General features: G+C 44.9%; 5 protein-coding genes across 5 annotated transcripts in view; 1 reads left to right on the plus strand and 4 right to left on the minus strand.

Moving 5' to 3' along the window:
• Nucleotides 1-21,488: 21,488 nt before the first annotated feature.
• On the plus strand, nt 21,489-41,763 carry LOC119455587 (ubiquitin-conjugating enzyme E2 Z). Its single transcript, XM_037716992.2, has 7 exons — nt 21,489-21,744; nt 26,443-26,515; nt 31,325-31,512; nt 31,863-31,974; nt 34,789-34,913; nt 37,080-37,170; nt 39,852-41,763. The coding sequence occupies exons 1-7, from the start codon at nt 21,599-21,601 to the stop codon at nt 39,993-39,995; spliced, it is 879 nt and encodes a 292-aa protein (XP_037572920.1). The 5' UTR covers nt 21,489-21,598; the 3' UTR covers nt 39,996-41,763.
• Nucleotides 41,764-55,679: 13,916 nt separating this feature from the next.
• LOC119455586 (glycerol-3-phosphate dehydrogenase [NAD(+)], cytoplasmic-like) lies at nt 55,680-93,756 on the minus strand. The gene is made up of 9 exons (XM_037716991.2): nt 93,528-93,756; nt 92,108-92,285; nt 89,458-89,598; nt 85,051-85,192; nt 83,007-83,119; nt 75,599-75,829; nt 72,192-72,298; nt 65,647-65,739; nt 55,680-58,280 (listed from the first exon to the last, which is right to left on the minus strand). Exons 1-9 carry the CDS (start codon nt 93,566-93,568, stop codon nt 58,247-58,249), a joined length of 1,080 nt encoding a protein of 359 aa, XP_037572919.1. The 5' UTR covers nt 93,569-93,756; the 3' UTR covers nt 55,680-58,246.
• A 14,705-nt stretch (nt 93,757-108,461) lies between these two features.
• On the minus strand, nt 108,462-120,259 carry LOC119456713 (uncharacterized). Its single transcript, XM_037718535.2, has 5 exons — nt 120,183-120,259; nt 117,201-117,471; nt 112,638-113,051; nt 110,085-110,261; nt 108,462-108,719 (listed from the first exon to the last, which is right to left on the minus strand). Exons 1-5 carry the CDS (start codon nt 120,257-120,259, stop codon nt 108,540-108,542), a joined length of 1,119 nt encoding a protein of 372 aa, XP_037574463.1. The 3' UTR covers nt 108,462-108,539.
• Nucleotides 120,260-122,939: 2,680 nt separating this feature from the next.
• LOC119455062 (uncharacterized) lies at nt 122,940-128,021 on the minus strand. The gene is made up of 5 exons (XM_037716563.2): nt 127,701-128,021; nt 127,174-127,245; nt 126,485-126,592; nt 124,112-124,218; nt 122,940-123,088 (listed from the first exon to the last, which is right to left on the minus strand). The coding sequence occupies exons 1-5, from the start codon at nt 127,771-127,773 to the stop codon at nt 123,059-123,061; spliced, it is 390 nt and encodes a 129-aa protein (XP_037572491.1). The 5' UTR covers nt 127,774-128,021; the 3' UTR covers nt 122,940-123,058.
• A 2,250-nt stretch (nt 128,022-130,271) lies between these two features.
• LOC119455588 (CRISP/Allergen/PR-1-like) overlaps nt 130,272-130,451 on the minus strand; it is a 25,127-nt gene continuing 24,947 nt past the window's right edge. Inside the window, exon 9 of the mRNA XM_049669040.1 lies at nt 130,272-130,333. Coding sequence (XP_049524997.1) covers nt 130,272-130,333 — 62 coding nt within the window. The remainder of the gene's footprint in view (nt 130,334-130,451) is intronic.

A 130,451-nucleotide genomic window follows, 5' to 3' on the forward strand; every position in this document is an offset into this window, starting at 1 on the left:
TGGAGTTCCTCAAACGAGGAGAACTTTTGTCCCGCTTTCATGGCATAAACCGCACAGCACAACACGTGTGACTTTCGACGTTAAGGTGCCGACTAGACTAGACAGCGCAGATTTCAATCGATCAATGCGCAACAGGCCGACAGGGGGAACTACCGCACTCCCCCCACAAAATAAATAAAGACGTGTATTTTGTGGTCTGGTCCACAAGATAACACTGAAGTGCATTTTGTGGTCTGGCCCGCAGAACAAAGTGAGAGTTTATCCTGTGGTCTGGTCCACAGAATAGGCCCTGCGTAATTGTTTCTTCGCCGGCTTCCCGCATGCGTGGATCAGCACTCGAAAGTGTCAGGCTGCTGTGTTTGAGGAACCCGTGTGACGCGGCTCCCAATCCACCCAGCTTTAGAGAAAGTTAAAATAACTTCTTTGTTTTTCATTGTATGGCATGACAGAGGTCAAGTACGCACATCATATATACAGACATACATGCGTACGTACGTACATACCGCAAAGTGGGTGGAGTTCACAGGGCAAGGTAATTCTAATCACACTAAAACTAATTATCTTCAGACGCCTTAATCGTAGTAAGGCATGTTGTTGGGCTAGTCGGTAAATAGATTCTGCGGTTTGTGTGTGCGTCTACGCTCCCTTCCCTTCGTCTTCGCGCACTTTAAACATTTCGCAGAGCCTTAATCGTGTTTGTGTTCATATATCTATGAATAAATCAAGAACAGTTTAGTTCACACACACTGGTGAGCTTCTAAGCATATCTTTTTATGTTCTTCCTATCCTTGTATATGATGTTCCTCCCCTAATGGGGAGCAACATAACGTTATTGTAGTTGTGCTTACTGACGTATTTACTCTTTTAGAAGGTTGCCTTTGTCTATATTATGCGAACTACTACGCTTACTAGTACTATGCATTGCGCATGCCTTTTCTTCATTATTTGCATTTAGCCAACTGTTCTCTTGCTCCTGCCAATTATTATTGTTTATTAGTATGCTATTTTCAAAACACCACTTCCTGTAATAATCCTACCAAAGCGTTGACAGTATGAATAAATAAATAAATAAATAAATAAATAAATAAATAAATAAGCAAATAAAAATATTGTTTGCATACTTTCTCTTCTTTGTTCCTCGTCTTATCTACCCTTTCCATTTTTTGCTGGGCACAGTAGTTAGCCGGACAGCTATTCTGGTCAGGACTGTTTTCCATCCATTATTTTATCTCTCCTGGAGAAATAAACCACGCTCAGTCGTATCCCCTTTGGTAAACGTGCCAGAAACTTAGTCTACAATATTTAGGAATACGTTGTAACTTTGCCCATCCGTTGCCCTTTTTTTAATTTTTTTTTGCGACAAGCGAGAACTGAATCAACACTCTAAAAAAAAAGTTTATAGGGCGTATCTTATGATGATGATGATGATGATGATGATGATGATGATGATAAGTGGTTCTTGAGGGAAAAGGAAAGGTTGGCGCTATCTTCTGCAGCCCTTGAGGGAGCACGGCTCAGCGCCAACGTATCTTATCTCCGAACTGTAATCGTCAGCTCTCTCTCTCTCTCTTGCGTTTCCTCTCTTGAAAACTCAGCGCTCGCTACTCTCCGTGTGAAGAATGCTACGTCACGCTGATCATGCGCGTGCCATTCGTGACCTAGAAGTACCGGGCACGCAGCGTTAAAGAAAGGAAAGGTACGCAAAATAACGGTTATTGTTGGGGGACAAGATAAACTACACATGATATAAAATGTTCTTAGAGTGAACTCCATGCGTGACCGCCGTGACAGGAGTGACATCGCTTCCATGAGCCCACCATAAAGCTCACGAAGGCCAGCAGTGGTGCAGAGCGCGGTGTAATGATCATCAGGACCCAATAAAAGGACATTTGCCATTCAGTTCCCGCGATGCCCGAGTAGGTAGCCAACAATCGCACCGCTCTTAAAGTAGTGGTGAAGTTACTCGACTGCTGTGTACACATGTTTTCTTTTCTCTCTTTTCCTTTTTTATTGTCTTTCTTGTCTTCTTTTTTGTGAGCCAGAAACGATCGTAGACAAGGTGTTACAGGCGATGGGCGGAAAAACAAGTAATAGATAAATTCATGTTACGAACAATTGCAAAGCATGTTAAACTCCGTCGCCGCTGAGCGTCTTTAAATCAACTCCTTGAAGCCTAACGTGTCATATCTAAAATTCAAGCTAAATAATGCGACTCTTCCAACGCGCTCAATGTATAAACCCACCTAGACGGTTAAAAAAATCAAACTCCCTGAAATGAATGCAATGGGCAGGTTCTGAAAAATATACTTTCAGACCATCATCAGTGAAAATGCCAGAGGGAAAGAGGTGATAGGGTGATAATAATTTACTAATGTTTTCGCAGCAGGTGACTCTGGAGTCTCCACAAGCTACATTTTTTTTTTTATTTGCATCGTCCAGAATAGTCAAGATACGCCCCAGAGGAGGCATAACTGTCGTTTACGTTGTCTCCATGAAGGTCCTGCGGGAAGTCCAACGCAAAAACACAAATTTGCCATAAAATCAAACGTAGGAACAGTACAAAGCAAAACCAAGGCTTAAAAAAAAAGGTCGAAAGTCACACATCAGGCACGCCGGAACGGGCCACTTCCGCAAACCATGAGTCCATCTTGATAGTAGATTCGTGCAACCCTCTGGCTGGCTGGAAAAGCATGTTTTTTATCGCGCGATTGTCTTCACGGTCTGCTGCGCGAATCGCCACAAAACGGACACGATTTCTTTGTTAGTCAACAATTGCCGCCGCTTCCAGTTCGCCAAACGCCGCGGGCGGCGACAAAACCAAAACCGCTCCCACCAGCGAGCCAGCCAGCCAAGCCCGTGCAGTCAGTAAGCCGTCACACGTGCCAAGCATCCCGCAACGACTCGAGATCTAACGAGATCGCGTAGCCCGCGCCACCTTCACGACGCAGCCGAGCATGCATCCACGGCGGCACCCTGACCGCGTGACCGCGAGCCGATCGCGTTGCCACGGCAACGCCTGCTCGTCAACACTGAATGCCTGCCTAGCCGTCCCCGGCAGCAGACCCCGGCGGTTTCAGCAGGGTGGCCGATGTCCGAGTTTGCATGAGGTCCTCTTACAGCAGTCGTAGCCGAGATGTAGCGGCAATGAACCGCTACATGACTCTGGGTCCGCTCGGGGACGGCACCTACGGATCCGTGGTGCTCGGACAGCGGTTGGACACCGGGGAGAAAGTGGCCATCAAGCGGTGAGTGAATCATCGTGACAATGCAATAGCGCGTGAGATCGTCACTGTGAACATTGACGACGTACGAGCCTGTGCTGTCTTATCTTTCCTTTAGCCGTGTTATACCGAGCGTATCGCCCATGCCACGGAGGTCTACCCAGTTCAAAACTATCTGAAATACTATAACTAAAGCTTGTTTCATTAGTTGTGCAATGAGACACGTACCGAGGTGATCCACGGTGACGAACGAAGCGCTCAGCGCTAAGACTCAACGAAACGCAAAACGAAACAGTCGGAAGGCTTCGTCAAAAGAATATACTGAAAATCGGGCTGGCTTAAATGACTGCGTTATGCTTTTGTGAATGTTTTTGGTGGAAGCCCAGCTTGTTACAAATGTCGAGAAAAAAGATAACCAAGGCCCCATCGTCATTACGTGTTACATCGCTACGCTACACCTACAGCTAAACAATAATAGTGACCCCGTTAAGGTGTTCTTACCTTTTATGCAGTCTCAATTCACCGGTTTGATCAGTGTGCACTTTGGTGTCCTGTGGGCCTGTTCTGTCCTTACATTTCCTTTAACCGTATTCTAACGCATGTCCATTACATGCCACACACGACTGCCAAGTTGAAAATAATCTGCAATACTAAATGAAGCTCGTTGCACTCGTCGGGCAGTTAGGCAAATGCCGGTGGGATCACTGTGCATTTCGGCGTTCTATGGGGCTGTCCCTAAATGTTTCTTTAAACGCGTACTCGTCCTCTGGTGTCGAACATATTTGTTGCTGTGGAAAATACCAAGTTGAAGACCATCTGAAAGACTGTAGCAGACTCTCTTTAAACGGAACCACAAGGGACCAGCAAACTTGGGTCCGTTTATCGGGAGTTTCATTTACTGAGAGACAAAGCTTGAGCATTGCATGAATACAAAACCAACCAACCGTGGGGTTGGTGTTCCATTTAAGCGGTAGTTCAAAAACTGTAAGCAGACTCTAAAGACTGTATACTGCCAGCCAACATTCGTTGCGATACTCGCCAGCAAACTTCAAAGATGAGTTTCTTGAGGCAGAGCGCCACAACTGGCCAGTGAAGTCTAACGATGCGTTTCTAAAGTTTCCAAAGGCGGAGCGACAGAAACCGTTGCGCCAGCGATCGATGCGGGCCCGTTTTAAACCGGGACAACGGGGACGCCAGTCTTTCGACCCGTCAACGTTGACTGACCCCACGGGCTCATTCGGTGGGCTGCATTGGTCTGTACGGTTGTCGATTACTTGAACATATGGCTGAAGTCGGTATGATGTTTCAAACTATAGTTCTCTAAGCCGCATGCCTCTGTGCTTTTCACGGCGAAGCAAGAGAGATAGAATGTAATAACGTGTATATTTTACACCTTGACTTACCTTTGTAGACTGGTGGAAGTCATGAGTCCTCCAGGTCCTTGCGCATGGATGATATTGATTGGCCAGTAGATACAGGACATTTTCGGTGGCCTCTCGGAGCCAAGATGTGTATGATGCCATGAAGTCATTCTCTGTTCATGTGACGTAATTGCCACTGTACTTTTTTTTTGCACGTTGCTTGTTGTGATTATCAAGGCTCCAGCGCAGATCCGTTATGTTCCACTTAATCTGTTGTAGGCGATGTTTATTTTTTTAGAGTTTTCCGTATATGAATATCTGACAATGAGTCATTTTTCATTCGCGGGTGATTTTCTCAGTGCCTTCCTCAGTCAGTCTTTTCACTCACACAATGAATTTATTACCTACGGCGCAAATGTACTAATCATATCGTTCGTACTAGTTTAAATTACAAGTTGCTCCTCACATCTTGTAATCAATGTGTTATGTCTACTATTGTGTAAGGTCTAATGCTACTAAAAGTGTTTAATTGCGTATCTTTGTGAGATAAGTTGTGTCAATTCCTCTGCCCCGCTCCTCACCTGAGGGCATCTGAGGTGGAAGAAGGGGGGGGGGGTGATTTATTGAATAATAAATAAAATAAATAAATGAAAGTATATGCGTACGCTGCCTAGGAACCAGGGTGACCACATGCTTTCCTGGCAACAAGCGAAGGACTGTCACGCAACAAGCCCGCATATACGGTAGGGCTTGTCCTACCTATATCCAACTGGATGCTACAGGAATGTTCCATCAAAAGAACATATCTGAACACCCATGCAGTTTGCTTAAATGAGTGCGTTATACTTACATGCATGTTTCATACACCTTCTTAAGAACGCCAAGGAAAAAAAATTAGGACACTATTGTCATGAGTGATTACTTCACTGCCTTGCGCTAATCAATGATACTAGTGAGTCTGATGACATCAGAATAGCGTTCAGTGCTTCCGATGAGCATTGGGCCTCTAAATCAACGATGCACTGTGACTACTTGGGAACTTGACAACGTGAAAGTACTGGTGAAGGATATGACATATATAACTCATGTCTTTTAAATGCGAAGTATTTATTGGCAAACATTTGCCACTTTGACAGTATCTATCTATCTATCTATCTATCTATCTATCTATCTATCTATCTATCTATCTATCTATCTAAGCGCCTACGTCTTGGTGCTCTCATGGTCATTTCGTTATCTTCGTCTGTACCAAAATTGGCATGGTATGACAAGCTCCCAGTCAGGATTTGGCAGTCCCTGCCGTATGCACACCAACTCAATTTTATTCTTCTGTAAATTTCCTTTTCATGATCAGGGTCATGAAATGAATATCCTGTCATGTGTCATGTAGGTCATGAAACAGCCGCCTACGTCTTGGTGCTCTCATGGTCGTTTCGTTAACTTGGTAGGTGCCAAAATGGGCTTAATATGACAAGAGTGCATGACGAACATTCTTGTGAACGCACTCTTGTCATACTACGCCAATTTTCATCGTCATCATCAGCAGCTTATATTTTATGTGCACTGCAGGACGAAGGCCTCTCCCTGCGATCTTCAATTACCCCTGTCTTGCGCTAGCTGATTCCAATTTGCGCCTGCAAATTTCCTAACTTGATCACCCCACCTAGTTTTCTGCCTGCGCTTCCCTTCTCTTGGTATCCATTCTGTAACTCTAATGGCCCACCGGTTATCCATCCTACGCATTACATGGCCTAACCATCTCCATTTTCTTGTATTAATGTCAGTTAGAATATCGGATATACCCGTTTGCTCTCTGATCCACACCGCTATCTTCCCGTCTCTAAACGTTAGGCCTAACTTTTTTCGTTCCATCGCTATTTGTGCGGTCCTTAACTATTCACCTTTTAATCCTGAAGCTTTAAACTTCAATCTTTAATCTTTAATATTCAATTCTTTAATCTTCAACCCCACTCTTCCACTTTCGCGGTTAAGGTCCTTAATCATTTGTTGTAATTCGTCCCCATTGTTGGTGAATAACAGTATGTCATCTGCAAACGGAAGGTTACTGAAATATTCGCCGTTGACCCTCACTCCTAAGCGTTCCCAGTCTAAGAGCTTGAATATTTCTTCTAGGAATGCAGTGAATAGCATAAGAGAGATTGTGTCCTTTTGCCTGACCCCTTTCTTGATAGGTAACTTTCTACTTTTCTTGTGGAGAACCAAGGTAGCTGTGGAATCCTTGTAGATATTTGCCAAGATATTCACGTATGCCTCCTGTACTCCTTGATTACGCAATGCATCTATGACTGCTGGTATCTCTACTGAATCAAATGCCTTTTCATAATCTATAAAAGCCATATAGAGAGGTTGATTGTACTCAGCAGAATTCTCGATTACCTGATTGATGACATGAATATGACCCATCGCAGAATATTCCTTCCTGAAGCCAGCCTGTTCTCTTGGTTGACTGATGTCAAGTGTTGCCCTGATTCTGCTGGAAATTATATTGGTTAATGTTTTATACAATACTAAAAGCAAGCTGGGTCTATAATTCAATACTTTAACGGCTCCCTTCTTATGTATTAGTATAATGTTGGCGTTCTCGCCAACGTTGTCAACATGCCATTTTTGGTACATACCAAGTTTACGAATCGACCATGAGAGCACCTAGACGTAGGCGGCTAGATAGATAGATAGATAGATAGATAGATAGATAGATAGATAGATAGATAGATAGATAGATAGATAGATAGATAGATAGATAGATAGATAGATAGATAGATAGATAGATAGATAGATAGATAGATAGATAGATAGATAGATAGATAGATAGATAGATAGATAGATAGATAGATAGATAGATAGATAGATAGATAGATAGATAGATAGATAGATAGATAGATAGATAGATAGATAGATAGATAGATAGATAGATAGATAGATAGATAGATAGATAGATAGATAGATAGATAGATAGATAGATATTTAACGGCAACCCAAACGTAAGTATACACGATTGTTTTTTGCGTGTTTCGTCCCGCATCGAAACGCGGCCGCCGCTGCCGGTATTGAATCCGCGACTTCGACCTCCGCAGGGCGCGATGCCATGGCCGCTGGACTGCCGCGGCGCGTGCGGTGACGTCATTGCTTACTCCATGCAATCACGGTGCCTCTCTCCCCTCTGGGGATCTTTCAATACTTCACCGGCTTCATTAACTTGTCAGCGGTTAAACGGTTTTCAACAGAAAACTGTCAAAGAAAACAAAAATAAACAAAATATGTCCACATGCATTGCGCAGAAGTTATTTCAGTCCTTTCCTCTTTCGAATAGACAGAGGAAAAGACTGATTTGCTACCCTTACGCCCAGTGTGGGGTAGCAAATCGGAGGCCGGTCTGGCTGACCTACCTTTGCCCTCCTTGCTTTCTCTCTCATTTCAGTGAAAGGGCATAGGTTGCGCAATATTGTGGCAATATATAGAAGTGCACATATTCCGTTATTAACAGCGGAGCTGTTCTTAATCGAGCGTGCGCCGTCGATGACGGCCGCCCTCACCCAGGAGCAGAGCCGGAGAGGTCACGTGACCAGTAGTAGTAGTGATTTTATTGAAGAAAGAAGGACACGCAGCTTCTAGGACGGCACTAATTTCTCCTTCCCTCTCCCCTTCCTATTCCACATAATAGGCCTTCGAGCCATCCTCCAATAAATACATTTTCATCATCATCATCATTGAAGAAAGACGACGTTTATTTCTGCTGCCCAATAGGGAGCGTGGCGCAACATCAGGGGAAGGGGTAAAAGGAGATAAAGATGTTGAAAGGAAGGGAAGAGAAGGAGTCTCATCCGATCATGCAAGAGTCTCATCCGATCATGAAGGCTGGTGATGGTGGCGGTGGCCTGCTGGGGGCGAGCGCTTTGCGATGGGCGATGATCCCGTTCAATTCCACAAACGCGACCAGGACAGAATGAGAGCCGCGCCGGGGAGGGCAGGTCACATGACCATCAGAGGAGAGGTGCGCTGGGCGAGGAGACGACCAATGAGAGGGCGCGGGCTGGGGGGAGGAGGTGGCTACAGCGAAGTTGTGCATTCGCGGCTGCTTGGCTGGCCAGAACGGCGCTAGTTGCAGGGGGTGGGACGCTTCGGCTTCCACGGTCGACAGCGTTCCTAACGCGTTGCGGGGCAAGGGACGCGTCGGCTTCCACGGGCGACGGCGTTCCTAGCGCGTTGCGGGGGATGGGACGCGATCTATGGAAACAGCGGAGATGTGGTCGTTCCTTCGGTCTAAAACGAAGACTACCGCAGCGAAAAAAAAAGAAACATCCGCGACAATCGCAGAAATAGAACGACCACAGCTCCGCTGTTTCGACAGATTTCATTTTGTGGAACTGGCTGCATTTTTTGTTATTGTTTTCCTTATAACTTCTTCAAAATAAGCGTTCAGCTGATAGCCAGCACTCGCGTCATGTGCTTGTCCCTTTAGAGTCCTTGTGTAATTTTCCACTGACAAGCGAGCAGCTTGTGTTTGGACCTTCACGATGTTGGGATTAGCTTGTCTGCACTGGCGAGCAAGTTCAGTTTCTCGGGCGCGCACCGCTTGATCAGCCCTGCGTCGGTGCTGTCTTTCACGGGCGAGCGCCCGTTGTCGCTCCAAGCGTGTTTGGTGCTCGGCGTCCATAGCGGGAAAGCGCGCCCCGGTTACAGTGGCACTGTACCCCGGTGCGCGGGAATTACACTTGTGAGGCTGTTGCGCCCTCTGTTGACTAGTTTCGGTATCAGCTTGGAGTTTTCGGTCGAGTTTTCATTAATTTGGGTTAATGAATGCGTCAATTCATGATGTTTTCGCTATTTAATTTATATTACTTTATACTTTTTTGGCTTAATTTTATCCATTTTTAGGGGAATTTTATGCCTTACGTAGACCTTGTGTTGTGCGTGACACCCACCGACGAGGGACGACATCCCAGGTCCCGGGCCCCTAATGTGTGCCGCACTTAAAACAGGTGTTGTAAACGCGCAATACCGCTTGGCGTCAGGGAAACAAGCCAGGCTATAATTGTAAGTGGACTACTGCTTGCTCGGCTAGCTCTCTTTCAGAGCTGAAGGGTAGTTGCACTCCGTTTTTGTGGGTGGAGCTTGTTTGTAATTTTTAGGTTGTCACCGACTATAGTGACTACATACCACGTATCACCCGCGACCTGTTACGACTGACTGGCATTTAGCACATTTGTACCCGGCGGCTGTTTTCGACAAAGAATGCTGCACCGACAAACCTGCAGGGATGAAATGTCACTCATGCCCTGCGGTGCCCTGCAAGGCCGGGAAGCTGGCGACTAGACCAGCGTCACCTGAGACTAATTGAGATGTCATTATGTTTCGTATATCTTCGGCTGTCCGACAGCTCGGAGCTGATGGGCGAGACTAATTCCGACTCATCGGTCTCGTGCGTCGCTAAACGACATCGTCGCTCTTTTCCGTCACGGTATGCACTGTGACATGCAGTCAAACAAAAGAGCTCACTTGAGACAACGACACCGCCGCCCTTCGTGGAAACTCTATTTAGCGTGAAGGCCCATCTCTCTGTCAAGCTGATCTTCATGAAAATCCGCATCATTCTTGCAAGGGGCCGACGGCAAGAATTTTCGTGGGAACGGATCAAAGTAACCCGCCGTGGTTTCTCAGTGGCTATGGTGTTGGGCTGCTGAGCACGAGGTCGCGGGATCGAATCCCGGCCACGGCGGCCGCATTTCGATGGGGGCGAAATGCGAAAACACCCGTGTACTTAGATTTAGGTGCACGTTAAAGAACCCCAGGTGGTCAAAATTTCCGGAGTCCCCCACTACGGCGTGCCTCATAATCAGAACTGGTTTTGGCACGTAAAACCCCATAATTTAATTTAATTTTAACGGATCAAAGTTGAGGTTCCAAAGTCGCCAAGCGGTTGCCCGTATGTGGGGGCGGTTGCGAAACCTTGGAAGCGTAATATCCGGCGGAGCGGTGCAACGTCAGGGGCGGGATTTTACGAACGTTTTGGTGATTGTGATTGGACGAGAACAACAGTGAATTCCCCCGATGAGAGAAAGGGGGAAAGCGAAGGGCTTAAAAAGTGCGATGAGCCGTGCTCCCTCAAGGGCTGCAGAAGATAGCGCCAACCTTTCCCTTTCAAACAAACCACTTAGTAGGACCTTCAGTGCTGTGAGTGTGCTCGTTCGTGCTCGTACTCTCAAAATGTAAATGCTGTAAATAAACCCTTTTTTTTTGCTTCTTTTGGACGTCGCCGCGGACCTCTTGATCACCCGGCACCATCGTACCTCACCAACTACGTAAACTCGTAATGACCACTCGGACCCGAGTCGCAACCACTGGTGGTTGACTGCAATGAAATGGAACCGTAAGCCAACGCCAAACCCAACAGACCCCATGGTCGCCACGGCAGATGGCATCTATTCCAAGTAACTGGCCATTTATTCCAAAACGTTACTTAAGAGTCTTCGCTGAAAACACCCGGTAGTAAGAACAACGCGCCTTGTTTAGTTCACCGAGGAGACTGGGAAAATCAACTACGCGGGCGCGTGCGCGAATTCACCGCGTCTTTCCTTCCCTCCTCCCTCTATCTCATCTTTCTATTCCCTCTTTCCTCTCCCCCGGTGTAGGGTAGCCAACCAGACGCATTTCTGGTTAACATTCCTACCTTCTCCCTTTTTTTTCCTCCTCCTCCTCGTAATTTGGCTATACGGTGCTCCTAGCATTCCCTCAAAGAGAAACTCGGTGAATGATCGTGTTATCCCAGGACACCGGGAAATGCGCATATATGACGTTTACGAGCGCTTCTCATAGCACTGACAGCTTCGCCGTAAAGCTACACAACGGGTGACCTAAAGTTTCCTGCACTACCACCGTGTGACGTTGTGGATTCGGCATCGTCTGCTTGGTAGTATTAGTTAGGAGCTTGTTCATAAAATCAGGATCACATCGCACTGTATATACGGAGTACAAAAAGACTCTACGTAACAATTTTCTGCTATTTTTTTTCTTCTTTTTAATGCAAGAAGGGACAGCTAAATTGTGTCGTGGCGCGACTATGACGTCATACGCAGCGCAGAACGAGCGCGTAATTTAAAGAGGAAAGTTTAGCCTTCGAATTTCTCCCCTATAACCAACTTTGCTTTCCTTTCTTTTTCTTTTTTTTTTTTTCTGCAGCCGAACCAACGTGTTTTGAATGTCTGCGTTTCAGATCACAAGTGATTCACTGTTTCTTTTAGACCCGAACTCATTCAGCGTTTCTCATTGCCGTCGCCTTATGACCAAAGGTCAACACAAAGCACACATACACACAGGGCGTCAGCGACACAGCCAGCCCTCTCATTCCATTAACCACCGCCGCCGGCGGCCCGGCTGATTCCTGCTGGAACCGGAATCCCGTGGCAGTCGGCCCGCAACGGGGTGTTTGCCGTCTGCCGAAGCACGTGTATGTGTGTGTGTGTGTGCGCGCGCGCGGCAGCGCAAAGCTGCGCAGAGATCCTGGCATGGCCGGGAGCTGTCCTTGGCACCGACGAATGTCGTCAACGTCTCACGTGCCGTGTGGCTTACTCTCTCGTGCTACGTCGCGCGTTCCGTTTCTTCTCGCTTCCTTCTTCTTCATCATTCCTTTTTTTTTTTTTTCTCTCTCTTTTTCTCAAAAAGCCGTGCCATGCTTTCTTCGGCTCCACTCATCGCCGCAGAACGGTGACGTCACTCGCGCGCGCGCGTATTCTGCGCGTCGGGATGTTGCCGACGCTTGCGTGAGGCGCGCGTGGTCACCGCTTAAGGGTTTGTCGAATGTGGGCCAAAACGCGGGCACGTCCTTTACCGGATCTTACGGCCTTGTTGATTTCGTGTCAAGTGAAAGGAAAGAACGATTCCGATCTCGTTTGTTGTTCCGGAAGCGAAGTAACAAAAATATAAATACTCGGAGGGGACAATTTTGCTCCTGCCGGCAGATTTCAAGAAAGCCGTTTGTATACGCCAAACCGCAAAAGTGAAACAGCGGTGTCCTGGTATGCCATGCAGCGAACGGCCGTTTCACGTGTTCTGACATCGCGTTTATAAATATGTATCGAGGCGCGCGTCTACAGGTGTCGGAATAACGTTGAGCAATTGGATGTTATATCTCGTACCTGTCGGTGCCATTTATGCCATTAGGTGTGGGTATCGAAGCGAAGATAGCCTAGATCGCAAAGTCAACGCAGATTTCGTAGCGCGTGTTTTTTCCAAGCATGAATGTCAGTCTTCGTCGTGGCTCGAATGCGGTGGGAGGGTATAGGCGCACTGCAAGTTGTGTGATCAAATAATCGATTAACCCTGTGACTCAAATTAGGTGAACGTTAAATTCGCTCTCTTGTAAAGCATATGTTTGTTCTCGCACGATACGGAGGCGAAACGGTAAAACAATAGGCTTTCGTCTTTCAATACATAAATACATTAGGAATACATCGTAGAAGATGCGGGAGATTAAGCATGCGACACGCTTGGTTATCTCCCACTCTCTCTCTCTCTCTTACTCGGTAGTCTTACTCGGTAGTCCTACTCGACGTTGCTGAAGTTAAATAGGCATGGGAGATATCTTAAAAATCCAATCTATCCAGAAGACGTAGCTACCAATTAGGATTGCATCGATATACCAAAATGACCTAATTTGTAAAGTGAACGTGTAGGACTATTGAATTGTATAATTTCTAGTGTTCGAGTTTCTAGCGTTTCAGTTTCATGTACTTGTGGATGAATCATGTTCTCCCTAGTGTCTGCATTGTGGACTTGCTTTAGCAAATTTTCCTGTTGCACTTATGGAATTGCTTCTCTTTGTTTTCAAATCTGTTTTTGTGTTATGACCCACTCCTGCCTAAGGCCCCATATGAGAGGTCGGCAGTACGCCTGAAATAAAGAAATAAATATATTCGGCAAACTTCAGCTATGCGGCAATGAAACGCTATATGTTGCTGCACAGTTTGTTAATTTGAATGGAGGACCTGTTGAGGTAATTGAACTGGCCCAGGAACTTGGGGTGTTTTATTACCTCATTCACCTCTCTGTATACCCATTATCACTTCAGTTCACTTGCTTAATCATTATTCCACCCTTAATCGCGGTTTTGGGCGCATTATATCGCCTCTTATCCTAAGAGGACCATTTCGTGTCGACGACGCGGTTTTGAAACGACCTTGAAACGGAGACCTGACCATGAGACATAAAAGTATTTCGCCTTAAAAAACAAACATTTATCACACTCATATTTCTCTCCTTCCAAAGGCAGCCAGCACTTTGAAATACTTGGCGCGCGCGCGCCACATGCCACTTTCATCATCTTCTTTCGCTGTGACAGCTCCCGCTTTGAGGCGCCGTGTTAGACTGCACTAATGTGGCCTAATGTAATTTAAGAGAACTTGTTGTTGGGTTAGTTGGTAAATATCAGCAAACATTGTTTAACTGCGCGAACAAACGGCCACAGAGAGAGCATGAAACAAGGATAGCGCAGTACTTGTGGCTTCTGTGACCCTTTGTTCGCGCAGTTAAACAATGTGGCCTAATGGTTCGGTCATTAGGCTTCTGTGCTGGTGTAATCGGACTGGACGCCAACCATCGGACATGTAATTTCTTTTTTTTTTTTTTTTTTTGAGCGAGCGCTTCCACTCGGCGTCAGTGCGCACATGTGGAGCGCGCTCGCCGCAAGTCGACAGTGGTTACAAACGGACACTAAATTGGGTGGAAGAGGCTAAGAAATCCTCACGATAAAAAAAGGCGCAAGCCTGCGCGGCACACGCAGCACAGTCACAGTGTAAGCTGGTTGAGCGGCGCAAGAGTAGCTCCAATTTCGGCACCACGCACAACAGGGTCTTCGCGGCAAAGTCTGTTCGCCTCGATTTTGACGAGAACGATCTGAACTGTCCGCCCGGCGTCGACGGCGAGCTGCGGCTTGTAAAGCTCTCTGCACAGCAGTCTGCTGAGCTCGATGATGCCTGGTTGTAGCCGTGCACGTAGCTCTATGATTGGCTTCTTCAGCAGCGGTTCATACCTTGCGAGGAGATGCCATAACGTGTACCGAAGAGGTACCCAGATTACGCGGACATCTAACATCGGGATCGTGTTGATTGCGCTCCTCGTCTGAATCGCATCTCGTCGTCTGCGCCTGCGCACGCGGCGTTTGCGGGCACCTTAACTAGATGGCGCCACCATACTGGCGGAGGCTGGAATCGCGTTGATTGCGCGCATGGAGGTAAAAAATACTAGGAGGGAGCGTCACGTGATTCCGCTAGCCTCGGCAAGCCAACCTCCTCTGAAGCCACCCCTCCCTCTCTCAAGGGCCCCGTGCGCGGTGCCTTATGGGGCGGAAAAGGCCCACAAGGTTGCCGGAACATTCGTGATTGTTTGGTACGTGGTAACTTTTAGTGGCGCCTGCCGTCACTGGCTTGGAGGCCCGTATGCGGGTGGTGGTGTTCTGCTACTGCGCGCGTCGTTCTTCGCTTCAAATGCGATGCCTTGAAACGTGGAGCAAGACTGGGGCGTCTGACTCATGAAGACAGACAATTTTCAAGGCGTCACTTGCGCTTACCACCGCGGTTAGTGGAGTTGCCATGCGCTCGCGGCTCGAAACCCGTCCAGACGCCCGAGTGTGGTCTATTTTTCCTACGTACTCAAGTTTCGTCAAATCAGCCGTTGTGCACCTTAAACTGTGGTGCGTATTATCTTGCTAATTTTTCGTCCCGCTGTCTTGCACCTAGAAAGAAACGAGGTGTTTTGAGGGTCACTTTTCTTTTTGTCGCATTTTCGCTTAATAAAAGGCTGCAGGTGTGCGTGTTTTATTTTGAGAGAAATAATTTTTGTCACGCTGTCTTGCACCTAGGAAGAAACGAGATGTTGTGAAGGACACTTTTTTGTCGCATTTTCGCTTAATAAAAGGCTGCAGGTGTGCGTGTTTTATTTTGAGAGAAATAATTTTGTCACGCTGTCTTGCACCTAGGAAGAAACGAGATGTTTTGAAGGACACTTTTTTGTCGCATTTTCGCTTAATAAAAGGCTCTCGTGGGCGTGTTTCATTTTGAGAGAAATAAATAGCATTAGCCTGCATTCTAAACGCCGAAGTGATCGCCGTTTATTCAGATTTACGTGTACTATTTTGCAAGATTGTGTGGTGCGACGACGCTGTTGAGACGCGCCTCGGGGATCCATTTTCGTTATATAATAAAACAAATGGACGGAATTTGTGCATTATCTAGAGTTATTCAGCTGTTTCCGAATGCGAGTATAGCCAATTATGTCCTAGAATTAAACACTGCCAGGGGGACCCTTCTTCCTCTGCTAGTGTGAAACGGCATGAAAAGTGAATACATAGCGGCAAGGGACAAAATGGCAGCATTCATTTGCACTTGTGGATTCATTGTGTTGCTGGTGTACTTGTACTATGGAAAGCACATTTTTATGACAACAGTAATTGTTTCATTCTTTATTCAGTGTTTATTGCACCTATAGAAGCCAGAAGATTTCACACAAATACAGAAGGAAGCCACATTTACAATTTAAATGAAGTACATTGCAAAGATAATACACAAAAGAAAATTATAAACAGCAAGTAGGAAAACTTATTGTGCCCCTGCTCTTCGGTATCAGTATTAGCATATTTGTATGCCACAGGGCATTTGTATAATAATGTTATAAAAAGTAAACTATATCACACGTAGTATTGATACCTTTAATAAAACTGGTCAATGGGATCAGCTGTCCTTGAATGTAGCTGCAGTTTTGCTTACAATGCCTTGTATGCAACGCCTTCAATACAGGGCTATAATTGTATAATATTTACATCTGCGCTGTCCTCACAAATATTGAAAGGCTTCGGTGATTGTGCTTGTCAGAAAAGTAAGCAATACATATGCAGAAATTAAAAAAAGAGTGGTAGTTCACAAAGTCAAAGTTGAAACAATTGATGTGAGGTCAGACCCACAAAGTAAGTATGTCAACATTAAAATACAATGCATTTTGCTGCAAGTAGAATTTACAACAAAGCTTATGTTGTATCACATACCTACAAAAAAGTTAGCACCGTCGAAGCTGAGCCAACACACCACAATTAGGACGCGACGGCTCTATTACGTTGTGAACCTCAAATGAATGAATATTTCACGGTATTTAAAACACTCATTGAGTGGTATACACCAAATGTTTGTGGTTACAGTGAATCTGGCATCATAAAAGGCTATTGTAAAGCAAGTGAACAGAGTGAGCACATTAAATTATTTAAATAGTAACACCAACGGTATTCCAGGTGGCAGTGGCAAATTTCCACAAAGGTCAGGTAAAAGACATACAGGATAAACATTAAAAAAACATTGTCATCCTCAAGCGTATACCTAGCTCACACATAATCCATTGAGAGCATTCACAGCATGTCCATGTCATCACACAGTTTGCTCTAGTGAAAGGTAGGCCAGCTAACCTACCGTCATTGTCCACACTGTTTAGCTTGGGCTGAACAGAACAATTGTTTAAGCATAATTTGCATGCAGGCGATTCAAGCTACAGCATTCAGCAAGACAACAAACATGCACTTGCAGAATTTACAATAAGGTATCACATTTTCTCTCTATAAAAGTTTGATATCTGCATACAACGCTCTTGAACAATATATGCACTTTACAAAGTCACTCAAAAAACAAATAAATGCCTTAACATAAAACCTGGTGGGACAGCTCAAGTTGATGGATGAAGGAATTAATTGTGTGGGCCATCATGAACATAATTCACCCATGAGAAAACTTGTGTAGCAAGTCTTCCAGTACTGCGAGCCGCAGGCACCCAAGCTCAGACACATTGCCTGGGTCAGCAGAGTAACCATGATCCTGTAAAATTGCTTCTGTGAGTGGTTCACTGACTGTAGGGAGGTTAATTACATCGATGGAGTATGGTTTTTTCAAAGGAGCGTACAAAGAGAATTTCGATGTGTTCCAATAGAAAGCAATTTCCGCCATCAATGTCCTTGACCTCATTACGAACTATCAGACGCTTCAATGCTGCTGCAAACTGCTTTGCTGTTGGGTTGTCATTGCAGCCCCCAAATGATTTTATTGCAGCAAAAAAGTAACTCAAGGTGGTCCTGACTGAGCTTGGAAGTCGAAAGATATGCCAATAGGTCATTTTCTGTAACCAAGTGGTTGTATAGACGGTTGTCTAAGCACACCACAAAGCGAATTAAGCCTGTCTTTTGGGTGGTCCCTGTCATTAGTTTACCAGCTGCAGCCTCCCTAAGCGAGCAAAAGTAGGCCATAAGTTCTTTGACATACGCAGTGACAGGAGTCACATTTTCAGGACACAGCGGTCCTTTCTATTCTTCTTGCCTTGGATGTCTTGAATTTAAAATGTCAAATGCGTTGTTGACATGCCTGATAAACTCTTCTGTTGGCAAGGAATTTGAAAACTTTGAATTTTTTTAGCTCTGCAGTCACTAAGAGCATCTGCTACCGATTGACTAAACGTTTGAGCCAACAATGAGACTTTCATGGGCTGGTTTTTCCAGGTAATATGTGCTTGTCTAAGTTTGTTTGCCAAATGTAGGCCCTCTGTGTACTGGATTTCATGCAGCTCATCAATGTGTTTCAACAATATGAACTGTTTGTTCGTATCACAATAGCCTTTTTATCAAACAGGGTGTGCCGCAGTAGCTTCAACATGTGACAGGGATCCAACATGGCAAAGAAAAGTTTTTTTTGTCACTGGATGTGGAAAAGAAGCATCCAGCTCAGTCAGGTCCATCTTGCAGCCAAGGCTGTGCAGAAATGACAAATTCGCTGCAGCGCCATCGCAGGTCAAACTCAAAATGTGTGCACCTTTTTCGTGAGTGAAGCTAGCAGCTTGCAGCACCAAATTGCGCCTCTGCTCACCACCAAGGCCATGCACTAGAAAGTAGCCAATCGGCAGCTTCCATCTGCCATTGATTGCAACAAGCATTAAAACAAATGCATCTTAGGCAACTGGAAAGCTGTCATCATTGACATCAATGCCCATGTCAACATATCCATAGAAGCTTATCCCATCCCACACTACTTCTTTGAATGGCCATCTCATCCACAACCAGATTGCATAATGTGGAGAGCCGTGCTTTACCTTGATAGCCAATGCAGTCATTGCCTCTTTTGAAAAGTCAGCAGCCCTATCAATGGATTGATATCATTTACACAGTGTCTTTGGATGCAGGAGGCATGTGTTGAAAACAGCTCGTACATATCTGTATGCTCTAGGGGAATAAAAATGCAAAGTCAGTGCAAATGGCCTGAGCTCTGGCGAGTAAGCAGGTGACATTGCTGGCACCAGACCTATGTGGCAGTTGACGCATGAGCAAGTCTTTTTTTGCCCCACCAAGACTCTGCAATATGGCGACATCCTCATTTCCTAGAATGCGATTGTCAGATAAATCTTCTATGACATTTTCGAGATGAGCAACCTTTTGAAAAAGGTGTTGATGGGATTGCCGTAGAGTCTTCATCTTCTTCTTGGTCGCAGTTTGTAATTGTGTAACGCCATACTTCATGCCTCAGAAAGGCCTTTTCAGGTGCGTCTTCTGCTGGCTGTGGCTGCAAAATATCACGCGCTGTAACAGGTGCATGAGCGACCAACATGACACAAAGCACGTACGCAGAACAAAGTACTTAATTATTGTGGCATACACTCTTGTGCAAGTTATGACGAATATAATGCTAAATTTTAGGTCATTACATTGCTCACGACGGTTTCCGTTTACACTTTTGTGAAGTTAAAAACTGTGGGGGCCTAAAACTGCCATCCACACGAGCTTGCTAGTGCCACTTAATTTTGTTTGTTTATTTATTTGCTAAATACTGCAGGCCCATCTGGGCCCAGGCAGGAAAGGTAGAAGTACAAAACAACTAACACAGAAGAGGCCAATGTAGCATAGTTCAATGAGAGATGTTTTAAAGAAGCCTTTTAGTTGGAGTGGGCAAAATATACTGAGCTCATATATCACGGCTCATTGTGACCGATCGAACATATAAAGAGCATAGAACATTGTGACAAACCTGTTGGTCTTCTAGTTATTGTGTCATTTGAATGGAAAAGAAAAATTGAAAAAGGATTATTGGCCGATAATTGGTGTTTAATGCAAACCCTGAGGAAACTCATACCGCTGCGAACATATATGAATGTTTCAGTATTTAATTAGATGGTGGCCATGATCATAAATGTTAGTGTCCAAGTGCAGTTCACTGAGTGACATTTATTATGCTTGAGCTATTAAACAGTTGCCATGAAAATATATGCCACTTCACTTGCAGCTACCTAAGGAAACAAGTATGTAAAAATTGTAGTGGTCGAGTATTATCCTCACCATAGTATGCCTTGCTGTTCGAGGTGTCGCTGGGTTGTGTGCAGGCAGTGCTGCAGAAGCTTCACGCTTGAGCGTCCTGGAGGGCCTTGGACTGGGAGACTGGACAAAATAAACCAAGTGCAATGACGAGGGACCGCTTACTGCAACATAACTTCAAATTGCTGACCGTGCAAATGAAACACCAGATGCACAGTTGAAGCTAAAACCCTGGACTAATAGCGACACCATTGGCTTCATTTAAAATTTAGTTTAAATTAGTTTAAATTTAAAGTTTAAATTAGTAAAATTTAGTTAAATTAGTTTAAAACGAGCAGAATATTCTCTACAAAATTATTGTTCTTGGCAACTATTGCAAAACTTGGTATGTTATGTGAAGACTAATCGTTCATGGTTTCTTCAATTAATTAGTTTTATTGCAATTTTGATTGTTTTCAGCCACAAGAAATACACACAAAATTCGGTCAATAATAATTTTTATAGCAGGAAATGTAATTAATTCTTCGACAATAAATAGTTTCACATCGTACCTTTTTAGGAGTGTAGGCTAGCTGATATAAGTACTTTAAAGAGAAATAAATGTTTAACACTTAGTGGGAATTATGACAAAGTTGAAAAAAAATGGCTTGAATAGTATTGCACCACTATTTCGTCAGTTATAATTCACACGAGCACGTAGTCACTAACGATCGCGAATATTGCAGTTCCATTTTCATAAATAAAAGAAACGTTCATTGTGCTTACCTATGGAAGGACAGGCCATCGCGCCGATTTTCTGTTCGATTAGGGCATCCTGGCACAAAACACTTCATCACGCAGGTGCGCCTACTGCTGACGGGAGTTCTCGCCGGTCTGCTAAGAGGCCGAAGACTTTGAGCAGATCTCGAACAACAGTGTCGACTGCGCTACGGGCCGGCACGGCCCTAAATATGTTCGGAGTCTCCGGCTCGCCAGTCCATCCTTGGGCACAAGACGGGACGCATTTTTTTCCCGTAGGGACAGTCGCTTCGGATCCTGTACGCTCGCTTAATCGCGTGCACATTTTGCGGGGGCGAAAGGCATCATTGTTTCCCAGAAGACGTCGTCAAACGCAACGAATCGTCGTGGGAAGGGCGGCTTGGTTGCCTTCACACGTTTGCAGGGCGAAAGGTTCCCTCGTTTCCCTGAAACCACACCGAAACGCAACCAGTCGTCCTTGAGGTAGTCCTCCCGGCTTGTTCGGCGCAATGCCGGTTAACCGACGCCTTCGTTCGCAACAGCCTTGGCGCCTGTCTGCTAATTAGGCGGCGAGACTCAACTGCTTCACACACTCGAATTCCTTCCTAACCTCGGCGCGCGTTTGCCACGCTGAGTATGTGCGCATATTCCGAAACCCCCGCAGCAGACGAAACCGAAGCCACCGAAGCGAGCCGAGTAAAATCTACCGCTTGCCTATCACGTGAGGGCCTATTTCCCATCATTCCATTCCTCTAAATTTTTTATGACTAGGCTTCAAGATTGTCACGTGACGCTCCCTCCTAGTTTTTTTCCTTCCTCCATGAAAGGAAGGAAGAAAGAGGGGAAAGAATCGGAGTGGAGAGAAGGGGTACTATGTAAGGTGGCATGCGTTTGACGAGGACTGTGTCCGAGACGTTTTGAACATCTCTCATCGCACGATGTCGACCGTGGTGGAACAGGCGCTGGAACATGCGCTGGAACAAGATTCGCAGGCGAAGGCAGCGCGCAACCCGCCGAACTTCTGGGACCCCATCTCGTATGAATTCGAGGAGCCGACCCCGCAATGTCTTCTCAGGGCTAAACGGTATTGACCTGCTGCTGATGTTTCCGCGTCGTTTGTTTTTGTTTTTGTATGTCTCGATCGCGCGCGCCTCGCTTTCCAGCTGGCTCGCTAGCGCGGCACGGTTGCTGGCGTCTTCTTCGCAGTGACCTCCATGACGGGAAAGCGACGATAGTCGGTCGCAGGCGTTAGTTTTGTTAGGTCAGGCCGGTTACATCGCCGGCGATGGTGTTAGTCCGCGGTCGCGGCTGTTGCCACCCGGGAATCGCCATGGTTCCGGAATCACTGGCGCGCTGTGTGTTCAGTGGAAATTGATTGCCCGTGAATTGAAAGCGAAGTTGGCCGAAATTCCGCGAACTCCGCTGATGTGGGGAATGGCCACGATGGTCGGCTAGCCGACAAAGTATTTTGCGTCGACGAAATGCGCTTTGTGAAGACATACATAACGTGAGACGTGGGCAGACGCGCAAGTACTCTTGCGTTGATGCCCGCAGGTTGGGAATGTATCAGAACGAACACAAAACGTATCAGATTGAAATTAATGCAACAGCAAAGCTGCAGTTACCAGCGCAGAACTACCGTATCGTAACCATCATGTGTTGTTTTAGAAGCTCTAGAAATATCTGTTTCAAAAGAAGCGTTCATTGAGATGACACTCCGTGATGAAGCGCGTGTTTTTCTTATTTTGACGTGGTCGGGTAGGCCCATCTGTCTCTAGATACAGGGAAGAAATGATACGCCACAGATTGTACCGCAGTTCTGATTGGCGATAACCACACTTATTGCTTCAGTTGCCGTACTGTGCGCAAATTGTTGGTTCTGAGTCATACAGTACACATCGCAGCAGTAGCAAAGCTGCGAGTACGTTTCTTACTTATTTCTTACTTAATGGGAGCATTGAATTTGAATGCAGTTGATTTATTACTGCATTCAGTAAAGCTGGCTGGGCAGGCTCCCCCCCCCTTTTTTTTTTTCAATCTAGCGTTCCTTCACTCAAAACCTCACGTGCCGTGTGCTTGTGTACGATTTGGAATTAGTAGCGAAAATAAAGTCAAATATTATGCAATACTTCAAAAAATACATATATTAGCAAGCGTCCCATCTGGTAAGCGGGAGGTAGAGCATGCATTGGGGATCAATAAAATACAAGAAACATTGCTGCATACACCATAAAACAAAACAAATATACAATAAAAAGAAAGAACATTGACTTGTGTCGAAGTAAGCCAAGAAAACTTCTTGGAAGAGGACAGAAAAAAAAAGTATGTGCAATCTCAATAAATGCCGCTTCCAGGTTTGTTCCATTTGCTGTGGTCGCTGATTGATGGGAGATTTCCTCTTTCATCCTTCTTACTGCTCTCTTCTTATTCTTTACTCTTTCAATCTCTAAATACCACAATACAACCAACCCAATCATACACTTTAAATTCAATCTCAATCCAATTGCCCCACTTTGATCCATCACCTCCCACTTACCTCTCTGTCCAATGCGAACCATTACATGTGATACTTTAGCGATGCAGGTGGGTCACCATCTTGCACTTCTTGCACAATGTTCACCTAAGGTGCATTTCATTGTGTACTGACCAGTTTCATGCATCTTTACCATATTTATTTATTTATTCAGTGTACCCCTAAAGGCCGTCAACATATAATGGTATTACATGGGGTGGGAGGATGCATAATTATATAAATTAATGTAATTTATATTACAGTGTAATATAAATTGCACTGTAAACCTGAATGGTGATGGTTGGCTATGTAAAGCTGTTGCACATGTTGGATGAGTTTTGTGGCTAAGCATTGCGAAATTAATCGAAAGGTGCGTCTTTCACTAGGAGTAAAAAGTGCCAGCAAAATGTTTTAAAGACCAGTCTTCATAGCAAAATCTCGCACCTTTTGAAATGGGGTAGATGTAAAAGAATAATTTAAAGAGACTGAAGAGAAAAGGAATTTCAGCTGTATTAATAAATTATGCTTCGACAATGCCAAAGAAACCACTCTTACCATGAGAGAAGGCTTAGCAAGCCGGAAAAAGCTCAAGAATGATAATCAAGTGGCGATGTTGCCTTTGAGTTCCACCACCACAAGCCCGTTGCGACTTCATAGATTTTGGAAGCGTCTGCTTAGGCCTGGTCAATTGGTGTATCAGTAAAGATGGACTACATTGTATTCTAAACAAGCCAAAGACTAAAAAAATACCCAATAACTAAAAAGCCCGAAAAAAAAAAAGATACTTCCGAGATCCATGAGTTCAAGCTGACGTTCCAGCATTCTGATTTCGGCACAAAATTTAAAAGAAAGAAATTTGGCCTTTATTCTTCCACAAAATTAACAAAAATATTGTTGTGGAAGAATACTTCATCAATCTAAACTGATTCATTGCTTCTCTTTAGCCTCTCTTGAAGGCTGCAACATTTCCTTATTGCTTTTAAACATGCATTCACTGGAAGTGTTAACCTAAGTTCATAATTTGATTGAAACAAGTGGTGTGTGCAAAATTTCAATGGCTGTGAAACTGTCTTGCCAAGCAATACTGAAAATTGTTTTCCCTGGTTGTAATAACTTGGAGGACTAGAAAATGTTGCTAGAGGTCACTCGAACTGTTTAGCCACATGGTTGCATTTGCTCGACTCTTCCAAAACTGTATACACTTCGACATGTGGCTTGTGATGGTTGACATGCCATCACCATAACAGCCATGACAAGATTCACTATGTAATTTTTTTTTGAAAATGGTAGGCATCTTCCATGACTAGCTAATGTATTATTGTTTTAGAAGTGTCCATACAAATTTAAGTGGACCTGTGAGTGTGTACGACTATGCATATTGGCAAGGAAAAAATGGCTTCAAACACCGGTAAAGAGATGTCTGTGAGATCCATTTTTGTTAATAATAAAGCTAATTGGATGGAATTTGTGCACAGTAGCAAGTTTATTATCCTATTTATGTATAAAATTTTAGTTTCTCGATATCTTTTATTTTTCTGTGTCCCGTGGAGGTTTAGGCGTCATACAAGGTGTAGGAGATGGTTCTAAAATCAGTCTATATGGCTCCTTGTAAACAAATAATTGCAATTAAGCTCAAAATTATTTTATTTTAGATTTAATAAAATTTTAATCTCGGTTATAGTTATCAAGAAGATTAATGATTGATTTCCGAAAACTGAGCATTACCAGAATTGCTGCAAATAACAACAAAGCCCAGATACCTGCATTTTATGCATCCTTGTACATGTGCATGCAAAAATTGCCAAATATTGAACTGGCATCAGCTACACGAGTTTCTGTGCACAATCAGTAAAAACAGTGTAAGATTGAAAAAGTAAATCAAAAGAATTTGAAAATTTCTAAACCTGCTCATTACAATTGCAGAGGATAAATTTGCTTGAAATTTGCCAAGAATGCAGACCATTCTTTTTTTGGAGAAAAAATTCTCCTGCTGTGTAGGTGGTACCTTCAGAACTCTTGGGAGATTCCTCCTCCAGCTGGGCTTTATTTGCTACACGATTCAGCTTCAGCTGTCTTGTGTTCTAGAGATTCTTTAGATTCATCTCTGGTCTCCCTGGTTGCCTGGAGCAATCAACTCCCTAGTTGGAAGGACGCCCAACTCCTGTATAACCTCCTCAAAGCCTTTGTGGCTTTTGTTGAACCACAATATGGCCATAGAAGTGGCCACCTCCACAACAGTGCATGAAGCAAATCTTGTTTTGGGGCACAGCAACCAAGTCTTGCGGTAGAGAGACTGGGCTGTATTTTGAGGGTTTGCCCAAATACAGTGAAATAAAAAGCATGCAAATATAATGTTAAAGCATAATTTTACAATAAAAATCTAAAAATATTATCTTTTCACAAGAAAAATGCAATTTTTCAACCCGCATCTCCCTTCAGTGTGCACCAGAGTGCGATGGCTAAAATAAAAGCAAAATATAGTTTTTATGTTAAAGCTTCATGGTTACTGTGAACAAGTTTATGTAAACACATGATCCTGCTTTGGTGGAAAGCTGCACGCTGATTCACTACTACATGGCACCTTTACTATCAATAATCTACTGTTTTGTTAAAATGTTTGAGTACTCATTCACAAGCAGATAAAAATCTGGTCTTTAAGTACAGTAATGAGAGGGTAAGTAAAGTAATAGCACGATGGACATAAGTGAGAGATGTTTGAAGATTGATGATGCATAAATAGAGAAGAACCAGATTGGTACGTGGCTGGATAGTGTAACCATGCCTTGTTCTAGCTCTGAAGGAGTGCATAAAATACATGCCACATTGTAGTGATCGCTACATAGGTGCCTTCCCTGTGGGCCACAGGGAAGGCACGTACATAGCATCAGTCACATAGCATCAGCAGGGTGGTACGGAGATGTTGCTTCAGTGAGTTCTGTAGGAAAATGCAATAAAGCTGGCCCTAAATGTTATCAGTAGTAGACGTATACATAACGGTGGAAACACTTTTGTCACACTGTGGCAGAATTGTACACCAATAGAAAAGCAAAAAAGCAACAACAAAGCTTGGCCGTCTGAGTCAAATGCCATTTGATTTATCATCACTATAACTGATATAAAATCGCAACGCCAACAGTCTGCCATTACATTTATGTTCCGCTTGAATGAACTCTCACGTGTGCAGGCACGTTTGTGATGTCCCTTGAAATTTGTTCGAATTTTGCTGTATGATCTTATGTGTAATACCGTGTTTTTCTTTGTGTTCTGTAGTGACATTATGGACATCTACACCCAGCCTCCCCCTGGAGTTTTCATTGCACCAGAGGAAAACAACATAACCAAGGTATAAGAGCCTGTAGCAATTGTGCATGTATAATTGCGCATGTATATTGTGCATGTATAATTAAAATCATACGGATCCCACACACTGTGGCAGTTGACGTAAGCGAAGCTTCCTGTGCTGTTGGCATTGATTGACAATAATCTGTGGTGCTATTGATAGCGAATGTGAAGTTGTTCAGTGCTTAGTGCAACACTAGTACAAGGAACACACAGTACACTAGTACATAGTACAAGGAACACACAGCAAGACGTGCTTGCTTGAGGCATTGTTGTGCGCCATTGTTCGTAGCCTCCGAGAAAGTTAGCATTTGTTATTGGCCTACACGGCGCATTGCATCGTGGAAGAAGTGTTTATTTTCTGGATGGCCACTTGTGTCATGTTGATGCTGTTGATGCTGAAGGCTTTGCATCTGCATGCCCTGCATGCCCAGGTAAGCACTGTGGCTCCTGCAATGCTTATGCGGGAGGCTCACATTTAATTATAGCAGTTCAGAGGGCACTGTGGCGACACCCAGGGAGCTCTTGCTGGAAAGTTCAATAGATGTACCCCAAACGAGGCGTGCTTTCTAACATCGCATTTCCCCTCTCCTGTGCACCTGCCTCAACCCCCCCCCCGACGCTGTGTGCAAGACACCAGCAGTAGTGGGAAAGTTGAAGGAAGAGGCAAGAAAAGCTCTGCTTTAAAAAGTATTTGAGTGCAGTCTGACAGTAGTAGCACAGGGGGCCAAGCATTGTAGCATAACAAAGAACCCTGAGAACAAGCTAAAAACTTAGCAAAGAGCTATAGCAATGGGGATAGAATGTTTGATACAGTGTTTAAAGGCCAACAGCAACATTTTGAATCGCATAAACCGACTAGTTGTAGAGTGTAGGTATAAAGCAGCTTATGTTTAAAATTTAACATTTGAAATATTAGTGCATGTGTCGGGAAAAGCTAGTAAAAATGCACACTTTTCATACGAGAACTAAAAAAGCATGGAGTTTTCTGCTTGCCAGAAAGGATGCAGAGCCTAAAACATAAGAACCAGTGCAGCTTCCTCGCCATGGCATTCAAGATAAAGACAACGCCCACGGCACGCTAAGATATCTAAGATTCGTATTGTATCCACTAACCACCAGCTACGTGCACCATGTGCTTAATATTAAGGCTAGTTAAAAGCTATTAACAAGCATATTAGACAATTACCAGCCCTGCAGCATTGCGGAGATTATTTTATTGGTATGTACTACTCATTTTCAACAATTTTAGTCAAAGTGAAAGTTGGTAGCAATTACCTATTAAGAGGCAGGTGGAAGTGGAGCTGGGTGCACATAATGTAATGCATGGAGTATAAAACTGATGCCAGAGAAAAATAAATGCAGTTGAGGGCAGTAGAGGATTATGAAGTGCAATGACAATAGGAAATTTGTAGGCATAGCATGGAGTTTTGCTGACTCATTAGGAGATTGCTGGGAAAGGCCTTTGTCTCGCAAGGGATATAATAAGTGGGGCTGATGATGGATAAAGAATCTCGTTTACTCCCCTTCCATTGAGCCGTTTAGTGGTGTAGAAAAAGAAAATATTTGGTTTGTTGCCACTTTATATAGGAAGTCTGCATTGAGCTAAGAACTTGTAGCTTTATTGTAGAAACTGGACTTTGTTAAACACCATATACTGAACATTGCCACATGGCAGAATTATTGTCTTCCCCTAAAGCAGCTATGTTGGAGACCTGCATTTTTCGTACTGAAACTAAAAAGACACCACTGTTGCCGCTTGCTGGAAATGGCACAATACCTGTAAAGTGGAGAACTAGCATGGCACCTGGTCATGACCTCCAAGATTAGGTGGTATCCATATTATGCTGAATACTTATTAACAGCGGAGCTGTTTAAGCCGAGCGTTAGTTTGTAACGTGCGAACAGAAAATGTGGGCCGATCCTGGCGGTAGTGCAGAAAGGGTCCAAGCGCAATGGCACATACCTTTGTGAACTAGCGAAGCTGAGCCTGGCTAAGTCTAGCTAAGCATGGTTGGGACTACTTAAGCTTAGTCATCAATAGCTAATCGATAATTGTTCGATAATAAATTCCGGAAAATGCTGGCGATGGCTTCGTATTGCTTAGCCTAGCCCAAATACGTGGCCAATACCTTGCGATAGACAATCGATAGCTAATTGATAATCAATCAATAATTTCCGGGAAATGCTGAGGATGACTTGGTAGTGCTTAGCGTAGCCCAAATACGTGGCCAATACCTTGCGATATCCAATCAATAGTTAATCGATCAATAATCAATAAGTTCCGGAAAATGCTGGGGATGTCTATGTAGTGCTTATCCTAGCCTAACTATGTGGCCAATAAATCGCGGAAAATGCTGGGGATGACTTTGTAGTGCTTAGCCTAGCCCAAAAGTCAGGACTAGCTAGGTGCCCATCAGCTCTGCTGTCTCTTTAGTTAGCATTGCGCCTCCAGTGCAAGCTACACTAATTTTTTAATTTATGTACAATACTGCTACTCTCATTTGAGAGCATGGCAGTGGGGGAATGCAGTATGTATCCATATAAATCAGTACATACATAGCATTTAAGTGTGAAACATGATTAAAGAAAATTTGGGCAGAACAGTCAATTGAAGAAAGGGCAAGTAAGAAGAAACTACAATCATCGAAGAATAGGAATAGAAAAAGTTGAATGCTGCATTTTAGAATAGAAATTACGGTATGTTTCCACATGATGACAATTAATCAGCGTGGTACATGTGAGAGAAAAACAAACGTGGAATCACATACTTACTCATTTATACACTAATAGGAAGAAAAGGCGTGATAAGATTTAACATATAAAATTATATAATATGAAGAGGCTGATTGATAACATGTGACATGTGAAGAAAGGCAAAATCAAGATATGAGAAGAAAATCTGGGCAAGCGAGCAATATTTCTGTGGCCACATTCTTGGATTTGCTTCATATTCGCTAACCACTGGGTTAGCGAAACTGCAAAGATTATTTTGCACTCGCACATGCTACGTCACGTTGGCGAGAACAACGGCGTTTATAATTCGACGAACTGGCGCAGCCAACGTCACTAGACGCGGCCAACGCGCTCCGACGTGCCCGACGTCGAGATGGCTCTCATCCCATCCGCGCGTTAGTCACGCTGACTGCGCTGACCCACAATGCATTGCGCGCGAGGAAAGAAAGGCGCCCACGCCGTTTCACCGATGGTCGCAGACAGCCATTCAAATTGGCACGCGGGTTGGGGATCGTTCTGCGCATGCTCCGAAGATAGCTGCGGCTGGCAGGCGCGTTGAAGTATAGAGGGGATGGCGTTTTGGGCTGGCGCAGCACAACCGGCATAGCGTGACTGGCCGCGAACGACGCTCGCCCGCGCTCCGGTAACGTCGGACTTAGGGTAACGGGCCTTAAGAGACAGGAAGAGAGGGGTGTGGATTGGGGAGCAAACAGGGATAGCCAATATTATAGTTGACAATAAGAGAAAAAAATGGAGCTGGGCAGGCCATGTAATACATAGGGCAGATAACCGGTGAATCTTTAGAGTCAAGGATGGCAGAAAATTAGGTGGGGTGATGAAATTAGAAAATTTGCAGGCTCCGGTTGGAATCAGCTAGCACAAGACTGGAGATCACTTGGAGAGGCCTTTGTCCTGCAGTAGACATAAATATAGGTGGATGATGATGATGATTCATTCATAACTGATTCAGCCAAAGTGAAGTTTCATTGCAGTTTGCCTTTAAATTCCAGCTGCGGCTATTTGTCACAGGTTTCTGTGTTTTGTAAAGGAGCACTTACACACATTTTTGAAGTTGCAGAAATTCTACCAAACACTTCCCACACATAAAAGGATGACAATTGACAAGTAGGATGGTTCAGAAACACTTATAAGATATTTTAATTTTACACTAAAGTTAGTCTTAAAAGGCCAGACCTGGCGTCATCGATATTATCGTGACATTACGGCTTGGAGCAAAATTTGCTAGTTTTGTGTACCAATCATGCTCACAAAAAAAGAAAACGATAGAAAGAAAGAAAAAAAAAGACAAGCTTGAGTGCTGCAAGGCATTTCTTTTAGCTGCGCCCGTGTGTGGCAGCCGCGGCATCACAGGTGCGGAGTGAGCCAATGTATTATGATGTCAAGAGGCATCCACTTCCTTGGTATTGAAACCGATTCATCGAAACGATCGTAGTAAATTGTTTAATGCGCACTGGCGCATCCAAGGTATCTTTTATTGCCGTAAGCATCCTTAGCCTACTTCAACCACTTTGTGTCTATCTGTATCTAGCCTCTTTATGTCGCTCTACAATTTTGAAAAATGCTTCAAGATTTCTGAAGTGCTGGGTGGAATTGGACCTGCATCACACGGGTTCCTCAAGCACAGCAGCCCGACACTTGAGCGTTGTGCCGCGAATGCCCGCAGGAAGCGAGAGATTATTCCTCAGCGTTAGCGCGCACTAGTGTGCCACTGGTGCAGTCTCGGAGGCCATGCAGGGCTTCACAGGTGCGCCGCTAGGTGGCACAGCATGTCATGAGGGAAGCTTAGCTGCAGTACACGGCTCATACATGACGCCTCTCGGTGGTGGCAATACGGTGTGCTGCTCGGCATTGCTTGAATTCTAATCACATTAACGTTAACAGTCATTGTCAGATAAGTTCTACAAGCATTTTTTAGAAGGTTTAATGCGTTTGTACCTTCATATGTCGAAAAAGAAATTACAATCTGAAAATGTCAGTACGCCTTTAAATTGCAACTGCAGCGGTTCGTCGCAGGTTTCTGTGTTGTTCAAGAGAAGCATCTTATGTTGATCTGCAGATCCATGCATTGGTGCTGGGGCCCTTTGACACTCCGTACGAGGGTGGCTTCTTCCACTTCATCATGAAGTGCCCACCAGACTACCCAATTCAGCCCCCGCGGGTCCGACTGATGACCACAGACGGAGGCAGGGTGCGCTTCAATCCGAACCTCTACAACAATGGCAAAGTCTGTCTCAGCATCCTGGGGTAAGGGAGCACTTCATCGGCATAACACCTTCTGTTGGCCGTTTTTGTAGGAACATCATTATGGCACCTTCGGTGTGGAGGATGTTCTAAATTTTACCGAGTGGACCTTACCACGAAGCGATTAAAGATACGGAACTAAATAGGGTGAAATGCCTACATTTTAAATTTTGCTCCTTCAGGTTCGTTCCTGAAACCTCTCATGCTCAGCTCACCCTCACTTCCAACAGTTTAGTTGCCTGTCGTCACCTTGATTAAACAGGTTTTGTTTGTGAATGCAGAAAGGCTGCGCATGATTTCCTGCACATCACATGTGAGCTCTTTGAATTCTTTTTTTCTTTTCCTGATGGCAGGACATGGGTTGGACCAGCTTGGAGTCCTGCACAGTGCATAGCAAGTGTGTTGGTCTCCATTCAGTCACTGATGACGGAGAATCCCTACTACAATGAGCCTGGATATGAATCGGTGCGTTCTTTGCATTACTATTTTCTCATTGTTTCAGTGCCTACTGTGAAAATGCACATGTAATGTGAACTTGTACATATGACAGGGGCTGTTAAAGGGAAAGGTTTCATCTAGTTTGTGTAATGCGAGTCCTACAATATGACCTAAGACAGACTGATGTGGCAAGATTTTGTGTGCATGTCGGCATGACCCGGCAAGGTTTCTAGTGTTAGCTTGTGAGCTTTCCTGTTGGCTTCCATCTGAGCCAGAAAAAAGTGCAACAAGCATCCATCAGAACTTCCTTGCCGCTAGCTGCCTACATGCACGATGAGGGGTGCGTTGAAATTGTGAATCCAATGCGAGGCCAGCCACGGCTCGACTGCCTGTATTTTAGGCTTACCAGTGTGGCATGTGATTAGCGATAGCTTCAGGTGCATTACGAATGATAAGCATTCCTGGCGTTCTTGCGCAAAATTTTCTTTAATGCCCTCTTTGGCCTAGAGTATTTTTGTCGCATCATGTCATTTTATGCAGAGTACCACATGGACTCATGTAAGGGCCACACTTCTTTTTTTCACAATTTTGAAGAGGTGCGGCCCTAACACAAGACCGAACATTTTGGTCAAAATGGTGCCTGCGCAGCCGGCGACTTGTGCACACTCCGAATGCCCAGTTGTATCATTGCATCAGAGGTCAACGCGCAACTCTCACCATGTAGTAGCGGCACGAGAAAGTACGCAGCATGTGAAAATTGGTTGATGCGCGCACAGCATCGGGGCACCAAACGCGTTTGCTTCTCTGTTGGAAATATTTTTTTCTCCAAATTTTGGGCTGCCAAGTTGGGGGTTGTGGCCCTTACACGAGTCTATATGGTAGCACTTATTAATAAGCACCTTATGCACACAAGAAGGAATGGCTGCTTTGTAAAGAGTTTTTCTTCTGCATCTTTTTAATGTTTGCCAGTTGTAATGTGTTACTACAACTGGTAATGTATTACTTGTGTAATACATTACCAGTTGTTTCTTTACCACTACCTTTGCTTTTCTCTCCAATGCTGTTGGCAGTGTAAGTGATTGTGCCTTATATTCTGTTTCATAAATAGCAGGCAACGCTATGGTGTCTAGAGAGACTGGTCAACCTGCTTGCATTCATGATGTAGAAATAATGAGTCAAATATGAAAGATTTAGGTATGCATCATGTAATTTGATATGAAATTAAGTCTTATACCTTACCACAAATCTTGAGGTGGTTATTACATGAAAGGAATCGTAGATCTGAAACTATTTACCACCACACGAGTGGGGTGTTTCTGTGACCAGCCGCCACAGCGCACTGTTTGCACTCGTGCCCAAAAAATATTATGTTGCATACTGGAAGCAGAAATGTGCACAAATAATACAGAATTTGAGTTAACCATATGGCTACAAGTTCTAGTTGTATTATATGAAGGAGCTATATTGTAGAAGGCTTAGCAGATCAAAAACAACTGCTCTGTGAACTGCATATTACATGACCAATTTTTTTCCGGTTTTAAGAAATATGCCAAGAATATAACGTACCAAACGAGGAGCTCAATGTTGCCCAAACACCGAACAGGTTGACTCCACGGTGCAATTTTACACGTTTCTGTGACTTTGCCCTGACGCATCACAAAAGAAAGAAACACCGTGTGAGCACATTATGCAGGATTTCCTAGCACTACAAGAAAAATATAATGACCATATTGAATTCTATATGGATGGCTCGAAAACACAAGAACATACTGGAAGTGCCATTGCATCCAAACACGCAGAATCTTGCATTAAACTGCCACAATTTGTCTCTGTTTTTACAGCTGAAGTATATGCCTTGGTTATAGCCATAAAACAAATACTATCAGGGAATTACAAAAAGCAGTTATATACACAGATTCCTTAAGTGCACTAAAGGCCCTACATCTAAAATCTGAATGTGAACCTTTTCTAGGAGACATTTTGTGGATGCTGTGAAGAGCAGAGTAACATAGCAAAATAGTCCGCCTGGCCTGGCTGCCGAGCCGTACTATAGTATCCCAGGAAATGGAAGGGCAAATAAATTAGCAGCAACGGTGGTACACAAAACATAGATAATTATGAAGGTACCTTTCAAAGATTCTATCCACAGATATCGCACAGCGTTCAACTCAAAGTGGCAGGAGGAATAGGACTCCAGGGTACGTAACAAACTCTAAACCGTTAAGCCTATTCTACAAGAATGGAAATTGTGTTACCACGAAGAACGTTTTATTGAATTGATTTTATGTCGTCTTCGTATAGGACACTCACACTTGACTCACAATTTTTTTACCAAAGGAGAACAAAAAGCGGAGTGTGAACAAAGCAAAGAACCCCTCACTGTGAATCGCATTTTAATTGCATGTCCGGCGTTCGAGAAAGACAGAATTATTTTCACGAACTGTACAAAACACTTAACACCATCGACATTGATTACTATCAGAACATGCACTAGTACCCCTTTATGACGTTTTTAGGTTTTTCGACGGCCACGAGTCTTGTAAATAAACTGTAAAAGAAAGTATTATTCCTTTTATACGTATCACAAAACTCGTGATTGAGCACTACCTTGTGGCTGGCACATCATAGCCGTAGTCGCTTTTGTGCCATTAAACCCTACAAAACTAAATAAATGACTAACTAGCTCTGTGAAACACATGGAGTGAAACTTCTATGACCGCACTGCCTTGCATAGCATCCGCAACGTCGCCTGCTATGTATGGAATGGAGTACAGTGCTGCAGAAGTAGTTTTGTACGAGAGGGTTCTGCTGTGTCATCGCTGATGCTGTTGCCACCTTTAGGAAAGATGGCCAGGCGAGGCAGCTCGGTACAACACCATCATACAGCACGAGACGATCCGGGTGGCCGTTTGCAACACTGTTGAAGCCTGTCTCCAGGGTAATTCTCCATGCCCAGCACCTCTCAGGTTGGTACCTTTCTGAAAGGATTAATGACTGTTCCATACCTGTGCTGAGAACTAAAGAGACACTAAAAGAAAATAGTAAGTCGAGCTAGATTGATAGTATACTTGTCTAGAAGTTTATATTTGTTTTCTGTGTGCCAATATGTCGCTTTGTTGCGTAGAAAACTGCCGGCGAAGGTCCTGCTGCTGCTCCTCAATTTGCGCCACGCACGCCAGAACGGACGTGTTGACGCAAAATCTCCCTGTGGCCTCCCTCTATGGCGCTCTCTGTGATGATATCAGCCAGTGCTGACAACACGGGAGAGATACCTTAGATTACAACGGGTGGCGCCACTCAGAGTTTCCATTTGCATCATTTTCTCGCTTGCAAAAGCTCCATTCTTGTTACGAATGAACAATTCCTTGTTACAGGAGCCTTATCCTTCAGTCTAGGTCAACTTAATTATTTCCTTTAGTGTGCCTTTAAAGGGACAGTAACACAAAACATTAACAGGTGGCATGTTTCTAAGAAAATTATTCATGAGAAACAATTTGCCTCTTAAAAATTATTATGGATTTATGTGCATCAGTCAAAAAGAGTGAGGCCCATGCCATGACGGAAACATTGCAGCAAGCAGCTGCAATGCTGCCAAGGCACTTATAGAAGAACATGCACGACCCACAAATGTGACGATGGCATAACTAAATTATAGCTGACCTCCGTAAATTTGACCCTGACGGTATCAATGAAATTGGTCGAATTATCTGGCTGGTTGAACTAAACAAGTGGCAGAAAAAACACCCCAAAACACAGTGCCGATTCATTTGGCAGCACAGTAGAACTTTGCTCATGTTTTGGGGAAAAATAAAAGGCAGAATGAACATACTAACCGGGAAAACGTATGATCCGAGGTTACTAAAAAATTTGGCAGACTCAACTGTAGTTGACATCTACGTAATGCAAAGCTTTGCGCGAATCATTGCAGGACACGCACGAAGTTAGTGGGGCGTGAGTGGCCCAAGGGTGTCGTTTTTGCGGGTTTCGCAAACTTACGTTTGCGCTTAAGTGCGACCTCTTCGTTGTGTCCACGAGATACCGTATTTACACGATTGTAAGTCGACTCGAATGTAGGTCGACCCCCCCAAAATTGCATGTCTTAAAAAAAAGGGGGGGGGGGGGAGAAAAACCACGCGAGTGCATTCACACAAGGGAAATTTATTGACGGGGTTGCTAAGACTACTCATCGCCACTAGAGTCGACCTTACTGGCACTGCTGCCGTCATAGCTGCTGCGGTCCCACAGCACGTCGTCATCAAGTGCAAGTCCACACTTCGCGAACGACCGCACCACGACATCGTGAGGTACAGCCGCCCACGCAGAGAGGACCCACCCGCACACAGTAGCCAGGGAGGCCAAATTTCCTCGCGCTGAAGCAGCCACTGCTATGATTCTCGCTCGCTTTGGAACAACTTGTCATCTGTTCTTGTTTTCTTCGCTTGATGCTGCATTGTATGTGAGTAAACTTTATTGAGAGATGTAATATGGGTGAATGAAAGCCTTTTATGTAGATTTTATTTTAAGAACGCGTTATTTGTGTAGCCATATCCACATTTTAGACGAAGCCTCCTACAACACCAGCCAACACAAGCCTCGCAGACACATATCCCGTCATTCCCATGAGGGCACGGCAGCCCTTTAAGAAACTCGTATAGACGGTGGCACCCGTTTACCCTCTAGGTGTTATAGTGAGAAACTCTATGACCATACCCCCTTAACGACGGCTCTTCCGCCAACTACCTATACCCCCCAAACGGCGGCTCTTCCGCCAACTACCAATACCCCCCCAAACGGTGGCTCTTCCATGATCGATACTCCCACAAGAGCCGTGCGCTCGTGTTGCGCGCAATCAAAATGTATGCAATACGGTAAATTAATACGCTACGCATCTACCGTAACCATGTAAACGTAGGTGCAAAGTTGTAACCACGCCGTAGCGCCCGATTTCTCGTTTCTCTTGCCGCTACTAGCGGTACACGGTTCGGTTTCGATTCTAAGTCGACCCCCCAACATTGGATTGTCAAATTTGAGAAAATGGGTCGACCTACAATCGTGTAAATACGGTATTTACAAATACTAAAGTTTGCCGGTTGGGTTGACAGGTAGGGATGTTTGCTTTGTGTTATGTGCAGGGAAGTGATCCTGAAGTCTTTCCCCGACTTCTACAACACGTACGAGAATGTGGTAAAGAGCCATCTGCACTTGTCCGGTTCCCCAATGAACGTGAGTAGCACCGCCTTCCTCTTACCCTGTTGGCACACTTAAAGGCAAACACTGAATCAATTAGGTTAGATTAGACTTGGGTGCAGAGGAAATCGCAACTACATACCGACACCAAAAGTAAATACCTTCCAACTAGTTTTACTAAAATGCTTTAAACCCATTATTTAAACATGAAGCACAAGTCCAATTAGAAATGTTTCAAGATGTAAGCAACATGCTTCAAATATCATAATTTTTATCAGTGGGTTTGCTTTACATGCATTATCTTGGTGTGCACAAACTTTTTGTGCACACTGCGCCTGAAGGGGATATATCTTGGGGTTCATGCTCTGTCGGTCTTCAATCTTGTAAAATGCACCAATAGAGCAGCATTAAAATGTAGAACCAGTGAGTTTGTCTACAGAAATGTGTGTGTGTGTAATGTGGTGGAAACTCTTTTCAAACTTTTTGTACTTGCGACATTTTCCCCATTTGGTCATTTGCTCAGCGACTGTGGTTCGCAATGTCAAGGATGGGCGATGATGAGCAGTGTCACAAACTGTGACGTGACAACTTGTGGAAGTGCTTAAACGACGTTGCCATCAGGTGTGAAGGGCATTGGGTGCACCTGTTGTTTACTGCACTAAGCAGTTGTCAGCTAGATATCAGGATATCCCTGTAACATCACAGTTCCTTGCAACATCATGGTTCATTGTGACATCATGGCGCTCAAAGCCTCGGAAGTGAAAATAAAGCTTTAGATCAACTTGCGTGCTTGCCGGGGCTACGGTGGCTAGAAGGGGGAGGTGGGAGCAACGCAGCTGTCTGAGAGCGCGGCGCGTGTTGCAGTGATTCATGATGCCGAGTGGTGGCGCGCGCGTCGACACTAAGATGCCTCCGCTGTAGTTTGGCTGCTGCCGGAGCTAGCGAGTGCGCTCGGTTTGCATGGTTATGTTCGGTTCTTTTAGCTCCACGGCTCATTTCTGTTTGCATTCACGCTGTGCAGTTGTACCTCCTTGTGACAATAGTTTTACACGTTGCCATGCCGTTGCCACGCACTGTTTTGCGCCGGGCTGCACAACAGGCTATGTTTCTGCTAGAAAAGCAGAAGAAAAAGAACCAAAAAAACATCCCTTTTCTCGGTGCCTGATGACGATGAGGCACTTAAAGCGTGGCAGCAGCCCGGGCCCCGTGCATACAAGGCCTTAGACAGGACTTGGAAGATCTGCGAGCTGCACTTCGAACCCCAGTTGAATCATCTACAGGGTGTCCCAACTATCATGCAACAAGATTTTAAAATATCCTAATGCCCCGTAGCTGGACAGAACCAAGGCAATGTTGTTTGCCAGTCGCTTGTAGAATTATTTTTTGCATTCCACTTAATTACATAATTAGTCTTAATTAATCAACTTCTCGAATATTACAATTAGATGAAAAGTGCCAATGTGAAAGTTGTAGAACAACTTAATAAACTACCGATACAACTTTCTTTTGCTTAATACATGCTACATAAAAGTGTTTTTCCGAGCGTGAAAGAAGCCAGCGAATACACGCAAAGTGCCTCGAGCGGCCAGTCGTGCGGCAATTTTGCGTGTATTCGCGGGCTTCTTTCACGCTTGGAAAAACTTTTATGTAGCACGTATTGAGCTACAGAAAGCTGTATCGGTATTTTTTCAAGTTGCTCTACAATTTTCACATTGACACTTTTCATTTAATTATATTTGAGAAGTTGATTAATTAATGAAGACTAATTATGTAATTAGGTGGAATGCAAAAATAATCTAAGTATCTACAAGCGACGGCAAACAACATTGCCTTGGTTCTGTACAGCTACAGGGCATTTGCATATTTTAAAATCTTGTTGCATAATGGATCATATAATCAAGTGCTGTATGTCGTCCTTTTGAGTATTCTTCATGTCCCCGCCGTTCTAGTTCATCAGCGACTAAAATAAGTTTGTTTACTTAACTCCTATGTAGAATGATTTCTAAAGCATCATATATTGGTATTAACCAATTTGACGAGCAGGATGCAGTGCGTCGCAGTAAATGGAGCTCTTCACTAGAAATCGGTGCAGCTTTTTTTACCCACACCACTAGCATAATCTTCTTCGCATTAGCTGAAATCATTCTTTTTTTCACTCCCGACGATTCGGGAAAGTATGTAGAACACGTGCGACTGAGACGAGCGAAAAATATTTGTGCCGGCCGTGACGTGCCCGAATATAATGCATTTTAACACTTGACCGCTCATCAGTGGATAGCAGCTATTCATTTATTGTCTCCTCTACTAACACGACACGATATATATTAGCTTAACGCTAGTTATGTCAAATATGCGACCGCTAATTGCGAACAGAAACGCCCACTTCGAAACCTGCGGCACCAAACACCGTGCTTCTGCGCCCGGGGAGCGATCTTGCTGTCGACTGCAGCGCCGCCGCTGCTGTCATGATTGCTTGCAACACTCTGCCGCCGCCGTTGCTCTCACCTCCCCTGCTTCTAGACACCGTACCAGGGCACAAAGTCACAAGAGTGTACAGTGGCGTTAAGGTGAAGACCAATCTTGAGTATTGCTTATGTAAACATTTTTCCTGCTGTACAACTGGTGTTAATGTGTAATGTGAAGGGGTACGTTGCAGCGGAACTGCCTAGTGCAGTCGTTGACTTGGGGGTGCCGAGTCATTGTCTTCTGTTTTTCAGGATCCATTTGGTGACAAGAGGGGGACGTACCAGTTCTCTACGCTGCTCACGCGACTGCAGAGCTTAAACGAGCAGGTCAAGAAGAAAAATGAGGCTGCCAACAAGAAAGAGAAGAAGGAAAAGAAGGAGAAAAAGGAGAAGTGATTGCTTTGTGTTTGGCCCTTGCTGCACTGCGTTGGCTACAGACAAACTTGGTACATTCTTTTTGTCCTCCACGACTGCTTGGTGGAGGGCTTTCTGTCTCTCTTTTTTTTTTTTTGTTCCACGATTGAGCAAAAGTCTACGGTAACGGCTGTGCAACATGGCCATCAGAAATGATGTACACTGTCATTCATTTTAGTTTCTGGTGATATTTCTGTACACAGTGTGGCCACTTCTGTAGTAGTGTGAAACATTGTGCTAGTCTGTTGGAGTTTTCGTTAGGGGAGATAACAGGTGGGAGTGAGGACATCGAGCGGTATGGTAATAGCTGTTGCAAAATTGTTGTGCAGGGAATGTGAACATTCTGCAGAGCATTGAGCGCATCTGGCAAGATACACAACAGTGCTCACCGTGAGCCAACTGGCCCCAGCCATTTTACGTTTTTAGTAGGACATTGCATTTAGTGTCTGCTGCTCAGTTAGGTATGGTTTGCGTCATTGTCATAAACGTTGCTGAGGCAGAAGCAATAATTTCTTTTTTAAGGCACTTCTGTCTCTTTTCCAAATGATGGACCACTCTCTGCATGCAACTGCCTTTACTTTCTCCAAGTACGTTTGCTAAACATTTGATGTGGGCATCAAAAACAGAAAATAAGGCAACACTACTTGAATGGGGAATACTGTACGAGCAGCATGACAAACAGTCGCAAGGGTTTTAACTTGCATTTCCATGGGGTTGTTTGTGTTACTAGATGGCAACAGCCCGTGAAGATTCCTTGAGCCCCAACTACGTGGAGTGGCTTTCCGGGCATCAAGTCAGCATTGCACTGCCCACTGTCAGTTCAAGGTTGTTCACTTGCACCTGGAGTGGTGCAGGTCTGTGAATGGTGGTGAATCAAGTTCACAACCTTCCTCGCTCTGGTTACCGCCCTATAAACTAAAACTAACATCGATTCAGAACATGCATCTAGTTCTGTGTTTGGGACTTTAATACACGTCATTGACTGCCAAGCCTCCTTGGCGTACATCGCATTCATTGTGTTTATTCATTGTGTCTAGTCCCCAGCTAGTGTCGCTCTTTGTCCTCATGTTATTTGTTAATACATTAACTGCACATGTTAAACGATCACTCAGATTAATTTTTTTCTGGTTTCTGATGTGTTCCTAGGGAGGAAGTCTCATATAATCGCTGCATTGCAGCCAGGAACCCAGACGTTAGCGAGGCATGCAAGTTGCATGTGAAAGGTATCCATTTGTTCCAAAGGTATTTAGCCCATCACAACTTTGGCTGACATGGATGTTCGAGACCTTTTATCATCACTGAAGTTACATGTACTGGCTTAATTCGAGCATATTTAGTACAGCTGCATACCTTGTAGAGTTTCTACAAGCAGGCCAGCACTACAAAACAGGAATATATTGACGAGGCCTTCGAACCTCCATTATGGCTGCGGTGGTGCTGGGATGCTTTTTCTTGGAACTGGTGGTGCATAGATACTGTACAGTTAACTTCAGTGTAAGAGAAGTTTTGTTGTCGTTGCAGGTTGTGAGGAGTTGCTTTTGAAACAGCAATGTGCCAGGGCACACCGTGTTTAAATGTTGCACAAGAACGTCTGTGTTTACATATTGCATAAGAATTTGCACATGTACGTGTGATTTGGTCTTGTGTGGTGTAGTTGCTTTTGCCTTGCTTGTATATTGCCACTATATGTCAAAAGATCTGAATTGTTGAAATTGACTTCATGCATAATAAAGATATCAATTAAAAATGAGCTCCTTTTTGTTCCTTTTGGCTGCCATGAGTTATAGCCTCCATTCTGACGTGGCCAAAAGAAGTGCAGCGAATTGGAATAGGTGTTTTTTTTTTTTTTCTGTTAAGAAGCCAATGCATTCGTGGTGCTAAGACTTCAGCACACACAGAACTGTTTGACCTATCTACAGGTGCAAAGGTGTCGGCAGCAAGTCATTAATGTATAGTGGTCTTGGTTTTCTTTTACAGCGAAGCTGTTTATCTCTAGCCCCCGCATGCGTTCCTAAGGGGGGGGGGGTTCCCTGGGCGGCTTACGTCCGTATCGGGGACATGGCACGTGGACAAGAATGGAGACAGATGGGGGAGAGTGGCGACGGCATGGCGCTTGTGCACGTGGCCTGCGTTTGTGTGGTTATGACATCACGTACGTCGGAGGTGCCGGCGCGGCTGTGGCAGATGCATGGGAGGTGCGGTGACCGCGGCGGCGCTTGTGTCGGCATAGTGTGGTGTAGAGCACTGAACGGGCCCGGGCCGGCCCGAAAGCCCGGGCCGGGCTTGGGCTTGAGGCCGCAGGCCCGGGCCGGACTCGGGCTTGAAGCCACGGGCCCGGGCCAGATTCGGGCCCGCTCATTGAAGGGCCTAAGTAGGCCTTCGAACACACGCAACCGTTATGCATTGCATGGTTCAATGCATTCTGTGCCAAGCTGAAGTGACACATGCAAATGACTGTCATCATCATCATCAGCCTATATTTATGTCCACTGCAGGACGAAGGCCTCTGCCTGCGATCTCCAATTAACCCTGTCTTGCGCTAGCCGATTCTAATTTGTGCCTGCGAATTTCCTAACTTCGTCGCCCCACCTAGTTTTCTGCCGTCCTGGACTGCGCTTCCCTTCTCTTGATATCCATTCTGTAGCTCTAATGGTCCATCGGTTATCCATCCTACGCATTACATGGCTTGCCCAGATCCATTTTTTCCGCTTAATGTCAACTAGAATATCGGTTATCCCAGTTTGTTCTCAGACCCACACCGCTCTCTTGACTGCATATCTTATCAGATGACTATATCTCATCAAAGAAAGTAGTAAAACAGATGAAGTTCTCATTTTTAACAGCGGAGCTGTTTCAGCCGGGCCTAATGTGTCCGCTGAATCCAAAAATGTGGGCCGATCCTGGCAGCAGTGCAGAAAGGGTCCAAGAGCAATGGCACATACACCTGTGAACTAGCAAAGCTGAGCCTGGATATGTCTAGCTAAGAATGGTGGGGACTAATTGCCTATCAATAGGCAATTGATAGCCAATCAATAGCTAGTCGATAATCAATCAATAATTTCCCGAAAATGCTGGGGTTTACTTGGTAATGCTTAGCCTAGCCCAAATACGTGGCCAATACCTTACGATAACCAATCAACAGCCAATCAAGAGCTAATCGATAATGAATCAATAATAAATAAATTCCGGGAAATGCTGGGGATGACTTGGTAGTGCTAAGTCTAGCCCAAAAGCCAGGACTAGCTAGGTGCCCATCATCTCCGCTGTCTCTATAGCATTGCGCTGCCAGTGCAAGCTACGCATTTTTTTTTTCTTTTCCGGAAAAACGAACATTGTTTCCACGTAAGGAAAAATAAATTATACAAAGAACCACTCCTCAAACCATTTCCATGTTACCGCTTTCGCGATCGCACTATTATCAGTATCGATACTATGGCATTATTTTAGCGCTAAGGCCAGTTACTTTTGTGCTTCAATGCATAAAACAGCGTTTTCCTCAAAAAGTTAACTGGAACGCCCATGCATTTCGTCGGACACTTTGAAAATTAATATCTCGAAACTAGTTCAGTCCTGAGAATTCGTTCCAAGTGGATGCGCCTTGCGAACTCAGCGGCTATAATTCGTAGATTGAAAGATGTTCCGTTAAATAATTAATTAAAAAGTTAATTCGCGTAATTATGTTAAATATTCAATTAGGCGTTTTGACCATCCATTAGGCCATCCATGTCAGAATTAGCTTGGAACTACATAAAACAATTAGCCTCCTTAGAGTGTCGTCGCATTAATGAGAACACAAGAAATCCTGAGATATGGTCAATTCCATACTTCAGAACACTCTATAAGCATCAGTCGTTAATACATTACCTACCATTCACTTTGAACAGATACAAAAATGGCGGTAATTTCAGTAAGAAAGAACTCAGCTGACACTTTGGTCGCTTGTAATGTATCTGATGTGATTATTCTGTCTTTGTGTATGGTTCTGAGTATATAATGTAAATCCTAGCTGTTTCGTTTTCTTAGCAAATGTTGATCTTGTAAAATTCAGTCTCATGCTATGTTGTATAGCTGGTGTTGCGTTGTTTTGTATAGCTAGTATTGTTATTGATGTGTTGTTTAAAATGCATTCTGTTAAAACTTTTCCCAATTCTGTTAACTCGCCGTGACGCAAATATTCTTTGTCTTTCCGTTCATAGCTATTTCGTCTATGAGGAATTCCAGCGATAGCTGGAAATATATGTGAATTATTGTGTTTGTACACGCTGTTTGCTATACTATTGCCCCGCCTGGTCTTTTGGGTCACGTCAAGCTACATATGTAGCTTTTAGTCCAAAATGACCGTCCAGCATGTAAACTGGACAATAAATTGATTTGATTTGATTGATTTCGTCGGACACCTTGAAAATTATTATCTCGAAACTGGTTTAGTCCTGAGAATTCGTTCCAAGTGGATACCCCTTGCGAACTCGGCGGCTATAATTCATAGATTGAAAGATGTGCCATAAAATAATTATTTAAAATGTTAATTAGCGTCATTATGTTAATTCTTCAATTAGGCGTTTTGATTTCTTGTGGAAGTAATGGCCACCTCGATCGAGTAGTTTAGATCAAGGATTATAACTGTGCTATCTGCCACAGGCAATCTTTAAAAACTTGGTTCAGCTAAAATGAAACGCCCTGTATATTTGCATGCTAAATGACATCATAGAACCATATCGTACAAATCAAGGTAAGTGCATGCGCACCCCTAGAAAAATAGTAGCACAGGCAATGGGCCGGATTACTGATGTTCCCGTGGGAGAAACAAAGATTTCGGTCTTTTATTGATTATACACTGCAGCTGATTAAACCTCGAGAAGGTGAGGCTGACAGATACGGTACAATCTGTAAGTAAAAAAAAAAGAATTTTTTTCTTACAGGCCGGGCCTGGTCATGTACACGCGGGCCCTAGCTAAGCTTAGTAATGAACGCCCGGGCCCGGGCCGGGCCCGGGCTTAGAAACACGGGCCCGGGCCGGGCTCGGGCTTAGAAACACGGGCCCGGGCAGGGCCCGGGCTGGTCTTGGTCATGTACGCCCGGGCCCGGGCCGGGCTCGGGCTCTGTATTACGGGCCCGGGCTGGGCTCGGGCCTCGTAAAGCGGGCCCGTGCAGTGCTCTAGTGTGGTGGCGCACGACAGAGGAACGGGCAGAGAGGCGTCTACAGCAGAAACGCGAATACAACCAGCGACAGCGAGACCGTGCAAAAGCGAAGAATTTGTATGCAGCCTGAACAGCTTCACTGGTAATCCGCCCCCTATGTGAATGTTGCGGCCCCACAAAATTTATTTTTTCTATTCATTTGCAAGGACAGCGTCGCTACACAAATGTCTCCAATGCATTGTGGTCGAGAAAATCGACATCTCCGGTGTTTCTGTATTCTATAAATTGCAATACATTTAAGGATAGGATAAAACTCTATGTACTTCTTTGAGGTGGTATAGAGTATCTTTATTGTGCTGTGCTGGGGGTCTGCTTTGAAGACGAGGAACAACACAGATAAACATACAGGAAATGACATACGTTTATTAACTTCCCATGTTAATTTATATTACATCATACAGCAATGATGCTGTACAATGTATATACAAGACATGCTTTTTTAAGTTGTGCAACCAGGACGAAATCATTACTTTTCAGGAAATTATAATTGTCCAGCTGCAACGATGCACACCATTACGTAGCTCTGTGCAGCAATTATGCTGCTGTGAAATTTCTGCATGTTTGCTTCAGCTCTTGGTTTTGAGTTCTTGCCTGTGATTTGCACAGCACAGAAATGGCCAACACTTGTACTGCATTTTATGCTCGCCCCTGGATCCTTCTACAGAAGTTATTCTGTAGAAAGCATTGTAGATCAAGAACTGTACTATAAAATGCGCAGAGCGAGACTTCTAAAACCACACTACTATTACAGTGGAATCTCACTGATGCGATTCTGCATAAGTTTTTTCTTATATACGATTATCTTCTGATAATACGGTTTTTGGATGATGCATTTTTTTTTCCGGTTCCCGTGATGATCGTATTGACGAGATTCCACTGTATTTTCGTTGCTTCCGCATCATTGCCAGCTAAGTGAAGCCGAGTACTATAACTGCTTCTGCTTTTGAGGCAGTTCCTTCTACCTTTCCTCTCCTTGTTTTCTTTTTGTCGATCCACCCATTCGCCTGCAGTTGTCATTACACTGCACTCAACTGAGGCCTACAAAGGCTGCAAGTGCAATGAGAGAGCAGAGCTTCCCACCTTGCAGCATCTTGGTTACACCCTCTATCGCACTACATCAAATGAAACTTTATCGTCGCCATGCTGCGCATCCAGGTTGAGGAGATGCATGGTTTCTATGCAACTTCTATAGGCCTTACTGGCACAAGGTGATGGTTTGACCAACAACACATTGTCACTTGCTCATTCTCTCGTGCTTCATAATACCACCACAAGTGCATGGTTTATGTCATGCAACCTGCTGCGTCTGACGCTCAGTTTAATTTCCCTTGCGCTCTGGTCTATGCAGCTTCTACTGCTTGAAATGTTGAGGGTGCAGCTGCTGCAAGAATTATCATGCATGATGCACTGGTAAAAAACAAAATGGCAGGGATTGGAGTCTATTCAGACAGAATAAAGCAAAGCTGTGGGTGCAGTTTCTGGCTGAACAATATGGAAACCCAATATTACCTGCAGACAAGTTCCTAAAAATTATAGAAACAAATTCAAAATTAGCACAATTCCAGTGTACAAAAGAACTAGAGCGAAGTCTGGGTTCCATGCATGTGTAAGCACTATAGGGCCATACAAATGTTAAAATATGAATCAAATATAGTTGTTTTGAATCTCGGCATTTCATTCAAGAATTTTATATGTTGAATACAAGTTGCAACGATGAAAAAAAAATGCTGACCGAGAATGTCGGCATTCTTTTTTTATCGTGCTTCTTCCCGACCTGATAGGATTTTGTCAAACCCTGGATTTCATGTAGCTACGACTTTGGAGTGTTGCTTGCAATGGAAAAAAGCCAATGCATGTGGTGCACCACCTGCCTGTAGTACCCATTCCAAGCCAACCTGGAACTGTGGAGAGTTTCTAGCTTACAAGCTTTAATTAAATCAACTTGCAAGTAGCAACATGAGCATTAAAAAAAATGCAATTTCTTACAACTTCCTCTTCATTTTTTTTCTTTTATTTTGGAATGCAAGACGTTTGGTATTCGATTTAATAAAGTTTGTTTCAATACTTGTATTCAATACGATTAGAAAATTTCACTATGCTACTATGAAATTTCACTATGTGAGCACTTCTGGCAAGCTCAATTGACCATGTCTATTGCAGTGAATGAAGCTGCCTGCATTTCCTACTTCCAATGCTTCAGATACGCCTGAATTGTGTGACCGACAAAAGGATTTGGTAAGTTAATTTGCCATGAGGAACAGAGCAAATCTTATAGAAAATCTACTCTCTGTAAGCACATGCTAAAGGACAACACAATCATTGCAGAAAGTTTATTAAAAAGGGGCCAGACAATGTGCTGCCACACATGACTACAATGAGCTTTCAAAGAAAACTGGTCTGCACACAAGGTTCTCTTGCATGACTACAAAATTTAAATATGATCAACTGTGTCATTAAGGTGTGTATCGTCAACATAGCTGCACCAATTAAGTTGTATTTTTCAATGACCTATTTAAATGTCTGAAGTGGCAATGACGAAGTTGCAAAGAGCATTGAGAAATGCCTAAATGAAGTGTAGCCAGCATGGAGTATATTCTGCTTGGTGCATCTTGTTGAAAATAAAAATGAGTCACGTGAAGCTCAGATACAATTAAAGAGTGCTTCATTCTTACAATAGAGAACGACCAAGAAAATATTGCTGGTCACTTCCCACAGAATGTGCCGTTTGTACTAAGAAAAACTTGAGCAACCTTTAAAACTCGTAAATGTTGTTCAGTCTACACTCAGAGGAGAGGTATTACATGATAGAACCGCTGAACCTTCAAGCTCAAATAAAGGATTTAAAGAATGCAGTGCAGTTGTGAGTGATGTGAACCACCTTCAGAGTGCTAAACAATTTTTTGTTGCAAAAGGAGGCATACGCAAAGATGCGCACACACACAATGGTGCTTCACGTGTATACTCTTGCATATGTCTCCGTTTGCACAAAAAAAAAAAAAAAAAAAAAAAAATGTTTGAAAGATCTCGCCAACTTGCTGAAAAAGTACTTTTCAAGTAAATACACCTTTTGGACTCTTGCATGCTTACTCGAATTGCCTTTGCTCTAAATTACTTTGCATTTGCAACTGAAAATTCCCTTTATTGAAGAAAAATTTATTTTTGTTGTGGTACAGTTGTTGGCATGCTCGGCTGGCATGTAGGATACACAGGGCTTTCACACTGCGCAGAACTGATGCCGTTACAAGAAATTGATGCAAGTGGAGAATTCTTGAGACAGGGATCCATCGTTCCTTTCTATCTGCTGCCGATATCTTTAATGTCACTCAGAGTTAAGGATGGCCCATAACTATTGCAGTAAAAATTGCCACAAGTCAGCTTTCAGGTTTCAATTCAAAGCAATGTTTCTCAATGTGTAAAACTTTTTAAATGATGGATATCTCTACAATTCAATCAATCACTCAGAAAATCAGTAGTATTCTTGGTAAATTAACAAAGTTAATAAAACAGGTCAACAACAGGACACACAGATGCTAATGGTTTGTAAAGGCACAGAAACAAATAGTAGAGCAATTTTTATTGCAAGTACCTTTAGTCAAGACGAGTCATCACACCAGTGATCAGTTAGCTACCAACATGCAAATAGCTGTATTAGGCTGTCAGCTTGCATACTTAGAATTTTTCTCAAGATTGAGCTGTACCTCGGGCAGTGCTATACACAGTAGTGAACAAAAAGCTGTATTATTGTTTTCTGTGAAACATTCATTACCCGCGTTTGTAAGCTATCAATGCTTAATAGCAGTGCAAATTGGTCGAGTTGGTACCGATCTAGTATTTTTTTACAGCACCACTTCTAGACACGGACACGCAAAGGAACATAGGACAGGAGTTGATAGTCTGCACAGTTGGCACTTGTCCTATTATAGTTGCAGTTTTTTTTTTTTTTATAATGTCAAACAGGGTGTGTACTGCTATAGCCAAAGGGACAGAAGTGGCTAACATTTTATTTATTGGTGACCATAAAGTTCCACTTTGTTTCATCTCATGGTGCTCACTGTTGCCTACATTTCTGAGTTTGTGTACGAGTGGATGTGTGCAATTTTTTTTTTCTCCTTTGCTCTCGTGATATATTAAACCAGCAGTAGCATGCCAAGCCTTTCACAACCTTGCCAGTTATAACTGAAACTTCTCTCACCGGTGCACATATTTGTGCATCCCGGTTGATGTACACAGTACCCTTGCTGTACATTCTTGGAATACGCAAGTTGTGTGGGCTATGCAGTGCAAATAAGCTAGCGAGGGTTAAGGAGCTCACCGGTGCCCATATTTGTACATCCCAGTTGATGTACACAGTACCCTTGCTGTACATTCTTGGAATATGCAAGTTGTGTGGGCTATGCAGTGCAAATAAGCCAGCGAGGGTACAAGAGGCTATTACCCTAGGCTAGTGGTCTGGCATAACGCAGCACCAAATTTCTGAGCAGTTTGGCTCAGAGGACTCAAAGTTCAAAATAGATTTTTTTTGTACTGAATACAGTACCGACACCTTTTTGCAACACTACGATGCAAACACTGCTTAATAGTCATTAAAGCTGACCAAATGAAGACAGCAACTCTACATTAATCTTCATAAAAGTTGAACTATTTCTGGCAGTTCTTGCAAAACTGCAGTCCACATAAAAAAATGTCGCAGTTTTACCTGAACGGCGAAGCATCGATTGCGATAGCAAATTAGTAGAGAGCTATTCAGAGTAGGGATAGTGGTTTTATCGGCTGCATAAACTTGGACACATTCGCTTACTAACCGAATTAACAATCATGGTGTCAGCGCGCACAAGCAAACATAAATAGATCACACTGAATGACCGCAGACGACTGTCAAAACGCTGCAGCGGGCGAAGGCTCGCGCTGTCTATGGCTTCAACGGAAACTGAGCGGCGAATGCACAGCGCATACAAAGGTCAGAGCCGTGTGGAGAGGTGCGGGTGACCGCCAACGCAGGGCAAAGTGCAGAGGAGTTGTGCAGAGGAGAAGTTGTTGGCAGAGGAGAAGCTGCCCCGCCTCCTTCCCGCGCTGCCTTCCCACTTTTTCTTGCTTTTGCGTGGGAGATTGAGTGGCAAGATACGCCTTTGGTGCCGGAGCACCAGCGCCACCCCGCCTCCCTCCCATACCCCCACGGCCTTTCGCGCGACGGTCGCGTTTGCTTTCCACCGTGCGTTCGCTCTCCGTGATAGCGCGCGTCCCCTGCGCGCTTTCGCTCGCGCATACGTCGCGCGGCGACGATTTTATCGCCCTTGGAATCTATACGGAACCTCACGGCGACGGCAGAAATCCGGTTGAAGTGTTCATATAATTGCTATCGCAATAAAAGTATGTCACAGATACTAGAAAATACCTTCCCTCTTGATGCTGTGGCAGCTGATTAATGGGAGCATTTCTGGTTTCCGTGTGTATTTAGACTGAAGAATCAGTAGATTGAAGCTTCCTTTTAATAAGATCACTGCGCCGTGGGTCATCCAACATTTGCATCAGACATCCCAGTCATACAATGTCAAATGTGCAGGGCTTTCAAGTTGTGCAGAACTGATATCATTACAAGAAATTGATGCAAGTGAAGAATTTTTTTTTATACATCCAGTTGCAAGCATAACAAATACCTAGGTGGGCACCAACATTATGGCTGACCAACTACCCACAATGTACAGCACAAGAACAGAACACATACAGCTTCATGTGGCCTATGCGCCACGCATGCCAAATACAACTGGCTCACGGAAGCTTCTAGACAGTGCTGCACTCATAACCAATAAAAAACAACCAACATATGCTTGCTCACATAGTCAAAGAAGACAGCACTTTGTTTGAACTTGAGCAGGCCCCAAAGGAAACATCAGTCTTCATTTAAAATTGTTTATGGCACACGGCAATGAGAGTCACCAATGCAGTCTGGCGTGATTTAAAGTTGTCACGCACAAGCATCGATCTATCTAGTAGCCGAGTTACTGGAGGTCAGTTTCAGTGCGACTGTGGCCAGTATTACGGCGTTCCTATTTTGCAGTTTTGTTCAGCTACTATGAATCCTGCTGCGAAAGAACGAAATAAGGGGGAGAGGAACAAATAAAGTATTAGTCCCTACCACGCTTACTTGAGCAGTTGACAATGCTTGTACGTCAATCTTCATATCACAACAGACTGTACGTGACAGTCACATTCTAAAATAGATCAGTATGTTTCAAATGTCCCTGCCGAGTGACAACTGCAAGGGTAGTGGTAACGTATCTTCACAATCCCCCCAAAAAAGAAGCTAGCATACGTCACTTGCTGGTGAGGAATGGCACAATTGAAGTGGGACTTCTGGAAAGAGCTCCCGAGTGCACACATTGTGGCACGGGGCAGTAGCACGTCCAGTCTGATTAATTTGCTGTCCTCGTTGTTTGCAATGCCCTCAATCGTGAATAAATTATATCTCTACCTTTCACCAGTGCGCATATACTTGCTCTCTCACCCTTGCATCGTCACTGTACTTGTAAGTTACACTGTTCGTAACTCATAACAGTTTTTCTGCAGCAGAGATGATGAAACAGACAGCACTGCATTCCTTTCTCATCCACACATCTGCATTGCAGTAAAGCTAAGCTACATGAGTATACTGCAACCAGCAGGTTTCAGTTACAGCATGAGATAAAAAATACATAAGTACTGGCCATAATGCAAGAAAAAGTAAAAGGATTACGCAAAGAGAAGTAGCAAGCATCTCCCAATACCAACACACATTTCTGAAGTGCCAGCAACACAGAATCTGCATGCAATGGGGCCATTTCTAATGCCCATGCCACACAAGCCAAGTTTATACTACGTACTGAAAGTTTTATCATTGATCGAACTTGCAGTAAACTAGCGAAAAAATTTATTGTGGACTTAGTTATTACCATGGATGTTTAATGACATTAATTATATGTAGCAATGATTCCCTAATTAGTAGCATTAAGAAAATGTGGCCATAGACACAAATGACATTAACAGTGCCCATGTGGCATGGACACAAGGCAATGCAAAGCTGCGATGTTTTTATAAGCCCATCATTACTTGGGTTAAACAGTGAAGTGGTGCACTTAGCAGTTAGGTAAAATTAACATTCACATTTTATCTGTTTTATGTTAAATTGTCCAGTACTTGTGTATTAAATAGTTGCTACTCCACAAACACATTTACAATATAGCACATTAGAATAAAACTAGCTTTAAAATAACTGATAACAGTGTAGCTTCTTACTGAAGAACTGAGATTTGGAGCAATATTTGGGGCAGCAAAACGTTAAATTTGGAGCACGTTGGAGCAAATAAATGAACTGCTGGACGCCAAATGTCCTAGGTACTTTCGAACACTTAAATTTGACAAGCATCATTCTAGAAAGTATTTGCTTGCTGTGAAACAATGTTGCTCTGCCTCTAGATAAAAAAGAGGGAAACCCAAGTTTGAGTATCCCTTTAATTCAAATGAAGACAACAAACCTGTTCACACAGCCTGCTGTAATTCATTCATTTCTATTTGAGTGAAGCTGCTCGGACGTTGCCTTTTATGTCTTGTGAATTTCTTATTGACAGCTGCCAGCTTAGCCATGTTTTTAGCAAGGCTAGAGTTAGCATCAGCCAGAAACATTTGGCCAGCTAGTCTCAATGTTATCCGAGCCAGGCCAGCCTTGATGGGCCCCTGGTAATGCTCAAGCATTGCTTTAGATGACAACAGGCGCTTTTCAATAGTCAGTTTTTCCTCATAAAGTTGGAGCCTCTGCTCAGCAACTGGCTCGTTCACAAATGATGCCGACCGATTATTCGGACACCGAAAATTCAGACATGCTTGATCATTCAGGCTGCTTTGTGGCACCATCACTGGCCCATAAACTTAATGTATAATAACGACCGAAATTTTGGATACTTTTAAGGCATGCCGTTCAATAATTCGGACTCCGCCTGCATGACTGCATGCCAATTTGACTGCCGAGTTGAGCTGAAATAGTGATGCGTTGGCTTTAATACATCGCTGGCATCGTTGCGGCATGGTTGTCAGCCATGTTGCTGGTTACCTGCTCGAAACTGAAACTAGTGAAGCCTACTCCGTTCCACCGTAACATTACAAACAGGGAAGGCTGCAGGTCAATAGTATCATGGTAGAATGCCAGGCGACTTTTCTCGGGGTATTATTCCGCCCGCCGCCACGGCAGGCCGAAGTGAAAGCTGTTGTTCCGCTCAAAAAACAACGCAGATATTATAGACACACGTGTCCAAACAGCGTATGCACCATGTGTGCCTGCGTATCTGGCACCCCCGCCTGGTCCGTCAACCCTACTTTTTTGTTTCAAAATTGAAAAGCCAAGTGGTGCATCATGTGCATGTCAGAAAAACAAACAAAAAAACACCTGATGAGTAACGAGAATGACAAAAATTGTTTCAAACAAAGAGACTCGCATCAAAAGACACACATGTGAATTATGTTCCATGAACTATGTTAAGAAGCAGATGGCTCTCTTCAGCGTGGAGTGCAGAAATCCTGCAGCCTTCGCCGTTTGCCAAGTTATGGTGAAACAGAGTATAGTCACTCAAAAATCTCAGTGGTAATCTGAGATATGGCACACTTTTCAGCCACTTGTGGAAAAAGTAACTAGTTTTGCAAATTCGAATATTTTGGACTCCCAATTATTCAGACATTTAGGCGATCCCCGTCGAGCCTGAATTATAGGTTGGCGACGTATAGATAACAGAGAGTTTGATTTATTCAGCCGCTTTAGTCATGGGTGCTACGCATGTCTGCAGACCACTGCAGTCACACACGTTTTGCGCAGTCGTGTATTTTTGGTGCACTAAAGTCAGACGCAATATCGTCCCATAGGGAGTTTCCATCTTCCAGAAGTTTTGGGATTCAAAGATGGAAGGATTAACTGGTCAGACATCAAGATAAGTAAGAGATGATTCGAGTATTGTTTAAAGAAAGGCTGGGAAGTGACTGATAGAGCCGTAGTCATTGCAAGTGTAGGTAATAGTATAATATAGTGATAGAGAAATGTGAAAGTTAAGATCGAGGTCAGACAGGCAAAAGGCTAGATAGTGACAGATGTAAAAGCTGATTAAATCAAGCAGGCTAGGGGACTATTTGTCTGTGCCCCGTATCAAATGGGATGAATAAGCATCACCATCATCGTCTTTTTAATCAGGATGGCGGAGGAAATCTCGTTCGGTGCAATTTGGCGCGAGAGTGGGAGCATTGATAAAATGAAAACGTTACACATGTAATGTGAAATAATCCTTGTGTAAACCTTCAATCATGCATCACGTCTCTAATTACCAAATTGCTTTTAACATACATTGCATTAAGATTTCTCACAGTCACAACACAATAATCTTTCTTAAAAAAATCACACTCTTATCAGGTCACTTTTTCAGGTCACAAACATTTTCTTTGATGGGCATTATTGAAGGCAAGAGATTACAGACTGTTGGGGCTATGAATAAAATTCTGTGGCACATATGACAAGTATGATAAAGAGCGCTATAACAATTTATTCATTTGTCTATTTGCAATATCTGCAGTAATATCTGCAGTGCCAATAAGAGCATTATAGAAAAAGGGGAAAAAATAAATTTTTGCGAATGCGAGCCTGACATGATTTCTTGCATTTTCTGTTCGTGACGAGTATCTCGTCATATGTGCAGGCACAGACGCACAGCTCTTAATAGTACTATCTTGCACCCAAAAGATACAAAATATTCATTGGTTCACGATTGATTGATTAAATCAATTCAGTTTAACATCCCAAAGCAACATAAGGGCTATGAGAAACACTACAGTTAAGGCTTAATTAAATTAAATTCTGGGGTTGTAGGTGCCAGAACCACAATCTGATTATGAGGCGTACCGCTCTGGGTTTCCCCCAGAGCGGTACGCCTGGGGGAAACCCAGAGCCCTCTGGAGTAATTTGACCCACTCTGGAGTAATTTTGACCCCCTGCTGTTCGTTACGGTGCACCCAATGCATGGTACACGACCTTTCTTGTATTGCGCCCCATCAGAATGCAGCTGCCACGGCCGTAATTGAACCCGCGACCTCGAGCTCAGCAGCGCAATGCCACAGCCACTGGGCTACCGCTGCAGGTGCAGTGAAATGCTCCAAGTTCATTTTTAGAGCATAGGTTTCTTTAACGTGTGCACCTAAATTTAAGTACACAGCCTCTTTTTTACATTCCAAGCCCTTGTACACAGTTGCTATGACCAGGAATGAAATGCGTGACATTGTTATCAGAAGCAGCACAGCTTAGCCTTCTGAGCCATCAAGAAACCAACCTTTTCATCACGGATTGTGCAGTCTGTAAGCTTTTGCCTTCAAGCATAGTGAAACGCACACACCTAAGAAACTTACTCGCACACTATAGCACATCTTGATACACTGCGTGCTTTGCTTATCCTCATTGTACAAACATGAAAACACAATTTATTGCACAGAAGTCTAACTACGTAGTAATCATGAAGCGTGAAAACACATCCAACAGGTAGAGCTGGGTGTCGATAGAAATTTTAAACAAAATTATTGGTCAGCTTTTAAACAGCTGGAAAACAAGCAGCGGTAAAAAAAAAAGAAAAAAAAAGAACTAAACAAGAATACACAAGACTGTGCGCTGTTTAGATTGTTTAATCCCATTTTTTAGTGCTGTTTGTTTTCCAAGTCATGTACCAACGAGCTCACCAATGAACATTATTGCAACTAATTTAAGTGGTTGTTTACACATGGCCACATTGATTTGCAAACATATCTAAATTTAAAAAAGGAAAAGAATGATTTGGTGACCCTTTGATTCCTGTATCTCAATTACTGCACAGAACAATACGAATCTTGAACTCTTCAATGCACTTAGAGACTCTCGCGTGATCACAAGAGCCCTCCAAGAACTCGTGAAAACTTCCAGACAATGCTAAGCGGCTTTTCACTCTGAAAAAGCATATATTTGCAAGCAGGCCGTACAAGACACGCTGGTTAGCGAGTTCTCTACGTCGCCTCTAATTGGTTTGTCTGTGATCCTGGCAATTTTTTTTTGTTGTTGTTTACATTTCTTTCGAGAATCGGTAAATCTCGCAGACAGCACAAGCAGCTATGTTAACATCGTTAATGCAAAGGAAGAGCGTCGCAGTGCATGCAACTCTGCCGCCACTATGGCTTGATCAATGCTGCAGTATGATGCTCAAGAAGAGCACTATGAAAACTAGACAGCATTAAGTCAGGGCCTAATGCTATTTGCTTGTCCAAAGCAGCTGTGGAATAATGCTTAGAAAGCTGGGCTTGAAAACACGATTGTTGGTTCGATCCAAGGTGAACTTTCTCAGATATCGCTTTATTAGCGTTACATTGTGCCTTATGTGAGCCAAATTGTGACAAATGAATGACTGAATTAATGAACACGATCAGTACAATTATTTGGTCATAACTGCAGCAAAAATTTTCATTTTTTTTTTTGTTGTACCTGTAGCTGTTTTTAAGATCAGATCAGGTATTTGAAGCCCTTGTTGTTTTAAACTTTCAATCGATACATTTTCCTTAACATGCTATTAGCAAAGGACAATAACTGCACTTGAAATACTGCTGCAATAGAAAGCTGTTTACCTCCAAACAGAAAGTGTCACAAAAAAGCACATGCAGAATTTTAAGAGAAAGCACTTACCTCATTTTGAAACAGTGACTTCCAACGAATTATAAACAGCTAAAATATGAACTACAATAAGAACATTGATTAATCAGAAGGTTAAATGACCACCACCCAGCTCTACCTCAGGGATGAACAGTGATGAGTACATTAATGACAGGCACAGAGAATTGGCAGCATGTTTTCACAGGCACGGTCAAGTGCAATTTTCATTTGTATCAGATATCAAATAGCATGGTTTTTACAACATAGCAGTCAACAAACAACTTAACCATTTAGGAATACCTATGTTTACAACAGTAAATGTGTGATTAAGTCTATTTTTAACCTTTAAGAGGTAATAAGTACACTGATGGCACAAAAAAAAGCACCTAATATATAAAGAATTAAAGAAATCTAAAGAGAAATATGAAAAGCACCAGTCAAGAACTCAGTAACATGTGAATGTGCACAGCTCAAGCTTTCAAGATGCCATTTTAGCACATTACAGCTTAATGCAAGGCACCCTACCATGGTAGCCACATAACCACAGAAAAACAAAATGGTGTTTCACAATAGTTATCCCATTCAAAAGAATTAAAAACAATCACATTCTTTTAAAGAGTATATAAATGATCAGATAAGGACTATCTCTAACAAAACTCAATTGAAATAGCAAGATATCGAAGGTAAGTACTTTGAAAGACCAATATCAATTTTCATCAGGATTTCATCACAACTGCAACCTGCAAAAATACATACAGTCTGGATTGGTTAGGGAAAAATTGGTGCAGTGCACAGGTATCTTACTAGGTGAATGACAGAACTAACCTATAGAGGAATAAAGTAAGAAATTCAGAGCAAATGGGAATACACTGTTCAGTCAATGCCAAATGTTTACAGACTGTTGGATCTTACAAAAGGATCAACGTTTCCAAGGCCCAGTATCTGGATGTCCAACTTGTATGTACTAGTAAATTCGAACATCATGGTGCTGTGTGGCTGTACTGTCTGCAGTCACAAACTGCGCAGTAATTTGACATTTCCTCAGATCCCACAGCCCGTTAACTTTTGTCAGTGCTGTCTGTACATATCTGATAACGAAAGAAAAGAATTAAAATATATTAATTTGCAACAAGTTTCACTACTTTACCGTCAGTGTGTAATAGGCAAGAGGGTAAGCTGTAACACTGACCTTCTTAGTTGACATTGTTTCTTATGGCTTAAAAAGATAGCACAAACACATACACCAATCTTTCACTGTCCATGACTGGAAGTTGCAGATGCAATGAGCAAAGACAAGCAACATCAACAAAAAGTAACGCCCCCATTTTTTTTCTGTCCTGTTGAATGCAACCTCGACTTAGGCAGCCTACAAGTGGCTGGGTAACTCGAACTCAGGGTTCCTGAAAAGGCAAAAGTTTGTCATGGTTGTAGTCACTTTACAATATGCAGTGGGTATGACACATACACTTCACAAAGAAGCAGTAATAGAAGTGAAATGCACAGACTTTCATAGACATGTTCAGAGAGAAGTCTAGAACTTCAGCCAACTAATATGGATGTCTTAGTTGACTTTACTCGGGATGTACTAGGTAGCAGCGTTCTCCCATTCTTTCTTTCCCAGAATGAGTTCCACTGTTCACACAAAGCTCTTGTTTCCAGTATACAGATGCACAGTCAAGAAAATTATTTATCACACCATTTCCAAAGCAGCATAAATCATTGAAAATTCATTAATGTGCATCTGCAATGTGCATCTTCATGCCAAGGACGAATTTCACTCGTCCAGGGATTTCTTTGTCTACCGAGCGCCACAGATTAGTGGCAGTCGTTTCATCATTTTGGTGAAAGTGCTGCGCTACTAAATGCCATGAGCTTCCCAGAAAACTTTTTTGAGGGCTCAGTTGGCAGAAACAAAACAGATATCTGGCTCCCCTGTTTTTTTAAACATGGTGGCATGGAGTGAGGCATCTGCAGTGCCGACATCTGCCTTTTTAATGCTATAATTGTTCTTGAACTTCGTTTAGAGCGCAGCTCTTAGGCGCGCCCCCCTTCCTGCAGCGAGCAGTGGCAGCGTAACCGAGCAAACGAGCACAGCGAAAGATGAGAGACACGAGGAGGAAAGCGGAGGGAATGGTGCAGCGGAACCATGAGGCGGAAAGCAGAGTATGTCTATGATGGCTACGAGATGGCGCCAGAGCAGCATTCATGTCGGCGGCAGCTGCTGTGAATCGCGACCATGTGTCACCTACGTGCTGGCTCTCGCGATCTCCAGATTAGAGAGGCAGTTGTGCAACACTTCACTCCGTTTGCAAAGTGCTACACGAGACAGATTGTCTACGCCAGCTAATATATAGCGAAATGAAAACACATGCAGAGCTGCACTCAAATTTCGCATTAGGGAGTATCGTAATCGTCGGTGAATTTCTTTCACCTGGAGTAAATAATTAGGCCAGGAAAGTTCTAGCGAGTAGTGTTCGAAGCTTTAACGATGCTATCCACAACTCAAAACATGAAAAAATAATTGATAGTAAAAAAACTACATAAAATTTAAAATGAACTGCTCATAATGCAATAATGAAATCTGTTCATAATGAATCAGTCAAAAAAGTTAGAGCAATTTTGGTGATTTTCTGAAAAAAGAAAAAGAAGTTGGTACGGAAAAGGTTACATCTGAGTAAGCACCAACAGCAATTTCTTATTCCATGTGATATGTATCTGACGACAGCTACAAAAACAATCAAATGTTAGAACAATTTATCACAGATTTCAGATTATCACCAATGAGGTTACTATAGAAATAGTTATCTGAAGCCAACTCTATTTTAAGAGCAGTGTATACAGTTAAAGCTCAATATAATGAACTTCAATATAACAAAATTTCCAATATAAACAAGTATTTAACTTTTTATAACTTCTCGTCCATAGAACACCATGTATTTAGAACCTAAATATAACGAAGGGTGTTTATACACGATTTCAATATAATCAAATTTCACTGCCACCGTGAAGGAATACTAAAACAATAAATGGAAACTCCCGCGGAGGCAGATTGTCAAATTGTTGAACGAACAGCTGTGTGTGGATGCACCTCTCAAATCACAAGCTGCGTGACCAAGACGACTACAACGGAGCAGCGAAGTGTTCCATATAAAGTCAAAATGCAATAATATCGTATCGCACCTCGCACGCTTTGGGTGCGAGCGAAAGCGTGCGAGGGTGAGTCGAGAAGGATGGTGGCTTGATGCACACAGTCTCCTATACGAGCAAGGGGAATGGGGGAGGGGAGTGAGCTTGCGGTAATGCAGGGAAGCGCGCGCAAGAGGAGAGATGGGGGAGGCAGTGGGGGGCAGGTTGGCGAGTCTCCTTTTTTAGCGTGGCCTAGGCTGTGCATGGCTGTCAGCACGGCTGAGCATGTACACATATGCAGCCCACGTGCTTTTTAGAGCTAATCTGCCGCACGTGCAAACAGTGGGTGTGATGGCATCATGTGTGGTCTTCCCACACATTTAGTACAGGAGGTCGAGTTGGAGCCTCGTTGAAGTGGGAGGCAAACGAAGCATTCGCTCCCACTGCAGGCGCTTTTCTTGACAGTGTCGTCTCACTGCGGGCGACACTATCAGCTTTGGAGGCGGAGTTGACGCGCAAGCGTGGCTGGCTTCACCTCGTACTGCGGATGTGAGGATATCGTCGGGATGGCATGAAACCGTATCTTTTATCACCAACTCTCAAATTCAACAAAATGAATTTCTTTTTCAATCAAATTTGCTTTTTCGTATTGTCTGATAATTTTGAAAATTTTGCGGCCCCTTCTGCGTGAGAAAAATCCTTCGGCGACTGTACTTATTTGCTTAAAAGGTCCAATTTCAATAGAACAAAGCAAATTTCTGATTTTACTGACTTTGTTATGTCAAGGTTTAACTGTACTAACGTGCCAAGTGAGACACGAGCAGGATAATTTTGCGATGAAGTTCACATAACATTTCAGCCCCATATTCACATTTTTAATGTATTTTCATAGTTTTGCCATCCACAATCGGTGTTCATATTACGTTGCATCATAATGACACTTATGGCCAAAGTGAGCATAGTGGAGCAACCACTTCCATTCCAGCTTAGACAAATGTCGCTTTGGTTGTGAAGTGCAAGTGATATGCAGGTCTTAAAATTAACTCGGCCATGAGCCTTCTGGGGTACAATCCTCGTCAGTAACATGCAATTGCTCGAGCTTTTGGTGATTGCCAAGATGGTTCTTGATACACGAGTTTAGGATAATCCTCTCCTAATCCTATTTTGAAAGTTACACTTAATACTCATGAGTGCGCTTTCAGCGTTGGGCTGTCTTCTTCACCCCCACAATTGCCAGTCTTGGATGTTCATGTATGTGGTGCATGACCGCGGCATGTTCGTTGCAGCTGAACAATGGAGGCTCTCGTCTTCAAGCCTGTTCAATTCTTGTTCTTGAGGCAACAATGTGAAGGACAAAGAGACCAGACGCAGCATGCTTTCACGAAAGGAGCTATCCTGTATTCTTGTCTTGTCAATGACTGCGTAGCAACAAATTAGCCTCTGAATCATTCCATAGTAATCCTGCAGAATTCACATCAACACAGCATCAAGGTCACATGATTATGCAATACTGAGGCCAAAAGGAATACAAGAGGAGGCCGGAAGACAGGATGCTGCCCTAGTGGCAGACTCGGAGAATGCAGAAGCGATCTAAGAAAGGACTTGATTGTTCAACCTTGAAGTACAACACTATGCGAGCCAATTTCAATTAACAATATAAATTCTGGGGATTTACGTGCCAAAACCACAACCTGATTATGAGGCACGAGGTTGTGGGAGACTTCAGAATGATCTTGACCACCTGGGGTTGCAGCCATAACTGCTAACAATGGGAGCAAAGTACACATCTGATGGCCAAACGAGTTGCGTGACTGCACTACACCTCAAATAGCATTAAGCTTTAAGGCCATTAAGTACAGTAGAACCTCGCTGATACGTTCCCGCTCAATACGATTTCCCGGCTCCTACGTTCGCAATCGCGAAAAAAAAAAACCGTAACCCCATAGAGGATTGTGTTAATACGTTCCAGTTATTACGTTCCCGGAAAATACGATTATTCGGCAGAAACGTTCAGCAATGCGGCAAACAGTGGTCGTATGATACGTTCTGCAGCGAAAAATTATCATTCAGGTGTGCAAAAAGTCATGTGTTTGCGAAGCGCTAAGTGGCAGACAGCCGCCGCGCGGCTTCTCTGCAGCGCTCAATGCTTTCCATCGCAAATGCTTTCGCGTTCGAATTACCGAGCGTTCTCGCCCATTGCAATACACATAACTTTGACGGGGCCACAGCGTCAGTTCGAATTAACGAGATTCGACTGTAACTACGTTTTGCAAGAAATAAATGTTTTCTGCCTTTGCACCTCAATGTGGGCTTGTCAGCTTCAATTTTAACTGGATTCGGATCGAACGTTCTCCCGGATCGTACGTTTATTTTTTCGCGTATTTTTTGAAAACGTATGAACGAGGTTCTACTGTATATCCATGTGGCACTGCTTGAACAGCATTAAACTTTAAGGTATTAAGCTGTTATTGTCATTTTTTGTGATTGTGTAGAGAGAAAATTAGGCTGCTTGCTTACACATTGAAGGTTCTTTATATGTTAGAACAACAAATGCTTTTTGGTGTTCTAACCTTGGAATACAAATGCCATAGCTGGGAACGGAACGAAAACTTCGTGTCAGCAGTATAACATCACAACCATTGTTGTAGGTATGATACCACAGCTTTGCACATGTAGAAGGTTACAGTGGAATCTCGATGATACGATCATGGCTAATACGAATTTCCGGATGATACGAATTTCTCTGAGGTCCCGGCCGAGCCCCATTACTTTGCAACGTGCTAGAGAACAGTTGTTATGAATTGATTTTCGACCCACGTTGATTGATACGAATAAACGTTATCCCATCAACGGCCGCAAAAGAGAACAGCGCGCAGTCACGCGCATTTTTACTTTCTCTTTTGGTGCGGAGGCGCGGACGCGGCGCCGGACAGCGCGGAAGCCGCGACTGGGCACGAAGAGTTTGAAGTGGTGGCGCTTTTGTTGCTTTCGTGCTTTTCTTTTTGTCTCTTTGCTCGCTGCGGCAGCCGAGCTTCCCCACGTGCGGCCGCCGCAGCAAGCGAAGGTTCGTGCGGTCTATCGCTTCAACGGAAACTGAGCGGCGTAAGTACAGCGCATACAAAGGTCAGAGCCGTGTGGAGATCGCATTCAAGATACCGTGCGCGCGACAACACCGACAGCCGGCACAGGCGCAAAGTACAAGAATGCATTTGTTGGCAGAGTAGGAGCCGCCCCCACCCGCCCCTCCCCCCACTCCCTCCCTCCCGCGCTACGTTTCCACTTTGCTCCTTTCGCGTGGGGAGATTGTGTTGCCAGTTACCCTTGCGCTCGGTTTAAAGATACGCATTTGGCGCCGCAGCACAGCGTCGCCCCCCCTCCCTCCCATACCATACCATACCCCCACGACCTTTCGCGCAACGGAAGTCGCGTTTGCTCTCTGCTGTGCGTTCGCTGTCCTTGAAGGCGCACGTCCCCCGCGCGCTTTCACTCGCACATATGGCGCGTGGTGACGACTATCGCCCTTGGACTCGTGCTCCACGTCTCATGCTCCTCCTTCACATCGCCCTCGTTGATCTCCTTCCCATCGGTGGGCGCACCTCGTGCTCGCTACCGCCCTTGTCGGTGAGATTTTCCCGCGGAAGCCGCAATTTCGTCTCGCGCGGCTGCACTGTAAGCAGTATGCGTATACATGGAGTTCTATGGGAGGGTAAACGGGAGTCGGAAAAGGCCGCGTTCTAGCCAGTTCTGCACTATAAACGGTTACGTTATAAGTCGTTTATACTGTAAATGCTTTTTACGTACGTGTGCCTGAGTGAGTTCACCTCTCGACTCTTTAATTTAGGTAGTTTTAATTGTGTTTCGATGATACGAATTTCGGCTAATACGAATTTTTTTCGTGACGCCGAGATTCGCATCATTGAGATTCCACTGTGTGGGAACCCTCGGGTCCCATAACCGCCGCACGGGCAGCGAACGTCGCGTCACGCGCATGCGTGCCAGGGAGAGTTGGGAGAGGGGAAACTTTCCTTCCGCGGGCGGCGCACGGGAATCGCAAGTGCTATCAGCGCCACCGGGTGGGTCACGCGAGATCCCGCTGATATCGCCCGGGTCTCTTTGGTCTCCAGCAAGCGGCGACGGCGGAAGTCTCCGCCTCCGCTCCCGTATTTCCGCACGTGGTTAGTCAACCGCGTTCTTGCCGCGGCGTTTGCCGCGGCCCCCCCGTATTCCCCAGTTGGTAAGTCGGAAGCCCCTCTTTACCTAGTGTATTATTCTCTTCGAGGGAACCCTCAACGATGTCAACTATAGCTAGCTGGCCTGCTCGAAGTGTTAGTTGCAGTCGTAATAAATGCTTTCCGAGTGTACACGTGGTTGTCGTCTATTGTTTCCTCGAGCTTGTACCGGACCGCGGTTGATGCGCAGGCATGCGCCAACCGTGGGGCTCGGTGTGTCGAGGCAGAGGGCCGTTGGCATCCCCCCATATCCCGACAATTGTAATCATTTCAGTCTCCAGGAAATCAAGAAAAAGCTTCTTCCCAGGAAACATGCAGAATTATGCCACACATGCTTGCAAGTTGCGTGTGTGGGACACCATAGCAAAAAAGTTTTGTTAAGATAATGTTAGCAGCACAGCATACTTGAGGGCCATTGATGTAGAAGTTCGCATATTCCAGGTGTTAAATGAGAGAGAACAATTGTGGAAAAAGTGGGCAGTGCAGAAGAGTGGTGTAAATACAGAAAGAAAGAACAGTAAGCATTGTGTGCATTCAGAGATATTTTAATGAGCGCCAAAATTAAAACGACAGATTCAAGACAAACAAGCCAAGAGGCAAAAAGACACTATACGGCACTTTGTGGCAGTTAACAATGTCACAATACAAACATTATATAAATTTCTTTTATCACGTATACCTCTTCAATCTGTGTGTCCTGTCTTGTGAGCAGCACAACATATACTGTCCGAGCTGTGCATTGAAAACACATTAAATAAAACTAAATTACATTTAGCTGCATCACTATCTGTAACGAGGACGAATATAGCATCTGACATAGTCATGTCTACGGCTAAAAACTAAACCTATAAAAATAACAATAACTTGAATGTAATATTCTTGCTGCATTGATAAAATGAGTATTGCTGCTTGCCTAGCATGAACAAACAGTTTGAAAGCTAGTCTTGAGCTACCTAATAGAGCAACTATCACTTATTCAGCACAACTATACGTCTATAGAGACAAAGCTCGCGTATGAATCGCAAGAAGTGCCGATGAGTAGCTCCTATCAGTGCCAGTCACCCCAGATGGGCAACGAAGAACAACACGCGCAGGGTTGTCGCCATTATTCGAAGCACGAGTTCTACATGCTATTGTAATGCTAAGCACCGCGAGACACTAGATGGGCGAACCGTAATCGCCTTCTCCCGTGAAATTCTAGTCCACCCATTTTGCTCACAAGAGCTAATCCAGCGATCATTGTAGACATTGTTGCAGAGCTCACACACGTGTCCTGCACACTCCAGTCACTGGTCAGGTGTGGCACCAGATGCTTTCAGGAAACGGAATGGCACAGAGGGAAGCAAGAGAAGGAAGGAGCCCCAGGAGAGTAGGAAAAAGAAGGAGAGGATGTGGGTAGCAGGGTATTTACATGTGTTCGGGGTGGTTCTTGATGCACTGGATCATTTCGCTGGGCGGTATTTCGTGCTTGCATATTCGGTGGATGGCCACGAAGAGTGGAAACCTGCGACAGACGAAAGATGGAGGCTACTGGGCAAATTCTGTAGGCTTTAATGAACCAAGATCGCAGATGAGCTCAAATTTAGATATTACGAGCAAGCTGGTATACCACCAACACATTGCAGGCTGTGCTAGAAGCTTTCACACTATAAAGAAGAACTGACATATTTTTGAAGTTGTAGAACTTCTACTGGCTCACTTCTCGCATACTTAGCAGGCATGAAGGTTGGAAAACACAAGATACTATCTTAATTTCATACTAAGTTGTAACTTGAAACTCTAGAGCTGGTGCTATCGACATTATCATGACATCATGACAGAGGAAAACTAGCTGATGTTACGCAACAATGAAGCCAGGTATGAGGCCGTTGCTAAAAAATCTAAACATGAGTGCACAGCATATTTCTTCTGACTGTGCTCGCATGCGGCAGGTGTGGCAATCACAGGGAATGGAGCAAGCTGATGTATTATTTTTAAATGTTAATTTAATTATGGGGTTTTACATGCCAAAACTACGACCTGATTATGAGGCACGCCGTAGTGAGGGACTCCGGAATAATTTGGACCACCTGGGATTCTTTAATGTACACGTAAATCTAAAAACACGGGTGTTCTCGCAAAACGTTATAGCCACTAAGCAACAACGGCGGGTCCGATGTATCAATTTCATGAGGCATCCACCTGCTGGGTCCAGAAACTGAAACTGAGTCATAGAAACAAGTATTACAGTTAATTAATGAGGGCACTTTGATACTTGCCAGTATTTTTTCTAAGGTTTGGAGGGCTTGGACCATCATTTCATACGAAAAATGACAAGTCGGAAATGTCATGTCAGTATGCAAGGAGACCTTATATTGGAGATCTTGAAACAAGTATTGGCCACATTTTTTTTAATGTCCTGGAACACCACCTCATTGCTGTTACATGAGTGCTGCTTTCTTTTATCTTCATGCACACATGCAAGTCTGTCAACATTATTATAGTAGACCCTCGTTCATACGTTTTGGAAAAAAAACTCAACCTTGCACTTGGCCACGCAACGCTTGAAACAGCAAAGCTGGGCGATCGTAGCCCGGCATTTTCCGGAAGTTCATGCAAACTTTTCATCTTATTACTCATGATGATAATAATTTCTTTTCGCGTGTCTTGGACTTACGGCCGTCACTGAGCGTTGCATAGCGCAGCTTGCAACACCTACACCGCGTTGCAATGCTGACAACGCGTTCCAGCAGACCCGCGCCGTGAATGCGTCTCACTCTCTCTCGCTCTCATAGTGCGCAAAACCTCTTTCACCTCGCAGAGCAGAAAATAGCGCCTCTTCCTCTTCACAACCACAATCTCTCTCTCAGAGCACGAGCGTGCGAACGCACCAGCTGTGGACGAAGATGGCGACGCTCGAATGCAATCGTACTGGTTCGCATAAATGCATGTTCGCCAAGCGTGGCTGAATAGCCTAGTGGTTACGACGCTCGCCTTGGGACCAGGGGTACGCTGGTTCGAATCCCGCCACGGCAAGAAAGTTTATATTCTTTTATTTCTTGATAGTTTCTTGATACGAACCACAAATTACGGCTGGCTTAAACAGCTTCGCTGTTAAAAAACTGCGAGATCAAACTTACTAACCGCGAAAACATATCGATCTGAATTAAAAAAAAATTGCACTACTATTGTTGACATCTACATAATGCGAAGTGTCGCGCGGATCGTTGCGGCCCGAGACACCGACTCGTGTCGAGCTGGTGGTGCTCCGGCGGCCCGAGATGCATTTTGTTGTTTTCCTATTGCATGGTGTTTATTGCATGGGAAACGGAAACGAAATCAAGCCGAAGGGAAATGTGATGCCCACATCGTGCCACCTGCAGCAGGGGCGTGTTTTGATTATCGCCTACTAAAAGTGTGCAGTACGCTACCAATGGCACTACGCACCACGCACTGTAAAACAGATAGGTGAAGATGCTTATCGCAATAGGCTTGGCGGCGATAGCTGTGAATGCGGCGTGCGACGTCCCGGGCGGAGATTACTGGCACCGGAATAAGCAACTGTGCGCAACGGCGTTTTCACGCACACTGTCCTCGATCGCGCGCGCCTCGCGCCTTTTCTTGTTCAAATGGGATCTAGGCAACCAGAAAATGTATACGATCGCAGTCTGCAGCAAGGAACGGCGGTACGTTTCGGTTGTCACCTATTAAAAGCGTGCACTACTCTTCCGATGGCATCATGCGCTGTGAAACAGATAGGCAAAGATGCTTCTCGCAATAGGATTGGTGGTGACAGCTGTGAATGTGGCGTGCGACGGCCTGGAGACTTGCTGGTACCAAAATGAGTAACTGAGTGCACGCCGGCGTTTTCACGTGAGATAGGTGGGCGGGTACAGTAGAACCTCGCTGATACGTTCCCGCTTAATACGATTACCCGGCTCCTACGTTCGCAATCGTGAAAAAAAACCATAACCTCATAGCGGAATGTGTTAATACGTTCCGGTTAATACGTTCCTGGAAAATACGATTATTTGGCAGCAACGTTCAGCATTGCGGCAAGCTGCGGTCGTATGATACGTTCTGCAGTGAAAAATTATTCAGGTGTGCAAAAAGGCCGCTCTCATGTGCTTGTGAAGCGCCAAGTGGCAGACAGCCACCGCGCGGCTTCTCTGCAGTTCTTTGCAGGTGGTGGGGGACGACGCAGCGAAGGTGGTGGCGGACGAGGCGCCTGAAGACGGCGGCGAGAACGAAGGCTTGCACTCACCGGCTACCTTCGCCAAAGCCCTTGCTGGCTTGGAAGCCTTACAAAGCTTCTTTCGCACGAAAGACAACAAAAATGCCGACAAGGGTCTGCAATGTGTGCAAAAGGAGTTGTTCCTGTCCTAAGGTGTGATGCACCAGCAGAAAATACAGCCGAATCTCGATAATTCGAACTCGAAGGGGCCCAAAAATTTGTTCGAAGGGGCCCGAAAATTTGTTCGAATTAAAAGGACTTATTTTTGACGTATTTGTGCACCATAGCGCTACGTACGAACGGTGCGAGTCGTGAAATATCGCGGCGCGCAAGCACATAGCGAGCAAGGGCCACGAAACTGTCCACGCCGGCCGACGCTCGCATCCCGATAGCGCCTCTTCCTCTTCACAACCACCATTTCCCTTTCTCGCACATCCCCCCCCCCCCCCCCCAGTAACGGAAGTGAACGAAACTTCAGGGAGCGGGCGACGCGCGCACGCGCGGAGACTGTCGAAGGTGAGGGAGGAGGGCGGCAGGGAAGCGCATTTGGCTTCGGCAACCCCGTTGCTTCGGTGGCTCCCCTTGCCCTCCCTCTCAACTCTCTCGTAGCTCCCTCACCTTTGACTGTCTCCGTGCGCATCTGCCGGCCCGGTGCCAGCTTATCCCGCTCCCCGAAGTTTCGTTTTCTGCCGTTGAAGCGAGCGCTGGCCGGCGTGGGTAGTTTTCTGGTTTCGTTGGCTGGACTGGGCCTTCACGTTGCTTCCCTCTGCGCCGCAGCCGCAGCGTTGGCTGAGACGTCGGCACGTATATGAGTGTTCCGGCGCGACGCAAAAACGGCTACCTTACCATTTGCGAGAGAGAAAATTTTCGCCGCAGTATTTTTTTCTTTTTTTATTTCTCCGCGCGGCGTTGAGGGGTCTCTCTTAAGCCTTTGCTTTATGGCGGTGTCGGAGCAATGACAGTCGGAGGCGCCGCCATGTGATTTGGCGTGCTGCTGAGAGCATTGTCGGTGCGCGGTTATGTTCAAATTAACCGTCGCAAATGCTTTCGCGTACGAATTACCGAGCGTTCTCGCCCATTGGAATACACACAACTTTGACGGGATCACAGCGTCAGTTCGAATTAACGAGATTCGACTTAACTATGTTTTGCAAGAAATAAATGCTTTCTGCCCTTGCACCTCAATATGGTTTTGTCAGCTTCAATTTTTACAGGATTCGGATTGTACATTTTCCCGGATCGTATGTTCATTTTTCGCATATTTTTTGAAAACGTATGAACGAGGTTCTACTGTATTGCGGTGAAGCCTACATGGCGGGCCGCTATATACAGTAAAACCTCGATAATTCGAAGGTCGCTGGACCGCGAAAATTCTTCGAATTAAGCGGATTTTCCGCTTAATTCAAGCAAGAACTTGCCGCAAAAAGAAATCACCTTTATTTTCCATGTCCGAGAAAAATTACTCAATGTAATCCCCGATGCGGGATTACTTGACGCGCTGGTTCGCCGCCCCTAGTGCCATGCTCTCTAGCTGGCTCAAAAAACATAGCATACAAATATCACCCGCATTGTACTCAACAAAGTTGCGGACGATGTTCACGGAATCGATAACTGCCGCGAAAGCGGGCGTGGTGGTGCTTGACTCCAAAAATTTGGACTTGCTGGATATTCCGGACTTCAAAAATGCACCATCAGGGTTCCCATTGAGTTCATGCATTTTCGCACCCAATTTTTCGGACGAATTGAGACCCCAAAGTTCGATTTTGCGGACTAAATCGCTCATTCCTAGCCGCGCTACCCAATCTTAGAGGCGGCCATGTTGGATTTTGCACTGGCTTGAATTCCAGTGGCTCGCTGTATAGCCTCCAAGATTAGAACATGCGCTATCAATAGAGAGCTCGCGCAATCCTCTAGTCTTGGAGGCCATGCCATCGTTGTAACCATTTATTGTGGGATTTTTTTTTTTTATTGCGACAGCAATTATAGGACACTGCAAGCGGATTTTCGCCGTCGGCGTCGCCGCCCTGAGGATCCATACAAAGTCCAAGGGCGATAAAATCATCGCCGCGCACCCGCCGTATGTGCGAGTGACAGCGCGTGGGGGACGCGCGCTTTCATGGAGAGCGAACGCACGGCGGAGGCGACTTCCTCCCTCGTGCGAAAGGCCGGAGGGGGGGCGACTTCTACTCTTCTAACAACTGCGTACTTAGCGCCGGAGCGGTTTCTCGCGCGCAGCGTATCTTGAAAGCGATCTCCAGACGGCTCTGACTAGAGTGTACTAGAATATGGTCATTGTCTAGTACACTCTAGCTCTGACCTTTCGTATGGGCTGTGCTCTCGCCGCTCAGTTTCCGTTGAAGCGATAGACCGCACGAACCTTCGCTCGCTGCGGGCTGCGGCGGCCGCGCTCGCTCGTGCGCGCTGACACCACGCGTGTTATTTCAGTGAGTTTTTTTTTTTCTCTCAAGTTTCGGTTGCTATTTTGAACGTGGCGTGTACACCGAGCAGGTGTCTCGAAGACCCATGTCTCAGTGATCGGCGCTACCTCCTGTACCGTCGCGAGAGCTAAGCGGTGCGAAGCTCCTTTCTTGGATCTCCATGGCGAACTCCGTTGGCGGAGATTGCCAACGCGGTGGCGTTCGTGTCGACTGTACACGGAGACGACGTCATTGCTGCGCAAATCCAAGCAAGTCGATATTCTCCAAGCGTAGTATGAGGCAGGGCATCATTAAAGATTTTTTTAAAGCCGCACTAATGACTTTTTTTTTTCGGCCGAATGAGTTTTCCGGACTATTTTTCAGTCCCCACGAGCTCGGAAAATCGGTTGGCGACTGTACGGAGCGCCCTAACCTAACCGCCGCACGTTGCTACTAGCCGGAAACTTCGAATTATCCGAATAGAGCCGCGCGGGCCATTCAAATTATCCGGTGGAATTTGCATTGAGAATGACGGGACCGCTCAAATTCTTCGAATTAACCGAAATTTCGAATTAACCGAGTTCGAATTATCGAGGTTTTACTGTACTGTTCTCGATCGCGCGCACCTAGCGCATTTCCTTATTTACATGGGATCTAGCAGACGGAAAACGTATCATACAATTGCAGTTTGACGACGTACTGAACGTTGATGCCGAAAAATAGTGTTTTCCAGGAACGTATGAACCGGTAAACAATGAGCGTAACTCTATTGGGTCATCTTTTGTGCTCTCGTTTGCGAACGTTGCCGCCGGGAAAACGTATGTAACGGGAACGTATCAACGAGGTTCTTCTGTATTCATAAACATACAGTGGACATGACGATGAATAGCAGCACGCATTTTTTTTTAGTTTGGCACGCACCTTTTGTGAAATAAATATGCAATTTATAAACGATAATTTACGTTTAGACACAGCACACTAGAAGTAAGAAACTTGGCATAGCAGAGACTGAAAAGCAACACATTATTTTTAGACCACAGTGACTTTTTCAGAACTCTTTCTATTGCTGATTTCACCTGCTGCAGGCATCCTAATCTTTAAAAAAAATTCGGCAGAGTTGGCAGGTATGTCTCATGCATAATGTGCTTTTGTTTTAAGCCTGCAAGTGACGTCACCACCTTGTTTCTGCTCTCCTTCACTACAACCGCATAGTTAAACTACTAAGATGCTCTTGAATAAGACAACTGTTGAACCTTAACTGCACACATGGTAGCTAAAAGGAAAAATGGGATGCAAAACTGCCACTTTTCTCTATGTAATCCTTACCTATCCAGCATGTCTTTACTTTTAAGCAGGACATAAACTTCCTCTGCTGTTTCTGGCCCCTGAAGCTTCTGACCGTTAAGAAGCTCAGCTTCCAGCTCCTCGATGGTCTGGAAAACAAGAATGTAACAGGCATGTTTACCGTAGTATTCAAATAAGTCTAACAATAGAGCAGACTCTTTAAGACCAAGGAACTAAATGTAATACTGCATTGTAGTGATGTTAAAACACTTCTTGTTGCCCAGGATCGGTGACAGAAGAATGCAGCTTAACATCTGCCATGCCCGTACTGTGCACACAGCACAGAACACTGCATCTGTTGATACTTTAGCAAAAACTTGAGTACAAAGTAAAGCAAAGATGACAATGAAAACAAGGAAGATCCCCGAAGCTTCTGCAGTCCCTGTCACCTGCCTCAAGTGATACCGCTCCCCCTTCACAAGCACCAGGACAATGCCATTGCTGCCAGGGGTCATATCACAGTGCTCTACCGAAGACGAAGCCAAAGACAGCACTGAAGACAAGAATGCAGATTGTTTCATGAGGATTGCCTACCATGTCGTTTACTTTTTGGTTTATTGGCCAGTTGCCTGCTCCTAAGATCACATACTACGCGACTCCTGCGGTTAAAAGGGCGTTCCAGGTCTGCCACCTTGGCCGTGAGCGGCGCTGGCTCGCACTGTCAGGGCTAATCTTGAACACAAATGCCCAAGAAAGTGACCGGACAGATGGCACTGTGGTAACTTAACTGGTAAGGCACCGCACATGTAATGCAGGAGATGTGGGTTCAGTCCCCACTTGTGGCACAGTGTTTGCCGTCTCTTGCTTATCTACGTCTTTTTCCCGCTAGTTTTCTCTTAAGATTGAACCACACCAACTTGCCCAGCTCTCAGTTATGTTTATACGAACCATCTATGCGCCAAAACCAAAACCATGTTGCTTGGCTTGCCAACCAAGCCAAGCACCATGAAAAGGCAACGCGGCCGCTCGGGCTGGCGCGGGGTGGCAGTTCGCAATGCATGATGCAGGAATGGTCCCACAGTTGCGACGCAACAGTGGGGTTAAAAATGCATTGGGTCCCTTGGGGCTATGCCGGGAATGGCCGAAAACGACGTAACAGCCGGGAAAACGCAGCACCCGGGAACGTAACAACGGGGTTCTACTGTATACCGCATCAAATGCCCATAAACTCGGAGGCATTTGGCCCTCAGCCAGTCATCACTTATCGCAATTCCTGTCAAGTTTACAGTTTACACGTTTAGTGGCTAAGCGTGCTTTACAGGTGAAATTTCGCCAGCACCACAAAATTATCACAAAATTCAGCAAAATATCGCCCCAATATGCTTAGATAAGATAGAAACACATGCTAAGAACTGTGTTTGCTCTCGCACAACCAGCAATATATTCGATTTGATTCGAAAATTTATATCCAACCTAATATTCGAACATTTTCAAATTTCTAGAATCGAATTCAAATATTAAAAATATAATATTCGATAATATTCACACTTCTCGAATATTCGCACACCCCATTTTGCGGGCGTTGGTTTCGCGGAGCTCCAAAAATGGCTTCGCGGACCCTCATTGAAGAACCACTGCTCTACAGGTAAAAAAAAAAATAATAATAAACACCTCAGTGTGGCAGTGAAGAGGAGACTAATTCAACTTATGATGATATCTAGTGGATACAGGTCTAGCGGGTATGATGTAGTTGCCGAGTAGAGGATATCGTGGAAAGTTAATCAGAGCATGAAAAAACTTTACAAATTTGACATGGCAATTGGAAGAGAATGGCAAGCTGAAGATTGCGAAAATGGGAACCAGGTGAAAAATACCTGTTGTGAGCGACGATAAATGAAGTGTACAGATCAAATTTTTTGAGCGGGTTCCATATGACCGAGTCGTACTTGAATACTGAACGAACTAGGCTTTATAAGTGAGGAGCCTTGTGTTAAGAGGGGCCGAACATAGGAGACGCTTGCACATTTGTTCAATGTGACGAGACCAATAGAAATTGTTTGAGAATAGAAGACCAAGATATTTATTTTGTAACACATTTTCTAGTGGAGAACCATTAAATGAGTAAGTGAAAGAAGATGGAAATGAGTGCTTAGTTAGTAAATGGCTTGCAAACTGTTTTATGGAAGTTAATTGTTAAGAACATCATGATCATTAGGAAGTTTGATAGTATGGTATGGAACACAATCACTGAAAAACAAGCTGACTTTAGTAGGAATGTTACATGGTAAATCATTTACATATATTAAAAAGAGAAGTGGACCTGATTGAGCCTTTAGGTACGTCTGATGTTACATAGAAGTGGAGGACAGGTAAGAGTTGAATATGTATTGAGATCGGTCGGAAAGAAAAGAAGCAATCCGGTTAACTAATGCATGGTTGTCGAGGATGAAGCTTTTTGAACAGTTTAGGGTGTAAGTGTTGAATGCTTATGATAAGCATAAATATTGCGCCGATTATCACCTGTGTCTAAAGCCTGGATGATATGAGTCAATTCACTAAGTTGGGTAATGATGCTGAAGCCATGTCGAAAGCCGTGTTGGGCATCACATAAAACACTGTCTCCAGAAACTGTATATCATGTGTTTTAGTCATATGCATGAGTGGGATGTAGAAGAGATGGGTCTATAATTCAATAAAGATTGTTTGTTCCCGGATGCGTACAGAGGAAGAGCTTTAGCAGACTTCCAAGATGAACGGACCACAGACATTGAAAGAGATTTCTGGAAAATAATAGTTGACTAGTCTATAATGAGTTTCTAGTGAGGAATGTGTTGTCTATATTGTCAGGACAACCTTTCTTTTCAGAATCTAGATTTAAAATCAAATTTAACACACCCTGGTTAGATAAACCAATACAGTGGAGTCTTGTTGATATGATCTTCACGGGAGCCGGTGTATCATCCGAAAATCGTATCATACAACGTATTATCCAGCCAAATCATATCATCCAGAAAAACGTATTACGCAGAATCGTATCAACGAGGTTCCACTGTCACTAATAGAACATTGTGACTGTTTGGTAAAAGGAGGCTTGTAACTGTCATTTATTACAAATGACTCAGTAGTAGATTCTTAAGGCATAACAGCACTCTAGAATTTGAGGATTATTTTTTAGCATACTTGTAAATAAAAATCATGCACTGCATTACTTTTACTTCGAAGTTCCTCGTTAAGAGCAAGAAACTAAGCAGTACGAACAGCATCACATCACATGTTGCACATGCTACAAGCGGCCAAGTCGATGTAGAGGAAGGTACTCTTTTCCATAGGTTTCACCACATGACACAAAACCATGCAAAAATGCTCCTTCACACATTCTTGACACTAACAAAATACAACATCCAAGTGAGGTTAGGTAAACAGTAATTGAGCGCGAACTGTCCACCCACCTTGTTGGAAGTGACGAACGCCTCGGCAACCCTACGGTTGCGGCCACCATAGCAGGTCGTGACAAGGTCAGCAATGCCACAGCTCTCAAAGAATGTGCTCAGCTTGGCACCCGGGTAAAAGTAGTCAGCGAAGGCAATCATCTCCTTCAGCCCTAGCCGAATCACTGCTGCCTTGGTGTTGTCACCATAGCCGAGGCCATCCACAAAGCCGGCCCCACAGGCAACAATGTTCTGTACAACAAGAACAATATGCAGATGGTGTTAATGAAAAACAAATAAGTTTAGACTGAGAGTCTTCTTTCAAAACTACTGTAATATCCCGGGAGATGCCCCACCCCTGAAAGAAAACACACCTATTTTTCTCAAAACACCGCGAGTGTCACAGCTGTCCCCGATTCGTCGTCGGCGCGAAGTCGATCGACGGGGTAGACAAGCTGGTTGGTCGTTCCGTACGCAAGCGAGCACAGTGAAAAGAGTCAGAGTCGGGAGTAAACAAAACAAGATATTTATCGGCTGATAAATACACACAAGTTATTAAAATACAATAATAAAAAGAAAAGACACAAGACAGACTAGCACACCTGAGCTTAATATATCACAATGATGAAGACAATAAATACGAACAATTAACAGTAGATATCAAAATGAAACAGTGCGAGGATCAAATAAACAAGAATACACTTAACAGTATTTCACTAAAGCAATGTTCAAAAGAATTGAAAGTTCAAAAGAAAACAAATGGTGTCATACGCATGGCCGGGCAGCAGCAGCAAGTCCATAAACCGTGGAAGTCGGTGCACAAAGCTTTCCCGAAGAATGCTGGCGGTCCGATCTTGTCGAGGTGGATGCGAATTGCTGAGCTGGGTTTCCCGGGAGTCTAGATTGGACGTCTTCCCTCAAGCAGGTTGAGCTAACTTGAGGCGAACTACCGTGAACTTCGTTGCAGACGCTGGTTTGACGTCTCGTACGTCAACAAGTTCCTCGGAGTTCCGACGTGGCCAGGCGGCCCAGGCGATACTGGACGGCACTAGCCCCCCCCCAACGGCTTCTCAGCAGCGCATAGGTTCAGCTTCTAGACTAATCAGCAGGGCCCAAAACATGCGCTTAAATAGCCTCTCCTTTCCCTAGTTCCCTAGGTAGGGAAACTGCCGCTATGTAGCGTTCTCCGAATTCAGCGCTCTTAGCTCTCAACAATCTTGGCCGCACTCCCACTATGGACGAAGCACCGCAGATCAGCCTCTCTCCCACTGTCAAGGGCCAAGGTTGATCCCGGCACTACCACGTGGCCGTACGCGCACACTTCGGGGTCCGTAATCGGCGTGACGCGTCTGGAATCGAGATGGCAGCCCGAGCGGCCACGACGCTTTTGACGCCCGTAATTCGGCGTGTCGATGTCGAATGCATTGTACGCTGCACAGTCAGGAGCCCATGTGTTTGCCGCTCGTAATTCGGCGTGTCGATGTCGAATGCATTGTACGCTGCACAGTCAGGAGCCCACGTGTTTGACGCTCGTAATTCGGCGTGTCGATGTCGAATGCATTATACGCTGCACAGTCAGGAGCCCACGTGTTTGACGCTCGTACTTCGGCGTGTCGTTAATCAGCGTCCAAACCATTCGAAAATATGCCGCTCCGTGACACAGCCCCCCACTTTCAGAATATTATCACATAATATTCACTTACACGAGTGGCATTTTCGAAAACAAAAACAAGAAAAAGAAGACCATTCTATGTATACATAACATTATACATCTAATAACATCGTGTACTAAACGAAAAAAACAAATAACCAGAGCACTACACGTCCAGGCACACAACACAAAAATTCTCCAACTCGACTGCAGAATGACCATAAATAAATGGTACTGAAAATATCCTATGCAGCACAACCGCCATGAATAGTCTGCTCACACTCCACATCAGTTTCAATACACGCACTAGTGCAATGGCAACCAAAAAAAACGTGCGCCAAACACGCGCTCAGAACTACCAGAACAGTTGCGCATCTAGCAAAGTACTTCCATGCACCAATTGAACCGCAAAACCATGTCGTCTTCCAAACACACATGCGAGACACACGCCAACGCTTTGTTTCCCTTTGTGTTCGCGGAAGACACGCTTTAAGAAACGGCGCAAACACTCTTCCAAACGACAAGGCCGCCCCACGGCTCCTTCAAAATAAAGCGACCCACTCTCAAAGGAAAAAAGAAATCCTGAACCCTTCGGTAAAGTGAACCGATACAGCGTATTTCACCCACAAGCAAGCCTAACTGCTACAGAAAGAATGACATATTAAAAAAAAAAGCAAAGTTTCAAAAATTTTTCTACGCGCGTAAGCCAGCTCTCTCAGAATATCGGAGGGCTTCCAAAATAATTACACAAAGCTCCGAACTTGCTCACCCAACGATCTCTAAAAGATTAACTTAACAGGGAAAACATAAAGAAACAGACAAACTGTTTCTACAAAGCCTGCGTGAAATCCTTAAGCCGTACACGAGGCGGGCGCGGTTTGACGGCTGGTCTGGTCAGCGAGGGAACACAAAAGGTACAGCGGCCATTCTCCTCGCTACCCACCCTCGACACTTGACAAACAGGCAGCATGCCTTTCACGCATCGCACTGCAACTTTACTGACGCGTATGCCTAATTCGCGGCGCCGTATCGGCTCTCTTTTTGTGCCATGCCGTGCACACTTTTCAAGGAACCGAACGAGGGGGAACATACTGGCACCCTTGCTTTTGTCCGCCCCCGCGACGAACGGCTCTCTCCTTTCCTCCTCACCCGGTGGCTCGGGCGCGCTCGTACTGGAGACATTGCAATCTGCAAACGTGCCTTTCGAAAACCTTCACTGCGCTCCCCGCACGGTTTAGCGCCTTTTGTCTTATGCGGCTGCGTAGCCTTCTCTGCCGCATTACGGACTCTGCGACACCGCTTCTTTCTCTTCTTTTTCCTAGCACGCTTTCCTGTGCTAAATTTCGAGCCTTCAGCTCGCACCTCATGAAGACCGACGCGCATATCGTCGGCCACGACTTCCTCCCCAACCGCTCGGTCTTGATGATTAGCGGGTAAATCACCCCTCTCAAGTCCACCTTTACTGTCGGAGAGCTCCAAAAACCTCGGTGTAATACAGCTATTTTCTTTAGCGCACCAAAGCTCGCCTACTTGTGCGCTGTCCCCAACTGCACTATCCTGCCCGCATTGTGCTTCAGCGCACTTTTCTGATGGATTGGGCTCTTCACTGGTGCTCTTGCCGAACAAGTTCGTGTCACTTCGGACTACTGCTGCTAGAGCAGCATTCGCGACATACTCCAAATCGTCCGCAGCTGACCTAGCTGCTTCTCTAGCATTCAAGTGGCTCATTATCTCGTCGCGCTCAATCAGGTCCCCATCAACGGGTCCCTCAACAACTACGCCACGGTCTGCGGATCTGGCATCACCTTTGTTAGGCTCGCAAAGATTAGCCTCTCTTCCTACTATCGGCAGAACCGTGCGTGCGATTTCTTCGCACTTTCCGTGCGCGACTTCTACGGGCGCCTTGCATTTCAGCTGCTCCTCCTCTACTTCAAGGTGCTCGTTGCTAGCCCTGCTCCTGTTGCCACTTTGAATACGTTGAATCCTTAATTGTAACAACAGTATTTCGCGCTCTCCGGCTTCCTTCGCCGCCGCTCGCTCTTTCTCCCTTTCCTCTCGGGCCTGCCTCTGCTGTTGCGTAATCCATGTCCTCAACTCGGCGCCCTTTAGGCCTAACTGTTTGCCTTCTTCTATCCACTTTTCGAACTCCATTTCCTCCAAAATGTCACTACTGCTACACCACCAAAAACCGTGCCCTCACAATTCTCATGCACGTGCGTTCGACACTGCACACGAATGTGTCAGTAGCACTAACCGATCAATCTCCACGATTATCGTTCTCCGTTCACCATGCTCCTTTTTGTATGGAACGTCCTGTTCGCGGACGCCAGTTTATGTCACAGCTGTCCCCGATTCGTCGTCGGCGCGAAGTCGATCGACGGGGTAGACAAGCTGGTTGGTCGTTCCGTACGCAAGCGAGCACAGTGAAAAGAGTCAGAGTCGGGAGTAAACAAAACAAGATATTTATCGGCTGATAAATACACACAAGTTATTAAAATACAATAATAAAAAGAAAAGACACAAGACAGACTAACACACCTGAGCTTAATATATCACAATGATGAAGACAATAAATACGAACAATTAACAGTAGATATCAAAATGAAACAGTGCGAGGATCAAATAAACAAGAATACACTTAACAGTATTTCACTAAAGCAATGTTCAAAAGAATTGAAAGTTCAAAAGAAAACAAATGGTGTCATACGCATGGCCGGGCAGCAGCAGCAAGTCCATAAACCGTGGAAGTCGGTGCACAAAGCTTTCCCGAAGAATGCTGGCGGTCCGATCTTGTCGAGGTGGATGCGAATTGCTGAGCTGGGTTTCCCGGGAGTCTAGATTGGACGTCTTCCCTCAAGCAGGTTGAGCTAACTTGAGGCGAACTACCGTGAACTTCGTTGCAGACGCTGGTTTGACGTCTCGTACGTCAACAAGTTCCTCGGAGTTCCGACGTGGCCAGGCGGCCCAGGCGATACTGGACGGCACTAGCCCCCCCCCAACGGCTTCTCAGCAGCGCATAGGTTCAGCTTCTAGACTAATCAGCAGGGCCCAAAACATGCGCTTAAATAGCCTCTCCTTTCCCTAGTTCACTAGGTAGGGAAACTGCCGCTATGTAGCGTTCTCCGAATTCAGCGCTCTTAGCTCTCAACAATCTTGGCCGCACTCCCACTATGGACGAAGCACCGCAGATCAGCCTCTCTCCCACTGTCAAGGGCCAAGGTTGATCCCGGCACTACCACGTGGCCGTACGCGCACACTTCGGGGTCCGTAATCGGCGTGACGCGTCTGGAATCGAGATGGCAGCCCGAGCGGCCACGACGCTTTTGACGCCCGTAATTCGGCGTGTCGATGTCGAATGCATTGTACGCTGCACAGTCAGGAGCCCACGTGTTTGCCACTCGTAATTCGGCGTGTCGATGTCGAATGCATTGTACGCTGCACAGTCAGGAGCCCACGTGTTTGACGCTCGTAATTCGGCGTGTCGATGTCGAATGCATTGTACGCTGCACAGTCAGGAGCCCACGTGTTTGACGCTCGTAATTCGGCGTGTCGATGTCGAATGCATTATACGCTGCACAGTCAGGAGCCCACGTGTTTGACGCTCGTACTTCGGCGTGTCGTTAATCAGCGTCCAAACCATTCGAAAATATGCCGCTCCGTGACAGCGAGATAGCCCACCTCTTGTAATCCCACTTTCCTGGGAGGGTGGCGTCACTGCTGCAGCCACCAATGTTGACCACAAGAAAAACGGGATCCGTTAGCTACTACCGGAGATAAGAAACGATGCTGACTGGAATGGACAGTCGTCTTTGATTCATCCCCCTTTGCTGCCAACGTGACCTTGGCAAGATGTCACGAACTTCGTGTCCCAGGCTTGGGCATCCCTGTTAGTTAATGAAGGGATGCCTGCGACGTCAAGGCGAACTGGTGCGGGGAACTTCAAAGGCAACGTTGTCACCCACCGTTTTCTGCATCTTTTACTAATTAAATTCTGGGGTTTTACATGCCAAAACCACCATATGAATATGAGGCACGCTGTAGCGGAGAACCCCCGATTAATTTTGACCAGCTGGGATTTGTTAACGTGCACCTAAATCTATAAGTACACGAGCGTTCTTGCGTTTCGCCCCCATAAGACGCAGCCGCCATGGTTAAGAATTGAACCTATGACCTGGTGCTTAGCAGCACCATGCCATAGACACTTAGCCACTGCTGCGGGTATAACGAGAGAACTGTCAGGAGTGGGATACGAACCCACACCCAACAGACTGGACTGCGACCTTTGCACTTCTTTTGGCTTACCAACCTTCTCCTCATGGTAAGTCACATTTTGGTATTGTTCAAGGGCATTTTTATTAATGCAGCTCAAATAATTTTTCCCTTTAGTGTTACTTTGAGCTGAGATTCATTGTGCAAAGAGTCAAGTGTATTTTGATGCTGCTAAATATGGTATAACCTCACTACATATGTTTTCCCAGTTATCTCGCTCAAGCCTGACTCCCATGACCCTAGCAGCATATTCAGCATTGTTTGCGTAATACGATTTCTTAGTTTATTCCTGTAGTCCAACGAAAAGATTACTGGAAAGGTTTTGCTGTAACATAGAAGATAAGCCACAGGCACAAACAGGTGTTCCTGAAATGGCACAAGGACTCCAAAATAACACAACATGAAATGGCCCGCTGCGAAGTCGTATCACACGAAAGCGTAATTTCTGGCCTTAATCTGCGTATAGGTGTTACGAACCAGTGGGTGTCTGCAGCTTTCAATGGTTTTCCTTCATTATGTTAAACCAGAGAACGTTCAGGTGTCTACACATTTCTGCTTTCTTTCATGTCGATATTTCACTATTTTGAGTGAAAGTGATGAATCCGACTTTGAAGACTCTAAAACATGTGCAGAAATGTTTCTGCGCATGTTTTAGAATCTTTTTACCGTGTCCATAAACCTACATGGTAAAGAAGATCCTCCATTCATACAACTTCCCCCTTAAAAATTTTATTGGGAAGATAAAAGAAATTCGATAAGGAAGATAATTTCCAAATCAGAATGATAGGAGTGAACGTATATAGAGCAACTTCTAAAAAAAATTCTGTGCTTTCTTTCTTTCTTTAGCTTCTTTCTGGGGTTTTAGGTGCCAAAACCAGTTCTGATTATGAGGCACGCCGTAGTGGAGGGCTCCGGATTAATTTTGACCACCTGGGATTCTTTAATGTGCAAGCACTGCACAAGCACACGGGCGTTTTCGCATTTCGCCTCCATCGAAACGCTGCCGCCGCGGCCGGGATTCGATCCCGGGATCTCGTGCTGAGCAGCGCAACACCTTAGCTGACTGAGCCACTGCGGCGGGTTTCTTTCTTTATCTAATATATATTAAGAGTTAGAGCAAGATTAAAATGCTGATGTTTCAAATGTTGCACAGTATCTACAAACAAGGTCAACACTTTATATACAGTCAACAGAATTAGTATATTATGCAATGTTCCCTTCAATGTGCATTTTCCTAAGCTTTCCTTCACTAATATTCTAGTTATAGGCCCATTTACATATCCTTTGCCGTTCTTAAAACCAAAGTCCTCAAGAACGCTGTCCACTTTTACCATTGTATGAATACCATGAAACACTGTCAGTGCTAATTTTCAATGCCACCTGTATCACACAAAGAATTCAGGTTTACTAAGACATTAGCAGAATGGTTTTATTAGGCAATATGGCACTTCTTTCCACCCTGCTATTTGATCTGTAGATCAGCATATGACAAGAATGACAAGCACATACCTTGAGGGCACCACAGATTTCAATAGTTGGAATGTCATCCACCACTGTGACCCTAAAGTACTCTGTCTGAATAAGGTTCTTCAGAAGAAGACCGCTGTGAGGGTCCTTGCAGCCTGAAAAACATGAAATGGCCTGTTCACAAACTGTTGCAATAAGCTAAAAAACTGGCAGTTACTTGCCACACAGAGTTGAATTATTCACTGACTCTGGGCCATGTAATTGAAGCGAGGTACCCAACAAAAGAAGCCCCCAAGAAATGAGACCTCAATTCCAACCAAGTGTGCAAAACTTCAAATCTCAATTACTATAGCTTTACTGTGCAAGCAGCAAAGAAGATGCCTTCATCCAAACTAAGGGTATAATGACATATAATCTTTTGTCTAACCTTTCTTTACTGCAATACAGTAGAACCCCGCTGTTACGTTCCCGGGTGCTGCGTTTTCCTGGCTGTTACGTCGTTTTCGGCTGGTCCTGGCACAGCTCCTATAGAACCCAATGCATTGCTAACCCCGCTGTTGCGTCGCAACTGTGGGACCGTTCCCGTATCATACGATGCGAACTGCCACCCCGCGCCGGCCCGAGCAGCCATTTTGACTTTTCATGTCGCTTGGCTTGGTGGCTTGACGATGGCATTGGCTGCCCAAAGTGCCGGGGGCGACACTCCTATGACATATTTTTGGTTTCCGCCAGCAAAGGAAGCCCGTTGTGGCCCTAAAATTGGTTTTGGCTCATAGATGTTCCCTAATAAGTCCAAGGCCAATAACGCCGTCGCCGCGCGCCGTATGCTGTATGTGCAAGTGAAAGCGTGCAAGGGGAGCCGACGACCGCGTCTAAATCTCGCGCGCGAAAGAAAGAAAAGTAGGGAGGAAGCGCGCTTTCTTCCGTTGCGCTCGAGGCACCGGCGAGGGAGCGAGGGGGGAGAGATAGCGGGCGGCGTTGGACTAGTGCGTACTAGACACTCTAGTTGTACTCTGGCATCAATGGCGTACTGCTTGGCGGCGCGCGGTCCGTATCTTGAACGCGATTTGCGTTGGGGGCAGAGTCTAGGCAGTGTAGGTGCGTCAGCGGCTCGTAGCTTTGTGCATGCTGTGTGTTCTCGGTGCTCAGTTTGCGTTGAAGCGATATACAACAGCACGAAGGTCACTTCGCTCGCTTATGCAGCGGCACTTCATCACGCCAGCATTTCACAGCGCGTGTCTGCGCTCATCGAGTGTGATGTGTTCATGTTTGCCTATGGGCGCTGATACCATGCTTGTTAATATAGTTAAGAAGCGAATGTTGACAAATTTATACGGACAATAAAACTACTATCCTTACTTTGTATAGCTGTCTACTAATTTGATATTGCAATCGATGCTTCGGCTTTTGGGCGAAACTATGACTTTTTTTCACACGTAAGAATTCAAATAATATTGTGTGCAGTTCAACACTACTCCCATTTTTCAATTTTTCCTGTTTCTCGGCTCTTGCGTTTCCCGGCTCTTACGTTTTTTTTTTTTTTTTCGGTCCCGTGAAAAACGTATCAGCGGAGTTCTACTGTACGTACATTTGATTCAGAGGTATGGTTTAAAGCCTCAATTTATCTAGTGCATAAATATAATTACTTATAGCATCTCTTAAATCATCTTATCAGATGTGTGCCAAGTGCAGCACGGTGTCGTGATGAAAAATTCAGGCCGTATTAATTTTGGCTATATACTATAATTGTAGGGTCAATAGCTGCTCCTTAGAAAAAAACAAAGAGGTAAAGAAATAGTGTGTCAGTAGCTAAATACAAAGCATAAACAAAAGATTGCATGTTTTAGCATGGGATGTTTCTTTTGTTTATGCACTGCATTTAGCTTGGCAGACTATCTCTTGGAACTGCAAACACACCAGGTGTCGGAAGAGAGGTTGGCATGCCAAGTCCCCAAATTTCTACTCACTGCAAGCCCATTGAGCCCCATTTCACAACGATATGCATAGCATTGACACACATTTCCACACTGTAAAATGTGCTATTCTGAGGTTGGGAAACTCGCGGACTGCATAAATTGATGCTCACCGATCGTTGTCTCGCAGAACTTCTCATCTACAACCTCCTTGGCCAGATTAGCTCCCATGAGAACACACACATCGATACTGAGCAGCTTCTTAATGACATTAGATATCAGTTCAATGCCGCCACCAGGTGCGATGTCGAAACCCTGAAACAAAAATAAACCGTGCAGAAAATGAGGAATAAGATATATATAAAAAAAATACAGCAACTGATATTCAACATCAATACTTGTAGAAAATGTGAATAGTTAAGAACATAAATGCTTCAACGAGTTTGCCCAATAGTAGGGTATTATTCACATAATGCTATCAAGAGCTGCCCTTTACATTCAGAAATCCTAACATTAACTAAAAGAAGAACCTTTGTGATGAAAATGTTTTCTACTCTCGTTGGATTTTCAAGCGAGAGTTGTACTAGCTTGAAAGGGGCACTAAAGAAACGCTAAATCAGTTGAGAATGATAAAGTATTCCTTCAAAACTTACTTTCCTGGTAAGCGATTGACTACTTGAAGAGAAAGTGAAGGCCAAACTTCAATTTCTTAAATTTTGCGCGGGACCCCCATTGCAGGTATGTCAGTGTGACCTCACATATTTCAAAGTGCTTTCTCTCCTTTGAGCGTTTTTGCACTGAAAATCACTGAAACTTTGAAAGTTCAGTCCTTGGATCCTTTAGAATACACTGTAGTCCATATCTACCAATAGAAGGTTAACTAGACCCAGCAGAGGCTGTCAAATCTACGACGTCACAGCACACTGGTGCAGGAATTTCAAGACAGCGTCGCCACGTGTCTCAAGTTTGTGCATCTTTTCTGGTTACAAAGCACCTTCTCACGGTAAGAGTGGCTTTTCTGCTTTGTTGAAAGGGTAATTTACTAATGCAGCTCCACTTATCTCTTCTGTGCCCCTATAAGGTTGCCACCATCAAAAACGCCTAAAAATAAACACGCATCTAATTGTAAGAAAACAAAATGTGAAGGTGTAAAGTACTATAATACTTAGATGGACACTGAAGAGAAACATTGAATCAGTTTAGACTGATAAAGTAGTCTTTCAAAACTCTATCTTCGGTAATTTTGTGGTAAAAGGTGGGTTACCAGAGAAGAATGAGGTCAAAGTTGCATTTTTTTTAATCTGGCGCCCCAAATAAATACTCTACGTGCTACTCCAGATAATAAGATAAACAAAACTTATGCGAAAGCAGAAGTGCATTTAGTTATTTATCATTCGTTTTTGATAGCAATTGCAGTATTTTGTGTAAGTGTGTGCCATGTGGTCATTTGCGATGAAATGCTGTGGTCCTCGCAGCTCTGTGGACACGACACCTCTGCGGTAGGTTCACTTAAGCATCATTCCTCGTAACACTTATGGTGCTGTTTCGCTGTGCAGTCACTTTTGGTTTGAATAAAAAACAGCATTGCATCGGCAATGCTGTGTTGCATTACCCATATGCCTGAGAGGACAAGATTCTTTTCTTACACCTGTGCTCTATGTGCAAGTCTGCACACCTCTTCCAGAACTGCTTGTATAGAAACTATAAAATAGCGGATGCCGACATTTTCCTTTGTTCAATTCATTATTTGATGCTGTTTGTTCCTTACCATTAGATAAACATTTGTAGTCACCAGTGGTATTAGAATATCTCATTTTTTTACCTGTGCTCTTTTTGCTTGTGTTTGCCTTGTTTATGCTAATTTGCTACTTTTTCCTACCCCTGTTATAGCCCTATATTAAGGCTGCAGTATAAATAAATAAATAAATAAATAAATAAATAAATAAATAAATAAATAAATAAATAAATAAAATAAGTAATCAAATAGTCCATGTAGTGCAATATCTCAACTCGGAATGCTTCATTACTACTCCCGGCATTGCCACAACCTTGTATAAATGAAGTTTGAAATTATCGATATAATAGAATTATACTCTGCCAAACTGTAGTGGGTAATCTTCCTCAAAGACAAACAAAATACAACACACCCTACAAACAAAGGCACAAGTGACGTGACGACGAGATGAGCATGTGGTAGAAAAGCTCATAGTATCCACTGCGATTTTAAAGCTTCCTATTTACTTCACAAGACACCAGTTTGTTGGCCATATGTATAGCCAACCGTATGGCCGTTCGTTGAAATTTATGCAGTCACTCCTGACGCACACAAATTACAGTATAGACCACTTATAACGTAACCACTTATAGTGCAGGACCGGATATAGTGCGGTCTTTTCAGACTCCCGTTAATTTTCCCATAGCACTCCATGTATACACGTATCGCTTATAGTGCAGTTGCGGGAAACTAAATACCGGTTACAGTGCGGCTGCCTGGGAGTACGAAAGTCAGCAGTGACGGCGAACGCTCCCCTCAAACGGGGGCCCCAAGGTGTGCTCAAGGAAGAAAGAGAGACGAAGTGGAGGAGAAGGGCACGCGGTGCGAACGAACAGTCAGTGAGGCTGAAACCAGAATCTTGAGTGCGAGTCGTGAAATATGGCGCGCATAGCGAGCGAGGGCCGCGAAACTGCCAACGCCATCCAACGCTCGCTTCACGATAACGGCAGTAAACGAAACTTCAGGGAGCGGGCGGCGCCGGCACAGCACGGCGAAGGGCACACGCGGAGACCGTGGAATGTGAGGGAGGAGGGCGGTAGGGAAGCGGATTTCGCCTCGGCAGCTCTGCCGCTTCGGTGGCTCCCCTCGCCCTCACTCGTAGCTCCCTCACTTTCGACTGTCACCGTACGCGCCCGCCGCCGTGCAGGCGCCGCCGCTCCAGCCAGCCCGGCGCCCGCTCCCCGAAGTTTCGTTTTCTGCCGTTATCGGAAAGCGGGCGTTTGCCGGCGTGGGAAGTTTCGTTGGCCGACCTGGGACAGCACCGCTGCTTCCCTCTGCGCCGTAGCCGCAGCGTGCAAGGTCAACACGTGACTAGAAAGTAGAGGAAGCATAACGGAGAAAGAAGGGTTCACTGCCATTTCCTACGCGTGGCTGAGACGTCGGCACGTACACGCATGTTCCGGCGCAACGCAGAATCGGCGACCTTGCCATTTGAGAGAGGGGGAAATTTCCGCTGCGTTTTTTTGCGTTTTTGTTTTGTTCTGTTCGCGCGCGACAATGAGGGGTCTCTCCTAAGCTTTTATTTACTCTATGGCGTGCCGGAGCAATGCCGGTCTGAGGCGCCGCCGCGTGATTTGGTTCGAATTAACGAGATTCGACTGTAAATTGAATGCAAACGTTCTAGCCGCATTCCTCGACTGTCGCATACGCGTGGCAGCTCGGTGCACATCTTTTGCATATGTGCGGGCCTTGAAAATTGTTGCTTTGGTTATAGTGCGGTACCGCTTATAGTGCGGATATTCGCCACTCCGGCGACTTACGTTATATGCGATCTACACTGTACTTTCGCGACATGCCTCCTTGCCCCTACTGCAGAACAAATGGCTTCTTTTACTAAATCATTTCCTACAAGCGTATGTACGGCAGCTCAGCATAAACAGCAGGAGCCTTAAGGAAACATGCCATTTCAAGCAGCGCACTCACCACACAGGCACCGCCTACGGGCACTCACCGACGCATGTACGACACAAATGGTGGTGATGAGCCTTATAATAAAGCGCATGCTTTTCTTTTGAGCAAGAACCAAAGAATTCGAACGCATGTGGCGCCACGTGATGACGCTAGCCCAATAGGAAGGAAGAGGGACACAGTTGGCAGCGCAGGGAAGGGAGAATGGCGCAGAGCCGGCGACAGGGCGGCAAAGTTCAAAGGATGGCATCACTTTTGCTTACTAAGGGACTTTAGGTCTAGAGGAAAGCCAGAGAAGAAAACAAGAGACGGGCCTCATTCGGTGATAGCGACTGGGTATGTGCCACTCTTCAACGAACCTCTTTGACGCCAACTTAGGTCACTACTGCTTCCGTCCACAAGCAGCTGTGGGAGCTCGAAAAGGAATATGATGACTGTCGACGTTAATGTGATTAACATTAAGCATTATCACATTCATCTGCTATGTCCAATAAGCAATCTACGAGATTCTGTTCAGTTGTACTAAGTGTGTAGTGGCTGAACTGGGCACCGCCACAAGCAGCAGCGGGAGCTCAATAAGAATGCTACGTCAGGCTGCATACACGCCTCGTACACGACACATTTCGGCGGTGGCAATAAGGTGTGTCGCTAAATTGCTTTAATGCTAATCGCAACAATGTCGACAGTCATTGCGAGATGGAATGTTTTTTTTTTTTATTCCAAAAAGATAATTTACTAAAACAGCCAAAATTTATTTTTCGTATTAGTGTCCCTTTAAAATTCATTCTTTATGCATTATTGAGCTTTAGAATACCCATTCATTTTGGACTTCCCAATCTGCGATTTCATGACTGTTACATTCGGTGATAAGAGAAGTAAGAGAAAAAAGGTGGCTCACCTTGATCAATGACAACCCAACTGCGCCTGCCTTGATCTTTCCAATCAAAGGCTTACACGTTGGAACAATGAACTTGTGTGGCAGGACAAAGACCAGAATGTCTGAGCCATCACAAGCTGCTACTATGTCAGGAACAGCAACCTGTAGAGTGGGCATTGCATTAGGCTCTACAATTCTTTTTCAACGGCATAGCAATGTTCACGCACTGAACCTCATAATAACAAATCGAATTGCATACACACTTAAAGATCATGCAGTTATTTACACTGTTAACACAAGCAAACAAGACTGGTGATAGCCAATGCATGATAGCACTGTTAAAGCAATATAGTAACAATTGATGAGTAATCAAAACCTCCACTTCAATGGGTATGCTAGCAAGTAAACCAGGTACACTATCTTGCCTTCATCCGTACGAGTTATCTACCTGTTTTCCAAACCATGCGTTACAATACATGTGCCACACATTTAAAGGGCGACATCTTTCTGCTGGGGTAATTTTACTACATTATCTCGTGGAAATGCACATGGAAAGGGTATGCTCATTCAACAATGCATAAATTTGTTAATGGTCTACTCCTGCAGCAAGTACAATATGCTAATTATGAAGGCTGTAAGGGTTTTTTTTACAAGTGGTTACAGTGAAAACGAGTAATCCCACTAATTTATTAACACCAGTAATAAAGAGAAAAAGAATTCAGACGAAATGATCTTTCATTATCATAAATAGGGTTCTGCGTTCGTTTTTCGAGATTATATTTTACGTGAAAATCAGTTTACCGGAGCTTTCTTTTACAGTGCAATAAAATTAAGTTATTCTGTGATTTAGTGTTAGTCACGTTTACTTTCATCCATATATACAGAACTATCCTAACTGGACAAAAAAAAATGGTGGGGAGGGGGGGGAGGCAATATAGCAGCAGGAACCGTTTACTTTCAGTAAACATTTACAATGGCATTAGTGACCACCTCCGCTGCAATTTATTGTAAAATGCATATTTATCAATGCTGTAAACAGTCACTGAGCCACACACCATTTGGTTTACGGACCGAAACAATGATACACCCTTAACATTTTTGTGCAATGGATACAGAAAAGACCAGTAGATCCAGTACAGTATGTGAAAGAATGGGCAAGTCTTGGGCATGCATCCCCTAGAAAACGAGGGGCTGAACAATTTTTTTCAATAGCATACACCTGATATTCTGAGAACTCTCTTGCCAGTAAGATAGTGCCATGCCCCGAGTGGTAGAATGGCAGAAAACAACTGCTGATAAGTGTCAACGGTTTCTAGCAGTTTGCCTTCATGTTTGGGTTTACCATCTGAGCACGGTACCAGAATGTCTGCGTAGTGCAAGTCGTTAGGAATGTTTCACTGCACGGCATGGCTTCATTTTAGGTGCGAAGCACCTTATGCGCCCGGCCCGGTCTGTCGGCGTCTCCTGTCGTAATCGTCGTAGTAGTCACTGTAAGCCAGCGGCTCGTGCTCGAAGCACCTTAGGTGCTCGGAATGTCAGCGTCTCCTGTCGTAATCGTTGTCATAGTCACGGTAAGCAAGCAGCTCGTGCTCGGCACGCGCTCATGCCACTGCTTCTGCGTTCATTGTCATCGTCTTTCACAGCTGGCTGCGTTGAAGCAAGCGGTTCGTGCTCGCGCCACTGCTCCCGCGTTCGTCGTCGTCTTTCACAGCTGGCTGTGTTTCCGTTCATCATTCCAGTGCAGAATTTCACTTCTGTCATCGTAATGGGGAGGCCGCGTTTACGGGTTATGAGCCATTGCTTAAGGTGGTATGAGCCCATTAGCGGTGCATCACTGCATGCTTCGCACATCCCCAGGTTTCACGTTAGTGGAGCTGCATTTCGCTCAATGGGTCATTCGAGCACAGAGTTTTTTCTGCAAGAGCAGCATAGTACTCTTGAAAAATGCTAATGACTTCAAAGCCCTTCTCCTCGTCTACAATGTCAAGCATGTAGTGAACATTTGCAGAAGTGCTGTCAGATGCACGATTCCATCGAATTAACAGTGCCTGCAGGTGCATGGGAAGGAGATGGTACACATCATGTAAATGAGTACTCAGCTTCTAGCTTTTCAATTATTAAGAGCAGTTAATTTTTTTAAACTCAACTCAAGGAGCAGGTTGTGCGAGGACTTTTGTTGCCATTATGAATGCCTTCCGCCTCTCACTTTTTTTGCCAAATGTACTCGTGGCACAGTAACGTGATCACAACTGAAAGCCTAGAAATTGAGTTGTTCAGATATATCTGAATTGTAATTTCTTTACTAGCAAGTGGTCTTCAGATTTGATGGGATTAAACCAAAAATGCAGAATCCTACTTATAAACGACAGACACTTCACCTTTCATTAGACCACTTTCCATTCCTGTGTCTACCAAGATAGCACACTGGATTCTTTTTTACAATCAGCATATGTACGCTTTCTTTCTCGGCATATGAAATCCAAGTTAATTAATGTGCACACTATTGACAAACATGGCTGTATTTTCAATGTTTATACCTTCCATATACCAAGCCTACCTGGATATCACACCTGCATTATGTAACAACCAAACATCTTTATACTATTATTATCATCATTAGGCACCTGTTGAGAAAGCCTTCACTGAATATTAATTGAAAGGTTACACTTACAACATTCTCAGGGATCTTGTAGCCTGGAAGGTACTTGACGTTCTCGTGCTGTGTGTTGATAATCTCTGTGAGCTTCTTCCCATCAACAATCTCCTCATAAACATACATTCTAACATTGTTGTCAAAGAAGTCAAACTTCTGCACGTTGAGTCCAATTATGCGAGCTATTGCAGAACCCCTAGAATGAGGTACAGTAACATTTATTAGTACTAGCGGTGGTCATAAAGGTTAGGCGTCAGTGTAATCTGGATCTTGCATACATAGCAGCAATTTTTTTCTCGGCAGATAACTAGCATGGTAAAAGTGCACAGGTTGTGAGGCAAGATGGGTTATCTCAAATTTTTGCAACTATGCTTACTACTGAAAAAGCAACATTCCCAGAAAAGCTTTATCTGTAGTCGTACAGTGTGTGTGAACACAAGCGGCAAGGTACATATAAGATGGAATTTAGATTGCTTTACACTACAGTGAAACATTGTGAGACACGGCATAACATTAAATACTAATGGAAAACCAACTTATGCAACAGTAACACGCTTACGATACAAAATGTGCTATTTTACAATTGTAACGAGTTCGCAATGTTAAATAAAAAATGAAAGCACGAAAGAAACGCAACCACGCGCAAATGGAAAACAAGCCGGTTGACGGAGGAGGCTGTACGAAGGGTAAAGATCAATGCTCTCGTAAAAAGTCGACAACCTTTAAAGGAAATGGACCACCGATCTCGAAACAGGCTAGCTAAGTGCGATATATTATTTAGATTTTGAGGTGACGCTGCTGTGTGTACACTTTGCTGCCGCGATACGTGTGTGGACTTGGAGTGAGACAAGGTCTGGGCCTTTGCACCCCGATAAACTTGAAACGAAGGTTTCCAAGATAAGCAGGCTCTGAAGGAAGACGACCTTACATACGGTGCAGTATGTCCGTAAGCGGGAAACAGGAAAAAAAGAAATCGCGCCGCCTCACGTGTCTCAGAACGTCCTTGTAAAAGGCACCGCTAAGAAGGCACCGCTTAAGTAGGTGTGAGTGAAACGCGCAAGGGATTCACAAGACGTTACAAGTGCTAACCAAAAAGAAGGCGAAGTAACCGATGATAACTGATTTCGATTAAACACGACACCTGTGCCCTTGTCGCGTAGGGACGTGTTGTAAGAGCGAGCCTCGCACAGCGCATGAGGGTGAACCAAGCGCATCTCAGCACAAGGTCAAATTACCCGCGGCGAAAACATGCCGTCCAGGCAGCTGATGCACACACAGGATACGGTGTCGGACCACCGCTAAAAGAGAGCTAGCGCCGACGCAATCGCGCACAAACAGAACAAACGGAAATGGGAGAACAATGTTAGCTTCAAGGGCGATTCATAGAACACAAGCTTCCTGAGCGTGATAACTATAAATAGTAAACCCGAACTGTTACCAATTTCCAGAGCCGATGATGGAAACTTTATGCGTGGTCATCTTCGGGATGTTGGCGTGTAGCTTTCCAGTTTACAAGGACGACTGTTCAAAGAAACAATTTGTGGAATCGCTGGCCGTTCGCTCAAAACAGCAGGGACCAAAACACTAGACTGCCACCTCCCCCTACTCGAGACGACTGCGCGCGATCGCGGTGCTCCCTCAGCGTCCTCTACGGCGTTGCCAAATCTATCGCTCCTCTGGCAACAGTGATGTCTCGCTGACGCGCTCTAACGTCAGACCACGGTGGTAGTCAAAACAATCCCGTCTTTAAACTGTGCATGAGCTGACAAAAGCAAAAAAAAAGACTTAGGATATGCAATATTATGATGTTTTTTAAAAATAAATAACAAATAAATATTGCAGCCACGATGTCATAAAGAGGTTAACGTGGATACAGTGACTGTAACGTGGAGAGGAAAGCGGCTTCCACAATTTTCGTTTCCGCTGCACATTCGGGGTCGAGAGAGGACGCGAAGAGAGAAAAAGCGAAGCGAACGCATCTAGACGCGGGTGTTTCGAATAGCAACAACAAAAAAGTAATGCGCAAAAGCGGTAAAAGTGCGCGCTTCGTGCGTGTTGGAGCAACCGGTGTACCTAACACCTGCCTGCGAAGCGACCGCAACAGCAAAGCCATATGTTGTTACTCTACTGAACGAAGATAACCAAATAACATAAATGACTGTCCGTAAAGTTACGGCGTGGCGTGATGTTGCGTAAATTCAAATCAGAGCGGCCGCAGGAACATTGCGCGCTCGTTTTTAATGCAAAGCATTCTTTTCGAGTCAACCCAGTTTTGTCGTGCAGTCAGTAAAAGAAAGAAAATACGGTTTAATTGGATGGTCATCGCACACGACATCTTCCCAAGTAATAAAAAGCTTTGTTCCCTGAAAGAAAATGCGTAGAACTGCATAACTAACCATGACATCAATGCGCCTCTGCTTTACATCAGAGGCCGGGCACCTTTGCTCTATAGATCTAGATGGACAAACACGAAGCAGCACAAATGGCTGGGGAATAGTGCGCATGTTAAGCAGTCGATGGCCCTAGTTAATAAAGAAATCAGATACTTGTAAAAAGGAAGCATGGACGACAGTGATTGATCAGGATTTTTTATGAGTATTTTTTAATGTAAACTGTTTCATGGGTAATATTGTGTACGCATGCATATGGATTACACAACTATATAATACAAAATACCAAAATAATAAATAAATAAATAAAAATAAATAAATATGGACATCGGCCTGTCTCCGACGTCGATGGACATCGGCCTGTCTCGCGTAATAATACGTGCAGATTCATTTGAGTTTGTGAAGAACGCTGTTCCTGCTTAGCGACCTTTTGCAAGTAGAGACCCCACGAGGCAGATGGCCATTTCCACTGGGAACCACCTCGCTCAACATATAAACTTGTCACGCTTCATCATGCACATGACACGCATGACGCGACGACACGACGATGGCGGTATGATGACGACGTAACGACCACGATGAAATGATGACCAGTGTTGTCATCGCTGGGCGTCAGAAATCCGCTAAAAAGCAATAAGAAATCCACCAGACGACGATTGCACGATGACCATGGAATGACGGCGATTGGGTGGCAAAGGTGGCCTGATAACAACGTACGTGATGCCGATGGTATGACGACGACGTCTTGACGACCATGGTGGGACGAATAGAATGACGGATCTGGAGTGTCGACGACGGCATGACGACAAAGATATGTGACTTTTGATTTTGATTTAAGGCCCGAAATAAAAAAAAAAGTTGCCAAAAATCGGTAAGCGTGAAAAAAAATTCAGAGCCCTTCCCCTGTCGAGAAAATGGGGGTAAGCGAAGCTTGTGTCGCTGACGTTTCGCCTGGACTTCGGAAGCCCTCACGCTAGAATAGAACGACAAGCTTCGCTTACCCCCATGTTCGCGACAAGGGTAGGGCTGGTGATTTTGTCTCGTTGGGTCCCACGTGTGACAAGGGTAGTTCAAGGGCGCGTTACAGGTGCCCGAGCTCACAGGGGTATGTGCCATTAAGCTTGGACCCTTTTTGCAGTATCACCAGGATCGGCCCACCTGACAAGGGTATGTGCTATTGAGCTTGGACACTTTCTGCACTATCACCAGGATCGGCCCACTTTTCAGCGTGACACCACCACCACCACTACCGCCGACACTTGTGAGCGTATAAAGCTTTGCTTAAAAAATAGAAACACTAAGTTCACAGTTCCGTAACTGTGCACCAAAAACAGATACCACAGTTCTGCAAATTGCATGCGCCAGAACCGCGGAAGTGAGGAAGCGCGGCATCAGCAGTGAGCGAATTGACCTGCGTGCTGTGTCTCGCACCAATGCGAACTAAGCCGCGAAAACACAGCGCATGGCGGTCTGTGCCCCCGTCACAGATGGCTTTCAAGGTACAGCCGGTACAGCGGCCCGGGCGCGTAGCCGTATTTTGCTTTCCGCGGATGATTCCACACGCGAGAGAGAAAAAAAGGAGGGCGAGGACGACGACGCAGCTACCGCCGGACGCCCTTGCACACTATTGGTTCTCGCCATCAGGTCACGTGGCTGTGCACGCGTTCATGTTTACACCGCTGCTGCAGCCGCGCCGGCACCTCCGACGCTCGTGACGGTATAACCACAAAAGCGCAGGCCACGTGCACAGCCGCCGTCACCGCGGTCTTTCCCCTTCTCCCCTACCCGTCTCCATTCCACAGACGTAACCCCCCCCCCCCCCCCCCCCCTCGGGACTGCATGCGGGGGATGCATACGGGGGCTAGAGGTAAACAACTTGGCTGTAAAAAGACGAAATGATAGCAAGGGTGCGTGCAGGGGAGTGAAGAGGGAGAAAAGTCTGCCATATGAGCAGAGAAGTGGCTAAAAGGTACCGGACAGTACTGGACGACGGCGATCAAAAGGAAGTGCTTTGTGCTTGGATGCTCCTTTGGGGGTGCACCAATGTTGCTGTTACATAGAAAACAGTCGTACACGATGTGTTGACCCCAAACGCACAATAATAACTTTTCTTCCGTGCATGGAGTAAGTTCCGTGCATGGAGTAAGATAGATGATGGTAGAGTAAGATGGTGGTATTCTGCTTTATGAGAAAAACAGCCTTCGTGTTTTTTAACATTGAGGACTCATTTGAAGCGCAAATTACGAACACGCTGCTAGGAACCTTGCACCATATGTATACTTGTAAATTTCCAGTGCGCAATCTTAGCGTATTTATTTCTTTCTTTCACGAAGGAGCTGTACTTATTCAGGAAAGGTGATAAAGATTGTTTTCCGGCAACGGGTTCTGCTGAGTTTTTTGTAGTTCCGTGCTCTCATGCACGATCCGGCAGCGAGCAAGCGCATAGAGCGCCGAGCGTATCATAGCGGCAAGCGCGCGCAAAGTTCTGTCTGCGATGTTGATCGATCATACAGCCAACTCATCATTCTCACCACGAGACAAGCCGCAGCAGTTGGCCGCCGCCTGCACCACTCCAGAAGAGGGCAATAGGGAGCCTACATGCAACGCCGTTGCATGTAGGCTCCTTATAGAGGATGGATGGATGGATGGATGGATGGATGGATGAGGCTGAACCCTTTAAACCGGGCGGTGGCATACGCCACCTAGCCATGACTATTAAATTATTTTGTACTTTGTGGTGGGTGAAATTTCACCCCTGCCTTGATTTTATCCACCAATCAGATAACCTCTGTTTGGTTATTTCTACCCGCTTAAAGTATATTTTGCCTTCACTGTCCCTAAACCTCAACGCTTTGAAAAAATCAGCCCCGTTGCTTTGCACTGTAGGGTTAAGCCCTTTACAGAAAAGTATGAGGTGTTCAGCCGTTTCCTCTTCTTCTCCACACACACAGCACAACGTGTCTATACCTTGGTACTTGACACGGTACATCTTAGTCCGCAATACTCCCGTCCTGGCTTCAAACAACAAAGAGCTTCCCCTAGAATTATCATATATATTTTCTTTGGCAATTTCTTGCTTGAAAGTTCCGTATGTTCCCAGTGCTGATTTCGACTGCATCCCTGTTTTCCACAGACCCCTCTCTGTTTCTTTAACCTTTTTCTTAACCGTTGTTTCCTGGTTTGCACCCCTCCTGCAGTCCAAATATTTGATTGACAATTTTCTGGTCAGCTTCCTCCATTTTGCGTCGACATTCCTCATGTACAAATAAGTGAAAACTCTCCTTGCCCACCGCTTTTCTGCCATTTCTTTCAATCGCTCCTCAAATTCTATCTTGCTGCTGGCTTCCCTGCCCTCGAATGACGTCCATCTTATGTCACCCTGTACCCCTTGATTTGGTGTATTTCCGTGTGCTCCCAGAGCCAGTCTACCTACCCCTCGCTGCTTAACTTCCAACCTTGCTTGAACCTCTGATCTCATGCACAGGACCGCGTTGCTGAAAGTCAAACTAGGGACCATCACCTCTTTCCAAATCCCTCTCACCACTTCGTACCTACTGTAATTCCACAGTGCCCTATTTTTCATCACAGCTGCATTTCTGCTACCTTTAGCCGTCACATATTTTTCATGTTCCGTTAGGTACTCGGCCCCATTGTTTATCCACACTCCAAGATATTTGTACTTATCCACCACCTCCAGCGTAACCACCTGTATCCTATGCTCGCTGCCCTGATTATCATTAAAAGTCATGACTGCCGATTTTTCTTTACTAAACTTCAAACCTAAGCTACCTCCCTCTTTACCACAGATGTCCATTAATCTCTGCAAGTCTTCCTTGCTGTCAGCCATAAGTACAATGTCATCCGCATACATCAGTCCTGGTAATGACTGTTTAATCCATTCTCCTTGCTTGAAATAGGAAAGGTTGAAGCCAAGTCCGCTCCTCTCTAATTTTTTCTCTAATCCTTGTAAATACAGCATGAACAACAGAGGTGACAGAGGGCACCCCTGCCTAAGCCCCTGTTGTATCTCTATAGGCCCAGATACCTTGTTTTCCCATTTTATAAGCACCTTGTTACTTTTATAGATATCTTTTAAAAGATTTCTTACTCCATCTTCCACATCTAGAGTGCCCAGTTTCTGCTATTTCAATACACTGTGTCAATGAGAACAGATTATCTTCTAACCTTCTTTGTTTCCGGAACCCATTTTGTAGTTCCCCCAGCACCTCCTCGCTCTCCACCCATGCCTGCAGTCTGTCCTTTATAATCTGCATCACCACCCTGTAAACCACTGACGTCACTGTTATGGGACGGTAGTTGTTTATGTCGGCTTTGTCCCCCTTTCCCTTATATATCATGCTCATCCTGCTCAGTCTCCACCCGTCGGGGGCTTTACCGTCCATTATCATTTTGCTCACTGCCTCTCTTAATGCTTTCTTCGATTTTGAGCCCAATGTCTTTATCAACATAATTGGGATGCCATCAGGACCTGTCGACGTGCTACTAGAAACCCTCTTCTCTGCCCTTTCCCACTCGCTTTGTGCCAGTGGAGCCACTGCACTGACTAGTCCATCCTCACCTGATTGAGCACATGCTATGTTTCGTTCTTTAAATTTTTCTGTCATCATTGTTCTTATATGTTTCATTGCCTCATCTCGCTCTAGTCGAACACCTTGAGCTGTAACTATAAACCTCTGCTCTAGGCTAGTCTTATTACTCAAGGAGTTGAGATGTTTCCAAAATTTCTTTGCTGCTTTTCTATCCTTTTTGTTTACTTCTGACAACCATTGGCTCCCCTTTCTTCTGATCTTCTCATTGATCAAATGGGATGCTTCCGTTCTACAGTTTAAAAAGTTATTCCATTTTCTGCCTACATCAGCTTCTGGTTCACCCCTCTGCTTTGAATATCTGTGTTCCCTGGATGCTTCCTGACGTTTCTCTATGGCCTTCTTAACCTCCTCATCCCACCAGCTCTTGGGTTTACGTCTTCTGTTCCCTTTTGTCCTGACTCGTACCTTAGTAAGCTCTAGCTCAAATAGCCCTGTTAAATTTGCATATGCCCATTCTGTTTTTGTATTCTCTGAAATTACTTCCTCCATTTGCTGGGTTGCTATTTCAAGCTGCTTTTACGAGTAAAATATCCCACCTGGTTGTTCATCTTGCCTCCTACCTACTTTCATTTCCCTTCTAAAACTCACCTTAATACGTTTGTGATCACTACCTAGACTTCTGGAGCCATATTCATCTATGCTCATTACATTTAGCCTATCGTGCATCTTATGTGACATTAGTGCATAATCTATCGTCGACTGCAGGCTCCCTACCTCCCATGTTATGTGCCCTTCACACTTCTCAGTACTGTTGCATACAACTAAGTCATGCATTTCGCACATATCCAGCATCATGTTGCCTGTTGAGTCTGTGTACCCGTCCATGTCTTCTATGTGTGCGTTCATATCTCCTAGTATAATAATCTCAGCACCCTTCTCCTAGCTCTTTAATGTCACTTGATATGCATTCCAGCATTTTTAACACGAAAGTGTTTTATGCCGGGGTCCACCAAGACTTCACTGACGTATTTCCGTCACGGAAATACGTCAATTTATTTCCGTCACGGAAATACGTCATAGAACATAATACAAAGAAAGAAACCAGAAGAAAAAGTTCCACAAACATGCAAAATTTGGAAATCGAACCCACGACCTCTCGGTCCGCGACGATAGATCGCCGAGCGTTTACCCCTTGCGCCACAAACGCATTTGCAGAGAGCTACACAGACGCGCCTTATATATCTAACACTCCTCCGTGTACCCGCGCTCTTGCTCGGGGCGGTGCCGCCGCCTACGAGCAGAAAAGAGAAGTACTGCATTATGACACTAACGCGCACCGACAGTGAACGCTTCGGTGGTCTCAGCACTACGACGCCTCGATGCCAGCAAACCCACGACCTCTCGGTCCGCGACGATAGATCGCCGAGCGTTTAACCCATTGCGCCACAAACGCATTTGCAGAGAGCTACACAGACGCGCCTTATATATCTAACACTCCTCCGTGTACCCGCGCTCTTGCTCGGGGCGGTGCCGCCGCCTACGAGCAGAAAAGAGAAGTACTGCATTATGACACTAACGCGCACCGACAGTGAACGCTTCGGTGGTCTCAGCACTACGACGCCTCGATGCCAGCATTCGAAGGGACGCTGGCATCAAGAAGCACTACCAACGCCACCTAGGTGGCGTTCACCGTACTCAGCACAGCGGAGCGTGGCCTCCGCAATTAGCTCTGAAAATGTTTCTGAAGTTGATCGCGGAGGCTGCAATTACGACGCGCTGTACGCGCTGATTTGACTCGGTGACGATTCAGTTACGTGCTTTGTCTTGCGCGTTGTATTAGTGTGTCAGTTACGTGCTTCGTCTTTCGCGTTGTGCTAGCGTGTGCAGCGTAGTGCAGCTTCCATATGCACGACGGTTGCTCATGGTCATCGACGTTGGTAGTCGTGATGGAGGAGACGTGCCACCAGGCGTCAGCGTGGGTGCATCAACGCCTAAGGGCGCTTTAGCCACAAAACACCAATAGACATTATATATCAATGTGCAATAAACATTACACTACTTCTGTGAAGACACGTTTCACTTTCGTGTTCTATACCGATTCCTATATAAGAGGGATCAACCACATTTTTTTGTTTTCCTCTTTGGCATTTGCTCCTGTCCACAGGTATACACAGCCAAGGAGTGTCTGCTCTCCTGCAACTTTCCCTTTTAGCCACAAATGCTCCTTGCATTCCTGTTTGACCCTTTGCCAATTCATACTTTTATGAATGAATGCACCAATTCCACCCCCTTTTCTGCTGCCCTCTGTTCTATTGCAATATTCCCATGCATAGTCAGGATTACAGGGAGGTTGCTCCATGTCCCTAAGATGTGTCTCCACAAACCCGTAAGCATCAGTTTTTCCTGCCTTAGTTGCTCGTCTAGAGGGCAATTAAATCCAGCGCCATCTATGATTCTCGTCACAAAATCACGCCCGTGCTGGACGCCTTATCAGGCGAGTCGTCATTCCTGTCTAGTTACTCCGTGGTCAGTACATTTTTACTCCGTAGTCAGTACAGTACAGTTAATCCGTGGCCGACTTCATGAACACCATAATCACTGGTGACGAGTCTTGGGTGTATGGGTACGACCCGGAAACCAAATCCCAGTCGTCACAGTGGAAGCATTCCACGTCACCGAGACCAAAGAAGGCCCGCCAAGTGCGCAGCAACGTCAGAGTGATGCTGACTGCTTTCTTTGACTCCCGCGGTGTGGTACACCACGAGTACGCACCACAGGGTCAAACAATCACCAAAAACTACTACAGAGATGTCCTCCATCGCCTACGTGATGCTGTGCGGCGCAAGAGACCGGAGTTGTGGTCAACAGGAAATTGGCGCATCCATCACGACAATGCTCCTGCACATTCCTCGCACTTGATTCAGACTTTTTTAGCGAAAACACAAGACTCCTGGAGTTCAACAGGCTTCTTACTCTCCTGATATGGCCCCCTGCGACTTCTGGCTGTCTCCCAAAATCAAGAGACCATTGAAAGGAGCGCGATTTCAGAGAAGAGAGGACATTATGGCTGCAACGACAGCTGAGCTAAACTCCATTCCGAAAGAGGCCTTCTCGTAATGCTTCCAACAATGGCAGCACCACTGGGAGAAGTGTATGGAGTCCCAAGGAGACTACTTTGAGGGTGATTAGGTTTCCAACGCTCCAGTTATGCCAGTTTTTTTTTTTAGGTGAGAAGCACCTTAGGGCCGAGCCTTGTCCCTCGTCGTCCGTTGCCCGTCCGTAGCTCTGGTTTGCATGGAGACTGCTAGGGGCGCTTCTGTGCACAAGGGCTATATAAGCGCTGTCTAAACTGTACACATGTACAGTATATATATGTATAAGTGTATATATATATATATATATATATATATATATACATATGCACATATACATATACATACATGTACACACACACACACACACACACACACACATATATATATATATATATATATATATATATATATATATATATATATATATATATACGGGGGATTCACGGTTACCCGAATGATCCCCTGGTGCTTCGCCCACTCATCATCATTCACTTCGTGGATATGCGGTGACTTTTTTCTTCGGCTAAAGGTCGGATACTTTTCTAACAGACCTCGTATTAGGGGTGTATTGAGAACCGTGTATAATAAACCAATTTTAACCGCTTTAGAGGTATTACTATGTGCAATTTACAGAATTGTGATATCTTTTTTTTTCATTGCTGAGTTACAGAGCTGTAAACATGATAGTTTGACTTTCTGAAAGTTTGCGATTTTCAACAATGTTCATTAAAAGCTCGACAGCCTAAATCAGAAACCTGCTTCCAACCATTTTAACTTTTTCTTTTAAATGCAAAAGACATCATAAAATTCAGTGCAGTGGTTGCCGATAAAAACGATTTCTGCTTTCTCATGTATTTATAGTTGGAGCCCTTAACTATATGCGGTGTCTATTGGCACTATGTTCGGTACCGGCCAATTGCGCAAGACTCTAGCCAGCAGAGATGAGAATGGTACGACGACGATGACGTGGCGACCACATTACCTTCACTATGGCCCACGCATTGGCAAGAGCTATTAGCAAGCTGTCTATTCGGGACCAGTGGCCCATGTTGTTCGCTCGGCAAAACAGCAGCCAGCTCTTACCTGTACTCTGGTCCATACATAACAGTCAACGCCGCTGGAAGCTACAGAGACTTCTGGCAGTGGCTTCGTTCGGACTTGGATATGGTTCGATGTTTTTTGACCGCAATTGTGCGCAACTGTTTTTTACAGCAAAGCTGTTAAGGGCTCACTCTTCGGTGGTCGCGTCCGGCAATAGAAAAAAAAAAAACTCATTGGCCGTATGCTGTATGTGCGAATGAAAGCGCGCGAGGGCGAGGGACGCGCGCTTTCACGAGGAGCGAACGCACGGCGGAGAACAAATGCGACTAATGTGCCGGTGAAAGCGCGCGAGGGCCGCTGCATCTTAAAAGCCACCTCCCATCTGTGACACGGACACAGACCACCGTGTCCTGTGTTCTCGCGGCTTAGTTCGCGTTGATGCGAGACGCAGCACGAAGGTCAATTCGCTCGCTGCTGCTACCGCGCTTACTCACTCCAGCGTTTTGACAGCGAGTTTCCACGGTCATCGAGTGACATGCGTTCATGTTTGCTTGCGCGCGCGTGACACCATGCTTGTTAATTTAGATAGTATGCCTATGTTTACAAGTTTATACGGCCGATAAAGCTACTATCCTTACTTCGTATAGCTGTCCACTAAATTGCTATCGCAATCGATGTTTCGCCTTTCGGGCGAAACTGCGGCTTTTTTTGTTCAATGTGTGCCCATATTTTTCTTATCACTTTGACCTGTAAATTGTTGTTTTAGCTGGAATGTTGTTACTCACCAGTGTGCTGGACGCGCTGCTTTGTAGCGTAATAAAGGGCAGGTTAACTGTAAGGTAGTGCAGTTGTTGCAATATTTAGTTATTGTATAGTCGATGGTCGTTCAGTAAGGCACTACCAGCTTCTCCGAGTCGTTCTTCCTCCGTCCTTTCTCCTAGATTCCACCAGCCCCTATTACCCTCCTGCCCTGAAGTGCCATTCGGTTCTTACGGCGGAGTATCTAGAGTATTTCAATGCCCGATACAAACAAAATAACAAGACAAAAGAAAACAAAAGAACACCAGTGTGTAGAGATATCTGAGCAGTATTGAGAAGATTGAAGTGCCCCGATCTTTTAATGCAGCGCATTTTGAAAAGAATAAAAAAAACCAAAGAAGTAAAAAATCATACACATTGAGAGCGAAATGAGCTGCTGTAGTTTTAATTTGCCCACTTCATCTTTGTGTCAGGCTTACCTCACTCAAATGTTTTTTTTCTATATTTTGAATTCTGTTGAAAATGCCACGTGCTTTAACGAAGATAGAACAGTTGTGAGTGAGTAATCATGCACCACCTTATCAGTGTAACCTTGTCCTTAACCGGCACTTTGTTACGCTATACGAAGCATCGCGTCCAGCCATGGAAACCTTTACTCGTATGTACAAACCTTTAGTAGATAACATAATGTAAGGTAAATGTTTTGCACGGTACATTATGTTAGCGTCTTCTTCTAGCAGATGAATACCTGTGCTTCTTTGTTTGCATTGTGCCAAAACTCAGGCATCTCGGAAGCCGTCAAACAAACAGACGTGCACTACAGTGCGACCGCTCTCACCGAATCCATACATATCAACGGCAGTCCACACAGCAGCCTTACGGACACATGTAGAATCATGTATGATACTTCATTAGTTCTGTGCAGGAGAGCAACAGCATATGAATCGGTCGTTCCGGCCGCTTTGTACGCAGTGCTTCCCGCACGGAGCTCTTGTGCGCATTATTTTTAAGACACCTGCATCCTACGTTACAAATTACGCCAATTCTGGTTCGTCCACGTTCTTTGATTTGTTGTTTTTGGTTTGTTTCTCTCTCTTCACTTCCTCACTGAACTTCAAGTGTGTGCTGGAAACCGCCTTCCTGCTACCCGGGTGTGCTTGCTCTCGCGTAATTGGTGAGATTCTGACCAATCACGCCAGGGCAAGCGAACGGTTCGCTTTACGAATCATTCGCCACCTTGTCAGCTTTGTTTGGTTCGGAAGGCTCCTACGACCTCTCTGATTGGCTCAAAATATAGCCATTGCAAAATTTGAGAATGTCCACCCAGGGTTGAATTCGTATAATGGGTCGTAGAGCGAACGGACTCGTTTTTCTAACTGTTGTAATATAGCACGCGAGAATAACAGAAAGGAAGTCCTTCCTACATGGCGGCTTGTCACTTTGCTTCATCATCATCATCATCGTCTTTATCAGCCTATTTTTAAAAAATCTCCACTGCAGGACGAAGGCCTCTCCCTGCGATTTCCAATTACCCCTGTCTTGCGCCAGCTGATTCCAACTTGCGCCTGCAGATTTCCTAACTTCATCACCCCACCTAGTTTTCTGCCGTCCTCGACTGCGCTTCCCTTCTCTTGGTATCCATTCTGTAACTCTAATGGTCCACCAGTCATCTATCCTGCGCATTACGGGGCCTGCCCTGCTCCATTTTTTCCTAATGTGAATTATAATATCAGTTATCCCCGTATGCTCTCTCATCCACACCGCTCTCTTCCTGACTCTTAACGTTAGGCCTAACATTTTTCGTTCCATCGCTCTTTATGCGGTCCTTAACTTTTTCTCGTGCTTCTTTGTTAACCTACAAGTTCCTGCCTCATATGTTAGCACCGGTACAATTCATTATTGTACACTTTTCTTTTCAACGACAGTGGTAAGCTCCCATTCCGGATTTGACAATGCCTGCGGTATACGCACTCCAACCCAATTTTAATCTTCTGTAAATTTCCTTCTCATGATCAGGGTTCCCTGTAAGTAACTGACCTAGATAAATGTACTCCTTTACAGACTCCAGAGGCTGGCTGGCGATCCAGAATTCTTGTTTCCTTGCCAGACTATTGAACATTATCTTTGTCTTCTGCATATTATTCTTCAACCCCACTCTTATACTTTCTCGGTTAACGTTCTTAATCATTTGTTGCAATTCGTCCTCAGTGTTGCTGAACAGGATAATGTCATCGGAAAACCGAAAGTTGCCGAGATATTCGCCATTGATCCTCACTCCTAAGCTTTCTCAGTCTAATAGCTTGAATATTTCTTCTAAACATGCAGTGAATATCATTGGAGAGATTGTGTCTCCTTGCCTGACCCCTTTCTTGATAGGCAACTTTCTACTTTTCTTGCGGAGAACCAAGGTTGTTGTGCAATCTTTGTAGATATTTGCGAAGATATTCACTAATGCCTCCTGTACTCGTTGATTACGCAATGCCTCTATGACTGGTGGTATCTCTACTGAATCAAATGCTTTTTCATAATCTATGAAAGCCATACAAAGAGGTTGATTGCACTCTGGAGATTTCTCTATTACCTGATTGATGACATGGATATCATCTATCGTAGAATATCCCTTCCTGAAGCCAGCCTGTTCTCTTGGTTGGCTGAAGTCAAGTGTTGCCCTGATTCTATTGGAAATTACCTTGATGAATATTTTATAGAATACTGAAAGCAAGCTAATGGGCCCATAATTTTTCAATTCTTTAACGTCTCCCTTCTTATGAATTAGTATAATGTTTCTATTCTCTGGTGTAATAGAAGTCGTGCGGCATTGCGTATAAAGGGCCGCAAGCTTTTCAAGCATAACATCTCCTCCATCTTTGAATAAATCGACTGTTATTGCATCTCCTCCAGCCGCTTTTCCCCGGGTCACCTTGCTTATCGCTTCGTAAGTTGCTATAAACGGTTGCGTTGCAGTTGGGTTTTGCCGACTATTTTCCCACCAGGGTTTTGTCCTGAATGGGGCTTAGAGCCTTTGGGGCTCTAAGATCATTTAAATAGAAAGAAGTCACGTTTTTCTCTGTGCATTTAGGCTCGCAGCTTGGTAATCTTGCCCGAGGACGAGTGGCTGTAGATTTTTTCTGAATTTTAATAGGTCACTCTACGCGAGCGGTGAAATTGCAGCAGGTTAGAGGTGTACCCTTCGTGGCTGCGGAGAGGCTCACCGTTGCAACAGCGCAACGCTGCGATCTCGAAGGCCTTGCAAAACCTGATGCACAGTCAGAATTTTGTGGCAGAATTGTGTTTTGCTGACCTTCAAAGTGCAATATAAAGAGCACCGCTGCCCTGGGTCACTGAATATGGTACGTGCCGCTCTTCAATGACAAAAAGCGAGCAAACAAGGAGGAAAAAAAAAAAAAACAGGAAAAAGAAAAAAAAATCGAATACTTCGGTGCTGGGCGGAGTAGAAACCGAGTCATATTCAGACAATCTCGTTCGGATATATATTCACACACGCTCCATGCGGGCACTTCACTGCAGCGACGCTACACTTACAGCTTTATGGGTGTATAAAGGGTATTAGGTTGTCGCATGGCTAACACCCTCACGTTTAAGAGGTAAGATCAAATTGTTGGTGGAAACCGACGATGACATCTTACAAGTAAAAACGATGACAGCTGGGACAGGCGACACAAAAAGTGCATTGAATAAAGTTTCGTATCGATCCCTGTGAAATTCTACTGTCGGATATTTCTGTGTGCCCAAGGCTGTCAGAATGATTACACAGTTTTTTGATCGCGCGTCTACTTAGAGATCCGCTTGTCGTCCTCTATAAATTTTGTAAGGCCCTAACGGCATGGGGTGTTACCCGTGTGACAAGCAAACACCCTTAAGGGTGTAACCATTTTGACAGTGTATTGTTGGTGCATGCAGCGTGTCCGACGGGAAGCGCGAGAGAGAATCCCGGCTGCATACATGCCTTACGTTCACACGGACGCGTTTCAGCGGTTGCAATACTGTGTGTCGATGCACGCAGCCCCACTGCACAAAAGCGCACTTTCTGGAATAATCTACAGCTGAGTAAAAAAAAAAAAAATGGCATCACAGAATTTTGGAAAGTGCATTCGAGAACTGTGGAATAGTGAAATTAAACGAGACAACGCAAGTAAAATACACGGACGAGAAGGCGACACACACGAAGCGCCTGAGTGTGTCGCCTTGTCCTTGTCATTTCGCGCTGTTACTCGTTCACTATGAATCAGAACCAACTAGTCCACCAAAAAGGCCTAACAAAGTAAAGTAAGCGTATGGCAACAAATTATAAAATAATCTGCAGGCATCATGCTGCCGTAAGCATGGCCGGTTTTTCGGTATTTCGTAAGCGGTAATAGTCCTTAAAGAAGGCCTGTTGTATATGTAGTACGCTTGTGGACAGCCGAAGACTATTACAAGTAGCACAAAAAGCAGAAAAAATTATGAATTTAATAAATACATTACATATACATTCCCCAACGAACGCCTCTTACTATATATCTGCTATTTTACTTTGAATGCTTTGGCACACTGGAAGTAACAAATCAAATACGAAGTTCTGTGTCAAGAACACTGTTGTCACGGGAGTTTGTTATCAGAGCGAGTCTTTCTTGATGGTCGTGGCGGTGGGAAAAAAATCCCACGAGCTGTTCGTGCGTTCGACCATGAGCGAGGGCCGGTACGAATGGCGGTAGAAGTACAGTGCCAGTATTGCCAGGGCCAACACCACTAGGAAAGTGGACACCACCAGAATGCCCACGACAGCCGCTTTGCCCTGCGCATAACCGCGAAGAGACGCGTACGCGTGTTAATTAACAAATCGCGTCTATGCGAGTCACACTGCACAAAAAAAAGCCCCCCCCCAAAAAAAAAAAAAAAACACTTTCTGGAGCAACCTATACGTAACAGCTGGGTAAAAAAAGCACCACAACATTTTGGAAGGCTGCTTTCAATAGCTGTGGAATAGTGAAATTGAACAAGACAACATAAGCAAAATATGCGTGTATAGTTAAGTGCCAACCGGTAACGTATCGGCGACAGTATAGTCGGCTCTATGCAGCATTCGTGGGACCAAGAAACCAGACAACTCGCAGTGACGAAGCAGTATATCGTCTACTACAGAGGTAGCCGAGATTCAGGCCATTATAGAAGCCATTTACCTGCACATGAATATACGGGTACTACGTAACTTCGTTGGGATATTCAGAAAGAATTACTTGCCTTTACAAAGAATGAGCTCACAGATCATGTGCGCACTAGACTATCCTGCACGAGCACCCTACGTTACAGGTTCTGCTAGGACTTAGTACCAGGTCTTGGGGGAGGGCAATGAACAAGCTCATGTCCTTTGTTCGCGATCCCACAACACCAAGCAACCCCGTAAAGTGGCCTGAGACCTATTGCTCCAGAATTGTCAGATCCGAACATTTAAAACAACACTGGCTCAAGTAAGCAAACAACAATAGGCTCCTCTTACCATTCACATCACAGACACGCGCTAGAGAAGACGCTGTACTGATCGGCCGGGCACAAACACTTGCACTACAGAACGAAAACGATGCTTTGCTACAAGCACATCGAGAGCAGGCATGTAAAAACAGCGTGTCAAGTATGTCAGCTACACCAACGCCCTCCATACATCGCAGTAATGCGCGAGAGCACTCTCTTCTTCTCATTTTTAATTCGCTCAAACATCCAACCCATCCCAACTTCCCTACACCTGGGAGAGCTGGCCCGCTCCACTGCAAGAGCTCCCCTGCACTATGGCCACAGCTAGCTGGTGGCCCACATCAAACATGTCAGTAGGTCCAGGCAAATGCGATCACTACTAAGACAGGAGACTCAGCTGTACTCCGGCAGCTAATCGTATAACGTTTCTCGCTCACTTAACCGCCACCGTAATCCCCTCAAGGACAACTAGAAGATGCGCACAAAAGCATTTTTGTCCACAGCAATATTGCCTGATATGACCTACAAAATCACATAGCATCGGCACAGTCTCAAACAGCAGCAGGGTGTTCGGGCTAACTTTGACCAAGGTTTCAAAATTTACCAGTGCACTATATAAGGAACTTTTTGAATATCCGTTAGAATTATAAAGTAAAATAACGTTTGTCATTCTAGGGAGCAACTCACACACCTGGCTCTCGGACAGCAGGCGTTTTTGGCACTTGCCTCCCCAGTTGTAATAGCCCTTGGCGCACTTGCACAGGTTGTCCGTGCAGGCGGTTCGCTCTGGGCATAGTCGGAAGGCGTCGCAGATGCCGTTCAGAGAGGCATTCTGGGTGCATGTGTGCTCGCGGTGCTCGTACGACTCCTGCGAGGAAAATGTTCCTTGTGTTGTCTATACCTACGTTAAAAACCATTTAATTATGGGGTTTGACGTGCCAAAACCACGATTTCATTATGAGGCACGCCGTAGTGAGGGACTCCGGATTAATTTTGACCACCTGGGGTGCTTTAATGTGCACTCAATGCACGGTGCACGGGCTTTTCTGCTTTTTACCCCTCCCGATATGTGGCCGCCGCGGCCGGGATTCCATCCCGCGCCCTCGGCCTTAGTAGCGCGACACCAAAGCCACTACACCACCACGGCGGGTGTTCGCCACTACGTTGCGCTGTCAGTTTCCTCAAGATGGAATAAAAAAAAGCGATATCTAGCCTCGTAATTTTATTTCGCTGTCTTCCATTGGCGAGATGGTTTGATTGCGGTGGTGGTGCGAGACGTGCTCAGAGTGTATAAATAAAGAACAACTAGGGTCCGCATTGAATAACGTCCTCTGTAATCTGCCGTCGATGATCACCGATTTTCTCTTTATTACGCTGATCGCTATCGTGAGCGGCGAGCACTCCAATGCCGGTCTATGAAGCGCTGTTATGCAAGAAGACATTCTTTAAGGTACTGCACAGCACCCTAGACGGGAAGAGAGTGGTGTGGTTCAGAGAGCAAACGGGCATAGCGGACATTCCAGTTGGCATTAGGAGAAAGAAATGGAGCTGGGCAGGCCATGTAATATGAGGGGTAGATGACAGGTAGACCATTAGAGTTACAGAATGGGTGCCAAGAGAAGGGAAGCGGCAGTCGAGGACGGCAGAAAACTAGGTGGGGTGATGAAATATGAAATTTGCAACTGGAAGTTGAAATCAGTTAGCGCAAGAGAGGGATAATTGGAGATAGCAGGGAGAGGGCTTCGTCCTGCAGTGGACATAAATATAGGCTGATGATGATGATGATTCAAACAGAATGGAAGACAACGTGCACAAGAACGTAAAACGGACGCCACGACCGCTGAACTATTGACTTCTATAGATCGAGAGCCGGCGAGAATCGACACCGGTATGCTTTGCCGTATACCTATTGTCGGCCGGTCCTTGAGAAATGAAACTGCGTTCTTGTGTCCGCTTTCTTTCACGATAACAGGCCGCAGTGTGTTTTCGGCGAGTTCGCATAGCGCCATTTTTCCGACAGAGAACAAGAAAGCGACACGGAAGAAAAGACGACGCTGGTGGCACGTGCAGATCACTGTGATGAAAAGGTACCGAATTCTGGATCCACCACTCTCGGAGGATATCTCTGTTAGCGAACGCTGGTTAGCTAAGCCAGTTAATAGAATGCTCCTCGCTCAAGTGAAGCGTCGCGAAGGAAGTCACATGACGCGAAAGTGAAAGTTTCATATAGAGGAAAGAAAAAGAAAGAAGCAATTGGAACTAGCAGGGAACACGCCGTTACAATTTTAAAACATAGTCGAAAATGTAAACTAAGGCTCAGGGGAAAAGGGCCCGTCTCACGTGACAGGCAAGTGGCCACTTGCAATCGCCTTGCGCACTGCGGAAAGTAGCGCGGGCCGATTGTGACGCGCGCTTGCACGAGTCATACGCGGCCGTGAAAGGTTCGACAAACTTGTGCAAATGTGCATGACCCTTTTCCCCAAGAGCCAATGCACCGATGAGTACTAAAGGAAGGGAGAAAGTTTGGCGGCCGAGGAGGCTGGCTTGCCGAGTCTCTATAGCTGCCCGACGTCACGCTCCCTTCTGTTTTATTGCGATAGCAATTACATGGACACTCCAGGCGCGTTTCTGCCGGCGTCGCCACCGTCGGCAGAAATGTCAAAAGAAATGAAATAAAGTCCAAGAGCGATGACATCGTCGCCACGCACCGTATGCTGTATGTGCGAGTGAAAGCGTGCGCGGGTGAGCCGACGATGGCGGCTTAATTTCACGCGCGCAAGGGAAGAAAGCGGGGAGGAAGTGCACCGTCTTCCGTCGTACTGCAAGGCACCGAAGGGAGGGGAGGGAGGGGAGGGAGGGGGTAGGGGCGTTGTACTCAGGCGACTGCTGCGTATGGCGTGGCCCCGCACCACGAAGCTCACGAAGCACCACGAAGCTCAATTCGCTAGCTGCTAACCCCGCGCTTCCTCACTCCAGCGTTTTGACAGCGAGTTCCCGCAGTCATCTCACTTGATATGTTCATGTTTGCTTGCGTGCGGGTGACACCATGCTTGTTAATTTAGTTAGCAAGCGAATGCTTAACAGTTTACACGGCCGCTAAAATTGCTATCCTTACTTCGTATATAGCTGTCTACTACTTTGCTATCGCAATCGATGCTTCGCCTTTCGGATGAAACTGCACTTTTTTTCTTTTTTCCTCACTCGGATGCAGTAGCTCATAAAGCGATCAGTCGAGTCAGCGCACCTGGCAGACGCAGTGGTTATGGTGGCAGCGCTGGTTGCGCGCGTCGCAGTGCTCGTCGACGAGGCACGACTCTCCCAGCTTCTTCAGCAGCACGCAGGCGCGCAGCTCGTCATGGCGCACCGCCCGGTGCGGGTCGCACACGCACAGGCCGTCCCCAGCGGGCCGCGAGTTGCACACGGTGGCTTCGCCAACGCAGGCCCTGGCGGCGACGCGTACCGAGGACTGGCTGGGAGCCCGGCACTGGTCGCCGAAGCCGCTGTGCATCCGCTCGACGCCAGCCCGAACGCTGGTGGACAGGTGGAAAGCGGCGGGAACGCGACGCAGAAGCTGGACGCGGCACGTGACGTTGGTGCGCTCGCCTGGCGAAAGCAGGGACCCGTTCAGGCTGACGAAGCTCACGTGCAAGTCGACGCCCTGATCGCGCGGAGGAAAGAGGGTCGAATGTTAGGCCACCTCTATAGAGGCGTGTGTTCGAATCCCACCGCTGCCGGCCACCAGGTCGCGTAACTGATGGGATACGAAGGACTGCGTATTATCAGGATGGATGTCTCTTTGTTGCATAATGTATTACTATGTATACTGACTTGTGTTTAGATTATATCGTTCTTACATTTTTATGGTGTTTGCGTTGGCTTTGTATTTTTGCGTTTTCCCGCGAAAATACAAAGCCAACTGTTGTCTGTTGTCAATTTGTTGTCTATTCCTTAAGACAACAAATTTTTCCCGAAATTCACTACAACGCAGTTGTAGTTCGCAAGATGTTTGGACACAAAGTTTGCAAAAAACAGCTCATTGTAAAGAGCTCCGAGTTTAATGAATCTCATTACATGCTCCTTTCAGTGATGCCCAGAAATGAATAAATCTGGGATACGAACGTGAACCTGGTAGATCTCATCAGCCACAGACTTGATTTGCCGTTCCGGAACACTTGCGCTTGTGTTTAACGTCTTAATTGATGATAATGGACAGTGGAGATGATGCTGGATCACAGCTGGTACGTACAAATACTACACGCGCGTCAATTAAGTGCTGTAAAATTCCTGGCGAAGGCTCTATATCTCTTAAGGCACAGAGTTTCAAAATAAGTTTGCTAGACGAAGAAAATATGGGCACTGTATTCGTTCAATCACTGTTGGAACCACAAGCAGTACCAGAATTTTTCTACGCGTTGGCACAGATAGATTTAAAAACCACATTTTAACTTCTTTTAACAATTTGGTGCCTCACATGTGTGTCAGCTATAGCCTCACAATTTTATTGAAGCAGGCCTAAGAGTTTTACACTCACGATAACTTTATCTTATTGTGTAATTTCGAAACCATGAACAAACCACGACGCTTTCGAAAGTACGTGTTGTTAACTCCAGATGATGTTTTGCAAGTTAGTCACCATGCGTAATTTTTGATATCCTAAACAATATTTTTTTTGTTATTCCAGTGCACCAAAAACCACCCTGTGGGTGGAAATTATGGGCTAAACGAGAACAACCGTTACCATACAACGAAGTTGTTCGACAACAAATTGAGCTTCACTTAGTTAAGGACAAGATCGCTTCGAAGCTAGAAGGACGAAATTTGGGCAAACCCGCATATACCATGCACCTACAATCCCCATTTTGACTGACCAACCACACTGGCGGCGCACGTAGACACCACAGCCAGCTTTTTTCTACATTGTACTCAATAGAAGAAACCATGTTTTCTGTCCTTTCCAATCTTTCGTCAGTTAATTGGGTGACCGTAGCAACTATGTTATTTATCTCTTTGAAGTGCTCTCGCTAGAAGCGGTTAATCATTTCGTAATATAATTTTTCTTTCGCCACAGTAAATTTTTACTTGCTTGCCATGAAATGTCACTATTTTTCAAAATTACTGCTCTAATTCTGAACACCGTTCATATTGGATATGCGTGGTGTAGACCTTGTGCGAAGCTGTCTTAGAGGCGGGGTCATGCGTGAACGTATGTATTTCGCAGGGAAAGCGAGAGTTGCTGACGTCCGCTAAATTAGAGTGAAAAAGAAATGTTACCTGTGTCTTATCTTGAAGCAAACAAAGATTACTTTGCACAGGTGCATTGAGAGTTCATATAACTGTTCCAGCACGGCAGCTTCGTAAATCTGTGTTGACCATCTCATATATACTTCCCTAGTTTCCTATGAAATAAACGGATTCGTTTTATTCAGTGATCTTTCGTTAGTATCTATTACCTTATTTTATCTCATTTTTTTCTTTTTCAGCATTATTCAGTTGCCATGAAAGCAAACTCGAGTTCCGCGTGAAGCATTCAGAAACATTTTCTGAAGCAGTCAGAAACGTTTTCTGGCAAGACCACAACACTTTGCTTAAGCCATCACGTCGACCAATCAGTTGCGACTGGACAATAATGTCCATCCTATTCATGAAAACATTTGAGGAGACGTTTCGGACATCTCACAAAACATTCTGCCTAACATTTAGATGTCTAGAAGCAGCTACAGTAGTATCTAGAAATGAACTCAAATCCAGAAGCAATAACTTCAAGATTACATATGTCGGTCAAGAGTGATTTCTCTTTAGTTAGTTATCGTACGTAATTACTGTAGCGTACAGTCATCAGTTACGGACTGGGAGGGAAGGAGGCAACACAACTTATGCTGACCATCAACGTATCGAGGCACTGGGAAATGTGTATGGCAAAGGAAATAAAAGTCGCAGTTTCGCCCGAAAGGCGAAGCATCGATTGCGATAGCAAATAAGCGGACAGCTATACAAAGTAAGAATAGTAGTTTTATACCGGCCGTATATACTTGTAAACATTCGCTTACTAATTAAACTAACAAGCATGGTGTCACGCGCGCACAAGCAAACATGAACGCATCTCACTCGATGTACGCGGAAGCTGGCCTGTCAAAACGCTGGAGTGAGTCAGCGCAGCAGCAGCAGCGAGCCAATTGAGCTTCCTGCCGGCGCTCGCATCAATGCGATCTTAGCCGCGAAATCGCAGGGAGGGCAGACCGTGCTCACCTTCGCAGATGGCTTTCAAGATACAGCCGCGCGGGCGGGCACTCGTGCCGCAAAACGCCTCCCCCCCCCCCCCCCCCCCCCCGAGGCCTTCCGGCCCGCGGAAGCATGCGTACGCAGTAAGTGTGGCCCCTCTATCTCACTACCCTCTATCCGCAGCGTTGAGCGCGACTGGAAGGCTGCGCTTCCTTCCCGCTTCCGCCCTTGTGTGCACGAGCCGCGATTGCCGGCTCACCGTCGCATGCTTTCAATCGCACATACAGCGTACGGCGCGCGGCGACGATTTTATAGCCCGTGGACTTTATACGGAACCTCACGGCGATGGCGACGATGATGGACGGGCGGAACCATGCAGTGCTGATGACATGCTAATTGCAAAATAAACTGCACCACCATAAGCTTAGCAACTGCCTTGCGGAATAGATAGCATTACATTTGCTAAATGTGTTGAGCATCGACAAGATCGAACGACCTACAGAAGGCTGATTTACGCACGTCAAGATATGTCAAGGACGGGTGGGCTGGGCCAGGGAAGCTAAGAAACCGCCTACAACAAACAGGTGGGAGGGCAGGTAGGTGAATGGCTTTGAAGTCTACGCAGAAACAAATATAGGAATGCTAGGCGCCGCCACACCATTCAAAAATCAGGTGAATGTTGAAGAGTGCGACAGTGACTAACGTAACAGAAAATAGTTTTAAGAATGGGAGGGGGGGGGGGGGACCGCATAAAAGGCGTCAAGAACGAGTCGAGAGAGCGTCTCGTCACTGCCCGATCGCTCAACACCAGACGGCCGTGGCCAGTCGCCTAGCTGAGGCTCACCTACCCTGTCGTAACACGTGCTAACTTAGATTTCTCATAAATAAATGCAACATAGTTTCATTTCTCTTCAGAATAAGCTGCAAGTGTAAACCATGCGCCCACGTTCATATCCGGCGTGCACACACGTTGAAATCTGGCGCACGCACGTACGAGGAGTGGGAGGCGATAAGGCGAGCGCGGCACGCAGTCGCGTGACTTCACTAGGGACATCTCCGCCTCGCAAATCTAGGGAACCGCACAAGACGAGATCTGGCAACACTGGTGTGTTCCGGTGGGGATTAAGTCGCTCCCAAGCACGCGTCCGCAGTAAAGTGTGGCCCCTCCACCTCACTACCCTCTATCCGCAGCGTTGTGCGTACAGTGTACTAGAATAAGGCAACTCTTCTAGTACACTGTAGTTGTGCGCGACTGGAAGGCTGCGCTTCCTTCCCGCTTCCGCTCTTGTGTGCACGAGCCGCGATTGCCGGCTCACCGTCGCATGCTTTCACTCGCACATACAGCGTACGGCGCGCGGCGACGATTTTATCGCCCGTGGACTTTATACGGAACCTCACGGCGACGGCGACGATGATGATGGCGGAAATTCACCTAGAGTGTTCATATCACTGCTATCGTAATAAAACCAAAGCTACAAACCTTCACGTTCATGTCGTCATGCATTGCCTTGCTCTGGTTCATAATTATAGGTTAGCTGCAGTAATAGTTGTCACTGACGGTGGAAGAAGAGCTGGGTGTGGCGCTCACCATGAAAAGGATTGGGACACGGAGAGGTTCGCTCGTGAATGCCTCATCGACCGGCTGTCTGTCGAGGAACCAAGAGAAACTGACGTCTCCGCCAGTGACCGCGATGCAGGTGAAATTCGACAAGGAGTCCTCAGTGAGCACTCCTTGCGATGTTTCCAGCCGGTAGAAAGGCAACTCCGTCCAGGTGCCCTTGCGTATCGCGTCGTCGAGCGCGCCGCCCAAGGCGGCGTGCGGCCGCGACGACATCCAGGCAAGGAGGAGAAAACCCCGCCTGCGTTGCATGCAGAGACAGAAAGAGATAGGCTGGGATTAAGGAAAACCCTCAGCCCCCTGCGCAACCCACAATAAGATACGCGCGCCCGTTTCATGAATTGTTTGGAGCTGATAATCGAGCTTTCTTATCACGGTAGCGATCAACTGCATCATTTGAACGCTCGTGGCATGCACGCTTCTACAAGTAAGCAAGTGTTACGCGTTTGTAAAATGTGAAGGCGAAAGCCTACCAGCTGTGGAAGAAGACGGCGACGAACGCGCGAGCAGTGGCACGAGTGCGAGGGGCAGTATGGGAACGCTGTCATGATCAGCGCCATCAAAGCCAGCTGTGGAAGAAGACGGCGACGAACGCGCGAGCAGTGGCATGAGCGCGTGTCCGCGTCTGCACTGGACCCTAATAAAGTTGTGCTCACTCACTCACTCACTCACTCACTCACTCACTCACTCACTCACTCACTCACTCACTCACTCACTCACTCACTCACTCACTCACTCACTCACTCACTCACTCACTCACTCACTCACTCACTCACTCACTCACTCACTCACCACGTGACGTGTGCAACTAGGCCCGCACTAGGCACAGCCTTAGTAAGCTAGAACCATGGAGCAGCCGTGGCTTCAGGGAAGAGTGCTCATCTCGCACCCCGGCGGCGTGGGCTCAATTCCCAACCAGGCTCATATGTACCAAATTTTCTTTTCAAAGCCACTAAATCACTTTGTTTACAGGAACCACGCTAAGAAATGTGATGTCAATTCGAGCATTTGTTGATGTGATTTTACTCTTTACGGCGTCGGCTATTTTTCGTCACGGCGTAGTTTCACCAAGGTCAAAAAGGGTCACCGCAAGGTCCCCGCAATTTCACCGCCAAGGGCTCCTCCAACATAGCCATCTGAGGTTTTCGCGTTAATATACGTAATCCATATACTATATATCATCATCAGCCTATATTTTATGTCCACTGCAGGACGAAGGCCTCTCTCTGGGATCTCCAATTACCACTGTCTTGCGCAAGCGTATTCCAACTTGCTTCAAATCATCAATTCGGAAATCTCCAAATCTTCAAAGGCTTCATATCTGAAGGTCGTAAGTTCGAATGCTGCTCCAATCCACTACATTTTCAGGACATGGAGTGGTGCCTGACACCGGCAAGAAAAATAAATATATTGCCGAGAGCTAGTGGGGCTATACTAGCTCAGGTGCAACCAAACTAGGAAGGCCCACTAAGCTTCATCAAAGTCACTCCCTCACCAGAACAGGAATTGGCCTCCCTGGTGCAGTATTCGGCCACTACCTCCCTCATGACTCCGATAATACTATATATACATAACGTGCAAACGCTTGCTTCGATATCAACGTAGGTTAGAGAGCCTCGTGGACGCGTAGCCGTTTCCTCCAAGATACTATATAGGCTATGTCATCTGACGCTGCTGTCAGCATGGAAAGTTTGCGCGTCCGGTACCCATATACCAGCACGATGGTGAAACAATTTAAGCGAAGCTAGCTATAAGATATGAAAGGCAGGAGGCACAGAGGAGGACAAAGTAACTGTATCCCCGGTTTATGAGCGAGGAGCGCCGCCATCGCAATAAATTCTGTGTTCTTTTGAGTAGTAGATTGCTGCGCATGCATTAACAAACGTTTATTCTAACCGATACTGTGTGAAACAGGGCAAGCGTTATTTTACATAATATTGCACCGACATCGATGCTACACCAGAAAGAACATGCTCCTGAAGAACTATGATTGGCTAAAGTGCTACGATTCACTGACGCTTGGCAGCTGATCTATGAAACAACACCGAGATGAAACAGCTTAAACGAAACCAGTAAAAAAAAAAAAAAGCGAAAGGTGGGATAGGAAATAAAAGAAAAAGCTTTGTCTCTGCATTTCCCCACCGGGGACGCGATAACATGAAGTAGCAGGATGACATCCATAGCCCTGTTACTACATGACGTGTTAGAACAACTACTTGGCGCGAACCACTGGGAAATAAACACGTCTGCATTTTTACTTGTTTGAAATGTTGAAGAGCCCGTGTACCCTTAAATTCCGTAACGTTTATGTTTCGCAGAAAACACTCTTTTAGCACCCTGAAATTAGTGAAAGGATGCACTAAAGGTGTTCTGATAACGAGTAGACCCAGTTTTAAAATATTCAGTAAAAAGTAAGGTTGCGAGAAGGGTGTTTTGAAATATAATCCATCTTCGAGGGTGTAACTTTCCTTAGTGTGTTTCGTCTGCTCGCTAAATAGCATCTGCGCGAAGTGCCAGACCTCTAGGCCTACCCCGGTCGACTCGACGACACCGTGCAATGTATGATTCGTGCCTCTACCATCCAAATGTTACAATGCTGCATGATTATCATTCTTCACGGTACAGTTGTTCTGATTGACGTAGGGGGAGGGGCTCTATTATCTTTTTGCCTGCGGCTGCGATAACAAGACTCAATTAAAAATACAATATTCTCGTGTTTTTCTGCTATTGCTAAAGCATTCGAAAGTCCTCCTCAGTTTCGACGTCCGAGGAAATGCAGCTGTACAGGCATGCAGCATGTTGCAATACGTACTATATGTGAGAGCGCTTTCCTGCCTCCCTAGCACCGCAGCATGGCGTACAAAAACTGCAACCATGTCACCAGCGCTGTATAAACACTGATGTGAATGGAGATGGAAAAGCAATTCACAATAATAATGAAAATGTGCTTACCACTTGCACACGTAGCCTTCAATTTTAGTCGCAAAATTCCTGAGGGCTAAGCGCTGGCCCACATTCCCTTTGCCCATCTTCTTCTTCTTCGGCTTTGATAGGCACTTCGATGATCATGGTGGGATGCACAGGGGCATGAGTGAAGACTCACGACGTGCATGGCCGAAGATAGTGGGACAGGATGACACGGATTATACACGACGTGAAGTGAAACATAAGTGTAGGAAGCCTGAAAGACAGTTTGCTGGACTTCGCGCTGCTGAGTCAATTATATCTATACAGCTGTCCCTCTTCCTAAAAGTAATTACATACATATAATTTGTAGTTATTTATTTTGTAATTTTGCAGGGTGTTTGAGCGAACACTTTCAAAAATTGTTTAAAACTGCCTGTGGAAGATAGCACAATTCTAGTCCGTGACCTGGTCCACTCGAAGCGGTGGACATTACTTGCCCAAAACATTGAAATGCATAATCTAATAATTAACAACACGTCACTACTAAGGTTTTCAACTAATTACCTTATCACACATATTGCAATTTACAAATTCTAGCGGGTGAGACTGCAAGGCATATCAACTTCAAAAGAATTATGTGGATGACGCCATTTACGAGATGTGCGCCGTCTAACTTGCGCTAAAAATGCGCTATCGTTCCACTTGCTTTCTTAACAAAACGTTAAAATATAAGGTTTTACGTGCCAAAGTCACGATTTGATTATGAGGCACGCCGTAGTGGGGGACTCCGGAAAATTTGGACCACTTGGGGATCTTTAACGTGCACCTAAATCTAAGTGCACGGGTGTTTTCGCATTTCGCCTACATCGAAATGCGGTCGCAGTGGCCGGGATTGAATACCGTGACCTCGTGCTTAGCAGCCCAACACCATAGTCACTGAGCAACCACGGCGGGTCTTAACAAAACGTCGTTCTCAGCACTAAAATACAAAAAGTGACTGGAACACAACGAATTTTCTCGCAAAGTTAGAGAATTAATGTCTCGAAACTGGTGTCATCCTGAGAATTCGTTCTAAGTGGATCCGTCTTGCGAACTCCCCGGCTAAAATTTTAAAATTACATTATGTGCTATAAGGTAATTAGTTAAAACGTTATTAGTCGATGTTTGTTAATTAGTCGATTATGCATTTCAATTTTTTGTGCAAGTAATGTCCGCCTCTTCGAGTAGACCGGCTCATGGACTAGAATTGTGCTATCGGCCACAGGCAATTTTTAAAATTTTTTCGATACTGTTCGCTGAAACACCCAGTATACGTGCAAGTTTACGATGTAATGGATTACCTGCGACACTATCGTGTTCTTCACTATTACCACCGTTGGGCTAACGCAACATGATACCGTTGCATGACATGGTTGTCACACAAGTGCCGATTTGATTGTGAAGTAATCACTATACCTCCGCAGAACGTTGGCTATCGCCGTCAGTCACTTGAAGACGATGCTTTTCTAAGACAATTTTGCATCGAACCTATCCCTGCTTACCTATTACTCAGTGTAGAAAAACACAGGGCACCGGATCGTGCTACCTACTTTCTACTTTGCAATCAAGCAGCGTTCTGCCTCAGATAAATAAGGCTGTTGTGCGTTATTGCAGAAGTGTTTAATTAAATAAATTGCTCGCGCATCGAACGCTGGCGCACAAACGAATTCTGAAATGTCTTGTGTGACGTTCAAAACATATATATATATATATATATATATATATATATGGATATATATATAAAGCATAGCATGAGAAGCTAACAGCATATATATATATATATATATATATATATATATATATATATATATATATATACGTTCTTTTGTTAGAGCTATTCTAAGCAACAGTTCTGTGATAATAAACTTTGCTTATCGTTCCTTAAGAAAACTTCATTTCGTATTGGGATGGAACCTGAATTAATTTGCCGGCCTAGAAAGTACGTGTATAAAACAAATCGGTCTTACACGTAGGAGACAGAGATTTTCTTCAGTGAAGCGGGAAATCGTAAAGCTAGGCTTAAAACATTCGAGCTTGACCACAAAGTCCGTGGGTGGATTGAATTAGCGATTTATTCAAGAGAACATGTATTGCCAATCGCAGCACATAGTTTGTCATTGAAAATAATTGTTTAGTTAGCCTGTCGACGTCATTCACAATTTACAACAAGGGCTTTATGACAGGGGAAATTATCATCCAACCGACAATAGTGCTACAAAATAAACCCACACAAAACCGATTCCCACAAGAAAGCTTCGTAGTTAAGAAAAAATCGTCCTGGTTTGGGAATCGAACCTGGAGCCAGTGCCTTTTTCTTCAACTGCGAAGAACCCTTTGTGAGAAACCCGTACAGGGAGGGTTTCCTTCATTGCTTCATGCTACAGTGGGGTGGATGAGAATTTTTCCTTTCACGAACCTTCCTACACCTTGCGGGCTTCTGCAGAACTGGTTTACCATGTTCATGTGTCCCTGTGCATTGAGTTGTCGATTAATTCGGCGTCGCGCTGCGATCTGCTAGCCTCCACGTTAGCTCGGATGGTAGAGCGACCACCCCGGAAAAGCGTTGGTCCCGGGTTCGATCCCCTGGATTAAGACGAATTTTTCTTCAATTGCGAAGCTTTCTTACTCAGAAACCCGTCCGGGTTTCCTTTGTAAGCTACAGTCGCGTTTCCTCGTGCTACAGTCGGGTGTATGACATTTTTTTCTTTTCTTTACTCTTCTCCACCTGGCTGGTCGCCGCAGGACCAATGTGCCCGCAATGGACATAATCTGTTTATTAAGGAAGCACCCAGTGAGCGTGTACTTATGGAAAGGCAAAAACCTCCTGGTTAATGATGCCTGATGCAGATTTTGTGTGATGCGTAAACTGTGATGCTGACGTGTCAGTTTCTGGACTCTTGGCGCTGCAAAACCTGAAAACAATTTGGTGGACATGGTGAGTTTCGGCTTGTGTAATTGCTCGTTCATGCATTGCAACAAACCATTGCCATGACTTACTACTTTCCGACTTGCAGTGATCAGAGTCGCTTGTGTACATATGCTTACTTTTGACATAAAGACTCCTATCTTTAGTCAGTACATTTTTCACATAGAAACGCTGTTCTTTGCACTTATAACCCGAGAAAGACCGCGGAGCACTATATTATTTTTAGCAGGTTAATGTGATCAATGCATTCACCAACTTGTTCCTGCTGATTTTTTATTGGAGGTACCCACTCGCTATTGCTGGACCCAGTTATTGTGCACACCGCAATTGAATTGGGTGCAAATCTCTGCGATTGGTACACACAATCCTCCCGAGGTGATGAGGCTATTTCATAGGTCTTGGATTGTCAGGTCTCAATTACGCATAATTATGCGACTGAATTACAGGCTTCTGTGTTTTCGTGATATAAATCGGTGATTTTGACGTCCTCACAGCTTGGAGAAAGGTTTCGACAAAACAATTCATATGCACTCTGACGACCTTGGAGTATTTTGGCTACTTTTGGCGCAAGTGGAGTGAGGGTGAGGGCAACGGTACAGAAGGGCAAGGGGGAGGGCAACGTGCACAGGTGCGGAGAAAAGAAGAGCGAAACTTACACTACAGGCTACATGGGAGATAAAGAGCAAGCGTCCAAAGGCGTAGTGTGAACGTAGTACAGAGAGAAGTGACGAGAACGCGTCGCCCCAAATGCCATTCGTGCAGTTGCAGTGTAGTGCACAGCCGCATGGATATAGAAAGATTATCGCCAGTACATTCTTTCTAAGATCGCGCATAGGTCGTCCTTCATTTTTTTTGTAACAAATAGCGAAGTTGAATGCATAATTTCTTACGTCAAAGATTACTATTAAAGTGCGAAACTAAGACCGCAAGATAACAAAACACAGACCGCAAAATAAAATGTTAAAAAAATTTATATGTAGAAGCACAACACACATTTGATTATCCATACCTGATAAGTGGTTCCCGGAGATACTCGCTTCTGGCACCGACACTTGATTTGGATTTCCGGGACAATTTCTTGTGTTCTAGGTATCAAGCTTAGAAGCTTTTTTCTCACTGAAACAGTGAAAATTGATTAATAGAGCTCATTGAAGCCCGGTGTCCTCGGCAGGTGCCAAGTTTTGCCCTTTTAACGGGGAGAAGGTAAATTAGATTGAATTGTTGGCAAAACAAGCATGCGACATTTCCTCATAAAGACAAAGCATTCTTTTACAAGTTTCTCGTGGTTGTGTTCTTCTGTATACAGGGTGTCCCACGTACGGAACTTGGGCCAAAATTAAAAAAAAATATGCAAGTGGCCACGCATTTGGACAAAAAGGGAATGTTGTTGGCCGTCGCTTAGAGCAAGTAGGACTATTCTTTGTATTTGGCCTAATTACATAATTATTTACTATTATTTAATTGACTTCTCAAACATTACAATCACAGTAAAATTGTCAATCCGAAAAATGTAGGCCATCAAAAATTCTCGATCCACCTTTCTTTTGCTCTATACGTGCTACATAAATGCTTTCCCCAAACGTTAAAGAACGCCCACTAAACACAAAAGAGTGCCGCGCGATTAGTCGTGCGGCACATTTCGCGTGCCTTCGGGGGCTTTTCTCAGGCTTGGAAAAAAAAAAATGTTTATGTATAAGAATAAAGCAACAGAAAGGCGGATCGGAAATTTTTGATGGCCTACAATTTTACAATTTTACTCTGAATATGATATTTGAGAAGTTAATTAATAATGACTGATTATGTATTAGGCGAAATACAAAAATAATTTGACTTGATCCAAGCGACGGCACAACATCACCTATAGGTTCTGTGCGGCTACGTGGAACTCACATATTTTTTAATTTTAGTACAAGTTACGTGGAACACCTTGTATATAGGATATACTTGGAAACACCTTTCGTGATATTTGAGGACAGATGCGATATTTTGACGAACACACAGCAGTTGTCACGGTCCACGAAACAAGGCGCCCTGCATTGGCACGGACCAAACAACTACTTAGATTATGGGAAATGTAAAGATAAACTCAGAATCTGCACTTGAGGAAATTATGAAGTCATATTTAGCAAAAAAAACAACAACAACAACAACAACAACAGAAAAAAGTGTTATTTACAACGCCTAACGTAGCCCCCCCCCCCCCCCCCCCCCCTCCCCTTGGCAAAAGGCTGTTTGACAACGTGTTACTTGGAGCTTACATAGAGATAGGAGCACATACTGGTATACACAGTGAATATAGAAAAGCACAGAAATACCATAACCATAACGTTTTACAACAATGCAGATATCACACTAAACTCAGAAAGAAAGCAACACAACCATGGAAGGTAAGACATCTATAGCTATTGCCTATGCATTGACAAACATTAAGTCTGTAAATTATACAGTACATGAAATCAAAAATGCAGTTCAGCTCTAAACATGGTTCACTTATGAAACAGAAAAGTTCGTCTTTCTGATTTAAATGGATAAAATGAAATGCAAGGTTGATGCGAGTTTTCACACGAATTATTAGCCCGGGTATACACTTGGTAGGTGAGTACGGGCCTTTCATAGTTTGAGCGTGCTCAGTCGTGCAGATGCATCACATATAGTTCGTAGCACATTCGTTTAGATATGTACAGGAGCAATTAGTTACTAGTTAATTTACTTGCCTTGAGCATATTACATTTAATGAATGAAATATGAGTTAGTAATTGCTGTGGATTGTCATAAGATTCTAAACAATTGTAAGCACTTTCTTGCAGTATTTCTAGGTCGTCCTAAGCACCAACTGTAGTGTCGCGCTCTGAAATATTGTACAATAGGATAAATGAGTATTGAAGTGGGCGTAATATAATACATTCTTTCACTGTGCCAAAATGATATGTGACTATTTCGACAGGAAGTAAATTGTTTTATTTAGTTCCATTCATTATCCGCATTTTCTATACTATGGTCAACAAGATCTGCACATCGAACATTGCAATCCATGAATCAGGCTTAAATTATATTGCAGCCCTTTCAGCGAGCGGCACGATGACACCTAATAATGTTCCAGTACAAATATTTTCAATGTTTTGAGACCATTTGTAGTTTTCAAATATTCATAATCTTGCAAAGTAGAGACGTTATCACGATGTATGATCTCAAAAGGAAAAAGAAATACAACTACATGTGAACAAGTATATCTTCCTGCATTTTCGCCGTACATGCAGGGTGTTAGAGTACGTTTGAGCTGCTCTAGCAGGTAAACACTTCTTTTGGGATCTAATCAGTTACTGAGAAGTGAGCTTCGAGTTTTGCTTTATGCTTATCTACAACGATTACGCCTGCAGCTTACTTTGTTCTATGGCTGCCTCATCGCATTTGCAGGATGAGTTTTCAGCACTGACGGCACTTAACGGCTCTTGAGGCCCCAGATCTGCTCTCCTAGAGACCCTCTGCAAAGCTGTAAAAGACAATGTGAAGTAAGCCGGAACAGGATTGGAGTGTGATCAATATCAGGATACCAGCATAGCTAGCATGAGACAAAATGTATGAGATAAAGTAATCGCTGAATTGTTCTCTACTCGAGGCACGCCTATACTGCATGCGAAGTGGGGAAAATCGACCATTGAACGTAAGACCAGTTTGGCATGCGGTCTCGAAGTAAAATCCTCTAGAGATAAAGGCAATTTAGTTTTCCAATTTTTTTACTGGAAGACTCACTTCCAGAAAGTCGGGGAAAACACCTCGTTTTCAAAGGCAGTGCATTAACTTTTTGTGCCTTCGGAAACTATTTAAGGTCACCGTGACGTGCTGTAGTAGCTATCACCTTTAGAAAAGTAATAAACTTTATTTTTGAGCTCAACAGAGTAATTTGAAGTCTGCTTTTTTTTTTCTTAAAATCTTCACATTTTTGCCTGCATGACGCTAAAGTCTAGAAACAGTGACTCGATGGAGACCGCATTTCTTGTTTGGAAGTGATCAATAAGCATTCGCTCTCACTAAACTGGGACACCCGCTTTAAGGATGCGTGCCAATACTTACGGCCACCGAATGTGTCGAATCCCGGATCAAACATCAGCTCGGGTTGCTCATTTGCACGCCTCCAGCTTAACGCTGAAACGCAATGATCGGCAAACAAGGTGTAAGTGAAGTTGTCTCTAGAAGCAGAGTTTCATGCCTAAGTCGCGTAGTTTTTTTTCTGTAAAATACTTTTAAGAATTTGAATGAATCAACCAAATATTTTCTCACAGAATGGGTACAGGCTACAGCGTTACTGTCTACGAAATGTGAGCATTTACATTAACGCTTTTATTGCATTTTTATTTTTCTTTGACCGGGCAGCTACGTCAATGTTTTTCAGCTTTATTTTTAATCTCCTCGTATGCTCTGCGATAAGCCGGTTGGGCGTCATCGCATTGAGAACCTCTAGCCCTCTTATAGCAGGTTATTGCAGTTGTGTGTTTACTTATGTGCTTGTTCATTCGCCATATCTTGTTTTGTTCATGTGAAGCTGTTGCCTTAAAATGCAATATTGAAATATGCAAATAGTATTGCCAAAAATTATTCACCCTCAGGGTTCAACGGAAACCGCCCTTGCTGAATTCTTTGCATTGGTTCAACCTGCATTGGTCGAAGAGGCATTGGTGGTGGGTTCGAAGCGGCGGCGACGGGGAGCGTATGAATTATTTCTGAAAGGAATTACAGAAAGAGCGTGTTTATGGCCGAGCCTGTGAGTATAATAAGTGCTTGCAGTCAATGTCACCAAATTTAACATCCATTGCCTATCTACACCCTCGGTCGCAGCTTTTAGCTAAAAAATAATGCGTTATTGTTAAGCGTGCGTTCATTCATGTTCATGTATGTTCCTCTATGGAAGTCATACGGTTTCCCCAATGGTCGCCGCTTTAAATGAAACGCAACCAGTTCCACACTTCGCATAAAAAGAACACACCAGCTTTCATAAACAGGTGTCCCAGATGGCTAGAAGATGGAGCTCATTATGTCGTGTTGTGGAAAGTGTTCCCGTGTTGAACTTACAGGCTCAGATAGTCGTTCTACACCTTGGCTACACACCATGATCGTCTGATGCTCTGCCCGCAATGCATCCTGTGAGAAATTCTAATTAATCTAATTCCAAAAACCTCATAAATTTTACTGGGACTCGTCTCTTACTCTAGACGTCCCGTGAGAACTATTTCTGCCTACGTGAAGGCGCTATAGCGCTTGTTCCATTCAGGTATGATGTGGAAGTCGGCTGCTGCTGCTCAGTCACCATGTAGAGGTATAACACTTGCACATTTAGATTACTGAGAGACGTTTAGGCCAACGCTTATGCTACGCCGGTCCTGAATTCTTATGTACAATCATTTGAAAACCCAATTAAATAATATTGCTACGGGGAGTGATTACACAGCAGTAGCTGCTTGGCGCTCATAAAGTTCACAGCACAAAAAACATAGGTTTCAGGACAGCTTTAGCGTTCAGTTCAGTTCAAGATTGTTGTCATCTTCATCACTTCTTGAGGTGCAGAAGTATTGTGATGGCCTTGAGTAGCCGTGACAACGTAATTATTTTTGAAAGTGAAGAAAAATACTGGATTGGACTAGCTGGCTTACGTGTAGTGAACACAGATACCTCGGACGCGACCACACACACAAAAGCTAACGGAAAGTTACGTTTTCATAAACCACGCGTTCGTAAAGAAAAAGGGCTCCACTGATTAGAGATAACAGAAACGCAAAGAAAAAATGTCACAGTTTCACCCTAAGGGCGAAGCAATGAATGTGATAGCAACACAGCAATGTCATACGAAGTAAGGTGAGCGGCTTTGGTAGCAATACGAATTGTAGTAAACATGAGCTGATTAAGTAAGCAGGTGTGCTGCGGCGTAAGTAGACCGACATGAAGAGAGACTCGATGACCACGAGAAGGCGCGTGTGAAACGGTGGTGTTGATGAGAAGCGCTTCCCGTGGGCAGCGCGTGCGAAGGGACACACCTGTAGCGCTGCACTGCCGATCCGGGCAGCATTACATGTGTAGCGTGCGTTGGAAAATGTGGCCCGACTATTACTAACTGAATGAACAAGCGTGGTGTGAGCGCGCACAAACAAACATAAATAGATCACACTGAATGACTGCAGACCACGACTGTCAAAACGCTGGCAGCAAGCCCATACGCTGCAGCGGGCAAAGGTACGTGCGGTCTACGCTTCAACAGAAACTGAGCGGCGAATGCACAGTGCATAAATGTCAGAGCTGTGTGGAGATAAGAGACGGTGCGGGCGAGCGACGAGCGCGGTTGTTGGCAGAGAAGACGTACGCCCCCCCCCCCCCCCCCCCCCCCGCTCCCTCCGGCGATGGCTTCCCGCTTCCTTGCTTGCGCGTGGGAGATTGAGTGCGTTCGCTTTCCGTGATAGCGCACGTCCCCGCACGCTTCCGCTCGGGCATACGGCGCGCGGCGAAGATTTTATCTATACGGAACCTCACGGCGACGGCGACGGCAGAAATGCGGTTGAAGTGTCTATATAATTGCTATCGCAATAAAAAGAAACATGTACTGATCGTAATGTGAAAGACCTCGCAAGTTTTCTTTTGTTTCTTTCGTTCTTGCTGTGCGAAGCTATTATCTTCTGTGTAGTCAATCCCCATCGTGGGTAACGTGTCATGTATTGAGGCCATAGCAACATTATAACTTTTACATTTGCTCGGCTGATGACGATGCGCAGATTTCAACGTATTATTCATTAGCTAAACTTTATTCTTCATTGTTTTGCATATCATTTGAGCCGTTGTGTTACAGCCCATTTCTGATCCCTTGTTTCCTTTCCGTGCTTAAATAAGATCAAACAGGGAGGTTTGTATCCCACTGGCAACGAAGACGCTTACTGTCTGCGTTATGCTTTAAGGCCATGTTATTTGCTACGGACGTCGTCTGATCTAATTGAGCACGATCAAGCACATGTAAGTTTGGAACGAACATGAACATAGTAAGTGAAAGTAACCAACGTATCATTTATATGATGAATAGCACAATATATAACAGTTTTGCGTGCGAAATGCAATACACGCGCGCCTGAACTGCAGTAATGCTCATCCATGACTTACCTACTGCGACAATCATTGTGAAATGAGGCAGTTACTCACGTTTTTGCGCCTGCTTGCGGGAAATGATACACACGGACATGATTGGCAAGTGCCGAGCCTGAAATTTTGAAATTAACGTGTTGTAGGAAAACACTCAATAAACAACAAGGTAATTTTCGAAAAACGAACCGCTTTGCAAAGTACTTAGAAAAATGAAAGCCAATGTCTCATGGCGT

Source organism: Dermacentor silvarum, chromosome 6, assembly GCF_013339745.2.
Source record: "Dermacentor silvarum isolate Dsil-2018 chromosome 6, BIME_Dsil_1.4, whole genome shotgun sequence".
Taxonomy (NCBI): Eukaryota; Metazoa; Arthropoda; class Arachnida; order Ixodida; family Ixodidae; genus Dermacentor; species Dermacentor silvarum.

Coding starts and splice junctions, on each gene's coding strand:
- LOC119455587 (XM_037716992.2), top strand. CDS start 21,599: ATGTCGACCGTGGTGGAACAGGCGCTGGAACATGCGCTGGAACAAGAT. Junction 31,513..31,862: donor GTCTGTCTCAGCATCCTGGG/GTAAGGGAGCAC, acceptor TCCTGATGGCAG/GACATGGGTTGGACCAGCTT. Junction 34,914..37,079: donor CCATGCCCAGCACCTCTCAG/GTTGGTACCTTT, acceptor TGTTATGTGCAG/GGAAGTGATCCTGAAGTCTT.
- LOC119455586 (XM_037716991.2), bottom strand. CDS start 93,568: ATGACCACGCATAAAGTTTCCATCATCGGCTCTGGAAATTG. Junction 75,830..83,006: donor AAATCTGTGGTGCCCTCAAG/GTATGTGCTTGT, acceptor CTTGTTGTACAG/AACATTGTTGCCTGTGGGGC. Junction 72,299..75,598: donor CGTTCGTCACTTCCAACAAG/GTGGGTGGACAG, acceptor CTTGTTTTCCAG/ACCATCGAGGAGCTGGAAGC.
- LOC119456713 (XM_037718535.2), bottom strand. CDS start 120,259: ATGGGCAAAGGGAATGTGGGCCAGCGCTTAGCCCTCAGGAATTTTGCG. Junction 117,472..120,182: donor GAAGGCTACGTGTGCAAGTG/GTAAGCACATTT, acceptor CATGCAACGCAG/GCGGGGTTTTCTCCTCCTTG. Junction 113,052..117,200: donor GTGTCCCAATCCTTTTCATG/GTGAGCGCCACA, acceptor CCGCGCGATCAG/GGCGTCGACTTGCACGTGAG.
- LOC119455062 (XM_037716563.2), bottom strand. CDS start 127,773: ATGCCTCTTCGACCAATGCAGGTTGAACCAATGCAAAGAATTCAGCAA. Junction 124,219..126,484: donor TGAGGCAGCCATAGAACAAA/GTAAGCTGCAGG, acceptor TCACTGTTTCAG/TGAGAAAAAAGCTTCTAAGC. Junction 123,089..124,111: donor CTCCGGGAACCACTTATCAG/GTATGGATAATC, acceptor AATTGTTTTCAG/GTTTTGCAGCGCCAAGAGTC.